Below are 144,179 nucleotides of genomic sequence, written 5' to 3' on the forward strand. Positions count from 1 at the left end.
ACAGTAGGCAAATACAGTGATTGTACCCCAAAAAATAAGTAAAGTCACTCTAAATATAAATACCGAGAAGTCCTCAGACCAGAGCAATCATGTTGATCCATTTATAGAGTTAACAGATGACCAAGGGATTATCCAAATATTTCTGTAAGGGTTCTGTGACATAAACGCATCTGAGGTACTTGTTCTTGGAACAGCTATGAAGATGATATTACATTACTGAGAAGAAGGAAGCTTAGTGAGAAATCTATAATAAAGGCAGCCTAGTGAAATTGAATGCTTGGTACATCATTGCATTCCATTACTTTCACTGTTTGACCTGGTTATCAAAAGTCATGAATCAAAGAATATAGAACCTTGAGTCGGGCAAACTGAACAAATGAACAGAGGGCAGGATTCGTGACACTGATTCAGCTTCCTTAGCAACTGAACCATACTTGACCTGGAGTCCCCGTTATCTTCAAGGCTACAGACTCTGAATTCCATAGCTCCACCCCCTTTTTTCATAATTTCTCAAGCCAAGCCTCAAGCAAAGAGAGAGTTAAATAATACTGTGGAACAGCAGAGATGTGCTTGTTGCCCAGTTGATGCCTATTTCCAAGTTCTGTGATTCATGACTGCTATTTGTGACATACAGGTTGAGAGAGGCTTCTTTCAGAGAGCAGAGGATTAGGTTGGTCTCTTAGTATATTGTTGCTATTCCTGGATGAGGGACAAGAGGTCCAATATAGACTGTTTCATCACAGGATGAAACATTGTGCCCTGTAGAAGTGATGAATCAGATAATTGAAAATAAGAAGAGAAAGTTTTGCCTGGCAGATGGGGGTGGTATGCAGATACTGTGTATGGTATCTAAGAATCAAGTGTCATTTCTGCAGAGAGATTTCTCTGCTTGTAAGAGAGCATCATTCAGTCATGTCTTTCTGAAAAGTTGCTGTTGTAGAAAGCAGCATGGACCCTATAGCTAGAGATAGGCAGAAGTGGATGGTGATGTGAAAAAATAATGATCAAGAAACAAACAGGATAATGGACAAATCAGCAGACTTTAGCTAAGGACTTTATTCCTCTTGGAATTTAGTTGAGAATTCTTACAACCACACAGAGAGTAAAGTGAGCAAGACTTGTCTCTGAGCAATTTGTAAAAAGTAACTTTTAAAAATGTATCTAGAACCAGGTACGGTGGTACATACCTGTAATCCCAGAACTTTAGGAGAAAGAAGCAGGAGGGTCACAAGTTTGAGTCCTGCCTGGACGACTTAGCAAGACACCATCTCTAACTAACTAAATAGCTGAGGATGTAGCTTAGTGTGAAAAGGTACCGGGTTCAATTTCGGTACCAGAAAAAATAAAAACAGCCAAGCTAATATTAAAGTTTGAAGGGCACAGAGTTTGATAGTGAAGCCCAGGTAGCAACTTGTAAATATTGTTTAGTAACTTCTCTTTCCCATAAAAGATGTCATTTGCTCAAACCATACAGAATAATTACTGTGATATTTTATTTTAATGTGGATCTTACTTTTATAAGGAGTTTATATGGCAGAGTTTATATTTCAGAGTAGCTACTGACCATCTAAAAAGAGAGAAAATTATAGACCATCTTACTATTAAGCAAGAGCTGTGCAGAAATCTTATTACACCCATTATTCCCTACTGGGTTACTCCTCGAAGATAACAAGATCTTTATAGGAATCTTATTACACCAACTGATAATGATAGCAACCTGTACAATCAAATGTGAAATAAGGACACACTTTAAAAAGGAAGAATTTTAAATGTTTAGAGATAACAGCAGAATATCATCACATAAGAGATTAAGATGTTAAAAATTTGGATGCTACAAAATGTATTTTTATAATAAACTGTATAGATGCAAAGAAATAATTGGAGACTCATTGTTTATAAAGATATCCATTTCATTTTAGCACAGCTCTAATTATTATTTTTTTCTTTTTATGTGATCTGAAATCTGTCTTGTCCCCCTGGAAGAACAGAGGAAATCTAAGACATTGCTTGTACGATAGCTTTCCAACTTCAGTTTATGGTATCCCTCTGAATTTTCCATTCATAGATTAAATATTCCAAAAGGTTAAATTTCTCATAAGATACATTTCTTTGTTACCTTATGTCTGGTCATAGCTCTGTTGGTAAATGCAGGTATGGACTTCCTCGCTCAGGGAAGAGTAGGACCAGTACATCTTTTGTTTTAAGCACGCTAGCATTCATGTAGAGTAAAGTTTATTTACTAATTTTTGGTGGCCACATCCTGTGGTTGAGGGAGACTAAACTATGAAGTGATGTAGGCCAGTGAACTAACAAAGCAAAGATGGTGAGTTATTTTGGTGTTCATGAAGATTGATGGAGGAATCCTAGTCTTTCCTTCAGAAGGTGGCTGATTTAATAAATTCCATTGTGAGGAAGGGGACAAGTCTTTCCAAGATGTCCCTAAAGAATAAAAAAACAGAGATTAAAACTAGTGTGAGGCTAGACAACATATGTATAGAGTATACAGCAATTTAATGGCTTAAAATGCCAAATAGAACCAAGAGTTTTCTAAAGTCTAGGCTAGGAAGCATTCAAGGTATCATAAAAGCTCTGCTACTGCTCAGCTAAGATTTTTACCAGTGTTTTAATGAATTTTTGCACCAGAAGTATGCATACAAGGTGTGTGTTTCATGTGGATGAGTATTACCTAATTATCTAATCACATAAGAATATTTATGTTGAATTTCATTTGAGTTAACTAAAGAAAAAGACACTGTTTTTTAATGTAATTTTATTGGTATATTTTAGGTATACAATATAATGACATTCATCATTGGAAATTTGCACCTTTACATAATCTCTCTTGATTCTTATTTTTCCCCCTTCCCCTGCCCTCTATTCAACCCCTCCATCCCTCCCTATTTACAAAGACTTTGTTTCCATTTTTTCATTTTCTCATATTAATTCCATTCCCTTCTTTCCTTTCCCCTCCCCCTCCCACTTCCCCTTCCCCTTTGCCCCTTTTCTTCCTATTTCACATTATTATACCTTTTAGTCCTTGTTTACTTTCAGTTTCTTACACTAGAGAAACTATTCTGTATTTACATGTGTGTCCTATTTCTTTCACTTTAGAGTATTGCCTCAATGTGCATCCATTTAGCAATAAATGTCTCTAATTTCTTGTTTTTATGGCTGAGTAGTACTCCATTTTATTAAAAAAACACACTTTCTTTATCCAGTTTCCAGTTCATGGGTATTTGGGCTGTTTCCAAGTTTCAGCTATTACAAACTGTGGTGCTATGAACATGGGTGCACATATATCACTGTGGTATGATTCCTTAATTCTTTGGGGAAGATACCCAGCTGGGGAATAGCTGGGTCAAGTGGGACTTCCAGTCCTAGTTCTTTGAGGTATCTCCATACTGATTTCCACAGTGGTTGCACCAGTCTGCATTCCCACTAGCAGTGGAGCAGTGTTCCTCTTTCCCCATAGCCCTGCCAGCATTTGTTATTGGTTGATTTCTTGACAGCAGCCATTCTTTCTGGGGTGAGGTTGAATCTCAATGTTGTTTTCATTTGCATCTCTCGAATGAGCATTGATGTTGAAGATATTTTCATATGTTTATTTGCTATTTCTACTTTGTTTGAGAAATGTCTGTTCATTTCAGATGCCCATTTCTTGATTGGGACTTTAAATTTGGGAGGTCTAATTTTTTTAAGTTCTTTATAGATTCGAGATAGTAGACCTTTGTCTGAGGGACAGCTGGTGAAAATTTTTTCCAAATTGTGGATTTTCTCTTCACAGTGGTGGTGGTTTCTCTTGCTGTGCAGAAGCTTTTTAGTAAGAAGAGATCCCACTTGTTGATTCTTTGTGCTAGTACACAGGTAACTGAGGTTTTGTTCATAAAACCTTTTCCTACACCAATGACTTCAAGAGTTCTTACTAAACTCTCTTCCAGCTGGTTTAATGTTTATGTTTTAATATTTAGATCTCTAATCCATTTAGATTTTAGTTTAGTGCATGGTGAGAGATATAGGTCTCATTTTAATCTTTGGCAAGTTGAAACCCAATTTTTCCAGCACCATTTATTAAAGAGGCTCTTTTTTCCTCCGGTGAGGGTGTTCGGCTCCTTTGTCGAAGATCAGATGGCTGAGTGTATCTGGAGTTGTTTCTTCATCTTCTAATCTGTTCCACTGGTCCTCAGGTCTGTTTCATTGCCAGTACCATGCTGTTTTCATCACAGTAGCTTTGTAGTCTAGTTTCAAGTTGGCAATTGTGATACCCCCTGCCATGTCTCTGTTACCTAGCATTGCTTTTGCTATTCTGGGTCTCTTCTTGTTCCAAATGAATTTTTGTATTGTTTTCTCAAGGTCCATGAAATATGAGGCTGGGATTTCAATTGGGATTGCATTGAATCTATATACCAATTTTGGAAGTATGGCCATTTTCACTCTGTTGATTCTTCCTACCCAGGAGCAAGGGATGTCTTTCCATTTTCTGATATCATCTTCAATCTCTCTTTTCCGAGTGCTATAGCTTTCAGAGAAGAAGTCTTTGATTTCTTTTGTTAGGTTGATTCCTAGGTATTTCAGTTTTTTGAATGCTACGGTGAAAGGAATTGTTTGCCCTATTTCTCTCTCAGTGAGTCTGTTGTTTGTGTACAGGAAAGCTATTGATTTTTGTGTGATGACCTTGTATTCAGCTACTTTACTGAATTTGTTTATTAAGTCTAGAAGACTTTTGGTGGAGTTCTTAGGGTCTTCTATATAGAGTATCATACCATCTGCAAATAATGACAATTTGACTTCTTCATTTCCTATCTTTATTCCTTTTATTTCTTTCTCTTGCCTAATTGCTGTGGCTAATGTATCCAAAAGTATACTGAACAGGAGTGGTGATAGTGGACATCCTGGTCTTGCTCCTGATTTTAGTGTAAAGGATTTCAGTTTTTGACCATTTAGTATGATATTGGCTGTTGTTTTTTCATAGATGGCTTTTATCAGATTGAGGTAGAGACCGTCTATTCCAGTTTTTTGTAGGGTTTTTATCATAAATATGTGTTGGATTTTGTCAAATGCTTTTTATGCATCTATTGAGATGATCATATGGTTTTTGTCCTTGGCTTTATTGATATAATGCTTTACATTCATTGATTTGCATATGTTGAACTATGCCTACATCCCTGGGATGAATCCCACTTGGTCAGGGTGTATGATCTTCTTGATGATCTTCTGCATTCTATTTGCCAGTATCTTGTTGAGGATTTTTGCATCTCTGTTCATTAGTGAGATTTGCCTATAGTTCTCTTTTTTGGTTGGGTCTTTCTCTGCTTTGAGGATCAAGGTGATGCTTGCTTCCAGGAATGAATTTGGGAATATTGCTTCCCTTTCAATTTCATTGAAGAGTTTAAACAGTAGTGGCAGTAGTTCCTCTCTAAATGTCTTGTCAAACTCCACAGTGAAGCCATCAGAACCTGGGCTTTTCTTAGTTGGTAAATTTTCAATTACGTTTTCAATTTCATTGATTGATATTGGGTTGTTTAGAATTTTTAGGTCATCTTTGTTCAACTTTGGAAATTCATACATATCTGTCCATTGGAAATGGAATCTGTCCATTTCTTCTGTGTTTTCCATCTTATTGGTGTATAGGTTCTGGAAGTAGGTATTGATGATCCTCTGGATTTCTGCTAGTTCTGTTGTAATTTCATCTTTGTCATTCCTACTTGCATTGATTTGGGCCATTTCTTTCCTTTTTCTGATAAGGTTGTCTTAGGGTTTGTCAATTTTGTTTATTCTTTTGAAGAACCAACTCTTGGCTTCATTGATTTTTTTTTGTATCAGTCTCTTAGTCTCCATTGAATTGATTTCTGCTGCGATCTTTATAATTTCCTCCCTTGTATGAGCTTTGGCTTTGTCCTGCTCTTCTTTTTCTAGAAGCTTGAGGTTCAGCATCAGGTTGTTTAATTGGGCTTGCTCTGCTTTCCTAATATGTGTATTCATTGCTATGAATTTCCCTTGTAAGATTGCTTTCATTGTGTCCCATAGATTCCGATATGTTGTATTGTCATTGTCATTTAATTGAAGGAACTGTCTGATTTCTTCTTTAATTTCTTCTGTGACCTACTGGTTATTCAGAAGTGTGTTGTTCAATTTCCATGTGTTTATGAAATTTTTGCAGTTTCTTTTGCTATTGGTCTCTAATTTCATCACACTATGGTTTGATAATATACAGGGTATAACTTCAATTCCTTTGCACTTACCTAAATATGTTCTATGAGCAAGTATGTGGTCTATTTTGGAGAACAACCCATGTGCAGCTGTAAAGAATGTGTATTCTGATTTTGTGGGGTGGAACAGTCTGTAAACATCTGTTAAGTTCATTTGTTCAAGAGTTTGATTGAGTTCTTGTATTTCATTCCTCGTTTTTTGTCTAGTTGATCTTATCTATTTGTGACAGTGGGGTACTGAGGTCCCCCACTATTATTGTATTAGTGATTATATGATTTTTCATTTCTGTATTTGTTTTACATAGTTGGGTCCACTAGTGTTTGGTGCATAGATATTCATGATTGTCATCTCTTCCTCTTGGATTGTTCCCTATACAAGGATGTAGTGTCCTTCTTTGTCTCCCTTAATCAGTGTTGGTTTGAAATCCACTTGATCTGCAAAGAGGATAGCTACTCCTGCTTTTTTGGGGGGTTCCTGTTGCATGGAGTATTGTTTTCCACCCTTCAACTTTCAGTCTATGAGTTTCTTTTTGAATCAAGTGTGTTTCTTGCATGCAGCATATTGTTGCATTTTGCTTCTTGACCCATTCTGCTAGTCTATTTCTATTGATTGGTGAATTGAGACCATTAACATTGATGGTTATAACTGATATGTATTGACTTATCATTTTCATGATGGTTTTTTTTTGTTGGGTTCTCCCCCTTTATATTTAATTTCTTGTCGTCCCCGGTGGATTCATTCTGCTGGACTTCCAGGGGTTGTGATCCTTGTTGTCTTTTACTAGGATCTTGTGTAAAATTTTGTGGAGTGCTGGTTTGGTATTCATGAAGTTCCTAAGGTACTCTTTGTCCTGAAAGTATTTTATGTCTCCATGAATTTTGAAAGATAGTTTTGCAGGGTACATCAATCTGGGTTGGAGGCTATTTTCCTTTAGGGCTTGCAGTACTTCACTCCAAGTTCTTCTTTCCTTGAGAGTTTGCGTTGAGATGTCTGCTGTGATTTTGATGGGCTTTCCTTTGTATGTGATTTGTTTCTTTTCTCTAACTGCTTATAGAACTTTGTTCTTCTGTTGTGTTTCTGGAATCTTAACAATTACATGCCTATGTGTAGATTTTTTTGATCAAGGCTAGTTGGAGTCCTATATGCCTCACTGATCTGTATGTCAAGTTCTTTTCCCCTCCTTGGGAAGTTTTGTGCCATCACTTCTGTGAACAGTTTTTTTTATGTCATCTGTACTCTCTTCTCTTTCTTCATTGACTCCAACCATTCATATGTTATTCTTCTTTGCATCATCTAGCAGCTGCTGGATTGATGTCTCGTGATCCCTTACAATTTTAAAGCAATTCTTTTCCTGGTCCCTAATTGCAATCTTATCTTCTATATCTGAAATTCTGTCCTCACATTGGCTCATTCTGTTGCATAGACTTTCAATGGAGCTTTTAATCTCCTCGAAATCTGTTTGCATGTGTTTTATGGATTCCTTTTGTTTCCTATGTTGGGATTCCATCATTTTCCTCAGCTCCTCTAGTTTTTTTATTTGTATCTACTCTATATTTATTAATCATGTCTTGCATTATGGGCACAATCTCTGTTGTTATGTGAGAAAGTATTTCTGATTTCATTTTTTCCAGATCCTCTTTTGTTGCTAGTTCAGGGAGTCTAGGTGGTTGAGTATCAGAGTGTTCCATCTCATTTTCCTTTGGGGTTGCTGTAGGTGATCTGGAAAATCTGGTTCTGAAGGCTCTTCCTTCTGGGAGGGGGGTGCTGCTGCCACCCTCACCTCCTCTGTGCTTGGAGCAGGGGTAGGTTGGCCCAGAAGCCTCCTGCTCTGCACAGGAAAAAGACACTCTTAACAAGTTAAATTAAAATGTTTCATCTTAAAGCAAAGTAACCAAGCACCAGGAATGATAGAACACCCAGGAACAACTTGTTCTAGGATCTGCTTTATATTGTCATAAAGTTATAACAATATTCAAAAGATTGCCCTTGCCCTTGAAATACATAATTCAAAGTTATCTAATATTTTTTTTTAAAGCAGACATGTGTGCTGCTGATTCACATGAAGAGGAAATTTGTTTCACCATCTCCAGAAGACATTTTTGGAAAGTTGAATATAAAAGCTTTGTTTGTAAATTAAGTTATTTTTCCATTTACCTATACTAAATGCTTTTGAAATGCATGGTATCATTCATGCTTTACTGAATTACTAATGTGTGTAGCAAGCTTTTTATAAGACTTTGTGCTTCTATTTTATAATTAACTACAGTCTATACCAAGAATTAAAAATTAGCAGAGCAATGAGATTTAAAGAAACTCCTTTTTAAAGTAATTACATTTAGGCACGATTATTTGTTTCTTAATTTCAGATGATTATATATTACATTTTCTTAAAAGAGGGTACATCTGTATTTTACATATTGGAAGTTAAATTAGTAATCATCTATGACCATGAGGATTTAAATCAGAAGAATCAATATATTTGAGTATGATACATAATAGCACTCAGATTTATTTTGCTGTTCAGATCTTTAGTTTGGAATGGCCTTTCCAAATTATCATCTGTAGTATTTACTAATAACTGTAGTCATAAATTTAGAATTTATTGAGCATTTAATGACTATCTTCTATATATTAAAACATTCCTTGGTATTACGTTACAAAAATAGTTCAGATGGGCTGGGGATTTAGCTCAGTGGTTTTGCCACCTGGTGCGCAAGCGCAAGGACCCAAGTTCGATCCCTGGTACCAAAAAACAAAACAAAACAAAACAAACCTTCAGATGTGTTTCTACAGTTTGAGAGACTCATTATAATATAATTAGGTTTATAAGTTATAAACTGTGTAATAGTCTGTAATGTAATATATATGCGTTTAAAACAAAGGCATGAAAACTGAGGATTTAGCTCAGTAGTAGAGTGCTTGCCTACCATGTGAAAGGCTATGGGTCGGTAGCACTTCAAAACAAAAACCAAACAAACCACCAACAACTACAACAACAACAACAAAGCAAGAAGGAGATCCTTCATCTCTTAAATTTAAAAAACAATTTTTGCATATTTAAATGGTGCTCTAAGTTACATTTTGTTCCACTTTAATGATGTTTACACTGGTTTATTATGAAATAACACATGTGAATCAAGTACCAAAAGAGGTAGTCTGCTTCATTATTTTTCCCTGTACTTTCCATTGTTCTACATGAGTGTAGAAAGTGTGTGTCAATTTATAATCATAAAAAAAGAAACCAAAAAACTGAGGAATGTGGACCAGAAGGACTCTTTCACAAATGAACTGCCAGCTGTTGCCATCACTCAGGCAGGAAACATCACTCAGGGAGGAATTCAGCAAGTGGGCCAAAGGGAGACTCAAGTTTTCAAACAGGAAGCACCATGGAATCTGCTTCTGGCTGTCAGAGGTTGCTAGTGTAAAGCTCCAAAGCTCCTGGGGAAAGATGACGCCTGTCTTTGTAGTTAGAAGGTCATGGGTTGTGTGTGTGTGTGTGTGTGTGTGTGTGTGTGTGTGTGTGTGTGTTAAACTGAGAGACTTGATTTATGTAACACACTTAGTTTCACTGATAGTAGGACTACAGTGAACAAACTAATTTTAATCTGAACCATGACATTTAGTGCCTGATGTGATCCAGAACAAATCAATTAACCTTGCTGGGTAATAATTCTTTCATGAACCTATAACTCAAATGTCTTGGGTCCATTAGACTACACCTACAAATGAAAAATAGCATTTCCATTAAATTATGAAAATTACAGTGGAGAAGATACCAAATTGATTTCTAGAAATTAGTAACTAACATGTTTCCAGGGGACACCTGAGGGACTGCCAGGTGCTCTCTTAGGTACTCTTAGCCACATCCCCTATTCTCTGACTTAGCATATTGCTGCCTTGCCTTCTTTGTATGCCACTGTTCTCTCTTCTGTGACGAGCATGGACACAGGACATTTGTCTTCCTCTCCTGCACCAATGAAAGCACAAGAAAAGGCCTTGCTGTTAATTCCCTTTAGCACAGCACAGATTTTTTGGCTTGTACCATTTATCAACACTTTACTGCAGATTCCTACCAAGAAAAGAGAAATAGAACACATATCAGGCAAAAGCTCTGGTTGGTGCTGTATGCCTGTAATTTCAGCTACTCAGGAGGCTGAGGAAGGAGTGTACAGGTTCAAGGTCAGCCTGGGAAATTTACCAAAGATTGTCTCAAAACTTTTTTAAAAAACCTTAAAAAATAGTCAAGGAAGACACAGTCCTTCCTCACTCATCTCCTCCCCTCTCTCCTCTCTATGAGTAGATATTGAATACCTACTCTGTGTTAGGTACTGGTAAGGAAAAACAGGCTTGATCCCTGCTCATGGGTCCTATAGTCATATAGTCTAATGGAAGAGATAGACATTAACCCAATAATCACATAAATAAAAATCATTATAAGTTGATAAATTCTTTGAAGAGAAAGTAGAGTGTTAGATAAAGGGAAGCTTACTTAGTCCTGGAAGTTAGGACTAGAGTTCCTGGAAAGATGACAGCAGAGCGAGCCAAAAGCTGAAGGATTCATGGGGATTCAGAGGTTCAGGGGGCTGGATAGAGAAAAACAGACAATGCTGAAGGATAAAGTATTAAAAAGAGTAAGCAACATCTACACAAAATGTGTACACAAATGTTCAAAGCAGCCTTATTCACAATAGCTAAAAAGTAGAAACAATCAAAATGTCTATCAACAGATAAAATGATCAATAAAATATGCTGTATGCATAGAATGGAATCTTTCCAAATGGCAATAAAATGAGGTACTGAAACATGCTATAACATGGACCTTAGAAAACATCACACTATGTTTGTGAGAATGAAGTGAGACATAAGAGATCATATGTTGACTATTTATATGAACTATCAATATCCAGAATAGGCAAATTTATAGAGACATAAAGTGATGTTTTAGGGCTGGAGATGAGGTGGGGAATTGACGACTAATTGGTATGGCTTTTTCTAAGGAGGGACACAACTGTTCTAAAATAAATTTTGATGATGGTTGCACAACGCTGTAAATATTTTTTAAAAACACTGAATTGTATGAAAGTGAATTATATTGCAATAAAACTGTTAAAAAAGAAAGTAATCTTAAAAGGAATTCAAGAATTAGAGACATTGTAGAACTGGATCTCAATCTTAAATTTCTTCTCACTTCATATTTATTATACTCCAGATAACTATAGCTAGCACAAGAGACTACAATACTTACTTTTAGGGTGAGCTGGGAGGATTTATGGTTCTATTAATACATGTTAGAATGCTAGAGTTTAGCCCACTGTTCATCTGAATTAGCAATAACAAGCAGCTCTTTTGGTTAATCATAATGAGAGCTGTAAACATTTTAAAAGTACTAATTAGCATTAAAAAAAAGTCTTGTTAAAATATCTTTTCCCCTTGTTATATTTTTCCTTTTAAAAGTAAGCCTATAATATTTCACGAAATATTTTAAGGTGTTAGCTTAAAATGTACTTTCTATCTGGTTCTTAAATTTTGATTAGGAACATGTGAATCATTATTTATTAAAACTATATAGGTTCAAAATAGCTTTAGAAAAAGGGAATATGAGATTGAGCAGGTGGCAATGCTTCCGTTTTCACACTCTGGGAAGGCCAGTGTTTCCTAGGAAAGTATTCCTGGTATCTGTATTAATCAGTTTCATAGTTCCTCAGCTGGTGTGCGTGTCCAATTTCATTTGGCTTGTGCTGTTGATGCTGTTAGGTTTTCATAAAGGTTGATTTCATTACCCTTTCCAGCTTCCGTCCTACTGGTGTGTGCATGCCAAAGTGTAATTCAGGCTTAACTACTCTGTGTGTAGGCTAAATTGCCTTGTTTTATGTATGAGGAAGTTGAGACTCAGGGACAATAAGAAACCTTGATTTGGTTGTGTCACTAGTCAATGACAGGGCTTCAAGTTGGAAGTCAAGTCTCCCGATTTGAGTTTTAGTGAAATTTCCTCATTTCCCAGCCTTTGAGCTTTTCAAATCTTACACTAAGGGAGTAAGTATCTAAAGAAAATTAATTTTATATTACCTTTTTCTTAGAACTGGCTTATAGAAGAGATACTCATCTGAGTACTGTAAATGAAGAAAGGTAATCAAATGCGAACCCTTCCTTTTGGGCCACTGGTTTTTCTCAAGTAACAAAGTTCCCTTTTATTTATTCTATTAAGTAGCAGAAATCCACTTTTTAAACAAAAGGCATTAGACAGCCTTAGGGTTCTGATTTAATGGATCAAGGTCATTGGAAATTAAATCTTTCACAATCCCTCCTCACCTGTAATACAAGTCTCCTAACCTCCCTGTTTTGGCCTCTTTAAAATCCATTCTCTGTAGGGAAGATCTTTCAAAACAAAATTACTTACTGTAACTTATTTTCATATGGCTTAACAGCGACAGATAATCCCCGCCCCTAGTTCTCTAGAATCTAAACTTCAGTATTTGTCTTCATCACTGCTCAATTGACAGCCTGGAGTAGTGCCTAAAATATGTAGGAACACAACAAAAATTTGTTGAATGAACGTATGAATGCACCATCTCCTCCAAAACTTAATTCCTAATGAAGATACACTTAAAAATGTGTTTCTCATCTGTCAGATACTTCCAATTTGAGGAACCCATACCCTTAGGTAGACAGTACAATTTAAATGGCCTGGCCTTTACAATGTAATTGGAAGTAATCTACTAGCTGTTTCATCTCTTAGTTTCTGACGTCTGGATGAGCATCAGGGCCTGGAGATCGCTTGACCTGATTCTTGGGGTTCGGATAGGGCCAATGGCCTGTTGCGCTGTTTCTAAAGATGCTAAGGAGAAGGGGAGGGGCCACCGCCAGATTCACTGGGGCTGCTAATTTGGGAAGGGGCCGGGGCTTCAGAGGACAGCAAAGGTAGCCTCGTGGCGAAGAATCTCTTTGGCCGCAGACGGTAAGCCTAGGGGGTCGAAGGAAAGGAGGAAGGGTCTGAAACCAAAACTGCGGAGGAAACCAAGGCCTGGGTATTTTGCCGAGGGAAGGGTTAACTGTTGCCAAGGTAACGGACCAGGAAACGCGCAAGACGTCCGCCACAGGTTCGCAAGTCAGCCTCGAGTTTTAAGCTCCCACCGCTGAGCTGGTTCTGACCAATGGAGAGGTGCCCTCAGTGTCACGTGACCTGCGGGCCCATGACGTTAGCTGTCTCGGAGCACGTGGGAAGGTTTTTTCCGGTCCCTTCTTTTCCTTCTAAAAACCCACCTACTTTTGCGCGGGGTGGACCACGGAGTTGCTCTCGCGAGAGGTGAGTCTGCTCTCGCGAGAGTGAGTGGGAGGTGTGTGGAGCAGCGGCTCTGCGAGCTGGAGCTGCGGCGGAAGCCGAGGGGGTGGGCAGGGCGGGGGCGGGCCGTGGGGCTGGGCGGGGGGAGGGCCGGGGCTAGTGTGGGAGGGGGTGTCCGCTTGCTAGCCGGTCTCGCGCCTCTGGTCGTTGCTGGTCGGTGGCGAGTGAGTGACAAGCCTGTGAGCTTCAGAGGCTGTGGCCGCCAGGTGAGCGGAGCGAGCGGCCGGCCCATCGGTTGGTAGGTGAGGGTATGTGGTGCTGGGATGGATGCAGCGTCCGGGCTCGGCAGCACCGGCCACCCTGCCTGCCCGCGTTCTCGGCTCGGGCTTCGGGGCCGCCCGAATGCTGCACCTTCGCTTGGCGGTGGGCGGAGGGCAGGAAGAGCTGGGCAAGGGAGGAAGCCCAAGGCCCTGGGCCCAGAGGAGAGGGGCACCCTGGGGTCTCCAGTTCTGCGGTGGAGCTCCCGCCCCTCAGGATGACAGTTTGCACCCCAGCGTTGGTCTTCAGAGCTGGGCCCTTGGTGCCTGGTGGGTGTGCTTATTTGTGGCCGTAGTGCACGCAGAGAAGCGTACGCAGGAAGAGGAGGACGTTGCACTTTGTCCCCAAACTGCATCTTTCACTGTCAGAATCTCTGAGCCCTGGAAACCAGGCTCTTCTCAAATCTTGTGACAGAAGTCGAAGGCGTCAAGTGGCCTCTTGGAGTATTGATATTTGCTTTTTGCTGTCACATTCTGTAGTAGGCTGTTAATGGCCTAAACGCAGGCCACTTAGTCCAAGCGGTTGGGAGTACTTATGTTATCTCAGGCATGTAAACTGCTGTATGAAAGAAAGTGTAATCTGTAATGGAAGTATTAAAAAAAAAGAAAAAGACAAAATGACAATGACAGTGAAATCTAAACCACCACAGTGGTATGACTTGGTAACAGTTGTTTTCCTCTGCTTTCCCTCTCCTCTACAACCTTATTAATTGGAGATGTTTTAATGTAAAATGTTAAGCATTTCATAGCTTTAGTGCATACTGACGTAAATAATTCCAGTTCTGTTCTTAACTTTATAATTTATTCAGTCGGTTTCTAAATGCTTAAATTTTCCCAAGCTTCTTCCCACCTTGTAAGAAATGTTATGTTGATACTGATCTTATTATCTGTAAAAAATACACAGAAAATAGGGTATTCAGAAAAAATCGAGTACTTTGTTATGCACACATGATTTGTTTTAGTGTCTTGTTTTTTATTTTAGAGTGAATGGCAGCCCAGTGCATAATATAATTGATGTCCCTTAAAATAGTGCAATGTAATGAATCTTAAACACGTTACTATTTTTTAAGTAGCATCTTGGTTATTCATGCATTTTTATGTTCCTGCAGGCAAAACTAACCCAAGGGCTGTTAGTGACTCTCACAATTAGTTGTTACTGTAACAATGATTTATGAGATATCAAAGATTATAAGGGAGTCAGGGAAGAAGTAGGTTCCCAAGCTGATTTAGTGATTAGTGTGCATATCTACAAAACTGCATTATTTGATAAGACTAATAAAGACTTTTGCAGTATGCACCTGGGCCAGTGGTATTTCTCAGTTATTGAAGAAACAGTAGTTCAAGACCCAGAAACACAGTAAGAAATTGTCTAGCTTGTCCAACCATTGAACTTCTAGGGTAAGTCTGGAAGCTGAGGAAGTCCTTCACCTTTAGGAACTGAAAAAGGAAGAACTGAAAAAATTTGTTTTTGGTTTTAAATTCAGGAACTTACTGTCTGGAAAACGAACTCAGACCAGTTCAGGCAGTACGGTGTAGATCATTTTAAAGGAAATTTCCAGTTATAAATAGGGAGGGGAGTTGTGTCCATACATGAAAATGTGAAAAGCTTAGCAAATGTTTTTGTGAATGGGCAAAGGAGGAGACTAGATGAGAAAAATTCCTTCCTATTCCATTGTTCAAACTGATTTTCAGAGATAGAAAAACCAAATTTGTGGCTGGTTCTTAATAACCTTAATAACCTTAATAACCTTTTGGCAAGGGTTTCAAACTCCAAGGCCCTAGGCATTTGTCTTGCCTTTGAAAAGTAATTGAAATAACTTTGGGTAGGGTAATTAGTAATTACTTTGATAAACTGATTTTTTTTCTTTTTTGTCTTATGGCCTGCATGTTAGTAATAAAAGCCACGTGTAGGGAATGAGGGGTTAGGTTAAGCTCAAGTTTAGCTTGAGTTTGAGTTAAGGATATTTGAACTGGTATATGAGGAAAGAAAGGAAAATGCTTTATCTTTTTTTTTTTTATATACAAGTCTATTTTTATTTGTAAAAAATAATATCCAACTGAAGCTAATTTGATTTTTAAAATCAATGTTCATTTAGTGATAATGTACATTTTATAATAAAATTGTAAAATACTGACGTTTGATAGTTTAAACAAAGTATCATTTATGTAAAAAATCATGTTATAACATGTAAAATTTAATTAGAAAATTCATAGTTTGCTTTATCAGTTTAAAAACAGGCAGTTCAGATCCAAATGTCTTCATTTTTATGCTCACTATTATATATAAATGTTCATTAAAAATACTTCCTGAAGTAAAGGCATTTGAAATGTGTAGAGACTGGACATGATAAAAAGAGAAAAATTAACATTGTTGGTTAGTCTGGAAATGTTTCATGAGGGAAAAAAATGGTGTAGTGTCCTAGAACAGAGTGGGTTACTTGAATGAAAGTGAGGAATAGAGTTTGGGTTTTGGAGTCAGATCTGTCACTTAAATATCCCTGAGTCTCATTTTCTTCATCCTTGAAATGAGAGTTAAAATACCTACTTTAAAAAGTTAGCTTGAGGGACTGGGAATTTAGCTCAGTGGTGCCACGCCTGCCTTTTAAGCGCAAGGTCCTGAGTTCAATCCCTGGTGCCCCCCAAAAAAAAAAAAAAGTTTGAGGCACCCAGTCGCTGCTCAGTGTTTTTTCTTTGACCCCTCTTCATGACTTGAGAATTATTTGGCTGCCAGAAACAAAAAGCCATTTGAATTAGCTTACTTAAAAAAGGCATTTGTCATAAGGTTGGAGCACTGCCTCTAAAGTCCATTGTGTGATTCTTGCTCAGTGCCCTGGGAACCAGAAGCTCTCTAGCCAGTTACTCTTCTAATTTTTCTCTGGGAATGTGTGGTCTTAGTTCTCTGCTAACTGCATGCCTGTTCCAGTTCTTTCATGTTGTCCTTCTTATGGAAGGTCTTGGTTTCTGCTTCCCTATCACTTTGGTTTGCCAGAGCACCAGTACCTCCCTCACTTTGACTTTGTAGCATGGTTCCTAACAAGTATCTCCAAATCTCAATTCTAAATTTATATATAGAGAAACCTGATTGGTCAGCATTTTACTTGAAGTAGAGTTTGTTGGAGGTGGGGGAAGATTGGAAGTCGTTGAGGAGAAGACTTGTGTGTGTCTCACAGTTATAGGATTGTACTTTTCAGACTGCCATGATAAGTTCTTTAAGAAAAGGAGTATGAAGAGAGAGGAAATGATGGGTACCTTTGGTGTACTTTTCACATTTTGTAGTCTGAGTTCTTCCTACCTAGTAGTATGTTGAATTTTCTCTCTGCTTTATAATGATCTAAGTGGATCTAGTGGTCTCTTTTTTGGGACAGATTCTCCTGGATGTGTCAGTTATGGCAAATTTCTTGAATGCTTCATGCCTTAGCTTCCCTGTATATAAAATGAGTATAATAATAGCATCCCTGGTGAGAATTACAAAGTCACTTATGTAAAGCAGTTAACAGTGTCTACCTAGCAGTGTCTATGGCAGGCACAGTACAAGGAGTATGGTGTTAGTATTTATTGAGTACGCCTGGAATGTCAGGTCCTGGAGTGTTCAAAGTTGATTCTTTCTCTACCATTTCCACCCCAAGGAAGGTAGAAGTTTAGGGGTGACCACTCATTTAAGACTTACTTCTTGCTTTCAATGACACTAAAGTCTTCTAAATTTAAACACCAATGGCTGACTAGGCTCCAGCATGGTTTAAAAATGAGTCCCACCCTGGAATGCAAGTGAAAGAGTAACTTTTTTTTTAAATGGACGTTTGAGAAAACAAATGTGGCAAAATAAGTATCCTTGTATTAATTTTTCAAAAAAGTCATTAGGTAAGTGGCCCTACTTTTCTATTTAATGATATCAATGCCATCAAATACCTCTCTGAATTTCACATTCTTGATGAAATTTCCCTTCACCTTATAGCTTTTTTTAATTCAATAAATAATGGTGGTTTGTTGTGGGTAAGGCTTTTAAGGATTACAGAGATGAGTAAGTCACAGCCTTAGAATGTATGCTCTTGAGAGCAGATTTGTGTCCGAATCACTAATTTTTAGACAATTGTTGAATGTCTGTGTTTAACATTGTTAATATTTACAGTCTAATGCAGGGGATAGACTTGTATATATTTAACTGTTATATAAGTCACTATAGTCTCAAGTGGTAAAATAAGGCAGTGACAGTTTTGTTTCCCAAAGGACGTTTGGCAGTGTTTGGAGAGTTTTGGTTCCTACAACAGTAGTGGATCAAGACCAAGGATGCTGAAAAATACTCTGCTCATTATGCATCAACACCTGCCCTACAACAAAGGTTGACATTTTCCGTCAGTAATGCTGAGTTTGAGAAACCCTGTAGAGGTAACAACAATATGTTTATTGTGCATGCAGGAATGAGGTTGCTTTAAGAAAAAAGTAAGAGGGCAGAAACTACACAGTAAGTATCTTAATTGATAGTGGAATTTTCAAATCTTTTAAATGTAATTGATTATTGTTTTGAAAGGCAAAACAGCAATAACAGAGTTGTGGTATTTTTAGAATTTTTTGAAGTTAGCAGCAGGTCTGTTATTCAAATGAGGAGCCAATATTTGAGTTCCTGCTGTGTCAGGTACTTTTCTTTACATGTTATTGCACTGCAGTTCTTACAGTAGTCCTCTGAAGGTGAGCTTTAGCTTCCTTCTCTGCAAAAAGGAGGATAACATCAACTTTTTTCCACTCTAATTTATTAGGCATTATTTTCATTTTTGTAATGGTTGCTTTAACTTATCACAGTCTTTCTTCAAGTGATAGATAACCATTTTGTGTGTAGTGTAGAAATCTTTTGACAGTGTTCAGTTCTGATGCACCACATCCTTTGTGCCATTTTGTCATAAGTTTACTTCTGTGTCTGTTGCAAACCCTTTTTTATTGTTGTTATTTTTAAAGGTTTTTTTTTTTAAGAGACTAAGAAATGAAAAAGTAACTTTTTATTACCATTGTATTTAGCATTTCAGGTATTCTTTACACCTTCAGAAAAACTAGATTTCCATCTGGTATTATTTTTCTCTGAAGAATTTCTTTTCACAGTTATTCTAATGTTGATCAGTTGGAGAAGAATACTCACAGCTCTTATTATTCTGAATAAATTAATTTTTCCTTAGTTCTTGAAAGTTATTTTTGTTAGGGAGTGAATGTCTAGGTTGACGATTTTTTTTCCCCCTAGCTTTTTGTTTAAGGGCATAGCTTCATTGTCTTGTTTTCTGGCTCACTTAGATAGGAAGTCTGTTGACCTTCTTTGCTTTGTATATGTAGTCTATACTTTTTTTTCCTTCTGATTGCTTTTAAGATTTTCTCTTTATTACTCCTTTTCAGCAGTTTGGGTATAATGTACCTTGAGGGGAGGGTTTCTTTATGATTATTCTTTTTTAGTGTTAGGTTTCTTGGATCTGTGATATTATTTTATATCAAATCATTTTGTCTTAATTTTTTTTTCCGTTTTCTTCCTCCTACTTCTTGGGTCTCCAGTTATCCTCCTCCCCTTTGTTAAAACAATGCTTAGTCACTAATGATCTGAGTTTAAGATTTTTTTCTACCTGAAAAAAAAGATCTTTCTGTTTTATTTGGATAGTTTCTAGTATGCTGTCTATAAGTTCACTTATTTTTATTCTCCTGTGTTTAATCTGCCATTAACTGCATCCATTGTGTCTTTCATTTTAGAAATATTTTGCTTTCATCTCTGTAAGTTCAATTTTGGTTTCTTTTTAATTTTGTTTCCCTCTTTGTTGGGATCATGTTTTCTTCTCCTTTCTTGAATATGGAACACATTTATGTTATAGTTCTACAGTCCTTTTCTATTTATGCCCTCTCCTGTCATTTCTTATTATTAATTGACTTCTTATTAATTATTATTAATTAATTAACTTTTTCTGCCTATAGGTCATATTTTTCTCCTCCTTTGCGTACCTCATAATTTTGTATTGTATGCCAGCCATTAAGTCTTACTCTGTTGCCTGCTTGACTTGTAATCCTCAAGAGTGTTGAATTCAGTTGAAGTACACTGTTAGATTATTTGGAGTCTTTGGATTGTTTTGAGGATTTTAGGCTTTGTTAGTGTGGCATAGTTTGGTCTTTAAGATTACTTTTTTTCAACAAGTGTTCGAATGCCTACTATTTTAAAATTCAAATATGTAAAAAACATACTTGCCTGCAAGGAACTCACAAGAGGAAAGTATGCAAACAATTGCACTAAAGGCTTAAAGGACACACCACTTGGGGAGCATAAAACAAGTGGTTATTAATTGGGGGAGAAAGGTAAGGAGGGATGATGAGTCAAGCCTTCCTCAAAGAGAGAGGTCCTAGAATTTATGCTTGAAGGATAGGTAGCAGTTTAGCTGATAGAAGTGAGAGGGTGGATGTGAGGGAAGTTTAGCACGTATGGTGGATGACCTCATGGCAGGATTGTGTGCATGAGAGGAAGTAATCGCATAGTGGGACAGGAAACTGGAGTACAGGGAGGGACAGGCACACTTTGTGAAACCTGCTCTTGGAGTACTAATTTAGTTTCATGAATTGTAGAACTAGCATAGGATATCATGAATCTATTCATGAGGGTAATGCTGCAGGGCTTAATTACCTCCCACTAGGCTTCAGCTCTTAAGTCTCACCACCTCCTAGCACTGCTATACTGGAAACTAAACCTCCAGCCCATGAACCTCTAACCAGGGATATTATCTCTAGCAGAATATTTAGTCAGAAGTGTGTAATAAAAAATTGGACATAAACTGAAACTCAGATACAGAACTGAACTGAAAATATAAATTAGAAAGTAACTATTTGCATAGTTAAAAGCAAGGGTAGAAGTAAATTGTCTTTGGAAAACTTAAATGGAATGAAAACCAGAAAAGAAGGATGAAGGTAAGGAAATATTAATGTGTTTTTTTCGTTTTGTTTTTTGTTTTTTTGGCACTGAGGATTGAACACAGGATCTTGTGCTTGCGAGGCAGGCAGTGGAACCACTGAGCTAAATCCCAGCCCAGGAAATATTAATGTTTGAGTTAACAAGTTATGAAATAATGGAGGAAAGGAGACCAATGTAATGATTAGAAGAAATAAAGTGTTTCTCAGTCAGACATTACATAGTTATTAGAAATCTGGACTTTTGGATTCTATGTAGACTTGATTGTGGATCTTCTCAGCATGTGTATGAATTAGAAGTAAGCTGATTCATATGTGTACTGAAGTTTGAGAACTAGTCCAGCTGGAGGAAAGTCAATATAAACCAGTTATTTATAGAAGACAAGAAGGTTATTTCATATTCCTTGTCATGGTTAAGTCTTCTGATATTAAAAAAGGTCAAATTATAGACTATGTTAACTTTAACATTTCCCAGGCAGAGAAAAGGTAGGAAGACTTGGAAATATTTTTTATTGTAAAATAATGTATGCATACCCTCAAAAATACAAGATATAAGGGCACAGACAAAAAATAAAATAAAACTCATAATTGCATCTGCCCAGATAAAACCACTGTCTGTACACATCTACCATATGTCCTTTTTATATTGCATGTATAAATACACACTTGTAGTTCACAGGTTTTATGCAAAGTGGAATAATGCAAGCATGCCAGAACTGGGTTTATTTAATAATCTTTCATCTTCCCATAATATAGGTTGATGACATTTAAAACATCTTTTAAAAATCCTTTGTCTTGGCGACCTTGTTGACAGTTCAGTGAACCTCCTTCAAAACATTTCCTAGGTATGTAAAACATGTGTGTCAGAGTTGTGTGTTTATATATCTATTTTAATTGTAGGTAAGAGCACATTCTTTACACAATTCTACATCTTGCTTTTTCATACTAGTATGTATTATTTTAACTCATTCTTCCCAACAGCTGGGTAATAATTAAGAGAATACATTAGAATGTTTGAATTAATGATTTTCTGTGTCTTTGAGCTCTAGCAGCTCACTTTGCAGGTGTTTGTTTTGTCCATCTGTATTTTCTTGTCTGTCATCTGCTTTTATTTTCTCTCATTTCACTTTCATTTCTTTTATTGTAATACTCTGCTTAGAATTTTTTTATTTACCCAGAATAGAACACAAAACAAACAATCATTAAGTGAAGAGTTTATTATAATACAAAGATATTTTGGGGAGGGATAGTATATTTTGCTTCTCGTGCAATCTAAAACTGTATACTTTCTAATTCTATAACATGATGAGGAAGCCCTGCATCCAGTATTTTTCATTATCCTGTCTGTCTGCACCATTTCCAAAGATTATTTTTGTCTTTCCTTTACCAGAAGTATGCCATATCGTCTCCTATTTGATTCACTTTTATGTTGCACAGATACTTTCTGGTAGATTGATATTTTTGTGAGACAGTATTTTAACTTAAACACAAAGTAGAGGAGAATGGTTTAGTAAATTGTTTTTCTTCCATGACTGAAGCACAGTGTAAATGTGGAACTAATCTTTCATCTTTATTAATTTTAAACAATGATATGACTTCTGAGGTACTATTAGATAATGTAAGTGTTGCGGGGGGGCCATGATTTGTCTGGATTTTTTTTTTCTTTTTGTGGTACCGGGAATTGAACTCAGGTCCTTGCACTTGCTAGGCCAGCACTGTACCGCTGAGCTACATTCGCGGCCCTTGCATGTATTCTTTTGTGTTTGTTCATAAACATTGTTTTATAGTTGCCATATTGGATTCCATATCTCAGCCTTGAATATTGAGGTTCCATTGTTGCAGCTGGGGTATTTTCTCAGCACTCAGCCACGCCCCACAGCGCATCACACTTTAGGGGCAGCTCTTGTCTGTAACTAGTTTTATGCTGTGAGGTAGTGTTTACCTTTGATTAGAATGACTTTAGTCAGCAGCTGCAAAGATAATTGCTGCTTCCCCTGTCTTTCCCCCAACCCCCACTTCAGGCAAGGTTAGGAGTCAACTCTGTAGAGGTGTTACGTGTGCCATTGCTCTATCCTTCAATGTTATTTTTTGTGTTTGTCATGGCCTCATTGCAGAATTGAGCTAAGGGCTATTTAATCACTCTCTTGTTTCTGGCATCTAGGTTGTTTTTATTTCTATTATGAAGTGTGATGCACAGCTTCTCAAATCATGATATACTATAGAGAAGTGCCTAAGAGCACCCCAGTACTAGAGTTAGAAAATTTAGATTTTAATATTAGCTCTGCCATTTATTGTGTGGGTTTGGGTAAATTGCTTAACTTTTCTTGCCTCAGTTTTTCTAATTGTAAAATTGGAGAATACAATAGGATGTTAAATGTCTTAGCAAGCACTTATTCCTCATATACTCTCATTTAGAACCTCAGATGCTTCAAGATCATAATTTGCTTTAACAGACTCCCAAAGGTACACTTGGTGGGTCAAAGGGTAGGAAACTACTCAGAGTTTTGATGTGTATTACAAAGTTGCCTTCTAGAGGGGCCAGGGATTTAGCTCAGTGATGCTGCTGCCTGCCTTGCAGGCACAAGGTCCTGAGTTCAATCCCTGATACCAAAAAAAAAATTGCCTTCTAGAAAGCAGTGCCACTTTACCCAGGAGCTGACTTTGAGAGTGTCAGCTTTTCTGGAACCTTTGTGTTGGCTTGTATATTTTATGTTTATGTGAAGTTTTGGGCAACTCCATTTGCCTCTGAAGGTTTCTGACAGTTTGAGAATGCTGTGGGGAAAAAAGAAAAGTTAGTTGAACTGAGACAAATAAAAGGATTATCCCCTTGTTTTGTCCATGTAAACCTTATACTTAAACCTTGTTTTTGGTAATTTTGTTCCTCTTGGTCATTTTGGTCCATGTGTAAATATTTTAATTTTTCTTTTGCTCACGTTTTGTACTTTCCAAAGTGCCTCCCTTACATTATTTTCCATTCAATTCTCACAAAAGACCTGTCCAGTAATTAGCATATTACATTTATTAAGGAAACAGATTCAGAAACATTATGATTACCTAGAGGAAACAAAACAGAACAAGGATGTGAATGATCTATAGAATGGTTCTTGGATCATATTGGTCCTTTTTTGGTACTGCTTCAGTTTCAGTGACCAAACTTTTATTGTTACACAAGAGCACTAGAACTTGACCTTAGTTCAGAACAGAATAACATTATAATTTTTTTCTAAATATTAAAATCTAGGAATCTCTAGAGGAGGAAGTGCGTGTTTGAAGTGTACTTACACACTTCACTCTTATCTAACAAAAGAATATAAAATTAGAGCTTCACTGAAATTGAGTTTTTAAAATTCTGAAGGGGGACTAGATTAAATTGTTTGCATATAAATCTCTTTATACTGTAAATTCATATTGACCAAATGTCTTCGAAACCTGAAATAGGCAATCCTTGATAAGACCAGCCTGATTTAGTGAAGATACTCGAAACTAAGTATTTCTTAAATCTTTATTGATTTAGACTTTTGGTTATTTAGAATTCAGTCTTCCATGACTAATTAATAAAACTTTTTCTTTGGAAGTCTCCAAACCCAAGAGGACTATTACTATCTTGTTTTCTTGTCTCCAAGTATGTAGTGTGAGTAGGTCTTAAGTGAATGGTTAATGTTATACAGTCAAATGTAGATATTGAGTGGTTAAAGTCCTGGGTTAAGTTCTCAAAGGTTTTAATTAGAGTGTTATTAAAAAGTTAAGAATTAGTTTTAGAATTTTTCCTGAAGGATGTGTGTGTGTGTAAGTACTATTAATCATTTAACTTGGATGTGATGTCTAGTCATTGGTGTGCTCCTATACTCCTTTATAAGGAATTCATGTTTATTTATCTAATTTTATACGTAAAGATTTCATATTACCATTTTTGTATTATCACAGCCTTCTGCTCAGCAATGTCTATAGCAATTATTGTTATTGTAGAGATAAGAGTGACTCTGGAGGCAGGAAAGCTAGGATTCTGTTTCAGTACTATTTAAGATTTAAAAAGGCATTGCAAATAATTCTTATTTAATTCTTATTAAAATAATTCTTATTAAAAAGGATAGTGAAGCTGTACAGAAAAGAGTAAACTATATTATAATTTTGAACCTCAAAATAAGATTATTGTAATGTTTTTATATCTCATTAAGGTACCAGCATTTACCTATTTTTCAAAAATATGTTGGGTTGTTAAGTAATTTTTAGGGGTCAAGTTTTTTCATTTTTCTTTAAATGACTGAGTTTAAAGTAACTAACAAAATACTTACCTGAAATACTAATAAATCAGTTTTTCTTTTTAATATGTTTTCTTTAGGTGTTTTGTGCATCTGCTTTGCAGTGATAGCACACAAAACTAATATAGTTATGGCGACTTTGCAGCCTTTCAGAAATAGTCATGTGAAACCTAGAGCATCTGTCAGAAAAGTAAGTTCACTATATTAGGTTCGTTTTTATGAACATTTTAATGTAACTGTTGATCATGTTAAAATTACTATTGCTGTGACATTTAGTTTTAAATGAGTCTTTTTTTATATGCCTTGAGCTTTACCCTAAAGGTTTGTAAGAGATACTATCATTTATTTATTTAGCGAATACAAATTTGAGTCTAATTAAGCACTATGGTAGATGTTGGATAATTAGTAAGAAAATATAGTTAGGAAATTAGTAAGAAAATATAGTAAGAAATACAGTTATTAATCCTTTCTAGTCTGAGGAAGAACCCCTTATTTTCTCTCTTAATATAAGTTGGAGCTGGGCATGGTGGTGCATGCCTACAATCCCAGCATTCTGGAAGGCTAAGGCAGGAGGATCCCAAGTTGGAGTGTAGCTTGGGCAACTTAGTGATTTGGCAAGACCTTGTCTCAAAATAAAAAATAAAAAAGAGCTAGATATGTCGCTCAGTGCAAAGGCACTGTGTTTCATTCCCCAGTACCACAAACAAAATGAAACAAAACCCTAAGACAATTTGGTTAATCTTCTGCTTCTTGACATTTTGTTTTTGCTAACACTTTGGGGCATTACTTGAAGAAGAAAAGAACAGAGACTGGCAGATGGTTACCAGCCTTTTCCGTCCTTTTTCTGCTCTTCATCTTCTGGCGTTGGACATTCTTGACCAGTCCTTAACCTGTTAAGGCAGTCTCAGACTTTCACTAACACTGTTTTTCTTGCTTTCCTTCTCTTATGATAGCTGTCTTCTCTATTATGATAGTACTCATAAGGGAAGAGATAATTCATGTAAAGAGGAAAGGGCCAGTGTCCTTTAATTACCAATTTTCAGATTAATGACTTGGAATTATAGTCACTTCTAATGATGGCAAGTGAGTTTATTTTCCTTTATTTGTATTGCTTTGGACTCAGATTTTGACTTTTTTTTTGGTACTAGAGATTGAATCTAGGGCTTCGTGCATATTAGGAAAGCTTTTTACCACTGAGTTTCATCCCTGTTTCTTAAATTTCATTTTGAGACAGAGTCTTACTAAGTTGGTCAGGCTAGACTCTTAACTTGCAATCCCCCTGCCTTAGCCTCCCAAATAGCTGGTATTACAGATGTGTACCAGCTGTTTTTTAGCAGTTCTATATTTTACAATCATTTATTTATAGTGATTCATTCATTCATCTATGTATTTGTTCATTTATTTATTTGAAATTGGTCAAATTGTCCTTAAATTGTTATCAATGTGTAATTGCCTGACTGCTTTCTTGAATTCAGGTTTTACCTCTTTGACAGAATGACACAGTTTGACCTTCCTCAGACCTGAAATTGGCTGTTTTTTTCAAAGAAGCCTGAAAAGTATTTAGAAACTAAGATTTGGGTACTAGGAATGCCCTCTGGTGTACATGAGTTTATATTGATAGCTCACGTTCAGATTTCACATTTTATATATTTTCTGTTTTGATTGTGTATCCATAAATTAGCACAAAAATCTCCAATATTGAAAACAAATTATTTAGGTATGAACATTTTCAGGTTCATAGAATAGTTGGGATAAAACCCCAGTACTATAATGAATATGTTATATTCTTTTTTTTTGTTACTGGGGATCGAACTCGGGTTCTTGTGCTTGCAAGGCAAGTGGCAGAACCACTGAGCTAAATCCCTGGCCCTATGTTACATTCTTTACTTAGGTTCACCCTTTGTTAACATTTTGCCACACCCAGTTTTTATACCTCTTTTTCTATATACACACCCACAGTTCCCTTTTGCAGATATTATTTAATATGTCAGCACCATTACCTCTTCTAAGAAAAAAATGAATTAAATAACATCATCTAATATGCCCATACATAGATTTTCCTGATTGTCTCAAATGTCCTTGTAACTTTTTCCTTGCCTCACATCTAGGAGGATCCAGTGAAGGCTCCTACACTGCATATATTATTTTGTCCCTTTCATCCCCTTCATTTTAGACCTTAATGGTTTAGATTCTTTTCTCATGACAGCAAATCTTTATAAGAGTCTAGGCCTGTTGTCCTATAGAATATACCCATCTTCTGTGTCATCTGGTTTTCCCTGTAACTAGGTTCACCCGGAATACCTCAGAGATGATTCTACATTCATTTCACACTATCAGATCAGGAGGTGCATGCTGTTGATGCCAGGCTTTACCAGGTGGCCAAGATTGTAACCATCTTATAACAGTACCTTTGTAATTAGAAGGATAATAGACCTATTAGATGATAGTTCGTGATAATATGAATATCCTGTTCCCCAATAGCTTTTAACCTAGTAAATTTAGGATACATTGATGATTCTTTCCCTAAATCAGTAATTACAATTGGAGTTACAAATAAGATTTTTCTGATTTAGTCATTCTGTCCATACTTGTCAGCTAGTGTTTATGGGTAAAGAGTGCCTCATGATTACATTGAGCAGTTATAATCCATTTCCATTTTTACTCTTTTTGATGTCCCAGTATCTCAGAATTGGCCAGGAGGAATTCCTTCAAGCTGGCTCTGTGTTCTTTTGAAATGATACCATTAATCTTTGAGCATTTCCTTGCATTCGTGCAAAGGAGTATGTTCTAGGTTCATTCTGTACTTTCTCTGGCCCAGGTCTGGAACCAGCCATTTTTCTGAGTTTGTTTGTTTTGTTTTTTTGGTGCCGGAGATTGAATTCAGGACCTTGCGCTTGCGAGGCAGGTGGCGGCACTATTGAGCTAAATCCCAGGTGCTACTTTAGTTCATTTTATTGGTGATTTTTTATTAGAAACCAAACTCTGGGTATTGGGTATGCTCATTGCCACTGAGGGTCATTGCTTCTAAGACTTTTCAATGGAAAAATGTGGTACATGTATTTAGAGGATTTTATTATGGGTTCATATTGATAGATCAAATTCAGATTTACTTATTTACTTTTGAGACAAGGTCTTGCTATGTAGTCCAGAGTGACTTTGAACTCACTATGTAGCCCAGGCTGAATGTAAATTCACACAGTCCTGCCTCAACCTCCCAAGTGCCGGGACTACAGGGGTGAACCACCATACTCTCCTCAAATTCAGATTTAATGTTACATTTTTTTCCTTGAATTCTTTGATTTCTTATTTATATTTCTTCTTTTAAAGCAAAGATTTACACTAACTTTATTAAAGTTAGAAGCTCTTTGTTGACTTCATGTAGTATTTGAGGTTCTGAAATCTAGGGAAATGAGTGAAGTGTACTTTGACCTCCATAATTTAGTTTAATGGATAGGAAAGCATTATAATGAGAATAGTAAATATAAAATGTTATGATTTAGATTAAATGATCTTAATATGCAAACAATATGACAATAACTTTGAAAGCATTTTAATATGACTAAGGGATGGGAACAATTTTCAGGTCTTGGGATGGATAGGCTTTCTACGAGGAAGACTGGAATAAGGACATTTCTGATAGAAGAGCACATTATCAAATCAAAGGGGGGAGTAAGGTAGAAGGAAGTTAATGTTCTCTTTAAGTGCAGCTGTAATACTCATTTTGTTTATGTAAATTCTTCCTCCCTCTATTTGTTTGTCCTTGACAATCTCCATCCTCAAATCCAGAGGTCTGTAAACCTCCTGAAAAACCTTATTTTGAGTTACTCTCTTTTTTCTGTCCCTGTTAAGTGAATAATCACTATTATTAGTGTCCCTATAGCGCTCACATTGTCTCACTCATTATGTAAATTGTTCTCTTTGTTCTGTCAGTGACTTAGAAATCAGACATGCAACCTGTTAGTTTTAGCTTAAAGTAAGAGTAAGCAAACCTGTGGCTTATTGAGGGTCCTGTGTGGTTTTCCAGTAAGCTAAATACCTAGCCTCTGCTATATTCATGTGTTCTGGGTACAAAGAACTCTTACTTAGCCTTTTCACCTGAATGGAACTTTTCTTCTTGGCTGAATTGAGTTCTCCAAACAATGTCAAAAGACATCAAATGAATATTAATTGGAGAATTGGTGACTTTTCATCCAAAACTAGAGTATCTACAGGATCTCTTACCTTGTCTTAGAGTTAAATAAATTAAGAATGTCTTTTTTCCCCCCAGAGCTTCAGTGAAGATGTATTCCAGTCTGTAAAGTCTTTATTACAGAGTGAGAAGGAACTATGCAGTGTATCAGACGAGGACTGTTTAAAGCAGGACGAACATGCCAATTTAACTGAGGTTTGACATATTACTTTCTAAATCCTTTCTTATTAAAGCACAGTGTGGATACATGTTTTAAATACCGGCTAACACAATTGTCCTAATGCATTATGCTGAGTACAGTAAAGTGGGTAAATGTTATTTACTACTTATTGAGTGTTCCATTCTGAAACATAAAGTTTATTTCCTGTATTCATTTTTTGAGTTATTAGTTTTCATGGCTATTTCTTTCTTTGTTTTTTTTTTCTGTTACCGGGGATTGAACTCAGAACCTTGTGCTTGCCAGGCAGGCGCTGGAATCACTAAGCTAAATCCCCAGCCCTCATGGGTATTTCAATACTTTGATTCAACAGGAAAAGGTAGTCATAAATTTATCTTTGAAATTATTCCCTTTGTTACTTGAGGATAAGATATTCAACTTGCTCAGCTATTTCTCTGCTAAGTCTAATGTTTCCAGTCTTTGTCTGAATTCATTGCTATAAAAGAGTAACATTTTAAAAAATAATAGATCAGTAGCCATATATAAAGATATATAATCATATAACAATATATCAATAGTCTGTCATCATGTTCATTTAATAACCAAACAAGACATGTGATGTTGGGTCTTTGCAGCTTAAAACTAAAACGTATATTAAATTTTTGGTTTATTTATTTATTTTTTTGACAGTACTGGGAATGGAACTCAGGACCTTGCACTTGCCGGGCAGGCGTGGCAGCGCCACTAAAGCTACATCCCTGGCCCTGTTAAATTTTTTTTGAATGGGGTTCTAATGAAAACCTTCATTATTCATATTTTGAAGAATGATTTTCTTTCATATTACTTGAGAAATTCTTGATTTGGCTGCATTTCATAGGAAGATGAAAATACTTTTGGGGCCTGTATTTTTTTGCTACTTGCACCTCTTCTTTTTATATCAGCTCAGTTTCTGTAGCTCTTGACCTACCTTTTTTTAAAAAATTAATTTTATTGGTACATTTTAGTTATACAATATAATGACATTTATAATTGGAAATTTACACCTTTACATAATCTCTCTTGGTTCTTATTTTTTCCCCATCCCCCTGCCCTCCCTTCAACCCCTCCACCCCTCCCCATTTACAAAGACTTTGTTTCCATATTTTCATTTTCTCATATTCCATTCCCTTCTTTCCTTTCCCATACCCCTCCCACTTCCCCTTTGCCCCTTTTCGTCCTTTTTCACAGTATCTATTATACCTTTTAGTCCTTATTTACACTTTCAGTTTCTCACACTAGAGAAACTATTCGGTATTTACACATGTGTGTCTTACTTCTTTTTTTAATTTAGAAGTATGACCTCAGGGCTGGGGATTTAGCTCAGTGGTTTCACCGCCTGCTGTGCAAGTGCAAGGACCTGAGTTCAATGCCTGGTACCAAAAAAAAAAAAAAAAAGTATGGCCTCACTGTGCATCCATTTAGCTATAAATGTCTCTAATTTCTCATTTTTTATGGCTAACTAGTACTCCGTTTTATTAAAAAACCACATTTTCTTTATCCAGTCTCCAGTTGATGGGCTGCTATGAACATGGGTGCACGTATATCACTGTGGTATGATTCTTTTAATTCTTTGGGGAAGATACCCAGCAGGGGAACAGCTGGGTCAAATGGTACTTCCAGTCCTAGTTCTTTGAGGTATCTCCGTACTGATTTCCGAAGTGGTTCCACCAGTCTACACTCCCACCAGCAGTGGAGTAGGGTTCCTCTTTCCCCACAGCCCACCAGCATTTGTTATTGGTTGATTTCATGATAGCAGCCGTTCTTTCTGGAGTGAGGTGAAATCTCAGCATTGTTTTCATTTGCATCTCTCAAATGAGCAGTGATGTTGAACATTTTTTCATATGTTTATATGCTATTTCTACTTCTTTGTCTGAGAAATGTCTGTTCATTTCAGATGCCCATTTTTGGATTGGGTCTTTAAATTTGGGAGGTCTGATTTTTTAAAGTTCTTTATAGATTCGAGATAGCAGACCTTTGTCTGAAGGACAGCTGGTGAAAATTTTTTCCCACATTGTGGGTTGTCTCCAAATACTGTTGGTGGTTTCTCTTACTGTGCAGAAGCTGTGTAATAAGAAGAGATACCACTTGTTTGTTGTTTGTGCTAGTTCATGGGCCACTGAGGTTTTGTTCATAAAATCTTTTCCTACACCAATGTCTTCAAGAGTTCTACATAACCTCTGTTCCAGCTGGTTCAGCATTTCAGTTTTAATATTTAGATCTTTAATCCATTTTGATTTTAGTTTAGTGCATGGTGAGAGATATAGGTCTAGTTTTAGTCTTTGGCAAGTTGAAACCCAATTTCTCCAGCACCATTTATTAAAGAGGCTATCTTTCCTCAAGTGAGGGTGTTTGGCTCCTTTGTCGAAGATGAGGTGGCTGAGTGTGTCTGGAGTTGCTTCTGCATCTTCTGATTTGTTCCACTGGTCCTCAGGTCTGTTTCTTTGCCAGTACCATGCTGTTTTTATCACAGTAGCTTTCAGTCTAGTTTCAAGTTAGGGGTTGTGTTACCCCCTGCCATGTCTCTGTTGCCTAGAATTGCTTTTGCTATTCTATGTCTCTTCTTGCTCCAAATGAATTTTTGTATTGTTTTCTCAAGGTCCATGAAATATGAGGCTGGGATTTCAATTGGGATTGCATTGAATCTATATACCAATTTTGGAAGTATGGCCATTTTCACTATGTTGATTCTTTCTAACCAGTAGCAAGGCATGTCTTTCCATTTCCTGATATCTTCTTCAATCTCTCTTTGCAAGAGTGCTAATGTTTTCATAGAAGAGTTCTTTGATTTCTTTTGTTAGGTTGATTCCTAGGTATTTCAGTTTTTTGAATGCAGTGGTGAAAGGAATTATTTGCCCTATTTCTGTCTCAGTGAGTCTGTTCATGTAGAGGAAAGCTATTGATTTTTGTGTGTTGACCTTGTAGCCAGCTACTTGACTGAATTTGGTTATTAAGTCTAGAAGACTTTTGGTGGAGTTCTTAGGGTCTTCTATATAGAGTATCATGTCATCTGCAAATAAAGACAGTTTGACTTCTTCATTTCCTACCTTTATTCCTTTTATTTCTTTCTCTTGTCTAATTACTATGGCTAATGTTTCCAAGACTATATTGAATAGGAATGGTGATAGTGGACATCCTTGTCTTGTTCCTGATTTTAGTGTGAAGGATTTCAGTTTTTGACCATTTAGTATGATATTGGCTGTTGGCTTTACACAGATGGCTTTTATCAGATTGAGGTAGAGACCGTCTATTCCAGGTTTTTGTAGGGTTTTTATCATAAATACGTGTTGGATTTTGTGAAATGCTTTTTATGTATCTATTGAGATGATCATATGGTTTTTGTCCTTGGCTTTATTGATATAGTGCTTTACATTCATTGATTTTCGTATATTGAACTATGCCTGCATCCCTGGGATGAATCCCACTTGGTCAGGGTGTATGATCTTCTTGATGATCTTCTGCATTCTATTTGCCAGTATCTTGTTGAGGATTTTTGCATCTCTGTTCATTAGTGAGATTTGCCTATAGTTCTCTTTTTCGGTTGGGTCTTTCTCTGCTTTGGGGATCAAGGTGATGCTTGCTTCCAGGAATGAATTTGGGAGTATTGCTTCCCTTTCAATTTCATTGAAGAGTTTAAACAGTAATGGCAGTAGTTCCTCTCTAAATGTTTTGTAGAATTCAGCAATGAAGCCATCAGGAACTGGGCTTTTCTTAGTTGGTAAGTTTTTAATTATAGTTTCAATTTCATTGATACTGTGTTGTTTAGAATTTTTAGGTCTTCTTCATTCAACTTTGATACTTCATACATATCTAGGAATCTGTCCATTTCTTCTGTGTTTTCCATCTTATTGGTGTATGAATTCTTGAAGTAGGAGTTGATGATCCTCTGGATTTCTGTTGGGTCTGTTGTAATTTTATCCTTTTCATTCCTAATTGCATGGATTTGGGCCTTTCCTTTCTCTGATAAGGTTGGCTAAGGGTTTGTCAATTTTGCTTATTCTTTCGAAGAACCAGCTCTTTGATTCCTTGATTTTTTTTGTATTCTTCTCTTAGTCTCCATTGAATTGATTTCTGCTGCGATCTTTATAATTTCCTCCCTTGTATGAGCTTTGGGTTTGTCCTGCTCTTTTTCTAGAAACTTAAGGTTCAGCATCAGGTTGTTTAATTGGGCTTGCTCTGTTTTCCTAATATGAGTATTCACAGCTATGCATTTCCCTCCTAAGACTGCTTTCATTGTGACCCATAGATTCCGATATGTTGTATTGTCATTGTCATTTAATTGTAGGAACTGTGTGATTTCTTCTTTAATTTCCTCTGTGACCCATTGGTTATTCAGAAGTGTGTTGTTCAATTTCCATGTGTTTATGAAATTCTTGTGGTTTCTTTTGATATTGATCTCCAGTTTCATCACACTATGGTCTGATAATATACAGGGAATAACTTCAATTCCTTTGTACTTAAATATGTTCCATGAGCGAGTATGTGGTCTGTTTTGGAGAACAGCCTGTGTGCAGCTGAAATGATTGTATATTCTGATTTTTATGGGGGTAGAACAGTCTGTAAACATCTGTTAAGTTCATTTGTTCAAGAGTTTGATTGAGTTCTAGTATTTTGTTATTTTTATCTGGTTGATCTATCTATTTGTGACAGTGGGTTATTGAAATCCCCCACTACTATTCTATTAGTGCTTATATGATTTTTCATGTCCATTAGTATTTGTTTTATATAGTTGGGTGCACTAGTGTTTGGTCCATAGATATTGTTGATTGTCATCTCTTCCTCTTGGATTGTACCCTTTACAAGGATGTAGTATCCTTCCTTGTCTCTCTTAATCAGTGTTGGTTTGAAATCCACTTGATCTGCAAAGAAGATAGCTACTCCTGCTTTTTTTCAGGTTCCTGTAACATAGAGTATTGTTTTCCACCCTTTAACTTTCAGTCTGAGTTTCTTTTTGAATTAAGTGTGTTTCTTGTATGCAGCATATTGTTGGATCTTGCTTCTTGACCCATTCTGCCAGTCTATTACTTTTGATTGATGAATTGAGACCATTAACATTGATGGTTGTAACTGATATGTATTGACTTATCATTGTCATGACTTTTTCTTTTTGTTGGATTTTCCCCCTTTGTGTTTAATTTGTTGCCATGCCTGATGGATTTATTCTGTTGGGCTTCCTGGGGTTGTGATCCTTGTTGTCTTTTACTAGCATATTGTCTAAAATTGTTTGGAGTGCTGGTTTGGTTTTTATGAATTTCCTAAGGTGCTCTTTGTCGTGAAAGTATCTTATGTCTCCATGAATTCTGAAAGATAGTTTTGTGGGGTACATTAATCTGGGTTGGAAGCTATTTTCCTTTAGGGCTTGCAGTACTTCACTCCAAGCTCTTCTTGCCTTTAGGGTTTGCATTGAGACGTCTGCTGTGATTTTGATGGGCTTTCCTTTGTATGTCATTTGTTTCTTTTCTCTAACTCCTTGTAGAACTTTGTTCTCATGTTGCGTTTCTGGAATCTTAACAATTATATTCCTATGTGTAGATTTTTTTGATCAGGGCTAGTTGGAGTCATATATGCCTCGCTTATCTGTATGTGAAGTTCTTTTCCCCTGCTTGGGAAGTTTTCTGCCATCACTTCTGTGAACGTTTTTTTTAATGTCGTGTGTACTCTCTCCTCTTTCTTCATTGACTCCAGTCATTCATATGTTATTCTTCTTTGCATCATCTAGCAGCTGCTGGATTGATGTCTCATGGTCCCTTACTATTTTAAAGCAATTTTTCTTTTCCTGGTCACTTATTACAGTCTTATCTTCTATATCTGAAGTTCTGTCCTCAGATTGTGTCATTCTGCTACATGAACTTTCAGTGGAGTTTTTAATCTCCTGTAAATGTGTTTGCACATGTTTTGTGGATTCCTTTTGTTTCCTATGTTGGGATTCCATCATGTTCCTCAGCTCCTCTATTTTTTTAATGTGTGTCCTCTTTAGATTTATTAATCATGTCTTGTACTATGGGTACAATCTCTGTTGTTATGTGTGAAATTATTTCTGATTTTATTTTTTGCAGATCCTCTTTTGTTGCCAGTTCAGGGAGTCCAGGTGGTTGAATATCAGTGTTCCCTCTTGTTTCCCTTTGGGGTTGCTTTAGGTGATCTGGAAGTCTGGTTTTGAGACTTGTTTATGTGTCTTCTCAGTTCAGTGGGGTTGTGTGTGCTGCTGACGCCTGTGTGCCTCACTTCCTCTGTGCTCGGGGCAGTGGTCCGGCAGCCTGGAAAGCTCACCTCCTCTGCACTGGAGGTGGCTCTGTTCTTTGCCGCTGTGGGTGGAGGTAGGGTGTCCTGGAAAGCTCACCCTCTTGGTGCTAGGGGCAGATCTCCTCAGCACTGAGGGCGGTGGTATGGTGGCCTGGAAAGTTCACCTCCTTGGCACTGGGAGCCTTGACTTACCTTTTTTGATGTCCCTATTTATTATAGTAAAGTTCAGCCACTCTTAATGTAATTATTTCTTGGCAAGTGTTACAAGTCTGTGTTTATTTGCTCTCAACAGTTTGGCAGCCCATATCTCTCCAGCTGCTTCTATGTCTATCCAAGCTCGCTTTCACTGATGAGGCCTTTCTTCGTCAATAGGCAACAGAATACTTTCTTGGTGTCTCCAGCATCCCATGTTAGCATATTTTCTCTTTTGTATTAAGAAAAGGAAACTTGAAAGACTTCTATAGGGATTTCTGTTCCAATTTAGATTATGCTTATCTGAAAGTATCCGTTTGAAGAAAGTAAAGAAATTTGTCATTTGAGATAATTTCCATTTCTTATTGAGTATTTGTATGTGTCAGAGTGAGTTGTATTGCCCAAAGTTTTGTAGTATAAGGAAGTAGGCTCCTAGAGGTTAACGTTTGTCTGGATGCCTGGAAGTTAACACTTTTCTGAGTTAGTAACCATAATTAATCGGAATAAAGATTGCAGGGTAATTTAAAACTCTGGCTTCTCAATCAGAAAGAGATCAAAAGTGTATCCAGTGTTGATTGATATTTTAACTCTATTTTCCTCCCTCTTACCAAGTTATTATTTATATTGCTACCCTCTAACTATTGTGTGTTTTCAGCCATAGTACTTACTTAATTGTTTACTATTCAGTCTTCAGGTGGAAAAAAACTCTATGATGATAAAGACATAAAATATAAATGTTTAAAATAACACCATTTTCAGATTGTAAAAGTAGTACATACTCTTTGTAAAAAAATGAGAAGTATCAAAAGTATAAAAATGAAAATATCATTGATATTGTGAATTAGGAAATAAAAGTACAAATGAGAAAAATAAGATCACATATACAGTGGTACCTTGGTACTTGTTGTTAATTGGTTCCCGGAGGTATGGTGAGGGCCAAAAATGATAAGTATCCTACAAAGTTTTTTGCAGGAAAGATCAGCAAGTTTCATGGCAGTTGACACCAAGTTCTAACTTGTGTGTCTAGTACCAAACAAATGATGAGTAGCAGGACAAAATTATGTTGAGTTCCAGAGCAGTTGTATTTCAAGGTGTGACTGTAATTTCATTAGTTAGAGTTAATCACTTGCCTTCCAGTATTATTTCTATGCAGATGTTTTTAAAAATAAAGTTGAAATTGGGTGCATACTGGATGTTTTTTGTAACTTGTCCTTTTTATTTAATAATCCTCATGTTGTTAGATATTCCTTAGAAATTTAATTTCTATAAACTTCTGTGAGTAAACTCTATGAGGATGTTAAAGGAAATAAATGGTAGCATCATAGATAGTGAGAAAGTAGCCTTGGGGGTCTACCCAGAGGAGGTGGCATTTGAGTTGACTTGAAAAATGAATAAGGACGTGCAGACATCCATAGAGGCAAGATCGAGATTGAGGGGCTCAAATTTGAGATGCTTAGGGCAAAATGTTCAGGGTATTTTCTAGAACTGGAAAGGGCCTGTGTGTTTGAATGACAGTGAGGGACAGCTGAAGGCATCCGCTAACCCTGGGTAGAAATTTCCCCTGGGAAACATGGAGGTGTTTGCATAGGGTAGTGGCATGACAGTGAGATCAGTTGGAAGAAGGTTGTAACAGTGCAAATGAGAAGCAGAGATGGGAGACGTGGAGAGAAGTGGATGTATTTGAAATCTATTTTAGAGTTAGAATTGATTAAACTATGTAGCGAGGAAGATGTGAATGAGGCTCAAAACTAGACCCAAAGCTTTGTGAAAAACTTTTTAATCTTTGAAAATTTTGTCTTGCCCAAGGCAGTCAGCATTTTAATACCTTACTGTGCTTTTTTTTCTATTTCTCAGCTCTGTGAACAATCTGAGACAATACTTAAGAAATCAAATTAATGGAGTTTTATTTCTTTATTATTCAGGTCACATTTCTGGGCTTTAATGAAGAAACAGATGCTGCTCATATACAGGTATAGTCAATTTATCGAATTGGAAAGGGCTGTAAGAGATTATTTGGAACAAATTTTTAAAAATTAATTTTATTGGTACATTTTTAATATACATAATGATCACATTCATCTTGGGGAATTTGTACCTGTACATAATATATCTTGATTCTTTTTTTCTGTATTCCATGGATCATATAGAATGTGATATTTGTTTCATTATTTTGATGGTTTTCTTAATTTGACTTCAATAGTAAAAGTTCTTAGATTTTAGTTGGCGTAGAGTTAAATATCAAAGATAAAATTTATAAAAAGTCACAATTAACCAGTGTAAAAATTTTAGCCTATTTGATTTAGGCATTTATAGAGGGACTGTATTTGAGATTAGAATCAACAAAGGAAGGCTTCCAAGCTACATCAAGTGTGGTTGAACTATCCTTTAGATACTACTTGTATCCTCCTGCTGCTGCTTGAAAATTTACTACATATTTTTTTTTGTGGTAGTAAAACATCTCCTAATAGAAGGAGACAAAACATTATTCTATTCTTTGTGAATACTGCACATCAGGTGGCTATGAATGAAAACACTATTATATGTCTTGAGTACCTTAGCTGGAAGAGCTCAGAGACGGAATCAAGAGGACATACTCCTGAGATTGTATGGCTAAAAAGGGAAATGTTTCACAGTGTTTCTCTGATACTCTTTTTTTTAACCCTTACTCATAAAACCATGTTTATTTTACAAAGCATTTGACTCTCAAAGGGTCAAGGACTTCAATAATTCTTTATCCGGATAAAATATTTATGTAAAAGGAGGCAACATGAAAAAACAAAAGCTAACTTCCTTTCCTTTAATCTCCATAAAATTTTCAGTTGAAGACAGTAACAGTACATTGAAAAGGAAAGGCAGAAAAATGGGCCTATATTTTGCAAAATTAAAAATTAAGCTCTGAGGAAGTACATTCAATAGCTGAGAATGAAGGCTGTGAGCAAAATTCCACAGTTAAACCTGAGGACCATAGGTTGACATTTGCTAAAAATGATTAAATGCATAAATGTCATGCATATGTGAGGTAGTATGTTAAAATGTATTATATAGCTTGATAGGAATACATTTGTAAGTCTACAAGGCAAGCAGTATTAAATAATTTGTAGTACTTAAAATTTTTGAATTAAAAAGATAATAGATTGCATATGTGTACTATTATGAGTCAGTTTATTAGTCAGCAGACCTTAATGATTTTTGAGACTACATTGTAGGAACCTTAGCAAAAGTGTAATTTTATAGTGTTATTTGTTATTATTTTAAATTAGGATTTAGCAGCAGTGTCTTTGGAACTTCCAGATCTTCTGAATTCACTCCACTTCTGTAGTCTAAATGAAAATGAAATTATTTGTATGAAGGGTATAAATAAATCATCAGATATCAACAGTGGTCCTCTAAATCAGGTAATAAATTTTTTGGGCCAACTTTTACTACATTTAATCAAGAGTATTGAACTGAAATGTTTCGATTTTCTTTTCTTAATGCTATCTTAAGTAAATAGGACTCAAGAAGTCTAACTCATACAGTGTTGACATACCTGACAGCATTTTAGTCATGGCTTATTAATGTTTTCTCTATGGAGTTTTTTTCTTTATGAAGTTTTATAAGTCATATGCAAGTACGTACTAATTTTTAATGAAAATTTATTATTTCTAGATTTCTTTAATTTTCTACCTTTATATAAGTCATAGAGACTTTTCTGCTTTTATGGTCAAGTCCAAATTTACCTAAATATTGTGTTATATTTGGTAGAGCATGCACTTCACCTCATTTTCTGGTTAAAATTTTTCTAGGTATAGTGGACATGCAATGATGTGTTTTAAATCTATAAATGAAAATATCACCATTTCAAATAGGTGGTTAATTTCATAGTTAGCGTCTAACATAACTAAGAGTGATTTGTTGATAATACATCAAAGAAAAATTCCTTGCTTTTTATTTTATTTAATCATGGTGCTGGGAATTGAACCCAAGGCTTTGTACATGATAGGCAAGTACTGTGTTTTAGGAGATAAAACATTTACAAATGAAACTTGTAGCTTTAAAATGTGTATTTCTTATTCGTGTAAAATGCCACTGTGTTCTTTACAAAGTCTGTTGATAAAAAAATAGAACTACTTGCTTCATTTCTTTATATTTTCATTCATACTTATTTTGCTTTATTTGCTAGGATGTAAAGGTGACTAGCTATTTGGTTTCTACTTTTTAAGATAAATCATTTGTCAATATTTGTGTTTTTAAAGATAGTATTGGGGGAAAATTTGATGACTTGTATTAAAACTGAACATTATTGTGAACATTATTGTAAATTTTAGTGAAAGGTAAATTTAAGTCAAAAGGAGACAGTTTTCTTATTGTGGTAGGAGGAAACATGGCATCACCCTGGAAGCCACAGGAAAATGGCATAAAAAATAAAGTAGAACCTGGTTGCTGTTCTCAAGCCCTTTATAATGTAGTTGATGAGATAGGTGAATGATTAAATAAGGCAAATCACAACACTTTACAATTATACAAGAAAACATAATTGCTCAAGAAAATGAATAGATAGTAGGTTCTATAACATTGAAGGAGATAAAGTAGAAGTTGAAGAGATAGTAAGAGGAACATGGGAGAAAAAGGGACTGGGAATTGAGAAATGTAAAGGAGGAAGAATAAAACATTGCAAAACTATAGAGCCTTTCAAGATGTGTGCATTTTGTGTTTTTTCCTCTGAGATTGTTTTATTTCAAGGCCTCTCCAGATAATATGTTTCATATTTGAAATTAAAATTGTTTTTATCTTCTTTCTTCTTTCCCAAGAGTCATCATTCTGGAATGCTTTGTGTCATGAGAGTGTCACCTATATTACCAAGACTCAGAATTGATTTTATCTTTAGTCTCCTAAGTAAATATGCTACTGGTATAAGATATACCCTGGACACGTACTTGCATCAGAACCGCCAGCTTGAGACCACTCATGAAGATGATGATGACACTAACCAGTCTGTGTCTTCCATAGAGGATGACTTTGTCACTGCTTTTGAGCAGTTGGAGGAAGAAGAGGCTTCAAAGCCATATAATGATGGTTTGTTTTTGTTTCTTTACTAGATTTTTCCCCTAGAGATCCTCATATTTCTGGAAAGATCACTTTTGAAAGTTACAGGACACACTTGTTCCATTGAAATTTATGTTGAAATTTTATCAAGTTTAAACATTTTAACCTATTTATGGTTGCAGAGGAGTTTCCCTGTGATATTCAGCTTCATCGTTACCTTGTTTTTAGTTTTGCTACTTCTGTTATTCAGGTTGTACTGTTCAAGCTCTGTTTACCCTATCACCTGGTGTTCAGAACCTGTCTGGGTTCAAATTTCAGAAAAATTAGCTGCCAGAGTCACCATAGTAGTATTTTTAACATCCATGACAACAAGCTAAGGATGCCATACTCTAGATGTCCCTAGACATTGGGTAAAACGATATTATTATTATTTTAGTAAAAGGTATTTGTTTTTAAATGTTACTTGGGATGAATCTCTTCACATAGTATAGAAGATATATTATAAATAAAGATTTGACACTTAATGTCTGTTCATTCTGTTGATTTAAATTTTTAGAAGTTCTGTTCTGGAAAAATTTAACCATTTTATTCTTTTCCTGTAGGAATAAACATTACTACACCACGGAGCCAGTGTGATATGGCTTCTCAGACTATGTGTGGTCACCATACGGAAACCCATGATTTAAAGATTCTAGTCAGCTCTAGACAGCAGAAGTCGTTGGCTAAACCCTCATCTCCCTTAATAAAAGTTCTGGGACATAAAGAACCACATTCTGTAAAAAATTCAGTCACAACTTCAGTTTCAGAGTCTTGGATCCAAAGGAGTTTCTATAGGTCATCTAATGCTTCAGATAAAATCAGTGATGCACAGAAAACATTTTTTTCTTCTTCTCCTGCCTATTCTTCAGAATCAGAATGCTCAAGTCCAAGTCCTGTTATTTTCTTGGATGAAGAAGGATATCAGAAAAGTTTAAAAGCAAAACTTGAGCTGCCTAAAATTCCTGTGATGAAAGATGATATAGAGGATTCAGACTCAGAAGTAAGTGAATTTTTTGATAGTTTTGATCAGTTTGATGAACTAGAACAATCCTCAGAGCCTTCCTGTCTATTTATAAATGACCCTGTTGAAGGGAAGTCATTGCGAAAGAAAGGACTCAAACATGAAAAATCTTGTATGAATCCTCAGAAATTCAAGTCTGATTGCCCAGCTCTTCCAGCTAATGTTAAAAAGCCAACTCCTCGTAAGCCAGAATCTCCGTATAGCAACCTGTGTGATGCTCCAGATTCTCCCCGTCCAGTAAAGGCGTCAGGGGACGACAGTGGTTTGTTTAGCCCTATTCGATCCTCTGCTTTTAGTCCTCTTGGAAGCTGTACTCCTGCTGAATGCTTTTGCCATACAGATAATGGTGGAAATCAGACCCATGATTCCGTTTATTACACCTATGAAGATTATGCAAATAGCATTTCATGTAAAGTACTAGAGTCAGTTCTTCATAACCAACATACTAATGAAATGTCAAGCTTTAATAGTATTAAAAGAGGAGAAAATAAAACTGTTGCTTTTAAGCATGGAAACCTTGATCAAAAAAGTAACTATAAAAATAAATCTTTAATGATTAAAGATAGCATTCAGAAATTTGCCGCAGATCTTGTAGAAAAAAGTTTTGGCAGTGCATTTAAAGACTTACAGAAAGGAGTCTCTTCATGCACCAATGCATTGTGCCACTTAGCCATCAAATTGACATCATCTGTTTTTCAGATGGCATTTAATGAACTGAGAAGGCAGCATGCATTTTCACTGAAACAACGTGCCATTAGTGGCCTGGCTAATTTTTTGGTGAGTGAAGCCTTTTCACATGCCTTAAAAGATTTACAGTATGTAAAGAAGCAGATATTTACAAACACAGTCACTAGGTTTGCTGCAGATCTTGCCGAAGAGCTTGTTTTTGAAGGCATCATGGAAGTATGTCAGTTTTCATATCCTTCAACACCTGCATCTCCGCAGTGTCAGTCATTTGATTTTGAAGACAAAGTAGTGAAGTCATATGCAGAAGATTTGTCTGAGTCTGTAATACAGGAAGCATTCATTGAGCTATCTCAAGTTGATGTGCCCTTCACAACAAAGGCAGCAGTTAGTGTTTCTACAGATAATATTAAATATGTGAATGCAGAAAGTGTAGTGCCATTTACACAGACCTTCACATTTTCCCCTTTTAACAATCAAGCAATTATGGTGACGAAACCAGTGCAGGAATACAAAAAGGAGTACACTGTGCAGCAGGCCTTGCTTTGTACTTCAGGAATTGTCACTTCTATTCCAGTGCCCTTGGCAGGAAGTGCCCTTCTCCCATATCATATTTCCTCTACTCTATGTCAGACAAATTCTCATCTGTCACTTGATGACAGTAATTCAAATGGTGATTTTACCCAAGAACATGTTATGGGAAAAAACAAAGAAGAGGAAGTAGCTTGTCTCAGAAACATTTGTTTACCTTCAGAACACAATCTGGTAAGGCAGAATGATTGTAAACCAACTAGTAATGATATTGAAATTCAAAGTTCTTCAAAATTAACAAGTGATCCTGTGATTATTAGCAACTTTTCTGCAGCAGTGGTGCATACAATAGTAAATGAAACTTTAGAGTCAATGACACCATTCAGTGTTACAAAAACAGCTGATGAAAATACAGATTATTTAACTAAAACAATAAAAGGACACACCTCTCCTTTCTCTCATCAAGCAGCACCACAACAGGGGGAAAGTAGCAATAAGGACATGTTTGCTGAACTGTTATCTAAATCTGTTATTAAAGATTCCATAGATACAAGCAAATCAATGATCTCAACTACAGATACAAATACTGTACCTAAGGAAGACTTGCCTGTTGCTGGAGAGGAATCACAGTTGACTTCAGAAAAGGTCCCTAAATTTCTTGATGCCCAAGATCACTTACCTTGCTGTTCACTTTCCATGAGAAAGGATTGTGTTCCTGAATGTAAAGATTCGATGGTTCATGGAATTTCTTTAGAGACACTACCATCTTGTCCAATGATGGCAAGTCAGAAACCTGATCTGAAGGAACTGGCTAAGGATAAACCAGTGAAAAAGCATCATTTGAATGATACAGCACTTGAGCCCTTGTCTTTTGGACAGGAGAGCCCTTTCCGTCACTCACATACTTTCTCATCTACAGTGCTTACCTGTGTAGATGGTTTGCATGTGGAGGATAAACAGAAAATCAGAGACAGAAATATAATACCTGATACTCCTCCGTCAACTCCTCTTGTTCCATCCCAGGCTAGTTCTGAATGGGATATCAAGAAGTTAACAAAAAAGCTCAAAGGGGAATTAGCCAAAGAATTTGCACCTGCTACACCACCTTCTACACCTCACAACTCATCTATTGGTAGTTTGTCTGAAAGTGAACACACTACTATAGAAAAAGAAGAGTTCATGTTGAAACTCATGCGGTCTCTTTCAGAAGAAGTTGAAAGTAGTGAAGGTGAAGAACATCCGGAAATGAATGTGAAGTCAGAGCACTCAGGGAAGAAACTGCAGTTTGCAGAAGCATTAGCTACACATATAATTTCTTTTGCAACTGAAATGGCAGCTTCTCATTTAGATCATAAAATAACCCAAGAACCTGAGGTTCAAAAACCTTACTTCAGTGTGCAAAGTCAGGGAAGAGTATTGCCTAGTTTTTTAAGTCATTCTGATGAAAATTTTCAGACATGCATTTTTGCAGGTGATATGGCTGCAGAAATCATTACAGAAGCTGAGAAAATAGCAAAAGCTAGAAGTTCTGTACTTCACAGACAAAAGAATCTTTGTTTCATTGATGGGGACCAAGATTATAGATCAGAAGAGAAGTTGGATATGGAGGTTGTAGCATACCCAAGAGAAGTGGATCCATTTATTCTTTCATTACCACCAAGTTCTTCTGTGTCAGGTCTGACATACAAGTATCCCAGCTGTGAAAGTGTGACAGATGAATATGCAGGTCATGTTATTCAAATATTAAAACAGGAAGGTGGTAACAGTGAGTTAATACTGGATCAGTATGCCAGTAGACTTGCTTATCGGTCTGTTAAGTCAGGTTTACAAGAAGCAGCTAAGACAGCCAAAATGAAGTGCAACTCAAAAATGTTCCCTGTGCAAAGTGCACAAGTGAAAATAAATAGTGAACTGTTCATGTTCTCGCACAAAGGACACCACCGAGAAGTAGGTAAAAGTAAAAGAAAAAGAAATGGAGGTCACCTTTGTCAGAATCAAATGTGTGAAAGGACAAGAGATACATGTAGAAATGAGGACTCTCACCTGTATAGTTTTTCAGCCTCTCTTGCTCACTGCATAACAAGAGATGTTAAAAAAGAGCTGACGGCACCTAAAGTTGACTTGCTAAAATCCTTAACAGATTCCTGCCTTTTTGAAAAATCTGGATATGTTGAAGATACTGAATGTCTTACAGAACCAGAATTTTCTAAGCCTCCTCAGCCTTCCTCACAAAATCAAGGATTTCACCACAGTACAGGCAGCTTAAATGGACAGGCTTGTGGAGAGAATATTGTTCAAGCTCTAGAACAGTATGCTAAAAAAGTAGTGGATGATACTTTAGAGTTAGGTCTAGGATCCAAAGTTTTCCAAGCATCTGAGACCACAAAATCAGTAGATAGGATCACTTATGCAGAAAAGTTGTCACCTCTTATAAGTCAGAATTGCAGATACTGTGACCTTAATGAACTCCATGATTGTACTAGAAATTCATCTCCACACTTTTTCAGACAGGATTCACGTGTTAGTAGTAAGCTAGTTACAAATTCAAAGTTTAACAACTATCAGAAATCTAGAATTTTTCATCTTGATGTCCCTCAAATTCATGTAAATCTTGACAAAAAATCATTACTTGCTGAGAAGATAGTTGCTGAAGCTATTGAAAGAGCAGAGAGAGAGCTGAGCAATACCAGTTTGGCAGCTGATAGTGGAATTGGACAAGATGGCATTAGTTTTGCTGAAAGCCTAACCACAGAAATAATGACATCAGCCATGACGAATGTTGGACATACTGTCAGCAGGTTAGTTTCAAAAAATTTTTTTTGGGGGGGGTGTCATGATAAAATGAAAACTTGCTCATATAAGTCTTAAGTCCTGTTCACAAATGTATGATTTTTTTTAACACTTAACATTTTCCTACTGCATTTGTCCATGATTTCATATCCTACATGTGATTTTCATATGTTTTGTCTCCCAATATCTTTTGAGGAAAGGAATTGTGTATTTTTAGGACCATTAGATGAAGATTATAGAAGATAATCATCTTGTCCAAGTTCACAGAGTTATAAAGTAGGTAAAGTTGAATTACAGAAAGAGCTATGGATATTTTTATTAAATACTGGGGATTGAACCCAGGGCCTTTGCACTAAGCTACATTCTCCAGCCCTTGTCTAATTTTTTATTTTGAGACAGGGTCTCACTAAGATGCCCTAACTAGGCTTAATTTATGATCCTCTTACCTCAGCCTCCCAGAGTGCTAGAATTACCAGCATGCATCACCATGCCTGGCTAACAGCTGGAGAATTTTTTTTTTTTTTGTATTGGGGGTCAAACTCAGAACCTCATGCCTGCCAGGCAGATCCTGTGCTGCTGAGCTACATCCCTGGCCCCAGCTGGAGAATTTTATACAGCAATATAGGCTATTATTAATTTACCTAAGATTATAAATTTTTAAAATTTTCTTTTTCCTGTTTACAAAGGTAAGTTTTCTTACATAGAGCTTGGTATAATCATGTTGCTCTGAGGAAGAAAACAAATATTCTCCTGTACTTTCATCAGTGCCACCACCTCTCTTTGTCCCACAGGGTCTTGTTCTTCAGTTCCTGTTTCTTTTGCACTGTGAGTCTGATAGCTTAGTTAATATTTTCATTTTTAATCTTTTTTCTATCTGAGAAAATATCAGGGCCAATCCATGTTATTAGTCTAGGATTGTATCTATAAGTCCCAATGGAAAGAGAAAATGCTTTGAGTTGAGGTGGATCTTAATTGAATCACATGATGTCTCAGATTTTTGAGTACTCAGCTGCAGTCAAGACTATGACAAAGCCTGCCACTTTTTAAAAAAAGTCAGTCTTAAATAGAGAGATGTCATTTGTCCAGATTTCTTGAATTCAGTTGTTACTTAGAATCCTCTTAGGGTGAGAGGTGCTCTGTGTTTGACTTAATCAGGAGGCTGCTCTTCCTCTAGGTCAGAGGCTGAAAGCTATGATCTGTGGGCTCATTTATGGCATACCCATTGTTTTTTTTTTGGTACCGGGGATCGAACACAGGACTTTGTGCTTGCAAGGCAGGTGTGGTGCCACTGAGCTAAATCCCCGGCCCAACCCCTTGATTTTATATGGCCTGCAAGCTCAGAATATTTTTTATACTTTTTTAATGGTTGAAGAATCAAATTACATTTGTCACATATGAAATTCAAACTTCTATCTTCATAAAATTTATTGGAATACAACCAATGCTCATTCATTTACATATTTTGTGTGGCTGTTTTTGTGCTATGATGACAGAGGTGAATAGTTGGAACAGAGAGTACATATTGCTGGCAACACCTTAGTATTTACTATCTGACCCTTTATAAAGAAAGTTTATGAATATCTATCTTAGACCCACGATTTATTTTTTTGTTCACAACTACTTATGTTGTAGTGTGTGACTAATAACTATTAAAAATGAATAAGTGGTAGTAAGCTAGACCCTTTTTTAAAAAAAAAAAATTGAATTAACTTTCTTCATACAGTAACCTCAGGCTATTTTACCTCCAACCCCATTCCGAACATCATGGGAGGAAAACTCTGAAATTTGTAAGACATCATTTCCAGGACCTAGCAAATACAGCCAATACCTTTGCTGTTTATTCCTCAGTATGTTCACTTTTCCTTCTTAGAGCCTCTGGGTAGTAGTTACCCTTAGAGATCTTGTGGTAAGCCAGCTTTTTTCCAGGCTGGTATTTACAAAGAATACTGCCTTATAGTTCTTTTCTTGTTTCTTTCCCTTCTTTTTTTCCCCACAGTGCTAGGGATAGAACTCAGGCCTTGAGTGCTATGCAAGCACTCTACCACTTAGCTACATTCCCGGCCCTTATTTTATTTTGAGATAGGGTCTCATTAAGTTGCCTAGGCTGGTCTCAAACTCATAATCCTCAGCCTCCTGAGGTACTGAATTACAGGCATATGCCACCACACTTGGCTTCTTCTCTTTTCTTAATAATTGTGTTAGTGTTGTAAATGCTTGTGTTAGTCAGCTTTCCTATTGCTAGATGCAGCATGCACAATTTAAAGGAAGACAGGTTTAATTGGACTCTCAATCTCAGAAAACTCAGTGCAAGGTCATCTAACTCTAAGATAGAGACATCATTGTGGAAGACCACGGTGGAGCAGAATTGCTCATTTCATGGCGACCAGGAAGCAGAGCAGAGGGGTAGTGCCTGAGAGGAAGGAGTCAGGTTCCATATTTAGTACTCAAAGCCATGCCTCCATTGTTTACCAAGATACCCAAAAGTGTACTTTACTAATCTGCTAGGTGTTTTTTAATCCAGTGAAGTTGACATATAAAGAGTTGATTGGCCGGGGATTTAGCTCAGTGGTTCTGCCACCTGCCTCACAAGTGTAAGGTCCCAACCCAAGTTTGATCCCTGGTACCAAAAAAAAAAAGAGTTGACTTTGGTATGTATAGTTTACTGTTTTACATTTTCTATTTCTGAAGTGAAAATGGATTATTCTCTAAGTTATTTGGATTATTTCACTAATGTCCCTTTTCTCATAGATGTTTGGTTCATGAAACTAACCATAAATGCATCACAAAGTTGTAATACTCATCAGAGTTGTAACTGAATGTCAAATGGAAAACTATATATATATATATATATATTTTTTTTTTTTTTTTTTTTGGACTGGGGATCAAACTCAGGACCCTGCGCTTGCAAGGCAGGTGCGGTGCCGCTGAGCTAAATCCCTGGCCTGATAGTTTTTTTTAGAAGAACACAACATCTAGTCCAGTGATGGCAAACCTTTTAGAGATGACTGCCCAAACTGCAACCCAGAACCCACTTATTTATTCTAAAGTGCCAACACTGCAATTAAACCTGAAAACTGGGGTTTTAGTTTTAAAAAAACAATTCATGCATTAACATCTTTTATCTTAAAAACAACATGCATGCCATAGGTTTACCACCACAGATCTAGACTATATTCTAAGCTGTTCTTTCCAAAATCAACTAGAGGTCATTAAAAACTTGTCTGGACCTCATCCCGTTGGTCATTTTCTTTATAATGTGGCACATGAGGAAAAGTGTTCAAAAAGGACAAAGTGTTGTTCAGCACTATACATTACGTGCCCACCCTCAGACTGCCTTATATAGTTCATGTTGGTATACCTTAAGTACAAAATGAGAAGTGCCTGTAAAAGAAAGACAGTTTCAGGGGCTATTCTAGGCACTGGGAACATAGATGAAAAGAAAACAAGCAAAAATCTATGTTCTCTTGGAGCTTATGTTAAAGTGGAATAAGACAAGACACTAGCTAAATAAAATGAATCGTATGTTGCTTAAGGGTAAGGGCTCAGGGGAAAAATAAAACAAGTAAAGGATTTAGAGAATGCTAGTGACGGTGGAGTATGACCAGTTTGTGGGTTTGAATAGGTAGCAGTGTAGGCAATACTGGCAAAGTCATGTTTAAGCCAAAAGCCATAGATGGACGTATAGGAATCAGAGAGATGCAGACTCCAGGCGAAGGGATTGTGCATATCTGTCAAACAGAGAGAATTATACTGCTGAAGGGGAGCCAGCCAGGGAAAATGTTAGGTGATAAAGTAGACATTATGAATCGGGACCAGAAAGTGTGTTTTAAGAAATTGGGTTGTAATTCTAATTGGTGAGAAGCCATTGGAAGGTTTTGGTCAGAAGGCTTACATTTTAAAAACATTAAACTATTGTGTTGAAAATAATATGTAAAAAGAATTTACAGTAGTTGAGCAATGAATGCACTTTTCTGTGATAAAGGAATAAAAATATAATATCTCGTCATTAGAAAAAGAGTGAAAGGGTTATGATCCATGCTCAGACTCCTGAAGAGATTTGGCTAGTTTGAATATAGGCCTGACTGACACTGCTAGAATTCCTGAACTACTTTTTTGTTGTTTTTGTTCTTAAAGCCAGAAAGAGCTCCTTTACTACAAATAAAAGTGTTGTTTTACAAAGCAGATGATAAACTTTGGAACAGTAGTTACATATAGTGTCTCAGTTGAAAGTATGAACTGTTTTAAATAGAATTTAATAAATGATGCAGTAGGGATTGGCCTATAGTAGACTATTAGGTACCTCAGTGAGCTTTGAAATTAATATGGTCTCCTATAAAGACTGATTATTAGCAGATACAATAAAGTGTTTCAGAGACCACTGATCTAACTCTGAATAGAATTTTTGTTTTATCATCTTTATCATTAACTCAGTAGTCAAATAACTCAGAATCTATGATGGTTCCAGTGTGATTTATTGGTTTTTTTTTTTTTTTTTCCTTTTCTTAGTTCAAAAGAAATAGAAGATGCCCAGTCAACTGAGTCACTTGGTAGCCAGCAGATGAATCTCAGTATTGGTGAAGACAGCATTGGTAGCTGGTCCAATTTAAGTTTTGAGGATGAACACCAAGATGAAAGCAGCAGTTTTCATCATCTAAGTGAAAGGTAACTACAGTTGTGTGTATAATTGTGTAGTTCACGTCTTCAGACCTCAGAAGTAAGCTATAAATTTACACTGCGTATTAATTAAAAATCCTAAATTTGGAAATCAAAGTGTATTTTATTCACAATGCTGCATTTTTAATGATTTTGGATAGTTATTTAATACAGTAGTTAGCTGAGCTAATTTTCTTTGGGTGTACCAATAATCAATTTGGGAAATATTATAGATTTTTGGGTTTTTTATCTTTGAAGCCTTTCCTAAACTTTTCAGTTTTTTTTTTTTAAGAAACTTTACAGAGGGTTTTTGTTGTTGTTTTCATTAGAGGATAGGAAAAAGGACAGGTATCTATAATAGGCATCAAAATACCCATATGTTTCTTCTTGATAATAGTCAAAACAGTATTTTTTGTAGGGGAAGGAAGGGCCCTTGTACTGCTGTTAGAAAGAAAATAAACTGGAGTATTTATTTGTACTTGAAAGATTTAAAAATACGTAAGTCAAATTTATTGTAAAAATATGATTTTTATACCAGAAGACATTTCCCTCATATGTAATCTTTCTTAGTTAACTTTATTCATAATAATATTTTTAAGATAATATATTGATTATGATAGTGTTTGTTTCCTCTCACAAACTAAAGTCATTCATGACTGACCTATAAATTCCCATAAAATTTTTATCCACTTCAACTGATAATTAGAAATAGTAGATATCATCCATAGCTGAATCAAGGGAGGGTAAGGAGCTCTCAGCGTACTTCTGGTTTGAATTGTAAGTGGAAAGGATCCTGTGAGGTTTCCATTGAACTGAGCCCTTGAAGTTGGCTTACCAGGGAGAGGGAAGAAGACTGTTGGAAGAGGTCGCATAAGGAAAGGAAATGGCCTTCTGTTAGAATGTTTTATCGTCAGAATATTTGCTTGATGCTTGGATTAACCAGTATTATACTTTTATAAAGTATTTATTTTGTCATAGTTTGTTATAATGCTTAGCTTAACACTAATATTTTTTACAATCTGGATCCAAAAAGATAGTCTTTAAATGGTAGAAGCAAGTGGGGTAGTGTCATAGATTATAATTTGACTCTTTTCCATAATTTCATGTAGAATAGAATATTAACATTTAATTTTTTCTCTCATCTTTGAGAAGCATATGCTTCTGGGATTTCAATGAGAGGTGACACTGTTGCTTAGGAAATCCTGGTATTAAAATAGGAGAACTGTAGTATAGGCCCATGGTCCTAAAAGGACTTGTAGCCAGTTGCAGGATTAGCTAATTGGATGAGAATAAGGGAGCAGTCTATCAGGCTCCATCTTTCATCCTGACTCAGCATTTTTTTTTTCCCTTTTGGTACCGGGGATCGAACTCAGGTCCTTGCACTTGCGAGGCAGGTGCTGAAACCACTCAGCTAAACCCCCAGCCCTGTCTCAGCACTTTTTAATTGTGGAATATTTATTTGTAGATAACACAAAAACAAAGTTGAAAAATAATCCCATTAACGAAACCAAGACCAAATCAAGCTGAGGCTAAAATAATTATACTTAATATGAGTAAATGCATTTAGGTTGCAAAGCTAGCTTGATAGCATCTTGTCAGAAAAATACTGGTTTCAACTGACCGTAGTCTTAATAGGAACAGTACTGCTGTGTGGATTAAGGTTCAGGCACAAAGAACAAGACAGTGGGTTCATCCTAGGTTGGTGGTGTGGTTGTTGAACAGATGGTTTCCAGGACCTTACCTCCAGAGATTGATTCAGCAAGTCAGTGGAGGGTCCTGACATTCCACTTTAGATAACTTCAGTGTAGATGCTTTGGAGAGCACAGTTAAAATAGATTGTTTTACATGTTATATCTTTTGGTGACATTTTCCACAGGTACCGTTCCTTTCTGGTATAGAGATCTAGATGGGAGATAATACCTTGTACTTTCACTCTAAGAAATTTAAGTAGAGGGTGACAATTAAAAAAAAAGGATTTCAGATTTTCACAGGATTGTGTAATTATTTGATCAGAAAGAGAATGATCTGTTTGTTAATTTCTTAAATATTTCAAGTGGTTTATGAGTCTCTAAAGAAGTTATGTATTATATTAAGTAAGAGCTGGGGCTGGATTTATAGAATTCTTGAGATAATCCTTGTGAGTTATGTCACAATTGATAGTAATCTTCATATGGCTAAAAGCCAAAATAAAGAATTTTAGTACTTGACTACCACTAGTTTCAAGATAGAACTATGCCTATTTTAGACATAAAGAATATGAAAAATATAAAAGAAAATGATGGCAGCAGAACAGTGTTTCAAAAATGAAATAGGAAGTTTATATTCAAGAAATTAAGATTTTTTTAAAATGTTGGATTAATACAAGGTGATCATATCTTGCAGTTTATTCAGGGTAATGCTAGTTTACTTGTACTACTCTGGTGTAATTATTAGTTGTGACTTCTTTTCATTTTCAAAAGTATCCTGGTTAGATGAAAAATTACATGGTCACTCTAGTTGGAAGTAGTATTTTATAAGTAACTGACTTTAAATCTGACCCATTTTTAGGTACAAAAGGGAAGAGGAGATGAGGTTAGGAGGAAATTTGAAGTTTTAGCCTGTATATTGTTTAGGTGTTTTTGTGCTTCATCTAATACTTAGGTGATGGGTTTTTGTTGTTAATAAAGGACTATTATTATTAGGATATAGGTAAGATTTCAACTTTAGCCAGGGATTTAGCTCAGTGGTTTTGCCGCCTGCTGCATAAGCGCGAGGACCTGAGTTCGATCCCCAGTACCAAAAAAAAAAAAAAAAAGATTTCAACTTGGGATTTTTGTTTAGATAACTAATTTATTAATAGATGTAACTACAGTGTTTGAGATCATTATTTTTGTATTTCTCTTTGGCTGATAGCTGTCTTACCATTCTATAGTTCTATATTTTTTTCATTTTTGGTTGTGTGACAACAGACTGCATGGATAAAACTCAGATTGTTTTAAATTGAGCTATTTTTGGTTACTCTTATGTTAAAAAATTTCAGTTTTATTCTCTAATACATTATCGTTTGTGGCAGTTTAATAGTGTTAAAGTGAATATGGATATGTAAATTATTTGAGATTTCTTGGAAACTATTTAGAACTTTAGTTATCCTATTTTTGTAACCTTGTCAACATTTATTGGTGCACATGAAATGATTTTAATTCATTTTTTAGAATCAAAATTTTAGTTTGTGTATTAATTTTTGTAATTACCTAGCTCGATACCGAGAAATACAGCTGCTTATCACTGCAAACTAATGGCTTACTAATTATTTTAATAATTAAGAATTATTAGGATCTTAAAAAAATTGCATGTTGAAAGTTTTACTCTGAAAAATTGAATTTGTTTCTGAACAGGGCTGCTTTTTAAAAAATTGCTTTGCTACAGTTACAGAATATAGTTGCTTTCTTCCTTTGGTTAGGTAATGTAAGAAGTTGTCTGTTTGTGGCATTAGTGACTCACCAACAAGACCAGTGTAATGCTTAAGTAAGCCTTAGTTATTCCAGTTTTATTCTGAAGAGAATGCATGCTATTTGGCACCTACCAAATTATACATAATTTATGAAATAAAGGTAATTGGCATAATGGAGTATTTTAAAAATCAAAAGCAAGATTTGAGACTGTTTTGGTTTACTCATTGTTATCTCCCCCACACTCCTTATCCAAGCCTATCCCTGTTTTGCAGTACTTGAAAGCCTGAGAGAGTTTTAAACTGTATTTTTTCCTTTTAAAATTTTATCCAAAATGAAGCCTTTTTCACAAGTTATATCCTAAAATTTGCCAAAAGACATTAATTTCATCAGAAATTTCATTTTGTGTCCTAAAAGTCATTGTTTTCTTAATCTGCAAAATAAATGTAAGTTTAGGATAATTTTCATGATATATTGAGGACAGAGGAAAAAATTCCTCAACCTCTGACCGGAACAAGTACTCTTTTAGAGTATCAGTGATGATCTCATCCCCTTCATTGGATGCTCCACTCTTGTGGCAGCTTCAGGATTTGCAGTTACCAAGGACAGAAGCTGTTCCCAGGAAAACAAAGGTGGTTTTTATTATTCATTTTCTAGTTCAGCTCTGTTCTTTTTTTCCTCCAGCAGTAATGGTAACAGCAGTAGCTGGAGCAGTCTTGGTTTAGAAGGAGATTTGTATGAGGACAATTTATCCTTTCCAACATCAGACAGGTTGGTCCAGCCTGGAAGGTTAAAAGCTGATGAGTCTTTCACCACTAATGCATGATGTCATATTCTTAAAGAGAATTGGGTCACAGTGCCAATATGTATCAACTTGCTTTTCTCCTGTATTTTGACATGATTTTGCTTGTTAAATTTACATCTCATGAAAAAAATTCAACTATGCTAAGATACTACTGACATCTAATTGCAAAATGTGTGACTGTTATGCATGGATTGCTCTGCTTGCTATTTTCATTCTACCAATTATTATTTCATTAAAAGAGCTTGCTTCCTACAAGATTTCTGTTGTTTTTTTGTTTTATTTTGTTTCTTATATAGTTTTATTCACATACAAGAAAAGTATAGAAAAATGTTTTTAACTGTGTTAAAAATATGTAAATGGCATAAACAGAAACATTAATATTTCATTATTCATGACATTTTCTGATATTCAAATGCTATATTATCTAAAGCCAAAATAGAATATTTTAGCTTTAAATTATTTGAAATTGAATTTCATAAATTACTTGGCTTTAAATATAGTAAGGTAGGACTATTGGTGACTGGTAACTCACTATCATTTGAAATGCAGCTTTAACATGAAATGATGTGAGAAGCAAAGCTTCCTTCTTATTGTCATTTCTCCCTTTTCTAAATGTCATGTCACATTGTAACATTCATTCCTTAACTACATTTTTTAAGAAGTAGTTTTAATACCATTATTAATTAAGCTCTTTTGTTTTTTAAAAACTGCTTCTGCCATTTTCTTCAAAAAGTGATGAACTGGATGATAAAGATGAAGAGCATCAGGATGACGTAGAAGGTAAATGACAGTTTGTTTTTCATAGTGTTTCTTTGTTTTTAGGTTCTCAAGAACAATCTTTATGGTTTGTATTTGTGCATCTTCGTCAAATAGCCCCTACATTTTTTGTGTAAAACTTACAAATCAGAGTATTCTCGTTGTAGTTTTGACCAGTTTTAGGTCCTTTGTTGAGCAGTTTGTATTACTTTATTGCCACACAAGTGAGGGGCTTATTAGTATAAAGACTAAAATATTTTAAAAGAATTATTCAATTACTTGAGAGATTTATAATTCTTTACACAATCATCTTTTTAAAATATGAAGTCTAAAAATCTTCAGTCATGTTCTAAGATATAATTTATTGTAATTATGGCATATTACTCTCATATAATATTTTCCTTCCAAACTGTTAACTTCTAAAGTTAGTATTTCATGTTGTCACACTTACACAAATCAGTAAGTAAAAACGAAAAGGTATTTCTAAATCCTTCCACAGTCTTCCCTCCTTCAATTCCAACCTAAAATCATGCATACACTTATTCAAAGAAAATAGTCAAGATTTCCTTTAATGAACATAGTTCTAAATAGGTCACAACTAGATATCATTGGTCAGTTTTGGACCATGGTTTGTAATCTTTAATTTATGTATTAGAATATCTGATTGGGTCTAGTAGCTTTTCACACTGAAACTGAGTTGTAACTATATTCAGATGAGTATTGAATTTTTCCCTAGTATTTTATTTTTTCTTAATTATGAAAATGCTAGCAACATCTATAAAGTAGCACATGTAAATAAAAAAAATTTACACTGTTGGAGATACTTGGTTTGGAACCAGTGAAGATTTTGGTGGTTCTTCAGAGGTTTTTCAGAAGTAGGCAAACTGAGAAAATACTGAAAAGAATTTTTTTTTTTGGTGCTGGGGATCAAACTCAGGACCTTGCACTTGTGAGGCAGACATGGCACCACTGAGCTAAATCCCCAGCCCTGAAAAGAATTTCTTGAAAAGTACTTTATAACACCTGAGTTTCTAGTCAGTTTTATTAGCCACTTGAACTTCCTTATTTATGGAAGTCATGTATCAATTTTCAACCTAAAATCTTTAGACTTAAGATACAATCTTGTCTCTTAGGACTCTCTGTAAGTAAACATTCTTCATATAAATCTCCTAAAGCTGTTTTTCTTACCAAATATAGAGTCAGGTTAGGGCAGTATTTTTAGAGTTAGTGACAAACTAGGTAATGTTTACTTTCTTTTTTGTGTTCACTAAGAAATTTTTAACTTTATCTAAAAGTTTTATACTTTTTCCCAAGTAACATCTGTGAGCAAAGCTACTTCAGATACTACCATGGTATCAATGCATGTGATAAGTATTTCTCTAATGAACTAATAATTGTTACTTAACTTACTTTGCTAAGGAATGATTAAGAGAAAAGAAGATACAGGTTAATGCAAATAAAAAATTCATTTAAAATATTTCACTTTTGACATTAGGCAGGCTGTCCAGAATTTCTTTTCTGAGTAGGGAGAAATCGGAGGCTAATTATATGCATATGTGACATTACTCAGCTGTTGAGACTATAGCCATCTCTCATTATGTAGAAAGTAACAGTCAATTAAAATTTAAATTAGAAGATAGATTGGTCTGGATTTACAGAAAAAACAGCATCTTTTTTTATATTAGGGTTATATAGAAAATTCCCTGATTTGGCTTTTGGGATATGTTAAGCAGTTATGTATTTTTCCTGTTTTGCTTGAAGAATGAAATGATTAAGAGCAGGGAGCCATACTGTGTTTATAGCTTGTCTTAGTCAAATCCCATTGTAAGACTCCTCGTTTGTTTCTGCCTGACAACCTTACCTATAAAATAAAGATGATAATGCTTCATAGCTCATAGAGTGCTTGTGAGGGTTAAAGGAATTTGTGTATATAAAAAGCCTAGGACAATACTTAGGATATAATACATGCTATACAAGTGTTTGCCACTTTTCTTTATTTGAAGTATATATTTGTATGTTTCATTTTTATTTTGATATCAATGATGGTTTTATAGTTTTCTCTCCTTTTCCCTGTGGGTCCTAATTTGACACAAATTATGGTATTACTACTACTTGAATTCAGTACCTTAAAATAGTATTTTACATTTTTTCTATCAAGAAATAATCAAAATTATTCCTTGTTTTAGCTTTCTTTTCCCCTTGAAGGAATGTTTTCGTTAATGTTATGGTATGTTAAGGAAAACATTCATTGGAATCTTGAGGCATGAAAAATTTATGTACATATGTACTTGGAAATCAGAATATTAAGAGTTGAATCGATGAATTTCATTCCATATTGTTTAAATTTGTTAGGTTTGGAGCAAGATGAAAAGACTTTGCTGATTATGAATATTGACATGGAGCCATGCACAGTAGATCCCCAGTTAAGGATTATCCTTCAGTGGCTCATTTCTTCTGAAGCTGAAGTTACAGAACTTTATTTTCATGACTCAGCAAAGAAGGAATTCATACTAGTAAGTACCTGCCCGACAGAGTGGTTACGAGGGGGTCCTTTAACAGTGTGTAATGTTGTTGTTGCATTGTTGGTCTCCTAAGATGCCTGTTGAAAACAGAATGGTTAAATGGTTAGTCTCTGGAGTCCAACAGTTTGGGTTCTGATGTCAGCTCTGCCATCCCCCAGCAGTACAACCTTGGGCAAGTTAATCAGCCTGGATCTCAGTTTCTTTAGTTACATTATTGAAATACGAGTATAGAATCTACAGGATTTGTGAAGATCAAATATAATACTGTAAAAACCAAAATGTTTAGTCTAATGCTTGGCATACACTTAGTTCCCAGAGATGTCATTAACACATTTTATATGTTCTTATGAAAAGATCAAGTTATTCTCTATTAAGTTGATTCATAATTGTACTTAATAATTAATATGGGTCTTTGATAATCCAGCTTCACACCTGTGAGAAGCTGCCATAATCAAAAGCCAACTAAAAGTTTAAACAAGATATTTTTACTGAGCACTTAATGTGTGCCAAACACCTTGTTAGTCAAGTCAGTTTACAGTCTTAAGAGTTTTCACCCACATAATTGTCCTTATGAAAACTTTAATCTCATGATAGGGTATAAAGTAGTCCAGTGAATATACAAATGCACATTGCTCAGTAATAAAAAAGGAACATTGAAGTTACTCTCATTTTCTGGTCCAGAATTTATGAAGATGTTGTTGAAAGAAGTAAGTGAGGGGCCGGCGATTTAGCTCAGTGGTTCCGTCGCCTGCCTTGCAAGTGCAAGGACCCGAATTCGATCCCTGGTACCAAAAAAAAAAAAAAAAAAAAAAGGAAGTAAGTGAGAAGAGATTATGTAATTTAAAAAAAATTTTGTCATTTTTATTTTAAACTGGACTTTCTTCAGTTTAAATATGTTTAGGTTTGAAGTAGAAAGAGAAAATAGGACAGAAAGGGGTGCTTGGGAAATGAATTATCAAGGGGAAAGAATGAGTAGGGGAATTGTTAGAACTCACCTTAGGAAGGCAAACATTTTCCAGAGTCATTTCGTTTTGGGTAGACTGAGGCCCAAGGAAGGCCTTCTGTGGAGCTGAGAGTGATGGTGGTTGTCACCATGTAACCCAGCCCAGGGACCTTTGCCTGATGATTGGGTGAGGTGGGATGCTTAAATGTGGATGGCAGTGCCTCATTATGTTTATTGTTTATTTTAAATAATGTTGCCCATGTCTGGCTAGAACCCCACAGGGCTGCTGGGAAACTATGAAACAGCTAATAGGCAGGTGCAGTATATCTTTAGTGATAATGAAGATAATCGAAATAACTTATTTTTTGTCTTTCTGGATAATAAACTATTAATTTTGATAGTTCCACTATTAAATAGATTAAACAAACATTATTACCGTAATCATAAGTATAAAATGAGAGATAATTGTATAGAAACCAGAAAGTTTAAAAGTATACCTACATAAATGAAAAAAACCAAAATATATCAAAATTAAGAACTTTTGTGCTCCAAAGGACACTATCAACAAAGTGAAAAGACAGCCCTCAGAGTGGAAGAAAATATTTGCAAATTGTATATCTGATAAGGATCTTATACCTAACACATATAAAGAACTCTTACAACTTAATAATAAAAATGCAAAAAATCTGATGAAAAAATGGGGAAAGAATCTGAATCATTGTTATATATCTTCCAAAGAAAACAGATGGCAAATAAATATGTGAAAAGATGTTCAACCTTATTAGTCATGAGAGATATGCAAATCAAAACCACTGAGTTTCACACCCACTAGGATAACTTTAATCAGAAAGGTAGTGCTAACAAGGATGTGGAGAAATTGGATCTATTATCGTTGGGGGTGAGAATCTAAAACAGTGCAGTTGCTTTGGAAAACAACCTGATAGTTCTTCAAAAAGTACGGTATGGTATTATCTTGATACCCAGCATTTCTACTGCTTGATATACCCAAGAGAAATGAAGGTGTGTCCACACACAGAAGCTGGTGCACAAATGTGGTCAGCAACATCATTCATAATCAGATCTCCCCATAAGGTCAACATTGAACCTAACCATTGAATTTGATTTGGTTCTTGTCCAATTTGATTTGCAACCAGAATTGTGGAAAGTATTAAGTTTATGAACCGAGGTACCACTGTACTGAAATGTACTAACCCATGGTGGAACCCTGAAATAATTAGCTAAGCAAAAGATGGTCACAAAAGACCACACATGAATGTTATGATTCCATCTATGTGGACTGTCCAAAATAGGCAGATCTACAGAGACCAAAAGGCGAGTGGTTGCCTAAGGTTGAGGAGTGCCGCAGAGAAAAGGATTTGATTTCTGATGGATAGGACTTCTCTTTGGTGTGATAAAAGAAAGTATTCTAATATCACTTGTGATGATGGTTGCATTCAACTTGGTGAATATGCTAAAAATCATTACATGTGAATTATATCTCAAGAAAGCTGTTTTTAAAAACATTAATATTTATAATACAGAAAATTAAAAGTTTCTTAGAATGTCGCTTTACAGATCTTTCAAAATTTAAGAACTTTCACAGAGCTAAGTAGGCAAAAAAATGAGTGAAGTCATGTTCTAGTTGGCCATGGTAGAGTTTATTTAAACCTATATTTATTTACTCTTTTACTTGTTTTTGTTTTGTTGTTGAAACATTAAAATTTCTTAACTTAGAAAGCCAAGTTTCCATTGAGGATAGAGAGTCTATTCCAGATAAAAAACCACACTATATGTTGTGGGAGTAAAGTCCACATCCTTTTATTAAGCTTGACATTGTCTTTATTATTTTATGTTCCTAATTGAGGGTGTGGCAGATGTATTTAATTAGGTGAAGAATTTCCTGTAGAAATTTAGCCTCTGCACTCCCACGTAGACTGCCAGTGGGTGAGGTTTGTGGAGCAGTCTCCAGAAATCACAAAGTGTCATTCTGTGGAGAACATGTGGTTATAAAGAGCAGGAAAGGAAAATGTTTCATTGGGGTAAAGGGGGTGGTGGTTTAGGGGATAAGACCTTGTTATAACTGAGAAGTGATATTTAGTTGTGAACAACAAGATTCTGAGTTTTATCTAATGATAAAAATAAAAATTTTATTGTCAGAAAATTGTTTCCTGTTAATGTTTGACATATTTTGTTTTTCTTAGCTTTCAAAACGGTTACAAGAAAAAGGATGGAAAGTAGGAGACCTCCTGCAGGCTGTGCTTAAATACTATGAAATGGTGGAAAAAGCTTCCAGTGAGGAGAGATGCAAGTCACTGTTTGATTGGCTCTTGGAAAATGCATAAGACAAACCCCAAACCAGTACATTTTATTATTTGTTTTGAAAGGGGAAGAAACATAAATATGTTTAGGATAAATATGAATGGTAAATATGAACATTTTAGGTGATTTGGGAGAAAAGTAAATACAGCTTTTTAAGTGCTTTCTGTCATTACAGTGTATATAGTTCACACTTTTGTAATGGCTGTTAAAATACTATCTTTACCTGTTCTTCTGTACGCATATATGGTGTGTGTAACATATATGTGAAGGAAGGAGGGAAGGTCTTACCGTAAGGCTTCTGGAGACATTGTCTGACACCATTCTTTTTGCATCCAAATAGTGGTTAGGGAGAGGTTCCAGTGATGAGAGTTATAATTGCTCCTTTGCAAACAAATGGTGTCTTGACTAATGACTCATCAGATCAAAAAAATAAAATTGAGGCTGATTTCTTTTGGGAAGGCTTTTGGACTTTTTGTCCTGTTTTTAAAAATTAGTTTTATGTCAAGAGTTCAGCTATTGACAGCTTTTTGGTTCCTTACAAACTGTATAAGTTTTTAGTAGAAACATTATTGTTTTAGGTTTCTGTGAATACCGTAAGTGATAGTTTCCCAGGCCTTCCATCAAATGACATTTGCTAATGCCACCAATTGTTTTGGCATGAAAGTGGTCTGTGTGTATGTGTCTGTGTAAAGGAGAACTTTAACCTTGCCAATGGTTTTGTTTTCTGTTTTATGCTACTCTTTTCTTAGTTAGAAACCATTGTAAACATTAACAAGGTGCTTTAAAATAAAATGCCTATAAAGATTATGCAGTTAGCGTTTTTGACTTATAAATGAAAATTCAAGTTGCAAAACAGTGAAATTTAAAAAATAATGTTAATATGGAAATGCATTCAGAGGAACCTAATGTATTTCATTGTTGGATTTTTGGGGAAAAAAAAAAAATCCTGCTTACCAAGCATAAGTTTTCTCTAGAAAAGTTGTGACCCTACTCCTTATGTTGTCTGCATTATTTTGTAAAGTTATGTGCATGATCTTTCTGGGCTCTACATTTCCTACTACTTTGTCTTCAGAAACTGCAAGGTGACATGAATAAAAGGACCAAGATGTGTCTTGGTTTTATATGTGTGGGTATGTATGTGCAACTTTTTAGTTTTTCCAGTAGTGGCTTTTGTAATCTAGGATAAATTGCTTTTTGTGAGGGCTTTGGGTTTTTGTTTTTTTTTTACTCTATTACATTTTTTCCCTCCAAATACTGACTATTCTATACATAAGGAATAGGTAATCAGGGTAATTACATGAGTTTGAATTAATAGTTATGGTAGAAAAATGTTTTGTAGTGAAAGATTCAGGTTTGCTTTTTAAGAAGCAAATGTCAAAAGCTACTTAAATATTTACATTGTAGACTTTGGTTTTCCCCAAGTTAAGATACAGGTATAGGATGATCCTTAAACATGAATTTTCTTTAAGTTTCTTCAAGTATCTTTTGATGTAAAGAAAAGAAGGAAATGTATCACCAGAATTGTTTCTGCCTTTAGGTTTTCAGAATTTGAAATGAGGCCACACTGGACTGGAGTTTAAATGTTAAGACCAGGAATGTTTGCTCTTGTTAGTTGTAAGGTAGATTAATCAATCAAGTTCAGATTGCGTTTTTACAAGTAACTATCAAATCATTATTTAGTAATTTGAATGTAAATATGAGTTTGAGTAACAACAAAACTGGGTTCTGAATTTCTTTTAAAGTGACAATGACAGTATATTTTGTAAAAGTTTCTGCGTTTGAAATGCTTATGTTTATTTATGTTAATGATATAATCATTTTGAGGTAAAGTTTTTGACATATTCTTATTTCTTTTGCATTTTGCTGGAGCTGGAGCTGCGTTCAGAGTTCCATTATCTAACCACTACCTACTGACATACCAGTCATTAGGTGTTAGCATGAGTGATTATAATAATAGTGGAACTCCATATTTGCATCAATTCAGTGCAGGGGCATTAAGAAAAATATTAAATATTGGTATATGTAAAAAGAAATATGAGTTATAAGACTTCCTTATATAGAGAGAATGTTTGGACAGTATCTTTTAATCATATTCATATACAGTCTAAATTTAACTTTCTTTAAAGACTATTTGTGATTTTCCGAAGACATTGTAGATCTGTTTGGTTGCTCAGTCTTGAAAGCAGCTCTGTTGAGGACAGCTTTGTCTTATTACAAGCTTGACATATTTATATTGTAACATCGTAATATTGCCATTCTGTACATTTTGGTCCTAATGAAATATGTCTTACTCAAAATTGTTAAAATTGTGATGTGCAATTGTTAAAATTGTGAAGTCTTTGTTTACCAGTTTTGAAATCATCATGTAATCCATGGAAAGTGAATGAAACCTGTGATAAAGGGTTTTCAGAACATTATTTCAGTCTAAAATAGGGCAGTTCTTTCATGTTCTTTTCCTAATCCAAGGTTAAATTACATTTGTATTTTGGGCATTATTCATGTTGATTTTGAAAATACTTCCTGCTTTATTCAAAATGAATGATTCATTTATAAATCACAAAAGAAAATGACAATGTCTCTTGGATGAATGCGTATGATTTAGTGGCATTATAAAACCTTTGAGAGTATTTACTCTGAACATATGTGATACCTTTATACTTTGAAAAATGTTGCACTTACCCTTTCAGATATTTTATGTGAATTAACTCAATTCATAATCTTTAATTCTGCTTAAGTAAGGGCTTTATATTCCTGGTAGGAGAATTTAATTACTTAAGTACATTGTGTACAAAAGGAAAGATAATTTACCTGTTTGACAATAGGTAAATTTGACGTGCACGTTCCCCAAATGTAAAGCTTAATTTTCATTCATTAGATTCCAATCTGATGATATCTACTTAATTATTTAGCTAATATTATTCCACAGTTAATGTAATCAATTTCCCACGAGTATATCACTTTACATTTTGTTTTTCAAAGAAAACTTTACACAGAATATTTAAAATGATGCATCCATACTCAGGGGTTAGGGAAGATACTTTCCATTTACAGCCCTGTTCACCTTTACCTGCATAAGAGAAGAGCATCAGTGGGAATTAAAAAAATTGTACTATGAGGTGAGATGCATTTTTTTTCATTTTCAGAAAAAACCTTGCAAAACATTTAATCATTTACTGTATTCTTGCTCTGAAGATGCAGATACAGTGTTAGTCACTCTTGTCACTTTAATTTATTTATTTTTTTATCATCCATGTACATTCCTTTCATTTAGAGTTGTAGTTGTAGAAGTTCTCATTTGTTATTGTTGTTGTAATGTTTGAATACTGTTTAATACCAGGTTTTAATATTGCTGAATTTGCTACCTTTGGTTACTTGTGCAGTGTTAAAAGTAATCCACATTCTTGTTTAATTACCAGATATATAGCAAAAGAAGCTTTGAATAATTATAACTGTTTATTTGGCTGTGCACAGTTATTACATAAAGATCTTATACCGTATTACAGTAACTTTTTTTGCTCTTCAGTAATTAAGTGTTCGCTTACCAAAGTAGGAACTTCAGGATGCACTAAACTTTTGTTTTAGTAGTGGCTTAAAAAAAAAGAAGTTTCAAAAATTACTTTTGTAATAATTTGCAATTAATTTTTCTTTTATCTTACAGTTGTTTAAGCCTGTGATCTTTCCTCTGCCAACTAAGAATTCTTCAATAAATTTAAGAAATGCCCACCTTTGCTTTCCATTCTGTAATATTTTATTAATTACTCTGTGCTGAACTAAAAAGCATGCAAGACTGCTATGACAGAAGACATAGGATATAAATGCTCACATACAAGACTTCTATAGTAGGCATAACAGGATCTTGATGCTCATATCTTGGTTTTTGAGAACAGAAATCAGGACTATTTTTTAATTGGACACCTACTTACAGGTGCCTCTGAATCTTGATATAAGTGACTTAAAAGCCTGGCTGCCCAGTCTGTTTTGTCTTTAATGCAAAGTAGAATGTTGTGATTGCCTTGCACGTGAGCATGGTTAGGAAATTCTTATGGCCCGGTTTGATCATTCGTTCTAGTACATGGAGTTCATAGCTTCTTATACCAACTACATGAGAAACTTAAAAGTTTGTTCCGGGTTTCTTATTACTAATGGAATTTAACTTTATATCCTCCTCCTCCTCCTCCTCCTCCTCCTCCTCCTCCTCCTCCTCCTCCTCCTCCTCCTCCTCCCCCCCTCCCCCCTCCCTTCCCCCTCCTTTGCAATTTTAGGTGCACAGTAAAATTGAGCAAAAAGTAGACTTTTCATTGACCATATGCCCCTACAGCAGAGGAGAACATTTATTATAATTGTGAAGCCACACTGACATACCATTATCACCCAAAGCCAGTGTTTTATAGTAGGGTTCACTCTTGCACATCTGTGGGTTTGAACAATGTGTAATGACATGTATCTACCTTTGCAGGATCATATGAGTAGTTTTACTTTCCTAGCTTACATATTTTAAATTGAGAAATTAGAGAACAGTTTTTATTTTAGTTTTCATTAATGTTTTAAAATGCTAGGAAGTAATAGCAAACAGTAGGAAAACTTAAGTGTAAATACATCAGAATCACGAAGAAAACATTTAACAGATTTCTGACAATAAGCAGGATTCCATAGATTATAATTCTGGAAAGGAAAAATGGCTCAAAAGAATGGGAAGTGTGGCAAGGGACATTTGAATGATGTAACACATAGGGCTCATGTACGATTTGTATCTTAGGACAGAAAGGAGGGTGAGGGACAGGGCTTGAAAAATTCCTCAAAGTTTTAAAAATGTGAAAGATAAAGAGGTCATATGTCCAGGGATGAATAATATATAACTACAGTATACTACAAAAGGGTCAGAGGAAAAAAACCTGAGGTGTTTTTTTTTTTTGCATCGTTAGGTTTATTGTAAAGAACAAGAGTACATGTTACATTTTTTTCTCTTTGATAATCTTATGATCACTGTCATTTTTGTTCTCTAGGTCAAGGAAGATAATATTTAGAATGAATTAAAAAAACATTTTCAAGAGGTAATTTAAGTCCCAATTTTGATTTTTGCTCTTCTCTGAACCGCCTCTACTTTTGGGGCGGGGTGTTGAGACAGGGTCTTGCTGTGTAGTTCCGACTGGCCTTGAACTCACTACATAGCCTAGGATGGCCTTGAACTCACAGTGATCCTCCTGTCTCAGCCTCCTTAGTGATGGGATTACAGGGGTGCACCACCATATCTGGCTCTACCTCCACTTTTTTTTTTTTCTCTCCATAGCAGGGATCAAACTCAGGACCTTTTACTTGCGAGGCAGGTGCGGCACCACAGAGCTAAATCCCCAGCCTCCACCTCCACTTTTAAGCAAACACCTAAATGGATTGCTTAGCTTAGACAAAGGGATTAAAATTGGACTCCTAGGTACAGAATTCTGCCCACTGATGTATTTTGACCCAGCATGAGATCTTTTAAAGATATTTAATTACCAACTCTTAAAAGAGATTTCATATTTACTGCTTTGTATTTTCAGTTTCTTGAAAAACTGAAAACTGGAATATCAGGCTCTTATATGGCAGTGATTCTGCTGGAATTGAGTGATCGCTTCTTTAGTCCTGGCATAAAGTTCTCTGCTTCTGCCATGACTTGCTCCAGACCCCATTTCTCTTGCCTGCTGCTGAGGCCCATTGGCTGTTGACATGCAGCTTCTGACTTAAATGAGGTCATTAATGTGCTTGGAAAGTCTGAACAATGTTCTAGCAACACTTTCATTATCTAAGATTGCTCAATGAGGGGAGGAACATTCTAGAAGTTAGAGACTTGATGAGTTTATTGCTCCTGGCAAAAAAATAAATAGTAATGATTAAAAGCTTAGTTTTTTGAGTATGTAGAGAAGGAGGGAGAGCCAGCATAGGTTTACCAAGAGGTTGTATCAGATTTCATTTTTCAGTAGGATTATTCTGATATCTTAGGACACGAGATAGTATCTAGATTTTAATAAGGTGTTATATATGGAGAGAAGAATAAATCATGGCTTCTTAATGTTTTGTGGATGTATTCTCAAAGAATTGTTACTAGCTCATTGTCTGCTGGCAGTCATTGCTATGGTATGTCATGGGCCACTTCATGTTTAGCCTTTATATGTAAACTTGGGATGAAGATTTCATTGGAATACACTGATCATTGGTGTCAAAGAGCTTTACTGACATGACATAGCAACCATATTAAAGGATAATATTCAAAAAATAGAAATAGATGAGAGGGGCAGTTTCTTTGAACTAAGGATTTGACATTTTCCTCTAAAGATGGGAAAGTTATTATTAGCCTTTTACAACTACGAACTTAAATATTTTCCTCCAAATACTATGTTGTTATGACATCTTTAATAGAAAGTTCTTCCCCTATTGCTTACATAAGTTCTGTGAACCCAGGACTTCTAAATATATGGAAACTGTTGCCAAGGACTTAAAATGCTGTGGGCTTCTGAAGAATCACAAGAAGACTGTCAGAAAAAACCTGTCAAAGCTAGAATCTCCAAGCAGCCTCTTACCTCTTTTCTGTTTATAATGGGATGTAAGTTGGTTGTAGGACAGGTAAGCCTGGGCTTAGCAGAGACAGAAATACTAGGATATCATTTCCAATCTGTGAGTTCCTGTCTTTGAGTCCAGCTTAGATAGGTTGTAGTATATGTTGGGAGGCCAGTTAAGCTGCCTGAGTGTGTGCAACCCAGTGGACTTCTTCACTGCTCTTAAGCCCTGAGAGCTGTGGGTTCCAGAAGGAGGGGCCCTTTGAGTGACGAAGTCTGTAGTAGGTACAGGGCTGGTGAGATACATTCAATATGTTGAGTTGACAGATTCCCCCAAGGCCACATTAGGCCCAAGTGGCTGATTGCCCTAAAATGGTGGGGATAAATATTAGGTTTTGCATAAGTGTGGAGTGGTGGCAGATGATAACCCCTCCAAGCTGGTTATCAGGGTCCCCTAGGGGGTGCAGAGGAAGTAGGCCAGTGCCAGTCACCTGTACCATTCCACTTGTAATTGTTTGCAGCACCTAAAAGGGTCAGATGTGTGATTTATTAAACACAGCAATGGAGAAGGGATGAAATAGCAGTGGGATGGCAGATCAGGAGTCAGTTTTGCATGTTAAAATTGATGTCACTATGTGATATCCAAGTGTCAGGTGGTCAGTTGGTGACAAAATCCTAAAGTTCAGGGTTGTAATGGTGCTATATAGATGTATATTGCTGTTTGTAAAATTTATTTGAGGTTTTTGTATTTCATTTTCATTATTTTTAATTTTTTTTTTTGTTTTTTGGGACAAAGTCTCGCTATGTAGTTTAGGCTGGCCTTAACCTCACTATGTAGCCCAGACTGGCCTCAAACTTAACAGCGATTCTCCTGCCTCAGCCTCCCAAGTGCTAGGATTATAGGACTGTACCACCATATTTGGCTTCATTCTTATTTTGATTGTAATGATAGCTTTATAAAGTTTTATTTTTGCCTCCTTCAGCAATGACTCACAACTGCAAGTGGGAATATGTTTGAATGAAGAAAGAAGCTACAGTAATTACACCTACCATAAGTTCCTGCCTTTATGGAGCTTATTGTACAGTGAGGTAGAGTCACGAAGTGAGCAATTATATAATGACTTGTCTAACGAGAGGGGGCTGAAAACAGGAATTGAGTCAGAGCTGCAGCTTAAGCTAGGTCTGAACTTGATAGCAGTACTCCACACAAAGGCTCTGTGTGCAAGAATTTTTCCAGTAGAGCAAAAGGTACACACAAGGGGCCTGAGGAGAGGAGCTTATCTGAAAAAGCAAAGGCCAGTTTTTGGCTGGAGCTTGAGATGTGACACATCCTGAAGAACACTTTGACATCTTAGCTCTCACTCAGACACTTTGTTACGCTGCAGAAGTTGAAGTCCAGGGTGCAGCAGTGACTCTTGCTTGATTTGTGCTTTTCAGACCATGCCTGGAGTGTTGCATTTAGTCTCAAGTACCATTTTAACTGGACAGAAGCCATCCACGTCCATGACTGTCTAGTGTGGTGAAGGAGCTAAAAAGATTTTGATCAAGTTTTCACCAAAAGACAAGCTGTTTAAAGAAGAAACAGGGGTGACCTCAAAAGTGTCTTTAAATATATGGGGGGCTTTTATTGGACACAGACTGAACCTTGTAACCTCAGAGAATGGGAAATGGGCCAGTGGGGAGAAATTAGTCGTGGATTTTAGCTTGTGTTCTCAAAGTTGGAGCTATGCAAAATGGGCTCCCACCTGAATGAAAAGGGGTGTGTTTGTCCTTAAAGAGGTTCTTCAGTGCTGGCTGATCACTCTTACAAGTTTTGATAAGAAATCCAAACAGCACGTGGGTTTGGATTTAGGTGGCCTTTGTGTTCCAACATGTCCTTCTCATGCACTTTTTTGCCCACTGTAGTTTAGTAAAGTTGTTAAGATCATAGACTCTGGCATTAAAAGAACATGATGGGAAAAAATCCCAGGTCCTAGATGATAGTATCTGCTGCAAAGGGGATTTTCATTGGCTTCTTATAGGTGCCTGGGGTTCACCTAGTTTTCTAGCACCTTAATTTAAATTCAAGTGCTGAGGTTTTCCGAATCATTCCGGTGCAGTGATGGTGAAGCTATGGCATGTGTGTTTTGTTTCGTTTTTAAGACAAAAGATGTTAATGTATGAGTTGCTTTTTCTAAACTAAAAGGTTCACCATCACTGCTCAAGTGACTTGACCTTGTGCTGCATGTCCAGGCCAGGGCTCACTCGTATGTGTGAATGTAGGTATCATCCTTTGGGATTACAGCTAAAAGAGCAGGTGATTTATGAGAATCCCTTTGTTGACGGGTCAGGTGGGGATGGTAGTGGAGAGAATTGACTTTTGCTCTTCTTGTCCTAGGAGGCTAATATAATGCTATTCTGATACAGTTTATCCTTTAGGTTTGGGAAATAGGATGATCAGTTGTTTCATGCTTTTAAGATGTTTTAATATTTTAACCAACTTTTCCTCCCTCATCCCCACTTTTAATATTTAAATTCACATGTAGGACTTGATTTTTCACACTTTTCCTCCTCCCTCCCTCTTTGCCTCTCTCCCTCTCTTTCTTCTCTTCTCTCTCCCTTTCTTCTTTCCTCCCTTTCTGTTTCTTTCTGACCCTTCCTTCCTCCTTCCCTCCCTCTTTCTTTCTCTCTCTCTTTCTTTCTTCTTTCTTTTTCTTTTCTCTCTCTTTCTTTCTTTCTTTCTTTCTTTCTTTCTTTCTTTCTTTCTTTCTCTCTCTCTCATTCTTTCTCCATGTGATATACCATTGATAGCCCTTTTATTTTCAAAGGGCTATATATGCATATGACATTAAATCCCAAAAAGCATAAGAATGTGCAGTGACAAGTGACTCTCTCACCCTTTCTAGTCACCAAGGGTCCCTTCAGAGACCACCTTCAGAGATAACCACCATTACCAGTTGCTGCCACAGCAGCATTACATTCTGTAGGGTGTTTCAAAATTTGGATTAGCTGTTGTAACTTACAGTGAATTTGAAAATGTCAAAAAAGACAACAGCCAGGAAATGATGACCACAGTCATTTAGTCAGAATAGTGACTATTATGGAGGAGAAAGATTTACAAGAGTACCAGCAGTATTCTGTTTATTGGCTTGGATGATGGTTACACTGTCTATAGATTTTATGCAGTTTTCTGTATATATTTCGTATAATGCATGTGGAACACAGTATTTTAAAAAAACTGCAAAACTGATAATCTTAATAACAACCAGAAAGAAAAGATGGAAAATAAAATTGATCCACAGCAGTGTGCTCAATGGTTTGGATGTGAATCAAGAGACAATGGAGTAATATCTTCAAAGAGCTGGTTTAAAATAAGTCAAGTCTAGAATTTCACATTTTCCAAGAGTGAATAAGTAATTTAAGGTAATTTTTAATTGTAGGAGTTTACGGTGAACTGTACTAAAATAAACTATTAAAGGATATACTACTTTTATGAGAAAGAAATGGAGTTTATAAGGAAATAGTGAAGAAGCAATGTTTAAAGTAATAATAATAATTATTATTTTGGTTTTTTGAGGGACGATCTTGCTATGTAGTTCAGGCTGACAATCATGCTTTCTTTTACTTTGTAAATATTTGTCAAAGATAGTTTTTAAAAAGTCCTGATCTTTGGACTTTCCAAGTTGGATCTTGCCATTCTCTTAGCTGGAAATATCTTAGAGCTCTTTGTTCTGACTGTTATATAAGTGTAGTTTCTCTGTTTTGAACTTCAAGTTCTTCACAATGTAAGAATTATAAGTATAACATTTGAGAAAGATGGTATGTAAAAAAAGATTTTTGGTTGGCCTTTAGAAACTGGGTAAAGTATTAGCTTTACTGTGACTTTCCTCTTTCCTTGCCTTCATTTATAATCTGCCTGCTAGAGCTAACCGCCACACAGGCTGTTTCATGCCTGGTTTCCACGTCCTGTGGATAGATTCATCTGGCAATTGCCAGATGACCCTGCCTTTTCTTCTGATCTAAAATTGAGCTCATCTTGCCCCAACAAACTTGCACCTCCTCCTGTGTACACTACCATACATTATTCAGTCACTAATCTTAGTTATCTTGGGCCTCTTCCTCCCGACCCCACTCCCCTCTCCAAGGGGAGGGAGAGATAGCAGGTGTCCAGAGAGAGAAAGTCTTCCACTCGGGAATGGGTAGAAAAAATCAAGTGTTAAGACATGATTAGGAAATGTTTTTATGTGATGTGATGTAACCCCACGTAGCAGTCACCTCTGCCCAGTATTAGCAGGCTATAGTGGCACAAGCTTCTTGCCCCTCCATAATTCAGCTGTGTTACATTGGAAGTAGCAGGGCTCAGCTGAGTTCACTTTCAGCTGAGGTCAAGTGACTCCAAATAAATTCTTCCCCTCTGAATTAACCATTTGTTCTCTTTAGCTAGTGCCCTGGTTCTACATTCTTGCTTGATACTTGTTACCAGCAGGTATCCCAAGGCCTGCCCAGCTTCCACCTTTCCCATGCTTGTAATGAGTAAACACTGGATGTCCTTGGTGTCTGTCTTTGCTGCCCAGAGCGGCTCAGATCAGCCCAAGACTGAATTTCTATCAAGTCTCTGTCTCTGTGTCTTTATTCCCTCTTTACTGTCTCACAGATTTCATACTGGTTTGCAGGAGATCGAGACCCACAGCTGGGGTTTTTGTCCTCTATAACCCCATCACCACATTACATAGCTGTGCAAAACAGTAAGATCTACCTTGCCTCTTGGAGATTTTAAATCAGCTATGTGTGGGTGTAATGTTACTATTTTATTTATTTGATGCAGTATGCAGAGTCTGTCAAGAGGAAGATAACTCAGTAAAATCCAGATGATAGAAGTTCCTAAAAGATGAGTCATATTTCATAATTAAATAGGGGCCAGGGATTTAGCTCAGTGGTGCCACTGCCTGCCTCTCAAATGCAAGGTCCTGAGTTTGATCCCCGGTACCAAAAAAAGAAAAGGATCTCATAATTATAGTCTTATCTGTTAGCTTCTTACTGACTTCCATTTTTACTTGTGTGATAGATGATGCATTCTAACCAACTGTTCCTCCTATTGGAAGTAATTAACCATTCTGTACAAAATATAAAAATCTTCCTAAATGTGTGGATGGGCTAGCTTAAAGGCAAGGAATATGGTGTAGGCCAAAAATCTAATGAAAGTAGAAATTCTGTGCCAGTTGTGGTGGCACATGGCTATAATTCCAGCACTCAGGAGGCTGATGCAAGAGGATCATCTCAAGTTCAAGGCCAGCCTGGGCTACATATTGAGTTCAAAGCCAGCCTGAACTACATAGTGAGACACTGTCTCAAAAAATTGAAAAAAAGAAAAAAAACTGTAAAGCTGTAGCAGGCACTAAAATTGACTTTGGCTTTGAAGACTTTTGCTGAATCCAATGAACTTCAGGTTTGATTGGCTAACAGAGCATGGAAAAAGAAAAGGTATGTTAAAGAAATAAAATCAGCATGGCGTGCATGCATCGTGTTTATGTATGTATCCATCTGTCTATCTATTAAGAGGTGGGTTGATTTAATGGTTTAGCTCATGCAGTTATCAAAGCTCTCAAGTCTAAACCTGCAGGGCAGGCAGGCTGGAGACCCAGGGAAGAGTTGACACTGCAGTTTGAGACTGGAGGCAGCATTCCCTCTTCCTTGCAGAAACTCAGTCTGATTTTTCCTGAGGCTTTCAACTGACTGAAGGAAGCCTACTCACATTAGGGAGGATAATCTGCTTTACTTAAAGGCTACTGACTTAAGTGTTCATCTCATCTAAAAAATTCCTTCCCAGGGCAAGCTAAAAGAGTATGTACAAAGAGGCATCTAAAAGATTATCATCAACTCTGGGTCATGGGATTTTCAGTGATTGGTAATTAATTCATTAAATGTTTCTGTATTGTTTGAATTTTTATCATCAGAATATATCATTTTAATAATCAGAAACAAATACATTTACAGCAGCATCTAGACACATTTGACTAAATACCTGGTACTGTGACATAGCCAATTTAAAATGAAATATCATGCCAAATTTTATGTGCTGGCTAAAGTATAGACCCCAAAAGATTATACTCACATTTTTTTGGTACTTAGGATTGAACTCAGGACCTTGTGCTTGCAAGGCAAGCGTGGTGCCACTGAGCTAGATCCCCAGCCCTCACATGTTGATCTATAGCTCCTAATTTACAATTTGGAGTAAAAAGTCCTAGTGTGCTGTGGCACAATAGGGTAACTACAGATAGCAGTTATGTACTATAGATCTCAAAAGCTAGAAGAAAGGGTTTTGAATGTTTTCCTAGGAAATGATATATGTGGAGATAGATATGTTTAACCATTACATAATGTATGTACATTTCACATTTCACAGGGTATGTTTGTATTGAAACTTCACATGGTACCTCATAAATATGTGCAGTTTTCATGTTTGTGTGTACCAGTTAAATATAAATTTAAATTTAAAAAGACTACACCCACAGTAAAAGGGTGAGGTTGGGGTCGGGGGGACTCTCCCATCTTGAGAATTAGAAGAAAACTTTTATGTTCAAACTTTGATAGTGAATCAAGGAAAAAGAAATCTTACCTGAAATAGTGCTCATGTGAGCCTGCAGCCTAAATTCACCTTGCCTGTGTGTATAAAAAAATTCAAACAGAATTAAACACTTTTCTGTTAATCTTCCTATATCTTCAAAGGCAAAGAAATCATTTTGAGGAGCTCACTTTTACCCTAGGCTTCAATTATTCCCAAAGAGAGAAAGAGAAGGGGTCAGGGGAGGAGAGAGAATGAATAATTTAGATTTTTAATTCTAAAACTGAGTGAAAATGATGAAATGAGAATTAGCTCAAGGACAGAATATAAAGTAGCTATGTTTGACATTTTTAAAGATATAAAAGGAAAACTTAAGAACAAGAACCACTTCATATCCACTAGGATGGCTAAAATAAGAAGAGGGAAGATATCAAGTGTTGACAAGGATGGGAAGAAATTGGGACCCATGTAAATTGCTAGTGTGAATTTAAAATGATGTAGCCACTTTTTGTTTGTTTTTTGAGTCAGGGTCTCACTATGTAGTCCAGGCCAGCCTTGAACTCAGTATGTGGCCCAGGCTGGCCTCAAATTTGCAATCCTCCTGCCTCAGCCTCCCGAGTGCTGGGAATGTAGCCACTTTGAAAATGATTTGACAGTTCCTCACAAATTACACAGAGTTCCATATGACCCAAGAATTCCACTCTTAGGAATATACTCTTAAGAAATGAAAACATACATCTCCACAAAACATGTACATGAACGTTCATAGCATTGTTCATAATAGTCCCAAAGTGTAAACAACCCATATGTCAATCAGCTGATGAACTAATAAACAAAATGTGGTTTGTCAATACAATGAAATACTCAGCTTTTAAAAAGAATAAAGTATGTATACATCCTACAACATGAATGAACTTTTAAAATACTATGTTAAGTGTAAGGAGACAGAAAATAGATTAAATTGTGTATGATTAATTTATATGTCATGTTTAGAATAAGAAAATAGGTTAGTGGTTGCTGGGGCTAGGGAAAGGGGAAAGAGGAGCAACTGCTAATGGTACAGGATTTCCTTTGGAATGAGGAAAATATCCTAAGTTAGACCTGGTGTTGTTTACTCAGCTCTCTATATATACTAAAAACCACTGAATGGTTTTTTTGTTTGTTTGTTTTTGGGTTTTTTTGATACTGGGTATCGAACTTGGGATCTTGCGCTTGCGAGGCAGGCAGTGGAACCACTGAGCTAAATCCCGAACCTGAATTTTTTTTTAAAGACTGCATTTTTGGTATGTAAATTACATAAAAAGTGTTACAAAAATGAATGAGAACAAACCCTCTAAAAACAGAAGTTTTTTGAAAATAAAAACTAAAATAATTGAAATGAAAGACTCAGCAGTTGGGTTCAGCAGCAGATGAGATGTAGCTGAGAGAGAATTAATGAACTGGAAAAATATTACCCAGGATGCAGAATAACAAAAATGGGGTATAGAAAAGAAAATTTAAGAGACATTGAGGGAAGGAGACACTAACACGTGTAGTAAAAGTAGGAGAGAAGAGGGAGAGAATTGGGCCTAATTAATATTTGAAGGATAATTGCTGGAATATTGCCAGAAATAAAAGATAACCATCCATAGACTCAAGAAACCTAACAATTCTTAAGCAAAAGTAACACATTAAGTTTTCTAGGGAGAGCTATATGTGTTTCTATACTTTTATGGACTATTCAATAAGCAAGCTAAAATTGCTACAGTGATCAGAAAAAGAATAGAAATAATTTATATATATTCAAAATTAGGAAGGGAAAATAAATGGGAAAAAAAGGTAGAAATAGAAGTAGGAAAAGGCTAAAAATAGGAAGTGCCTAAACAAGACGGCAGGTATAAAGTCTGCTTCTTTCTGCAATAAACTTCCACACAGGAAAATACATCTGTTTCCAGGAAACCCAGTCTGAAAGGGCAGAAATTAGGATGACTACTTTGGAAAATGAGTGGACATTACTTAATTACATGGACTTTTGTGTGCCCTCTGACACAATTTTGCTGTCACATATAACCTCTAGAGAAATTCTTGTATATAGACCAGGAGGTATGTACCAAACTCTTTAGTGAAATTGCTCTCAGTGGGAACATATTAGAACCAATGAAAATGTTTATCAATGGTAGACTGGAAAAACAAATAAACTGTGTTATACAGTTGATCCTCCATATCCATGGATTCTTCATCTGTGAATTCATCTAAACCTGAATCAAAAATATTTTTAAAAATTGCATCTGTACTTAATATGTACAGAATTTTCCTTTTCTTTATTTCCTAAGCAATACAATATAATAAGTATTTACATAGCATTTAGTATTAGTATTATAAAAAATCTAGAAATGATTTGAAGTATATAGGAGGATATGCAAATACTATACCATCTTATGTAAAAGGGGCTTAAAGAGTCTCAGATTTTGGTATCCATGAGAGGTCATGGAGCCAATCTTTCATGGATACTGAGGGACAGTGGTATTCATCTAATGGAATTTTATATAACAGTGAAAAAGAACTACAGCTTCATACATCGACATGGAATACTCTATTATTCGCTTTGTCACTGGGACAAAATACCTGATATTCAAAAGTTAAAGGAGAGATTTATTTAGGTCATGGTTTCAGATGGTTCAGTCTATGGTTGGCTGGTTCTAAGGCAGAAATGGGATGGTGGAAGGGCCTGGCAGAGGAAAACTACTCATCCAATGGAGAACACCAAGTGGAGAGAGAAGGAAGAGAGGAGCCAGGGATAAGAATACACCTTGCTAGGTCAGGCCCCCAGTGACCCACATTTAGCACATTCAGTTATGAGCTCATCAGTGGATTAATCCATTCATGAGTACAGCATGGTCATGATCCAGTCACCTTCTCCAACTCCCCCTTTTGAACCCATGAGAACTTTGGGGGGAATTTTAGATCTGAACTATAACAGATGCATTTGTAAAAAATAATAGCAAAAACAAGTCACAGAAGGATACAAAAAAGTGAGTCCATTTATATAAGATTCAAAACTAAAACTAAACATGTTGTTAGGGGGATATGCGCACATAGGTTGCAAGGTGTGCTAAAAAAATGTGACTTTAAATTTTAAAAATTTGTTACAGTAAGAGACACAATGCCACCAATGCCCCCACCCACGTATTCTTTTTTACTTTGAACACACATCCCATTGTTCTTGCTAGTTTCTGAAGCAGTTCTGGAAGTCTTTTTTTATGACTGTCTATTGCATCGCCATGACTGCCTTGATGTCTTGAATTGATTCAAAATATTTATCTTTTATGTTCATTTTGACTTTGGGAAAGAGAAGTTGCATGGTGCCATATCTAGTGAATAAGATGGATGAAGACCATGTTTTAATGAGCCTCTCTGTTTTTATGGCTGTTGGTGGCAGCATTCACTATATTTTTGATTACTCTTTATAAAGACATGAAAAAGGGCTTCTAGAACTGCCTCAGAAAGTGGCAAGAACAATGCGTGTGTTCAAAGCCAGCAGAAGTACTTTGTGGGGGATTAATAGTAATGTGTCTTCTACGGTAATGAATTTTTGAAAAATTAAACATTTACTCTATATTTTGATTACACCTCATATATGCACACAGCCTTTTACCATCATATATGTGTATGTCTGCATACAAATGCATAAATATATATTACTGTGAAGTGTAAAGAAATGACTAACACAAAATCCAGAATAGTCATACCTGTATGTGTGGGGAAAGGAAGGAGGAGTAAGAGAGGCTCCCAAAGACCCAGTAATATGCTATTTATGAGTAGTTCATCCCTGGATTATTTTCTTCAAATTATATACAGCCTTTTAGAAGATTTGAATGCAAATTATAATCCATAATAGAAAATTCCTTTGAAACATTTAATAACAGGATTTGTTCAGAAGGGATGTGGGTATATTAATTAGGTGATTTCTGAAATTTTTGCAAAAAAAAAATACTGAAGAGAAATAATGTTTAAACATACTGATGGTAGTTTATTAAAAAGAAAAAAACAACCAGAAACAGCCAGAAAGCATTTCTACACTTCCTGAGTTACCTCCTGGTTTCTTTCATCATCTTAAAATTGGGATGAGGGTGAGCGAGGAGCCTGCTGCCCTCCGCCTTAGTCCCCAGCGCCGCAGGTGCGCACCTCACCTGAGCTGTCCTCGGTCCTACCTAGTCCGTGTTCCTGGGTCGGTGCCACAACTCTGCTCTGATCCCATCTCCTGAGGTCGAGGCTCAGGAAGGGCCCGTGGTGAAGGGTCTGGCGAAGGCGCTGGCTGGTGGAGGAGGTTGCAGGGTGGAGGGGAAGGAGGATCTGTAGTGGGGAGGCTTTCAGCCCGTGCAGGACGCCCTCACCTAGGGGTTGTGGAAGAGTGAAAATGCACAGTGACAGCGTGGTCACCAGCCCTGTGTAAGCGGTGTTGGTGGTTCCGAAGTTGGCCTGTGGTATGCAGGAGCTGAGGTGCTAGAGCTGTGAGGGGCTCAGGGGAGTCGTCTTGGCCGGTTGCTCTGGACAGTGAGTGTTTCTCAGCTGCCCTCGCCCTGGACTGTCACAGGCAGCAGGCTGGATGGCTACTGTGGGATCGCACTGCTTTTCCCCAGGTGCCCTGCAGCCTGTCTCGCAAAGCCACCGCGGGGCAGAACTTGGGAGTAGCCGGGGCACAAACCGTTTTACTACAGCGAGGAGTCTTTGGGGTGGAAGCCTGGACACTATCTCAAAGCCTGACTCTCCACTCAGCTCTCCTAGAGCTGCAGTGTCACTTTGCGCCTCAAGGTGGTACAGCAGCACAGCGTTCAGCTCGCCCGGCTACACCTCGGGACAAGCTCCCGGCCGCTGCTGTGAGCCTGCGTCCCGTGTTCCCCTGCACTCAGTCACACAGGCTCCCAACGTCGCCTGGCCCGTGAGGACTCTTCTTGCTGATCCATTTACTCCTATCCAGAGCCGAAATCAGAGTGGTTTTCTCTATTTTTTGGTCACTGAAAAGGAAACTCCTCTTCTCCTGTCCTCACAGGCACCACGCCTCCCAGGAGGCTCCCGGACAATCACATCCTGCTCGGGACAGACTCTGTGCACCGGAGGCACCCTCCTCTGGGGGCTCTTCCTTACTTCCGACGTTCCCACCCCTTCTCACTCGCCCTCACCAGCGTCCTCAGTCACTCCTCACTAGCATTTTTGGAATTTTCCATTAACGGTCAATATGTTCACACCATTTATAATTATCTTTTATTCTAAGTGTACTTTGGATTTTACTTGACGTTTACTCTCTTGCTCAAATGTCACTACTTTCTTGCGATCTTCCTTCAATGTCCCATATATGGCAACAAACTTCCATCACTTTTTTTTTTGTGGCTCTAGGAATTGAACCCAGGGTCTTTGCACTGAGCTCATTCCCAACACTCCCCCCACCCCCGCCTTTAAAATATGCATATTTCTGAGACAAGGTCTCACTAAGTCACTAAGTTCCCAGGCTGGTTCAAATTTGGAATCCTCCTGCCTCAGCCTCCCAGAGTGCTGGGATTACAGGTGTGTGCCACCACACTTGGCTTCTTTGTCCCTTTATGTTGTTCTAGTTTCCTTCTTAGGCCTCCCACAACCCGACATAAGTGTATATTTGTTGTCCCTTCACCCCTAAGAGTTCTGAGAAGGGGGACTTTGCCAGTGTTGTTCTCTGCTGTGTCCCCAGACCTGCAACAGCATTTGGCAGGGAGCAACCTCAGCAAATGTTTGTTAATGGGTGGATGGATGGATGCATGAATGAGCAAATGAATGGAGAGAGTTTCACTCTGCCAGCAAGGCAGGGGAAAGCAGTGTGGTGTTGGGAGGGTGGAGTCTGGGGGTCACATCCAGCTGTGCCCTTACTAACCTGTAGGACTTTGAGCAAGTCACTTCGCCTCTTTGCACGGCCCGTTGCCTAATGGGCTGGACTTTGTGGCCTGAAGTTCCTTCCTTCCCTGACAGTTCTGAGTTTCATGATTAGCTTTGGAAAAGGGACAAGGCCAAAGCTAGGTGACAGACTGTGTTGTGAACAGGAAACTGTTCCAAGTAGTAACCTAGAATTTAAAGATGCATTTGTGTATGTGGATAGCACACAATTGTTTCACAGTCATTATTTCTAAAAATTATTTTCCTCCTTGGGTACAGTGCACATACTTGTAATCCAGGCACTCTGAGAGGCTGAGGCAGGAGGATTGCAAATTTGAGCCCAACCTGGGCAACTTAGTGACTTAGCGAGAACCTTCTATAAATAGAAAATAGAAAAAGGGCTGGAGGTGTAGCTCAGTGCAATGGCCCTGGCTTCAATGCCCAGTGCAAAACAAATTGTTTTTCCTATGAAAACCTCCAATATACTTATCTTGGCTTATATTTGCACCTTGGCCTCTGCTCTATAATTTTATGTTTTTTAAAGAATTAAAAAAATTAAATTTCATTTGCACTTTTCCTAGATTATCTCTTCTCATTAGAGACATTATTTTGGGAAAGCTGACATGCTTTTAGTGTGCTTCCAATACAATAAGAGGTTTCAAAATAAAATTATAATAAAAAGGACCCCTTACTTTTGAATAGAAATTATTGTTTTATGCCACAATTTTCTTCTTCACAATATGGTTGTGATTGTTTTATTGGATTGATACATGTCTGATAGGTATCTAAAAGACAGTAAAATATTTTTTGACTGCTAGTCAGTAGCATGCAGGAGAAAAGTTCAGATCCTGGGATATGGGTAGAACTCCACAAAAGTGATTCTGCTTTATATACAGAAGAGAATCTTTACTCCTTTGATGAGCTTGAGCAAAGAGGGTGATGCTTTTCTGGTGCAGCTTGATGGATTCTCCAACTCCCCAATTTCAAATATTTTTCTTCTTTGTGATGAAAACAAAACAAGACAAAACTTGGCACTACTTGTGGTACATAGGATCATGTCTCCCCCACTCTAATAAATTCAGGTCCATATTCTCAGAATCTATAAATATGTCACCTTGCTCTCATGACAAAAGGGACTTGGCAGATGTGATAGTGCTAAGGACCTTGAGGTGGGAGATTAACGTGGATTAGCTAGGTGGGCCCAATCTCCTGAAATCGGGAGAACCTTCCCGGCTATGGCCAGAGGGTGCCAGGATCACAGAGGAGGAGTCTTGACAGATGTGACACTGTTGGCTTGAAGATGGAGGCAGGGCCAAGAGTCAGCAAGTGCAGGTGGACTCCAGCAGCTGGAAAAGCAAGAACACAGATTTATTCCTTGGAGCCTCCAGAAAGGAAGGTAGTCCTGAGGAGACTTTGATTTCAACCTAGTGAGACCTGTGACAGACTTCTGACCTCCAGAACAACAAAATAATAAAAATTGTGTGTGTTAAGCTGCTAAACTTGTAACAATTTGTAACAGCAGGTTGTCTGATATGGTAGCCACTGGCCATGAGGTGCTGCTAAACCTGTGAAATGTGGCTAGTTTTCATTGAGTTGGATTTTTAAGATTTAATGTAAAAAGGTAAAGACTCTAACTTATTTCATATTGGTTACAAGTTAAAATGGCAGTATTTTGAATTTATTGGTTTAAAAAATTATATTATTAAAATTTAAACCTTTATTATTAACTTTTTATTAGAATATGTTTGTAGTATACGATATTTACATTCCTTCGGGTAGTTAGCATATATACATAACACATCTTAATTCCTTTTTTATCCCCTCCCCCTCCCTTCCCTTCCTCCTCCCCTCATCTCTTGATCTCCTTCCCATCTAAGGAAGATCTATCTCCTTACTTCCTATTATTTATCTTTTATTTTACTCTTTATTTATATTCTCAGTTTCTCATAAGAGAAGCTATGTGATATTTAAGTTTGTGTAACTGGTTTCTTTCTTTTTTTTTTTTTTTAAATTTAAAGAAAAAATTTACTGAAGCTCTGAAAAACAATTCCTAAAAGATATTTTCCAGAAAACTGTAGCTACACAATGCATTGCGTCTATCATGTTAAAACGTGCATTAGACACAATTACAAAAACCATGAAACAATTCACCATTCTTCAACAATTTGAGCAAAGAGAAAATGCCTAAGGAACAACATGAATGACTTGCAAAGGATGGGCTCTTTAAGCACCATTTAAAAAAAAAAAGCACAAATGGATGAGTGTGTTCAGTTATATACCCTGAATTGGACCTTTGGCACTAGGAATCAGGGCATTTTGTCATATAGCATTAACATGTATTATAAAAGTGCATAGTGTCAATGGAATAGAACCACCAGCATTCAAAAGCAGCTTTGTCAACTAGGCAATAAAACACTACACCATGTCTCTTTGTTGTCCATCATTGAATACACTGGTAGCAACTTTTAAATGAAAAGAAAAAAGAAAAAAGGAGCTGCAACCCCTTTTATTTTCTCTGTTTAACGTCAAAACAAACATCAACTCTGTTGTACACTAACATCTTCAAAGTACATCATTTGTACAAGAGAAGGACTAGGAACAAAACACGTTGACAGAGATCCAAACACTGGTGAGAGCTCCTCACACTGCTTTCCGATGGTACTCAGGAAGGGCCACTTCATAATCACTGGCACTAAACAAAGTTGCTGAATTCTTCCCCAGATACTTGAGGTAATCATGAAGATAATTCAGTAATAAAGCAAGGTTCTTCTCATCCAGAGGTGTGTAGGCCAACATAGCTCCAATTTGTACAAATAATCTCAGTAGATGTGGTGCTCTGTACACCTGCGACATGGGTGCATCAGGGTGATTGGCAAGGATCTCAGCGTACTGTGGTCTCTCAAATTTGTAGAGGAGCTGAGTACCCAGCATCACATTGAAGTATTCTTTTATCCCTGCTACAACCTCATTAACCGCATACTCCTTATTATCCGTATTTTCTCCAGATTTCTTATAATTTGCATAGTCCTCTAGAATGGAATCCACATTCTTCTTGGCAGGAAGGTAAAAGAGCTGTTTCTGTCTGGTAATTAAGTCCCAGTTCAACAAGCCACCGTTTTAGCTCTTCAGGGATCTTTACTTTAACTTCAACTCTGTTCATAAATGTTTCTTCATTTTCAACAGTAGGATCTACCCGGGCCCTCTTCTTCCGAGGAGGCTGAGGTGTCTCACTGTTACTGCCACCATCTCCATTACCAGGGTTTTTTTGTTTGTTCTTTTTTGTTTTCACTTCAACATTTTTCTGTTGCAGAACAGATGTCTTCTTTCCTGGAGCAGCCCCTCTCATCTTTCCCTCTGCATATTGCTCCTGATTGGCTTCCTGAAGTTCTCGCTGTTTCTGTAGGTTAGTGTCCACATATTTGAGTACTCTGCTTTCTGGAACCCATTCGTCCCAATTTTTATTCCAACCACTGTAATGTATAAAGTATTTTACTTGTTTGTCCTTTATGGCAACCATTACACACTTTGCTTCATAAAGAAGAGGCCCATGAAAGCACAGTACTCGTTCACCCTCCTGGAACTTGGGCTTCGGGTCCTGCTTGGGCGCCATTTATAAGTGATTCGCCGCCTCCTTCTCCCACCACCCCCGACTACCGCCCCCTACTTTCTACCCCACCGGAGCTCTCGTCAGACGCGCCTTCCGGCACAGCCGCTCTACATCCTGGGCCCGATTTGCCCGCGCCCGAAGACCTCACAGCGCCGCAACCGCGCAACCGCCGCCACCCAACGACCGCCCTGGTTTATTTCACTTAGCATTATGGTCTCCTCTTGGTCTCATTTTCCTACAAATGACTGACTCAAGTTCATCTTTCTTTATGGCAGAGGAATACTCCATTGTATGTAAATACTACATTTTCTTTTTTTTTTTCCTTTTGGTTCTGGGGATTGAACCCGGGACCTTGTGCGGCAGGTGGCGGAACCACTGAGCTAAATCCCCAGCTACTACATTTTCTTTATCCATTCATCTTTTGATGGGCATATAGGCTGCTTCTAGGATTTGGCTATTAGGAGTTGTGCTGCTGTCAACATGAGTATATCTGGGTCACTGTATGATGTATTTAACATGGGAAGATATCTAGAAGATATCTAGAAGGGGAATAGCTGAGTCAAATGGAATTTCCAGTTTTAGTTATTTGGGAAAACTCCATACTGATTTCCATAGAGGTTAACTAGTTTACATTCCCACCTAAGATATAGAAGTGTTCCTTTTCCCCCATAGCCTCACTAGCATTTACAGTTATTTGATTTCTTGGTGATGGTTATTCTTTCTGAGGTAAGATGTAATCTCAGTGTTGTTTTAATTTACATTTTTCTAATGGCCAGTGATGCTGAACATTTATTCATGTATTTATTGGCCATTTGTACTTTTCTGAGAAGTGTCTACTCATTTCACTTGCATACTGTTGGATTGTTTCTTTTATGGGGGGGTACTTTTTTGAGTTCTTTACATATTTTAGACACCTGCCTGAGGTATAGCTGGCAAATTTTTTTTCTCCATCCTATAGGTTATTTTTCTCACTCTGTTGGTTGTTTTGCCATGCAGAAGCTTTTTAATTTGATATGATCCCATTTGTTGATTGTTGGTACTATTTCCTGTGTGACCAGTGTTCTGCTCAGAAAGTTCTTGCCTGCACATATGACTTCAAGAGTTTTACCTATTTTATCTTCCTGTAGGTTAAGTGTTTCTTGTTTCTTGTTTAGGTCTTTGATCCATTTTGATTTTAGCTATGTACATGATGAGAGATATGGGCCTAGACTCAATCTTCTGCATGTGGATAGCCAGTTTTCCCAGCACCATTTATTAAAGAGTCTATCCTTTCCTCCAGTGTGTGTTTTTGGCCCCTTTGTCAAAGATAGTCAAATGTTTTTGGGGTTGTTCAAATTTTAAACTCTGTTGAGTTAAAAAAATTTTTTTTCAGTACTGGAGATTGAATCCAGGGAATACTGAGCCGAGTAACATCTTCAGCCTTTATTTTTTTATTTTTTTTTTTTTGAGATACAGTATTGCTAAGTTGCCCAGGCTGTCCTTGAACTTGTGATTCTTCTGCCTCAGCCTCTCAAGTAGCTGAGATAACAGGCATGTGCCACTGGGTGCCACCAAGCTGGCTTTAAAAACTTTTTTAAAAGTGTGACTTATATCACACACATGGTTTGCATTCGAGGCCCATGTGATCTTTCTATTGGACAGTGTGCACTAGAGCATCCCTGAAGAACAGGAGCTGTCAGTTCAACAGCAGGCAGTTCTGCCAAGTGGTGAGTGATGACAATGTTCAGGTAACTGGATTTTCATAGAAAAGGTTAAACTTTTTTGTCTCTTCCTATATGGACAGTAGGAGAAGTTGTTGTATTGGTCTTTATATCTTTGATATCCTAATTGGAGTCTGACCCACTCAGTAAGTATTGCAGAGCATGCATTTAATGTTGCCGACCCTAGAAAGTGGTCTGACAAGACACAACTAATGGTAAATTCATCCTGAGCCCAAATGACCTGAAGGACCTAGAAAGTGTGTTCTAACAGCAAATAGGATGCAACAGCTGGGCCTTTTCCCTTTTGATTAGTATTTGTTGCCCTACCTTACCCCTCCTGAACAGATCATTTAACACTTCCAGGAAAGAAAAATGTCAAAAAGAGAAACCAAAAGACAGTCTCAGGAGTCTGGGCATAAATATCAAGAAACATCCATGTAGTGACTTCTGTTCAGCCTGTACTTGTCTCTGTGACAACTTCTCAGCAACGCAGAGAAAAATCTCTTGAGCTCAGAATTAGGAGACCAACTTTGAAATGTTGGTTCTCCTCTGATTTGCTTCATTACCAATTGAGATTCCCACTCATTCCTTTCATCACACCTGCTAAAAGAGGCAAATGTTTATATTTATCAATACTGAGAACTGGGGGGATTAATTAGTGACTCTACTTAGTAGTATTTAAAAAAAAATCAGGAATAATTTGCCTCAGTAACAAATTATCCTGGCAAAGAATTTGGGAGTCTTATCAGTTGCTTCATTATAGCCCTGACATTGACATCTGTGAAATCTATGGTTTGACAGATGTTATAGTTCCAAACTACCATATATGAAAGTGTCCACCATGATAATATAAAACTAAATGTCACTGCCCCCACCCTCTGTCAACATGAGGTCATTGCTTAACTCAAGTGAACTTGTGCCATTAAAAATGGGGAAGTACAATTTCATTCACTGCCATTTGAGACTGTTTTGAGGTATTGTGGATGGAAATATCCTGGTTCGTTGGTTGAGATGATTCATGTAGTAAAGCAGCCTGGAGAATAAACTTTATCTTGTCCTCATCTTTATTTTTGTTTTCTCTGTGAAAACTAATCATTTGAGGTTGGCAACATGGATTTGGGCTAAATTTCTTCAATAAATTTTTTTCTACATTTCTTTACCTCAGACCAAAAATCTCCAAATTTAGGCTGTTTTCCAAAAGCAAACCTGCTCATGAGCCATCTAAAAGAATGCTAGCTTGTTCGAAGTTACAGTAAATCCTCTCCAAAGTTGGTTAGGCTAAGAATTTGTTGCATTTTGGTCAAAAACAGAAAGTGTTACAGTTTAATCCCAGGAGCAAAAATGAGAGTTACAAATGAAAACATTGTCAGTGGAGACTGTTGCTTGGTACACGGGCTGAGCTCATTTGTCTGGCTCCCCATGTTGGGACATGGTCTCTGTGACCAGGGAGAAAATGCTGATGGTCTGGTTACTGGCGACACCATATGTTTGTATTCATAGCTCCTGCTTGAAGTGCTGCCGCCAGCAGACAATACAGCTGTTTTGGTTAAACTGACACGTGTACCTGCACCCCTGTCCCCCACTAGTTATTTTATTCTGTTGCTTCTAGAAAGTCTGTAAGTTCAGACAAATGATATGGCTTCAGGGTAACTGACCATCCCTTCACTATGAAAATAGTATATTTGTGAGAATATCATGCCTGCCAAAAAATAGGCTGTAAATGAAGGATCAAGGAATTAAATACCTACATAGAAAATAATAAAGACACAATCCAACTGCTCCATAATAGCCTATAGCAACCTATTGTAATATGTGCAAGATTTATAATAGCTATGTATGTTTATCCTCTTCAATTACACCATTTTAGTAGTTCCCCATTTAATATTGAAGACTAGCCCATTAGCTAATATTATATTTTAATTGATCACATACAAAATAAATTTCTTAAGATTTTGGAGAATCCCATTAGACCATGCCCAACTAAACACAGTTGCTGCCCTCCTCTGCTTCCTTTTTGATGAATGAATAGCTTTTGCCCATGTAAAGTGATGTTCCATTTAAGGGCTGATGGAAGCAATGTCTTTTATTCTCCTTTTATCTTTACATATTGTAGAGCTGGAGGCCACAGGACAGTCAGTGACCATCATCACTATTGAAAACTTGTCTTTCTACTTGGGGATGGCCAAAATATGAGGAAAGGTAGCCCTTGGTGAATGGCCATACAATAATGGTGCCACATTCTCAGAGTGTTCCTGCTGGGAATGGTGTTCATGGAGCAGGCAAGAAAGAGGTGATCACGTTTGTCCTTGTTGCTGCTGGCACTCAAGTGTGGAGGGAGGCATATAGACATCTCACTGGCCAATTGTTTTGTAGTTAAACAAATAAATCTCAGGTTGTACTCTTTTAAAAGACTGTGCAGGCAGTCGGCAATGAAATCACCTGGTTTATCTACTCCACGTGCAGGAATGATGAATTTTATACTAGACTTCCTAAATTGCATGCAATCTCTAGGAATGGGACACCCAGGAACACAAGTTTCCTGAAATCTTTAATTTTAGAGTAGTTTAATGTTTACAGGAAAGTTGCAAAGATCACACAAGAGTTTCCACATATCTTACGCCCAGTTTTCCTTATTACTGTCATACATAAATATAGTATATTTGGCCAGGGGATTTAGCTCAGTGGCACCACGCCTGCCTCACGAGCGCAAGATCCTGAGTTTGATCCCCGGTACTGAAAGAAAAAAATAATATATCTGTCACAATTAATAAATCGATATTGATAGATTATTATTAACTAAAGTCCATTCTTCATTCACTTCATATCATTTTTCTATGACAAGAGCCTATCCAGAATATAATATTACATTTAATAGTCATGTATACACAGATTCCTCTTGGCTTTTGCAGATTTCCCTTATTTATAATGATCTTTGACTATTTTGAGAGTATCAGACAGTATTTTGTAGACTGTTCCTCAGTTAGAGTTTGTTTGATGTTTTTCTCATGGTTGGACTGGGATGTTTAGAAGAAAGACACAGAGGTAAAGTATCCTTCTTGTCACATCCCATCAGGGGCAAATATATTAACAGGACTCAGAGTTGATGTTAATTAACCTTGATTGCTGGACTCAGATATTTTCCTTGTAAAGTGATCCCCCTCCCCCATTTTTTCTTACTTTACTCTTTGGAAAAAAGTCATTGTGGGTAGTCCACACTTAAGGAGTGAGAGGCTACAGTCTAACTCCTTGAGGTAGAAGTAAGCTATATAAATCAGGCAATTTTTCTGTAAGGGAGGATTGTTTATTTCCCCTAATTTATTTATTTATTCAATCATTTATATTAGCATGGACTCATGGATATTGAGTTATAATCTAGAACTACTTTGTTATTCACATGGTTCCAATTTTGTCTATTGGCAATTTTTTCAATTGATCCTTCTCTCTCTCTAATTTAAAATCTATTTTATTTTATTTATTTTTGAGATGGCACCTTGCCATGTTGCCCAGTTGGCCTTGCTAGACTTTCAGCAATCCTCCTGCTTCAGCCTCCCCTGTAGCTGGAAATATAGGCATGTACCACCATGGTTGGCTCTTAAATGTGGTTTTTAAAGTGATACCTAAAAACATTAACATTGTACATATTAATGAGATACCATGTGATTTTTGTGTAATGCTTACATCAAGTTAAACATATCTATCTCTTCAAACATCTATCATTTCTTCATGGTGAAAACATTCAAAATCTTTTCTTCTAGCTTTTTGAGATACACAGTATGTAATTGTTATCTATGGCCAATCTACCGTGCGATAGCACACAGAATTTCTTGCTCTTATCTAACTGCAACTTAGGACTCATTGATCAACCTCTCTGCACCCTTCTTTCTCCTTTCTCTCCCCAGCCTCTTGTAACCACAATTCCACTCTCACCCTTTATGAGATCAACAATTTAGATTCTGCATATGAGTGAGACCATGTGATATTATCTTTCTGTGTGTTGGTTGATTTCACTTACCATAACGCTCTACAGTTCCACCCATGTTGTCACAAATGACAGGATTTCATTTTCTTTTAGTTGTATATTATTCCTTTGTATATATGTGTGTTCACATTCTCCATTCATCAGTTGACAGACACTAAGATTGTTTCTGTTTCTTGGGTATTGTAAATAGTGCTGCAATAAACGGGTGTGCAGATGTCTCTTCAACATACTGATTTCACTTCCTTTGAGTATATACCCCATAGTGGGGTTGCTAGATCATATGATAATTGTCTTTTTAGCATTTATGAGGAACCTCCTTACTGTTTACCAAAATGGTTGTACTAATTTACCTTCTCACCAAAAGTGTGAATGTGTTTCCTTTTCTCCGCATTCTCCCCAGCACTTGTCATCTTTTGCTTTTTGAGAATAGCCACTTTTTTTGGTGTGTGTGTGCCAGGGCTCAAACCTGGGACCTTGTGCTTGTGAGGCAGGTGGCGGAACCACTGAGCTAAATCCCCAGCCTGAGAATAGCCATTGTTTTTGGGGTGAGATGACAGGCCACTGTGGCTTTTATGTGCATTCCCTGACGGTTAGTGATACTGAGTATTTCTTCATATGCCTTTTGGCCATTTTGTATGTCTTCTTTTGAGAAAGGTCTATTGCCCATTTTTAAATCAGTTTTTTATTTTGCTGTTGAATTTTTGAATTCCTTATATATTCTGAATTTTAACCCCCTGTCAGATGTATAGTTTGCAAATATTTTGATGATTGTTTCTCTTACTGTGCATAAAACTTTTCAGTTTAATGTAATCTCATTTGACTATTTTTGCTTTTGGGGTCTTGTCCAAAAATATCTTTGCCTGTTCCAATATCTTGAAGGGTTTTTTCCTGCATTTTCTTTTAATAGTTTCATAGCTTCAGGTTTTACATGTATTTCTTTAATTTGAATTGATTTTTGTAACTGGTAGGATAGAGGTCTAATTTCATTGTTCTGTATGTGGACACACAATTTTCCAACATCATTTACTGAAGACTGATATTTTTCCAATGTGTGTTCATAGTGCCTTTGTTGAAATTCACTGGACTGTATGTGCAAGGGTTTAATTCTAGGCTCTCTATTATGTTCTTCTGTTTCTTAGATGTAACCTCATGTTTGTGGTTTCTGGGGACATTTCTAGCACATTTCTGCCACTATAAGATGCCCCAGGAATCCACATTTTAAACAAATTCTATGACTCTCTAGAATTCAAAATTTATCATTTACAGCCATCACAACCCCAAATGTACAAATGTCCTGCTAATTGGTAGATGTGGGACAGAGTAATAAAAAATCTCAGAAGAATTTGTAGGACTCTTCAAAATCTCTCTGTTTATTCAGTAACATCTCCAGCCAAGGCATGTATAGAGAGATGATAATTCAAATCCAATCAAAAAATTATGAAATTCAAGATATCTATTATACCACACAGTGACTAGTTAACAATGTATTGTATACTTAAAAATTCCTGAGAGTCAATTAAATGTTCTCACTATTAAAACATATGAACTAATGCATATGTTAATTTCTTAATACAGCCATTCCACAATGTACCTATACTTCAAAACATCATGCTGTAATTATAGATATACACAATTTTTACTTGTCAATTAAAAATGATAGTTGTTGATTAGAGAAAGACTGAAACCGAAGAGACTCATCATTGAATTGTTTTCCTGGGTGTCTCAGGGATTCTGAGATACAGACACAACACTGAGGAAGCAGCACTGTTCTGAGCTCATCAGCCCCTTTAAGGAGGCCCTTGAGCCATAGCAGCTGCTTCCCTGGGACTTTCTCTCTCAGTTCTACAGAGAAAAGACTCCAGCCTAGCAGAAGGGAGAGCTAGCTGTGGAATAAGGCTGAGGTGTCATTAAGTGAGTGGTAGAGGGCCATGCTGGAGGTGAACCTGGGTTGTAGGAAGGAGACTCTGTTTGCATAGGGTGTCAAGTGTGTGTCTGTCTCTGTCCATGATAGATATTTGTTTCATCCACCTTGAAAACTGCCATCTCCCTTTTCTAACTGGATTAGACTGACAGCCAGTTATAGGAGAATGTGCATGCTATGCTGACATGACAAACCACAGAGGTACATCTAGGGCCCGTTTCAAGTTCTGGTTGCACACTTTGCAGTGATGATCAACATGCAACCACAACACACAAAACCACCCCAGCATGGAGGTACCTTGGCTCTTCTTTGGTTTTCATATTTGCCTTGGCTCCTCTGCCATAACTGAGCATCTGTTTACCTTTCAGAATACATCTGGTAGTGTTTCTATTGAGTAATAACAACAAATTACATGGACTCCTTGGGCTTTAAGACATTTTACAACTAAATGGCTGGACTTGTGGCTGAGAGTCACATGTAAGTTATTATTATGTATACTCCCATTTTATCCATTTTGATTCTTGTTCCTTTTCTCTACCCCACAGCACTTCTCCAGCCTCCAGCCTCACGTATTCTCTCTCAGGCCTGCAGAGAAAACATAAGAATTCCCTCCAGGTAATCTTCCCCTTGCAGGCTACATTGTCACATGCAGCTGCCCTCCAGGTATGATTCTTGGTAAACCCTGTAGCATTCTGGAAGTGGGTGTGCTGTTTAAGCCTGTAACCAGTATTGATTATTTTTATTGGGGGGCCAGGGGTGTTGTGTTTTGTCTCACAGGGATTTTACACATCTGTTGCTTGAGTTTATGGCAGAGATTCATTTGAAATGGCATTTCTGTCTGTTGTTTTTGTTTTTGTTTTTTTCCATTGGAGGCAAGGGTGCAGATGGGCTGTACTTTTAATCCTTGCTGCCGCCTGGGAAGAATTTGTCATTTCATTTCTACAGAAAAAGAAACACATCTGACAGAATGTAATGCCAGCCTGTACTAAACAACTCCCACAACTCCGGTACAGCAATTCCAGCAATTTGTGTGATTATCTATGTCTGTATGGGATCTCTCAGTGAAAAAGTTTTGGAGTTTCCACTCAGATTATTTTTTTCTTCTTCATATTCATAAAGCTCCTAAAGGTACAGAATGATAATTTGACTGGGAAAGCCAGGTCAATAAAATTGAACAACCAATTATAAGGGAGTATTTGAAATGGATGGAGATGCACATAAGGAATAGAGGTCTTTGTGCAACTGTGGATTTGAGCAAAGCGCTAGGCGGAGCTGTTAGTCTTGTCTCTAGGATGGTGACCCAGGGCTTCAGCCCAGGAGATCTTTCTCCTCATCTTCTCTCCTGGGTGCTCTTCTGTGGCCTCGGGCTGCTCTGCCTGAGTTTTCCCTTGCTGGTTCCTCTGTATCCTGCTCTTGAGTGTGGAGGTACTTTCCTGTCTGTTCCCCAAGGATGCCCCTCTGGGCTTCCAGCCAGGGGGTTCTGACCTTGCAGTTACCTCCTTCACTCCCTTCCTCCAAGGTCCGTATAGGATTCCACCCAGACCTCTCACCTATTTCTTCTTTCCTGTGTTCAAAACGCAACAGCTACCAATAATGAAGGCGGGTTGTGGTCCTCAGCAAAGCCTGGATTTTTAAAACATTTACATGTTGGGACCTGACCTTTGGGTCCTACCCTGTAAAGGTTGCAAAAGCCCACAGGACAGCCTGGCCCATCATCCAAAGGGCCCCTGCTCCCTTGAGGCCCCTGCGGAACTCCAGACATTCCCTTGGGGCTCCTTCATGAGTTTCCTTGAATGAGGGCAAGGCTACCTGGCACTGGTTCCCAGAGTTCCTTTTTCTCTGTGCCTGTCTCTCACTTGTCTTTTCTTTCTCTGTCCTCCAGAATTCTGTTCCATACAGCAAGGATGGCTTCTTTTCTTGTTTAGGTTGGACAAGCTATTGCAAACCCTGGATCCTTAACATTCTTCAGAGTCATGGCCTGAAGATCAATTCCCCTGCCCTACCAATAAAACCCACAAAAGAAAGCAAGACAAGACAAGAAAAACCCAAAATCCCTCTTGTTCATGTGAAACTTGGATGCAGATTATGCCAAGACCTTCCCACCCTAAACACACACGACAGGCAGACCAGGGGTGAAACAGAGAGGATGAGGGTGAAGGCAAGCTTACTTTTTGCCATTACTAGTTCTCCAGGGGCCTCGAGGACTCTTAGATCTATCTGTTTTGAATTGTATAGGTCCCACGACAGCAGGAAATAGGTGCCCGAAGCTCCTCTTTTTTTCTCCCCCAAAACTTGCACTTCCTTTGGCAGTAAGCTCCTGCTTCTTGTGTGAGGAACACTTTCATCTCATACCTTGGAGTGAGAAAAGATGACCATCATCCCTAAGCGCAGCATGACTGCTCATAGTTGCCCTACTTCCAGCTGCCCCAAGTTTCCTTGATGACTCAGGCCCTTCCCGCTGTGGTATCCATTTCTTGCAATCCTCTGTGGACAGTTACTGAAATACTGTGCAGACAGTGGGAAGCTGGTGGTGCTAACAATGTAAAAGCATTATCTTTACTTTCCTGAGTCCCATATTGCAAGGGAGATGTAGGTAGACATTTCCATAATCTACATCTCCTTTCCATTCTTAATTAGTGTTCACATTTCCAGTGAATAGAGTATTCAAAAAACTCTTGGGGAGGAAGAGGTGAGCTTTGATGTAGATGATCAGGAGAGTTTTCTCATGGGAAGTGCAATTTGGTCACGACCTTGAAAAATTTCTAGAACTATGACTGGCAGAATTATACAGTTAAAAGTGCAGCTTAGGCACAGCAGAGCCCAGAGTGGGTCATGTCAGGCAGGGTTTGTCCTCAGAGACCTTGAGTAGACTCACATGAATGTTGTGGGACTTGTGGAGAGGTGCAGGAAATTGGAATGGGAAGTGACCTAAGTCAGATGCTATCACAGCCTTCCTCAATAGAGCAGCATTTTTCCAGTTCTTCCAATGTTAACAATATAAAAAGAATATTACATACATTGAAAATATCCAACATAATTCCTTATCTAGTATAGCTAGCTGTCACTTACCACTATTCTGTTGCTTTTTTTCAGCTTTAAAGAGTAGAAAAAAATAGGCACCAGTATTCTAGTACCCATGTGGAGATTTTTTTCCTTCCTAAATGAAAACTTTCTTTTATTGTGAAGTTTATTAGCCCATAGCCCCTCAAAACCTCCCCAACCTAAGGTGACCAGTTAGTTATGTTCTTGTGTATCCATTCCGAATCAGTTTGAGTTTCTAGAATATATATATATATATATATATATATATATATATATATATATATATGAGAGAGAGAGACAGTCAGGGAAGACAAATGGATAGTTTTGAGAAATAGATAAGAGAATGGAAAAGGATGCATCAGAATTATGGAAGCAGTTGCATCTACAAGTAAATTCCTGGGAACTGTAGTCAACCTGTGGATAAAGCTGTACTATAGCTACCACAGTAGATATTAATAATCTTTCACTGGTTCAAGAAAGGCTTAGCAAAAACATAATAGATTAGCTCAGGTAAGCCATCAAAAAAGAGTGTATTACATCTTAATCTCATCAGGATCATTTTTGAAATGTTGTCACTTAAAGGGGAAATCAGCTTCCCTTTTGAAAACGTACTTGTATAGACAACTTCATTGCTTAACAGTGATAGATAAATGAGGCCTCTATTGTATTTAGTTTTCTTAAAAGTACACTGTTACTTTTAAAAATGCTATCCTCAAACAGATCTGTTTATTACATGATTAACTCTCTTTGATTACAGTATTCCCTCCTTGTTTAAGTTGTTTAAGAAAATGTCACCATAAAATATCGATAGTGTCCATGGCAAGACTCAGAAAAATGACCCCCAGGTTTTATTTTATTCCAAAGAATTCAAGGGACTTTCCAAATTAATGCATTTGGATTAAACTTGGAATTTGTAGTTCAGAAAGGGGCTGACATAGGCTTATTTTTATACTGTCTATAAAGATAGAGTTTATAAAGCAAATAACTTCTGTTTTACTCTCAGGACATACTTCTTAAGTATTATTAAGTTTTGTTACAAGTTTCTGTTTCCAAACAGTTGTGTGGTACATGATATTATGGTTGTATCTGATTTTAAAATTTAACTTCCAAAGCTGTTAATAAAACTGCTTAAAATGATAGATTCAGTTTGGGGTCAGTTATTTCCCCTATCATTTCTTAAATGGACTTGAAATATTGAAGTCCATATTTTGTTGTTGTTGTTGTTCTGGTACTGGGGATCGAACTTGGGACCTTAAGCTTACAAGGCAGGCACAGCGCCACTGAGCTAAATCCCCAGCCCTCCGTATGTTATTTAATAGCTTATTTTGTACATTCAATGTATTGAATATTCTTGCAATTATGGGCCTTGAATTTCAGTCTTTTTTTTTTTATGTGGAGATTTTTGTTACACTGGTTCCTATTCTGATCTAGACAGAAGTAGTGGCCATTTTCTCCTTTTTCCCAATCTGTCCTTGTCCTAATGAAGGTTCTGCTAGACCTTCCCCTACCTTAACATTTCCTCTCATTTTTCTAAGACCAGATACAAATGACTGAAGGGAAGAAACCACTGTTGTCTCTCATAGAGATATGGTGACATAGTTCTAACAATTGTCTGGGGTCCAGTGAATGCCAATCAGGCCAGTATCATAAACCCATAATCCAACCACTTTCCCAAAGCCCCACCTATGAGCACATTCAGCTTTGGGGGACATCTAGATATAAGCCATAACAGATACATCAATATTTAATAATGCACATTGTGTGCAGGGTGAATTATGTATGTGTGTGACTGTGACCGATGGTGGAGAGAAAGTTATAAAAACTCAGTATGTAAATGCTACATTCATATACACCATGTAGTTTTTGCTTTCCTCTATTTAATCTCTTACCACTATTTGACCTTGTTGACCACTTCCTCCTTGAGAGGTCGTCTTCTTTTGGACTTTGTAATATGTTCCTCTCTTTATAGCTACTTCCACTCTGTATCTTCTGATGATTCTTCCTGACTACTCAGTCATTAAACCTTGGTGATCTCTCTCTGGATTGAACCCAGGGCCTTCATACTGAGTTAAATTCCCTGCTCCTTTTATCTTTTATTTGAGACTGGGTATCACGAAGTCATTAGATTGCTCAGGCTGGATTTAAACTTTCAATCATTCCTCAGCCTCTTGGAGTGCTGGGATTACAGGTGTTTACTACCATGCCCAGCTGCATTAGTTTTTCTTAATGCTTGGTTTTAGACAGTTTTCTCTTCATTCTATCTCCTTTCCAAAGCATTACTGTCTAAATGACTAATTCTAAACTGATGACTCCCAAATTCCTATCTCTGAGTGCTAGACCACAATGCCTATTAGACATAGTTGAACATCTCCAAGGCACCAGATATTTAGATGAAAAACAAAATGCGTGCAGGTCACCCTATTCCCAAAACTCCCTCCTGTTTTTCTGGAATCCCCCCAACATTTATAAAAGTTGGAAAACCAGGACTCATCCTTTATGTTGCCCTTTCTAGCATTCTTCCTTCAAATGCAGTTCATCATCAGTTCCTGTCAGTGTTGCCACTAACTAGTTCTCACATGTGTCTCCTCTCTATTTCTGTGCACTGCTGTAGTCCAAGCCACAACCACCTTTCTCTGAGATGGCTGCCTTCTCAACCTAACTTGGTGTTTTTTCTAGCACCTCTGGGCTTCCTGCTCCATTCCCTTTTCCAAAGTACAGATAAAGTGATCTTTTAAAAAATGCAAATGCACTCCTTTTCCCTCCCACAATGGCTTTGCATTTCTCTGAGAGAAAGACCTACATCTTTCCATTGCCTAATCACTGATTGACACCTGTGAATATTACCTTAAATGGTATCAGATTCTGCAGATATAGATAGAGTAATTCTCTTGAAATGGGGAGATCATCCTGGATTATCTGGGTGAGCCCAGAGAATAATCACATGAGTACTTATATAGGAATATAGAGGGTGCTTTGAGACAGACGGCAGAAAGCAAGGTGATGTTGGAAGCAGAAGAGATTTGAAGATCATGGTGCTGGCTTTGAAGATGGAGGAACATGTTTTTGGCTCAGCAATACAGCTCCAGAAGCTGGAAAAGGTAAGGGAACAGATTTCCTCTAGATCCTTCTGACGGAATATAGCTATGCTATTGGTTTCTGAGCTGTAAAACCTATTTGGACTTCTGGCCCCCAGAACTACAAGACAATAAGCTTGTTTTGTTTTAATCCACTAAATTTATGGTGGCTTGTTACAACACCAGTAAGAAACTATTACAGTACTTTCTTGTTTGAGCAAAGAGCAAATATATTCTTTTACTTCTTTGAGTGAAAGAAATGAGCCCAGGCCAAGGGTATAGAACTATACTGTCCATATGGTAGCCACAGGTAGCTACTGAGCACTGGAGAATTATACTTATCCTCACGCAACTGAGGCGGGGCTGTGAGAAGTTTGGCCATTTTTCTATTAGCAGTGTATACCTGTTGGGGTGGGGGAGAGGAATTTATTGCTTTTGGTGGGACTTCTGCCTGCAGTTAATATTCCCCTTGGTTCAGCTATAATAATGGACACATTGCCCAGATTTGGCCAGTCATGGTACAGTATCCCCAAGGCCTAGTGGTTAGGGTTCCCTCTAGGGATTTGTTATGACCACTGAGTGGGAGAGCTAGCTTTCTCTTTCTTCTGGACTATCGAAGAAAAACTGGAACTCATTGTGATCTTTTCCTCTTCTGCATCTACCTGGGGACATTTGAAATCCCTGGTGGCCTCAAGAGCACAAGAGTAAGTGCTCACCAAGACCTGGAGTTATAGGAAACCACCTTTGCCACCATGTGAGCTTGCTCGCCAGGAATGAAGCCAACAGAGAAGGAGGCATTGCTGAGAGACTGGGAAAAAGAGCTAAAAGAGCTTTCAAAATTCTGGGATCTAATATGACTCTTAGATATGCCAATCATGTGAGCAAATATGTTCTTTTTTAAAAAAAATATTGTGTGTTAGGTTTCTTTTACTGGACTAGTTGAATTTTATAGTTAGTAAAGCTACTATGTGTAATTTAAAACAGGATTTAAAAAATTTACATTTGGTCTCAGGAGAAAAAAGAAATTATTCAGGGATTCTTCAAAGGATATAAGATAATTGAAGAAAGAACTCATTTTACAAAAGTCTTGTTGATGGCTTCAGTAAATTAAGGCCCCAACAGGTCCATTGCCTCCCTAATAAATTCCATCTCATTTGTTCTTCATCCTCTTGTTATTAGGGCAGAGTTGTGGTGCCAAAAAAAAGCCCAAGGTCTGTGATCCCAGCGATTTTATTGCTCTACATCTTTGTCCTGTTGGTGATGATTTGGAAAGAATTGAAATGTAAGACCTACAAGGCAGCCATTTCCTTGTCTGGTTTTCCCTGTTATGTCTCCAGAGCCTACAAACGCCTAGTTCATAATGAGTGTCTGAAAAAGCATTTCTGAATGGAGGGCAGCAATTTTCATTCTGTACCTATTGTGTTAAGTACATTAAGAGATATAAGGGCATTGAAGAAGTTACATTTGGTTCTTGGTCCTCACAGACAGTACAGAATCATTTGTATTCTAATCCTATTAAAACTTTATTATAATCCTATAGGCTGAAAATCATGGGATTTATTTATTTATTTATTTATTTATTTATTTATTTATGGAGACAGAGTCTTGATATGTAGCCCAGGCTGGCCTCAAACTTACAGTGATCCTCCTGCCTCAGCCTCCCGAGTGCTGGGATCATGGGGTGTGCCACCATGCCTGTCTTGGATTTATTTTTTTGAAGTTTACAAAATATGCTTTCAAAGACCATCAACAGCCTTAAAGACTCTCATATTGTCTGGTTCAGGTATTTCCTTGGGTGTCACAAATACATAAGAATCAAATGCTTAAGAACTATAGGCTCCTTGGAATTCCCCAAGTTGATCCTGTGAGACACAACCAAGGCTTTGTTTTTAATCATAGGAAATGTGTGATTGAAAGAATAGGATAATTTAATTACACATTTGGGGTGAAAACATGGCAGTACATTCTGTGTAATTCATGGAGCAAATATAACCCATTCAAGCAAACCATGGAAATTATGAATAAAATTACCATAACAACTTTGCAGTGGTGGTTTTATGAATGTCACCAGTCAGTCCACAATGGGAAGGGTGCCAGATTCCCTCTCCTGTAGCTGTGCATCTGCATAGGACTTGAGTCATGGCAGATCTGGTGTCATTCCCTGGTCTGCCTGCATTGTTCATGGTAATGTACAGGAGCCCCAGAGCCCCGGAGTTTGATGCCCCAGGTACACACACAGACAACAGCACACCCTGCAGTGAGTACCGCCGTGAGGTTGAGGCAGCATGCAGCAGATGCATGCTCCCATTTCCTTGTGGTGCACGCAGTAGGTGGGCTCAGGGCTGGGCTCTACAGACCACTCCAAGTGGGCAGCCCCCAGTTTCTCCTGAAGGAGGAGTGTGCACACAGACTAAACACCAGAGTTGGGTGCTCTTTGCCTCTGACTAGTTAAGGAGCCCTTACTAGCCAGGAAGGAACTCTGATGTCAGCTTCTTTGTGGATTTCTTGAGTCAGTGTTTATGAAAGAGCCACACTATTAATGGTCTAAGCTATCTGGTGAGGTGTCAGGCCATTTGTATCATAGAATAGTCATTTTTCATTTTCCATTACTATGATAATTTTAATACATTCCCTGCTGTGAGGGTGTGGAAATAAACACTATGAAGGAAGTTGAGAGGAGGCAGTGCTTGTTCAGTCCCTTTTTCCTGTCTAGCAACAGGGTGGGGGTGCAAAAAAGGCTGTGGTTCAAGTCCACGCAGAAAATCTGTATTATTTTCAGTGTCTTTTGGAATTACAGAGTTGGGGTTTAGGTGTACTCTGTCTTTCTTTGGGGGCCAGGAGTCAGGGTATTTCTGGGTCTGAGCTGTCTGCAACTTCCAGAGAGATCTGTGCTGGGGAGATGAGACCCCATAAGCTTTGCCTTTCATCTGTAACGCAGAGATCTGAGGGCCGAGCCCTGCGTGTGTTCAAGATGTGGGAGCAAACCTGAGAGCGAGCTCTTGGGCCTTTGAAGGCAGGTGATGTAAAAATGCAAGATAAAGCTTCCGGAGATGAAAAGGTGGTCAGGGGCCTTTTGAGAGCTGACAACAGCACTGCAACTGATTTTCCTTCCTGTTTCTTGCCAAGCCCTTGACATTTGGTTTGTTGTAAGGACTTGAAGAGAAAGGGAAGGAAGGGACTGTAATATCTCCTCCCTCAGCTCCCTACTGGGGAAATGAGAAGGAAAAAATGAGAGGAAGAAGGAAGTTTGGAGCCAGAGAGAAGAGTCTCTTCTCAAGAGCTCAGAAGGAGGAGAGAGGAACCAAAAGGGCCAGGAAGTCTGAGCTGCTCCCTGTTCGCAGGATGTGTTAGGATTCTTCCAGCCTGTCTGCACTGTGGCTCTCCCGGCAGGGGCAGCCTTTATCTTCTTGTGGCAAAGCTGTGTCTAATTTCTGTCCAGGGGGCTGGTGGTGACTTAGACCTCCTGGCCCTTGCCTCAGCACATGGTGATGTTCTCCACCATTTGTTATATGGGTGTCTCTCTCACTAGGCTGAACTTTTATTTTTTGTTTTCACTTGTTTTGTTCTGGGGATTGAACTTGAGGCTGTTGCAGCGAAGTACATTAGTAGCCCTTTTTATTTTTTATTTTGAGACAGGATCTCTTTGAGCAACTAAGTTGCTCAGACTGGGCTCAAACTTTTGATCTTCCTGCCTCAGACTCCCAGAGTGTTGGGATTATAGGTTTGTACCACCATGCCCAGTTTAGAATGAACTCTTTAAGGACAAAGGGAGCTAGGCTTTCTTCATCTTCATACCATCTCCTACCATTCTGACTCCCAAGTGCTAACACAGAACCTCCCCTATAAGGAAGATTGATATTACAAGATCATTCCCATGTCAAGCCTAAGGGAGCACCAAAGCTCTAGAATTGGAAGGGTCAGGACAGAGTTGGATATGACAACTGTGACCTTTCAATCTGGTTAATTCTGTATTCGGCCCCATCCTACTCAGCGCCAAGTGTGTCTTCAGTACAACTTCCATACTATAAATCTCTTTATAGGCAAAGGTAAATCTCATCTATAACCTCAGACCATGCTTCTTAACAACCCCTCTCCCAGCACAATACTCTGCACATAATGATTAAAAATTGTATATCTAATCTAAGTTTCTCAGCCTACTTGAGCTGAGGGGCTTATGGTAGGCTAAATAATGACTCCCAAATATGTCCATACCTGAATCCTCTGAACTGGTGTTATTTTTGTATGGTAAGAGAACTTCATAGATGTGACTAAGTTAAGAATCCTGAGCCAGGGAGATTGTCCTGGTTGATCTGGGTAGACTTGCTATAAGCACAACAGTTCTTCTAAGGGGATACAGGAGGAGTAAGTCAGAAGAGAGGATGTGGTCTTAGAATCAGAAATTGAAGGGATGCACTTTCAAGATGAAGGAAGGGGCCACAAGCCAAGGAATACAGGCTTCCACTAGAAGCTGAAAAAGGCAAGGAAGTAGATTTCTCTGTTTCAAGTCAGCATCTTGACTTTAGCCCAAGAGACTAATTTTGTATTTTTGATCTCCAGAACTAAAAAAGATACATTTTTGTAATTTGAAGCCACAAACTCTGCGATGATTCGTTGCAGAAGCAATAAGAACCTATACAGTGGTTTATTAGCATCAGAGTTCTGAAGTGAGCCTCAGGCAGTGCAGAAGTCCTGCTGGACTGAAGAGTTACGGAAGCAAGTGCAGATTGACTTGTAGCTTTCCACTAGGACTCTGGTCTAGGGAAAAAGTATCCTTCCAGCTTTGTGCATCCATGGATTGGAATGTGCAATTCTACATGGAGTAGTTGCTTGGAGAGGAGACAGAAAGTGGGAGCAGCTAAGACTTCTGTGGTTCCTGAGGCTCCTTACCTTGCGGCTTATCACCTCTCCTTCTTGAAATCAGCCACAGCAACACAGACTAGGGCTTAGTTTGTGGCTCTTCCCCAAAGTACACCCCCAGAAATCAGGAACTAATACCTCCAGGGAAATGAACTCCCAATTTACAATAACTACCTTGAAGACAATGAACTGGACAGCAGTAACCATCCAAAGCACTTGTTGGAACACTGGATGGAGCATGATAAATGCACCCACAGAGACAAGGCACCATACTAGGACTATCAAACAGACTGAAAAGCGAAAAAGAAGGTAATGGTAGTGTGTATGAGAGAAATTTAATAGTTGAAATAAATAATAGAAGAGATAAATGCTTAGAGGAATACAGCTAAGACTAAGCTTGTGAGTTGGACTATCAGACTGAAGGACTCTCCTCAACAGATGTGGGAAAAGGTCAAGAGATAAAAAATTAAAAAGTGAAAGTCAAGGGCACAAAAGATGGAAAGTCCTATTAGCCAACCAATAAGAGGCTTAGGAAGAGAAATACACACAAAAGAAGAACTTCTTGGAGAAATGGAGATTAACTTCTTGGAACTACAGTTGGAAAAGCAGATTAAAAGATCCACTGCAAGATAATGATAACTACATGCCTAAAGAGATTATGGCAAAATTTAAGAAATTAAAGACAAAGAAAATGTATCTACTAAACCATAAAGGATTTTACCATAAAGACCAAAGAATATGAGTATCCTATAAAATGTGTTCCACAACTGTGAAACAATATGGGCAATTTCACTATTTAATATAGACACATAATCTTTAAATAAAACTTAACTGAATCCAACAGTGTCTCTTTCTTGATGTTCAAGTGGGAATATCAATAAATGCAAGAATGACATTAAATGGGTGATAGCATCAAGGATAGATCTTAGAGGCACAAAGCTAAATAAAGAAACAGAGTGAGACATATACAAATACCTTTTGCAAATGTACAAATCAGCAATATGCATTATGTAGGAACTTGTACAAGCACAAAATGTACAATGAACAAATCAGAGTGATTGCCTTTGGGTAGGGGGAGAAAACTGGGAGTAAAAATTGGGGATATGAAGATGTATAAAAGATTAAAAGCACAATCAGAGAGCAGCATGAATCATTGAAACTTAACTGTTCCTTCCACTCTCTCTAGAGACAGATTTCCAAAATGGCCATGGTACTTTGCAATTCTTTATTAAGTCTATTTTTATAACCCTTGTATTTCACCTTGTGACTTTCTTTGATCTGGTTTCTTTGTGGAAATTCTGACCTAGGTCTCAAGAGGTATGCAGCTTCTGTTATTATTGCTGGGAACCCTGAGGCCACCAGGTAACCACTCCTGGGCAGCCTGCTGGATGTTGAAAAGCCTTGTGGAGAGAGGACTCAATTGTCCCCAGGGGCTTTCGTCAGCCAGAAAGCCTCAGTCCACTCATCACCTGTGGGTTTCATAAACAAGTCCAGCCAATGTCAGCTAGAAATTATGTAGACTGGAAAAATGACCAAGCTCAGTTTGGCCCAAAATGTAGTCTATAGAGCAATGAGCTACACAACTGGCTGTTTTATTTAATTTTAGAGCAGTTTTTTATGCAGCAAAAGCTAATTGACACTACCTCCTATTCTTTTTTTCTTCTTAAATTCTTTTATTGGTACATTTTAGGTATACAACACATTTACATTTCTCATTGGGAACTTGTACCTTTACATGATGCATCTTGGTTCTTATATTTTCCCCATTCCTAGACCTCCCTTCACCCCCTCCACCCTTCCCTATTTACAAAGACTTTATTTCCATTTTTTCCATTTCTCAGCATTTTTCCTTTCCCTTCTTTCCTTTCCCCTGACCCTCCCATTACCCCTACCCCTTTGGACCTTTTCTTCCTATTTTGCATCATTGATTATTCATTCTAATCATTGGTACATTTTAGGTATACAATATAATGACATTCATCATTGGAAATTTGCACCTTTACATAGTCTCTCTTGGTTCTTATTTTTCACCCTTGCCCAGCCCTCCCTTCAACCCCTCCATTCCTCCTTATTTACAAAAATTTTGTTCCTATTTTTTTTTCTCATATTAATTCCATTCCCTTCTTTCCTTTCCCCTACCCCTCCCACTTTCCCTACTCCTTCCCCTTTGCCCTTTTTCTTCCTATTTCATATCATATATTATACCTTTTAGTCCTTGTTTACACTTTCAGTTTCTCACACCAGAGAAACTATTTGGTATTTATACATGTGTGTCCTATTTATTTCACTTAAGAGTATCACCTCAATGTGCATCCATTTAGCTATAAATGTCTCTAATTTCTCATTTTTTATGGCTGAGTAGTACTCCATTTTATAAAAAAACCCACATTTTCTTTATCCAGTCTCCAGTTGATGGGCATTTGGACTGTTTCCAAGTTTTAGCTATTACAAACTGCCCTGCTATGAACATGGGTGCACATATATCACTGTGGTATGATTCTTTTAATTCTTTGGGGAAGATCCCCAGCAGTGGAATAGCGGGGTCAAATGGGACTTCCAATCCTAGTTCTTTGAGGTATCTCCATACTGATTTCCACAGTGGTTGCACCAGTCTACACTCTCACCAGCAGTGGAGCAGGGTTCCTCTTTCCCCACAGCCCCGCCAGCATTTATTATTGGTTGATTTCATGAAAGCAGACATTCTTTCTGAAGTGAGGTGGAATGTCAGCGTTGTTTTCCTTTGCATCTCTCGAATGACCAGTGATGTTGAACATTTTTTCATGTGTTTATTTGCTATTTCTACTTCTTTGTCTGAGAAATGTCTGTTCATTTCAGATGCCCATTTTTGGATTGGGTCTTTAAATTTGGGAGGTCTGATCTTTTTAAGTTCTTTATAGATTCAAGATAGTAGACCTTTGTCTGAGGAAAAGCAAGTGAAGATTTTTCCCCACATTGTGGGTTGTCTTTTCACACTGCTGGTGGTTTTGCTGTGCAGAAGCTTTTTAATAAGAAGAGATCCCACTTGTTGATTGTTTGTGCTAGTTCATGGGCAACTGAGGTTTTGCTCATAAAATCTTTTCCTACACTGATGTCTTCAAGAGTTCTACCTAACCTCTGTTCCAACTGGTTCAGTGTTTCTATTTCAATATTTAGATCTTTAATCCATTTTGATTTTAGTTTAGTGCATGGTGAGAGATATAGGTCTAGTTTTAATCTTTGGCAAGTAGAAACCCAATTTTTCCAGCACCATTTATTAAGGAGGCTATCTTTCCTCCAGTGAGGGTGTTTGGCTCCTTTATCAAAGATGAGATGGCTGAGTGTGTCTGGCGTTGTTTCTGCATCTTCTACTCTGTTCCACTGGTCCTCAGGTCTGTTTCTTTGCCATGCTGTTTTTTATCACAGTAGCTTTGTAGTAGAGTTGCTGTTTATATCACAGTAGCTTTGCAGTATAGTTGCAGGTTGGGGATTGTGATACCCCCTGCCATGTCTCTGTTACCTAGAATTGCTTTTGCTGTTCTGGGCCTCTTCTTGTTCCAAATGAATTTTTGGATTGTTTTCTCAAGGTCTGTGAAGTATACTGCTGGGATCTCAATTGGAATTGCATTAAATCTATATAGCAGTTTTGGAAGTATGGCCATTTTCACTATATTAATCCTTCCTACCCAGGAGCAGGGGATGTCTGTCCATTTTCTGATATCATCTTCAATCTCTCTTTTCAGAGTGCCATAGTTTTCAGAGGAGAGGTCTTCGATTTCTTTCATTAGGTTGATTCCTAGGTATTTCAGTTTTTTGGATGCTATTGGGAAAGAATTATTTGCCCTGTTTCTCTCTCAGTGAGTCTGTCATTGGTGTAGAGGAAAGCTATTGATTTTTGTGTGTTGACCTTGTAACCAGCTACTTGACTGAATTTGGTTATTAAGTCTAGAAGACTTTTGGTGTCATTCTTGGGGTCTTCTATATAGAGTATCATGTCATCTGCAAATAATGACAATTTGACTTCTTCATTTCCTATCTTTATTCCTTTTATTTCTTTCTCTTGTCTAATTGCCGTGGCTAATGTTTCCAGAACTATATTGAACAGGAGTGGTGATAGTGGACATCCTTGTCTTGTTCCTGGTTTTAATGTGAAGGATTTCAGCTTTTGACCATTTAGTATGATATTGGCTGTTGGTTTTTCATAGATGGTTTCTATCAGTTTGAGGTAGAGACCATGTATTCCAAGTTTTTGTAGGTTTTTTATCATAAATGCATGTTGGATTTTGTCAAATGCTTTTTCTGCGTCTATGGAGATAATCATATGGTTTTTGTCCTTGGCTCTATTGATATAGTGTATTACATTGATTGATTTGCGTATGTTGAACCATCCCTGCATCCCTGGGCTGAATCCCACTTGGTCAGGGTGTATGATCTTCTTGATGATCTTCTGCATTCTATTTGCCAGTATCTTATTAAGGATTTTTGCATCTGTGTTCATTAGTGAGATTCGCCTATAGTTCTCCTTTTCGGTTGGGTCTTTCTCTGCTTTGGGGATCAAGATGATGCTTGCTTAGGAATGAATTTGGGAGTATTGCTTCCCTTTCAATTTCATTGAAGAGTTTAAACAGTAGTGGCAGCAGTTCCTCTCTAAATGTCTTGTAGAATTCAGCAGTGAAGCCATCGGGGCCTGGGCTTTTCTTAGTTGATAAGTTTTTAATTACATTTTCAATTTCATTGGTTGATGTTGGGTTATTTAGAATTTTTAGGTCTTCTTCGTTCAACTTTGGTAATCATGTGTATCTAGGAATCTGTCCATTTCTTCTGTGTTGTCCATCTTATTGGCGTATAGGTTCTGGAAGTAGGTATTGATGATCCTCTGGATTTCTGCTGGGTCTGTTGTAATTTCACCCTTTTCATTCCTAATTGGATGGATTTGGGCCTTTTCTTTCCTTTTTCTGATAAGGTTGGCTAAGGGATTGTCAATTTTGTTGATTCTTTCCAAGAACCGACTCTTAGCTTCATTGATTTTTTTGTATCATTCTCTTAGTCTCCATTGCATTGATTTCTCCTCTGATCTTTATAATTTCCTCCCTTGTATGAGCTTTGGGGTTGTCCTGCTCTTCTTTTTCTAGAAGCTTGAGGTTCAGCATCAGGTTGTTTAATTGGGCTCGTTCTGTTTTCCTAATATACGTATTCACTGCTATGAATTTCCCTGGTAAGACTGCTTTCATTGTGTCCCATAGATTCCGATATGTTGTATTATCATTGTCATTTAATTGAAGGAACTGTCTGATTTCTTCTTTAATTTCCTCTGTGACCCATTGGTTATTCAGAAGTGTGTTGTTCAATTTCCACATGTTTATGAAAATTTTGCAGTTTCTTTTGCTATTGCTCTCCAATTTCATGGCACTATGGTCTGATAATATACAGGGGATAACTTCAATTTCTTTGCACTTACTTAAACATGTTCTATGTGTGAGTATGTTGTCTATTTTGGCGAATGACCCATGTGCAGCTGAGGAGAATATGTATTCTGATTTTGTGGGGTGGAACACTCTATAAACATTTGTTAACTTCATTTGTTCAAGAGTTCGATTGAGTTCTAGTATTTCATTACTTATTTTTAGTCTAGTTGATCTATCTATTTGTGACAGTGGGGTGTTGAGGTCCCCCACTACTATTGTACTAGTGCATATATGACTTTTCATGTCCATTAGTATTTGTTTTATATAGTTGGGCACACTAGTGTTTGGTGCATAGATATTTATGATTGTCATCTCTTCCTCTTGGATTCTTCCCTTTACAAGGATGTAGTGTTCTTCATCATCTCTCTTAATCAGTGCTGGTTTGAAATCTACTTGATCTGCCAAGAGGATAGCTACTCCTGCTTTTTTTCGGGTCCCGGTCACATGGCATATTGTTTTCCACCCTCTAACTTTCAGTCTATGAGTTTTGTTTTGAATTAAGTGCATTTCTCGTATGCAGCATATTGTTGGATTTTGCTTCTTGACCCATCCTGCCAGTCTATTTCTTTTGACTGGTGAATTGAGACCATTAACATCGATGGTTATAACTGATACGTATTGACTTGTCATTGCCATGACTTTTTCTTTTTGTTGGGTTCTCCCCCTTTACATTTAATTTCTTGTCATGCCAGATGGGTTCATTCTGTTTTGCTTCCTGGGGTTGTGATCTTCAATGTCTGTTCCTAGGATATTGTGTAAAATTCTTTGGAGTGCTGGTTTGGTATTCACGAAGTTCCTAAGTTGCTCTTTGTCATGAAAGTATCTTATTTCTCCATGAATTTTGAAAGATAGTTTTGCAGGGTTCATCAATCTGGGTTGGAGGCTGTTTTCCTTTAGGGCTTGGAATATGTCACTCCAAGCTCTTCTTGCCTTGATGGTTTGTGTTGAGATGTCTGCTGTGATTCTGATGGGCTTTCCTTTGTATATGATTTGTTTCTTTTCTCTAACTGCTTGTAGAACTTTGTTCTTCTGTTGAGTTTCTGGAATCTTAACAATTATATGCCTATGTGTAGATTTTTTTTTGATCAAGGCTATTTGGAGTCCCATATGCCTCACTTATCTGTATATCAAGTTCTTTTCCCCTGCTTGGGAAGTTTTCTGCCATTACTTCTGTGAAGAGTTTTTTTAATTTCATCTGCACTCTCTCCTCTTTCCTCATCGACTCCAGTCTTTTGTTCTTCTTCTTTGCATCATCTAGCAGCTGCTGGATTGATTTCTCATGTTCCCTTATAATTTTGAAGCAATTTTTCTTTTCCTGGTCATTGATTGCAATCTTATCTTCTATATCTGAAATTCTGTCCTCACATTGGCTCATTCTGCTGTGCAGACTTTCAATGGAGTTTTTCATCTCCTAGAAATCTATTTGCATCTGTTTTATGGATTCCATTTGTTTCCTATGTTGGGAATCCATCATGCTCCTCAGCTCCTCTCTAGATTTATTAATCATGTCTTGCACTAGGAGCACAATTTCTCCTGTTATCTGAGAAATTATTTCTGATTTCATTTTTTCCAGATTCCCTTTTGTTGCCAGTTCCAGGTGGGTTGAGTATCAGAGTGTTCCACCTCATTTTCCTTTGGGGTTGCTGTAGGTGATCTGGAAGTCTGGTTTTGAAACTTATTTATGTATTTTCTTATTTTGACTGGGGGGGGGCAAGGGGGATGCTGTTGGCGCCCCTGCAGCTCACCTCCTCTGAGCTGGGAGAGGTGGGACAGGGGCTGGGAGCAGTGGTAGGGATGGTGGCCCGGAAGCCCCTTCCTCTATTCTGGGGGCGGTGGGGGGGATGGTGGCCAGAAAGCCCCTTCCTCTGGACCAGGAGCAGTGGCATGGTGGCTCAGAAGCCCCTACCTCTGGGCCGGGAGTGCTGGGATGGATGGCGGCCCAAAAACCCTTTCCTCTGGGCTGGGAGCATCGGGAGGGATGGTGGCCGGGAAGCCCCTTCCTCTGGGCTGGGCTACCTCCTATTCTTAATCATTATTTTTGGTATAAGGGGAATACCTTTTAATTTTCACTCTTATGTTTGTTATCCATCCATCCATCCATCCATCTATCCATCCACCCATCTATTTGTCATTTTTTGGGTGTCCATTCACTGTGTTGTATGCTGGAGATACAAAGAGACAAGATAAAGTCCTAGCTCCTAAAGATTCAGATAAGTTGACCAAGGAATTATAAGATGGGCATCTAGCAGGAAAACTGAATCCAGACAAAGGATTCACTTTAGCCAAATTTTAAAGTATGGGTAGGAGTTAGCTATGTAAAAAGTATGTGTGAATATATGCGTGTAGGAAGGAAGTAAGAGGCTGTGGTTTGGTTAAGGAACTGCAAGTAGTTTTGTACGAAGCTGGAGAGATCAATAAGGATCTTCCTTCATGGGATGGCAGTTGTCAGCCTCAGTGGCTCTGCTTGTCATTACCAAGAGGTTTCTTGACTGGCTAACGAACCATTTGGATTATGCCTCACATGAGGTATGCACATGTGATTTCAGGGAAGCCAGAGTCGTGGCCATCTTAGAGTAACTCTTAGAGCACTTGCTAAATTAAAAAATGTACATAAATTGCTGGTATAGACTTGAATTCTCTAAATTTCCATGAATGTATATTGCTTTATAATTATTATAAACATTTAAAATGTGTATTCCATCTTCCTTGATTAAATAGAAAGCTTTTTGGAGAGACTGTAGGAGTACAGAACTGGGAGTCTCGAAGCTAATGTTCTAATCCCAGCTTTGCCACTAACTTTAATAGAGGCATGAATGAAGGAGCTGCCCTTTAGTACAAAGTCAGTCACATAGCTGTGCTGGGATGCTTTCATCTCCTGATGGTTTGAGATTATTTTGCAATGTTGAATATTTTAGAAAACAGAGGGAATCCAAAATGCATCAGCTGCCATGCACAGCAACAGCTTTATGAGCCAGCCTGTTGTTCCTGAATCAAAAATAAAATAAGACAAATGAGGCTGCCATGTCTTCAGGGAAGGTGACCCCTTAAGCCTCCCTCCCCTGTCCTCCTGCTCTCATCCTACCTCAGTTTGGTCAGCTGGGATAAGAAGCCCCACGTACAATCTTGCCATCCCTGACACAACAAAGACTTCTGGGCATCTACTTGAGGCAGACACTCTTGTTGGCCTTAGCAATATGGCCATGAACAAAAAGAGCAAGAATCCCTGACTTCATGATGGGGAGAGACAATAAGTGAGATGACCAACTAGTCTTGCATATAGGACGTCAGATAATGATGAGTGCTGTAGAGAAAAACAAAGCACTTTTAACATATGACGATGCCTAGACCCAATTACAAGTGATTTGGTTCAGGAGTTTCTCTATGGAGTATTCCTACTGCTATTAATTCTTAACAATGTATAATCCAAACTTTAGTTTCCTGTTGACAAAAAAATTATTTATGGGTAAAATTTTCATTTCCAGGATGGCACTTTTAAAATCTTACTTTGTTTTCAGTTTCTATATTTTTCTATATTTAGAAAATTAGTTAAGTTTCCCTGGTCTATGAAAAGAAGATGCATTATTTGCCTTGCTCTATGTTTTATCAGTGTCTTAACTTGTTTATGCTATTGATATTAATGCTTCTACCCATGTACCTGCTTAGAGTACAAATATACCTGTACTTCAAACTTTCTTGTCAAAACAGTCTACATGTATTTTTTGAACTTTTTGTATCAAATAGATGAACTTTGTTTTTATTTATTTTATTTATCCACTTAATTTTTTTTTTTTTTTTTTTTGGTACCAGGGTTTGAACTTGGGACCTTCCGCTTGCGAGGCAGGCGGTGGAACCACTGGGCTAAATCCCTGGCCCTCCACTTAATCTTTTTACTTTAGAATAGTTGTAGGTTTACAGAATACTTGCATGTACAGTGTTCCTCTCTTTCCCTGTTCAGTGTGCTGTATGACTAGAAGGCCACATTTGTCGCCTTCGAAAAAGCCAATAAAGTTGATGAACTTCTAGTCAGATAGACTACAACAAAAAAGACAGAGGACACAAATCCTTAATATCAGAAATGAGAGAGGTATCATTACTACTGATCCCACGGACAGTTAAAGGCTGATAAAAGAATATTATAAATAATTCTATGTCCCCAAATTTGATACTTAAATGCAATAGTTCTTGAAAGACTCACAGTGGCAAAACTTGCACAAGGAGCAACAGATACTCTGAATAGACCCTAATCTATTACAAAAACTGAGTCAGTAATTCAAAATACTTCAGAAAGGGATGCACCATGCTTCCAAGGTTTTTCTGGTGCACCCTACTAAATAGTTAAGGAAGAAATTATATCAATACTCTATGATCTCTTTCAAAAGAAGCAGACGGAACAACTTTCTGACTTATTTATGAGACTAACATTACCCTAATACCAAAACCAGTTAAAGAAAAGGAAACTATAGGAAAAGGAAAGGAAACTATAGGCAAATATTCCTCATGAAAATAGATACAAAATCCTCAACAGAATATTAGCAAATTGGCTGTGTGTGGTGGTGCATGCCTGTAACCCCAGCACTCTGGAGGCTGAGGCAGGAAGATTGCCACAAATTCAAGGCCAGAATGAACTACATAGTGAGCTCATGTCTACAAAACAAAACAAAATAAAATAAAACAAAACAGCAAAATATTGACAAGTTGAATAAAAATATACAAAAGAAACATATAACGTGATCAAGTAGGATTTATTATAGGTATGTGTTGTAGTTACTTTTCTCACTGCTGAGACAAAATACCCAATACCCAAAGGTTAAAAGAGGAAAGGTTTATTTTGGCTCACAGTTTGTAGACATTTCAGTCCATAGTTGGCTGGCTCCCAGGCAGGGTGGCACGGCAGAGGGGCATCACAGAGGAGAAGCAGTCCATTGCAAAGCAGGGTAGGAAGAAGTTAGCTAGCAATGAAGTGGCTACCAGCAAAGTGACAATAGAAGCTTCTTTCTGTCCCTTTTGTAGTCTATCTTTACTACCTGGCTTAGGGCAGGTGCTAAACCAGTGGACTAATTTAGTAATCACACACCCTTAATTCTAGCATTCCACCATGAATCAATCCCAGCATCACACACTCTAGATACAACCATATCTGAAAAACCCCACCTATGACCACGTGAGACTTTGTGGGGACATGACAAGCCATAACAGTATGTGAAGCTGGTTCAAAATTTGAAGTTCTCTTTAGTCAAGAGACTACAGGAAAACAATTGTATGATCATATAAATAAATGCAGAAGAATAATTTGACAAAATCCAACACCCGTTTGTAATAAAAACTCTCAGAAAACTAGGAGTAGAGGAGAACTTCTTAAAGTGACCTTGGATTTGATGATGAGTTTTTAGATACAATATCAGAAGCATAATCTATGAAAGAAAAAAATTAAATTTGGGCTTCATTACAATTAAAAACTTTGTTGCAAAAGATATATTTTTAAAATTTTTTAATAACTTAAAAATATTTTATTTTATTGGTATAATTTATATATACAATATAATGACATTCATCATTGGAAATTTGCATCTTTATATAATCTCTCTTGGTTCTTATTTTTCCCCCTTCCCCTGCCCTCCTTTCAACCCCTTCAGCCCTCCCTATTTACAAACACTTTGTTTCCATTTTTTCATTTTCTCGTATTAATTCCATTCCCTTCTTTCCTTTCCCCTACCCCTCCCACTTTCCTTACTCCTTCCCCTTTGCCCCTTTTCTTCCTATTTCACCTTATCTATTATACCTTTTAGTCCTTGTTTACACTTCAGTTTCTTACACTAAAGATACTATTCGGTATTTACACGTGTGCCCTGTTTGTTTTACGTAAGAGTATCTCCTCAATGTGCATCCATTTAGCTATAAATGTCTCTAATTTCTCATTTTTTATGGCTGAGTAGTACTCCCTTTTATTAAAAAAACCACATTTTCTTAATCCAGTCTCCAGTTGATGGGCATTTGGGCTGCTTCCAAGTTTTAGCTATTACAAATTGTGGTGCTATGAACATGGGTACACATATATCACTGTGGTATGATTCTTTTAATTCTTTGGGGAAGATACCCAGTAGGGGAATAGCTGGGTCAAATGGGACTTCCAGTCCTAGTTCTTTGAGGTATCTCCATACTGATTTCCACAGTGGTTGCACCAGTCTACATTCCCACCAGCAATGGAGCAGGGTTCCTCTTTCTCCACAGCCCCGGCAGCAATTGTTATTGGTTGATTTCTTGATAGCAGCCATTCTTTCTGGAGTGAGGTGGAATGTCAGCGTTGTTTTCATTTGCATCTCTTAAATTACTAGTGATGTTGAACATTTTTTCATATGTTTATTTGCTATTTCTACTTTGTTTGAGAAATGTCTGTTCATTTCAGGTGCCCATTTTTGGATTGGGCCTTTAAATTTGGGAGATCTGATTTTTTTAAGTTCTTTATAGATTTGAGATAGTAGACCTTTGTCTGAGGAAGAGCAGGTGAAAATTTTTTCTCACATTGTGGGTTGTCTCTTCACATTGTTGGTGGTTTCTCTTGCTGTACAGAAGCTTTTTAATAAGAAGAGATCCCACTTGTTGATTGATTGTGCTAGTTCATGGGCAACTGAGGTCTTGTTCATAAAATTTTTTCCTACACCAATGTCTTCAAGAGTTCTATCTAACCTCTGTTCCATGTGATTCAGTGTTTCTATTTTAATATTTAGATGCTTAATCCATTTCAATTTTAGTTTAGTGCACAGTGAGAGATATAGGTCTAGTTGTAATCTTTGGCAAGTTGAAACCCAATTTCTCCAGCACCATTAATTAAAGAGGCTATCTTTCCTCCAGTGAGGGTGTTTGACACCTTTGTCAAAGATGAGATGGCTGAGTGTGTCTGGAGTTGTTTCTGCATCTTCTAATCTGTTCCACTGGTCCTCAGGTCTGTTTCATTGCCAGTACCATGCTGTTTTTATCACAGTAGCTTTGTAGTATAGTTTCAAGTTGGAGTGCAAAAGATATTGCTAAGGGAAAGAAAGATATGCTGCAGACTGGAAAAAATATTTGCAAATTGTGTATCTGATAACGGACTTGTGTTCAGACTATACAAAGAATTCATAAAACTCAACAATAAGAGAACAAATGAGCCACTTAACAAATGGGCAAAGACCTGAACAGACACCTCCTCAAAAGAGATACATGGCAAATAAGCATATGAGAAATTGCTTAGCATTATATATCATTAAGGAATCACAGATTAAAGCAAATCAAATAATAATGAGATACCACTGTACAACTATTCAAATAACTAAAACCCCTCCCCCAAACCCTGATAATAACTAATGCTGGGGATGCTGCAAATCAACAGGAACTCTTATTCTTTGCTGTTGGAGTAAAAATTGTACAGCTATCTGGGAAGACAGCCTGGCAGTTTCTTACAAAGCTAAATATAGTCTTGCCACACAACACAGCAATTACTGTCTTTAGTATTTAACTCAGTAAGTTGATAACTTATGGTCACATAAAAACCTTCATGCAAATGGTTAAGTGGTTTCATTAGTTCTCACCAAAAACTGGAGAAACCAAGTGTTCTCCAAAAGGTGAGTGGGTGAACATCCTGTGGTATATCCACACAATGGCATGTTATTCAGCAATAAAAAGAACTGAGCTATGAAAGCCTGGGAATACATGAAGGAAAATTAAATGCTTATTGCTTGGTGAATGAAATTACTATAACTTTGAAAGGCTACATAGCATTAAACACGAAACTATGACATTTTGGAAAAGAGAACACTATAGAGCCAGTAAAAAGATTAGTGAATGCTAGTGGTTTGGAGGAGGAAGGACAATGAGAAATGAAGAAAATTGAAGCACAAGGGAATTTTGTAGTGGTGAAATTGTTCTGTTTAGTAGAGTGGGGAATACATGGCATTCAGCACTCTGCCTCAAAACCCATAAAACTGACTCAAAAATTGAATCTTAATGCAAATATGAACTTTAATGCAAAGCATTAATGTTGAATCATTAATTGCAACAGACGTACCATATTAACTTTTTATTGGTACATGTTTGCAGTACATAACAATTACACTCATTGTGGGGAATTGGTGCATGTACATAATACATCTTAATTCTTTTTACTTCCCCTTCTCCTTCCTTCTCTCCCACCTCTCTCCATCTTTGGTTTCCTTCCCATTTGCAAAAATAGTAGGATAAATGCTGTTGGGGCAGACAGTAAATAGGAACTCTATACTAGCTGCTCAATTTTCCCATATATCTAAACTGTTTTATAAAATATAATCTGATAAATTTAAAGAAATGAATTAACTTTTTTTGGGCAAGGGAAACCAAATATAGCTTCTCTACAGAAATAACAAGGTGCAGCAAGATTCAGATGCTGAACGAGCACCATGTAGGACAGGCCCCTGATGACCTCTGGGCCACTTATTAACGCCCCCCCATAGACCTTTTAGTATATGTTTTGCTTCTGTCAGATTTCTATCTTTATAGTTAGAACACTGAAACTCTTTGTTTCTATGCAGCAAAATATTAGTGGAATGTACTTTCTTTTCTACATAAAATGTCTAGAAATACTACACTGGGTATTTTGCAACATAAGGGAGAAGTTTGCAGGGCTAAAACCTAGGTTCAGACCCCTTTCTGGCATGCTTTGCTGTAAATGTCTGATTTACTTTTTAATATTTTGCTTATAAATGAGTCTATGGTAAGCACACAGGAACCCTTTACAAAAAAGGCTTTTAAAAAGAAATAATGCTAGAGCTCTGGACTTTCTGATCATACTAAGCGGGGCTGCTGACATTTAACCCTCTTTCCCCTCTTGATCACCACTGTAGAGTTTGCTGAACCCCAAAGGGCTCACTCATCTTGGGAGCTATCCATCAAGGGTAATTTAGAGAAAGAAGGTCCGAAAATGCTTTTACCTTTAAAGATGGAAGAGAATTGGTTCTAATTTTGTTTTAGCAACTAACAATAGCTGCTGTGGCAAATTGCTAAAGATTGATTTTAATGGTACAGAAGCATTGATGTTACTTCACACTCGAGCTAATAGTCAGTGGAGCAGCTAATGAAGTCAAGGGACACTAAGAACCCTAAATCCTTAAATTAGGACGAATGGGATAGCTACTTCTGCATTGGCAGTTTTCAAACTGGGGTCATGATACCTTCTCATTGGACCTCAAGATAAACACTATTTTATAATAGTTTAAAGATATAATTTGCCCGCTTCACTATGTTGACATTTGAATTGGTGGCAGATTAAACTGCCTTGTACCAAACTGTACTAACAGTCATTGTGTTCTTCCCTGCCAACCACTGGCTGTACAATTTTTAAATATCATTACGTCTTGCCCTAACCCATCTGTCATGACTTTTCTCACAACTAGTAAAACTTGTTTTACAAGCAGAAATTTACATTTTTGATGAACGAATGCAAGGTTCTGAGGAAAAGCACTTCTTTTCTTTTAATTCATTAAGTTTATTGGTACATTTTAGGTATACAGTATGCTGACATTCATCACTGGGAATTTGTACCTTTACATAATATATCTTGGTTCTTATTTTTTTCCCCATTCCCCTGCTCTCCCTTCCACCCCTCCACTCCTTCCTATTTACAAAGACTTTGTTTTGGGTTGGGGATTTAGCTCAGTGGTTTCACTGTTTGCTACGCAAGTGCAAGGTCCCAAGTTCAATCCCCGGTACCAAAAAAAAACAAACCCCAAAACAACTTTGTTTCCATTTTTTCCTTTTCTCACATTTATTCCTTTCCCTTCTTTTCTTTCCCCTACCTCTCCCACTTCCCCATCCCCTTTAGACCTTTTTTTCTTTTCCTATTTCACATTATCTATTATACATTTTGATCCTTATTTTTTTCCCTTAAATTCTTTTATTGGTACATTTTAGGTAAACAATACATTTACATTTATCATTGGGTGCTTGTACCTGTACAAGATGTATCTTGGTTCTTATTTTTCCCCCCATTACCTGTGTACCTTTCACCCCCTCACCCTTCCCTATTTACACAGACTTCATTTCCATTTTTTTTCTTTCCTCATAATTTTTCCTTTCCCTCCTTTCCTTTCCCCTTCCCCTCCCACCATCCCTACCCCTTTGGACCTGTTCTTCCTATTTCAAATTATCAATTATTCATTTTAACTCTTATTTACACTTTCAGTTTCTTACACTAGAGAAACTAATTGGTATTTACACATGTGTGTCCTACTTATTACACTTATGAGTATGGCCTCAATCTGCGTCCATTTAGCTATAAATGTTTCTCATTCTTTATGGCTGAGTAGTACTCCATTTAATAAAAAAACCACACCTTCTTTATCCAGTTTCCAGTTGATGGGCACTTGTGCTGTTTCTAAGTTTTGTCTATTAAAAACTGTGCTGCTATGAACATAGGTGCACATATATCACTGTGGTATGATTCTTTTAATTCTTTGGGGAAGATACCCAGCAGGGGAATAGCTGGGTCAAATGGGATCTCTAGCCCTAGTTCTTTGAGGTATCTCCATACTGATTTCCACAGTGGTTGCACCAGTCTGCACTCCCACCAACAATGGGGAAGTGTTCCTTTCTCCACATTGATCCTTATTTACAGAGCAGCACAGCTTATAAAGTTGGTAAGGAAATCCACATAAATCCTATTCTTATTTATTGGGCACCTGTTAGGCCAGTTTCTCACACTAGAGAAACAATTCGGTATTTACACATGTGTGTTCCATTTAGTTCACTTAATAGTATTGGCTCAATGTGCATCCATTTAGCTATAAATGTCTCTAATTTCTAATTCTTTATGGCTGAATAGTACTTCATTTTATAAAAAAAACCCATCTTCTTTATCCAGTCTCCAGTTGATGGGGAATTAGGTTGTTACCAACTGTGAAAATCAGTATGGAGATACTTCACAAAACTAGGATTAGAGTCCCATTTGACCCAGCTATTCCCCTCCTGGGTACCTTCCCAAAAGAATTAAAAGAATCATACCACAGTGATATATGTGCACCCATGTTTACAGTGGCACAGTTTGGAAAAATGCTTTTGCAATTATTTGAATTGTAAGGCAACTGGCTAATTTCTCATGGGACACTGTATTTGAAAGGATGATTGACACACAAGCTATGGCTATTCAGACTTGTATATTTGGCAGACATTTCACAAACATCAGAAACCTGAGTCTGATATGTCAAGGGAAACAAGTAACAGTATTTATGGCCAAGGATTAAATTTGAGCTTTTAAGTGAAAATTACAATTTTGGAAAACTTGCATCTGCCACCATGAGCTTGGCAGCTTTGCAACATGTAAAGACTTTTCTGATGAGGATAGCAGTGATGTGAATTTCTAATATTGTATAATGGAAATGTTAACATTTCAAAGAACTGCTGATATTTTCCAAAAGATCAATACATGTTGTTACAAAATCCAAATTGAAAGGAAGAATAATGGATTTTAATGTAATGGTTTTATATTCCATATCACTACTAATCCTCTAGAAACTACCAATTGTTGAAGCTTGGTGTAGTATTGAAGAAGAATATCCAAATGATCTGAAATGGCTATTAGAATACTTTTCCCTTTCAATCACATATCTGTAGGCTGAATTTTCTTCATGTTTCAACCAAAGGTCACATGCTGTAACAAACTGAATGCCTAAGTAGACTTGAGCATCTAACTTTGAGAGCCCAACATTAAAGGAGACTTACAAAAACGTAAAGCAGGGCCAGGGATTTAGCTCAGTGGTTCCGTTGCTTGCCTCGCAAGCGCAAGGACCTGAGTTCAATCCCTGGTACCAAAAAAACCACCAAAAAACAAAAAGTAGAGCAGTGCCACTTTTATTCACTGATTTTTTTTGTTTTGAAAAACGTAGTTATTTTTCATAAGAATATGTTATTTAAGGTAACATGCAACTGGTTTAAATTTTTTATTTAAGTAAAAATTAACCTCAATAATTTTTTCCTAACTCAAATTTATTTTTCAATATATAATTATTAGTAGTACATATTAATCTTACTCTCACCTATATTCTTTTTTTTTTTTTTTTGGTACCAGGGATTGAACTTGGGTCCTTGTGGTTGCGCAGCAGGCGGTGAAACTACTGAGCTAAATCCCTGGCCCTCTCACCTATATTCTTTAAGAGTATAAAAGGGTTCTAAGATTAAAAAGTTGGAAAATCACAAGACACAAGCCCACAGACATTTTTATATTTGGATAAAATATTTTGCATTGTTGGTAACCTCTTAGTCATAGAGTCTCATAGGAGTTTTATATTTCTCACAGTGCCCAGGATAGTGCTGGGCCTAACAGGTGATCAATAAATATGAATAGGATTTATGTGGACTTCCTTACCAACTTTATAAGCTGTTCTGCTCTGATTGTGACTTTTGTGGCAATAGTGGATCCTGAGTATCCATCCAATGAGTGTTCTTGAAAACCTATGTGTGATTTAGAATGTGAAATATCTACTTTCTGCCTCATGGATATTTATCACTTCAAATCATCATAGTTTTCTTGCAACTGATATGATGCCTGACATGTTCACTGTGATTTCTGATTCTTTTCATCAGAATTAATGATCAAACGTTATGAAGAAGCTTAGTGGTCACTGATTTTAAAAAGTTACAAGATCCTTCTCCTCAAGAAATTTATAAATTATGATGATTTTACTTTTTAGAAATATTATAGGCATTTATGGTGGCTATGGTTGGATGTGTTAAGTAAAACAAATTATAATGCAGAGACCCTGCTCTCCTGAGTGCTCTTGTGTGGTAAGAAGACACAAGCATGATGACATAAATATGTTGAGGCATAAACATTTAGATTAGGTACCATCAGAAGCACTATTATTTGAGTTACATTTGTTATTGTGAACTTCCATAGATGGGAGACAAAATTGTTATAGCCATTTCAACAAAAATTTTCTCTGGGTTTAAAATATTTTAAAAGAACAAAGGCAGAGAGTGATAGGATTCGAGAAATACAATTGCAACTACTAATTATAATGACAGTAGTAAAACTCAGCAGTTTATTTTGAATTCAGTTATATCGAAAGGAGTTAATATGTAATAAGCTTATTCTGTGACTGTCATTGTAACTCCCTCTAGCCATATGCCATGACTCTCTAAAAACTGTTAAGACATGATTTATAATCAGAACTTTATATTTTAGAAGAGTTAATTCGAGGTCTCAAAATAATAATTTGTTATTATGAGATTCCTTATTTCTATATATTTAACGGAAGAAAAACACAACAGAGAAATCTGCCATTTAACCTTTTCAGGTAGCATTTTTGCAGTTGTTTAATCAGCTATCCAAGTATCTTTGTTCGGTTTAGTAGTCATAAGCTCAATTGTTTAAAATTCAGAAAACAGATAAGAGCTATGTAGTCAATCCAGTTTTCCTCTTTAAAAACCAATCATGAATATTTATTGAGCATTATTGAGCACTGACAATAGGAAAGGCAGTGTGCTAATACTGGAAAAGATTAAAAATGACATGAACTATCATACTGGCTTCCTTTAATTTTTTTTCACTTTTAAGTATTTGAAGATATGGGTGACTTAGTTCATTTTATGCTGGTACAACAAAATATTTGACACTGGGAAATTTCTCACTGCTACAGAACACAGGAAGTCCAAGATCAAAGCACCTGCAGGTTTCCTTTTCAGTGAGGGCTGCTCTCTGCTTCTAAGATGGTGCCCTGAATGCTACAGCCTCCAAAGAGGACAGTTGCTGTGTTCTCACGTGGCCAGAGGAGGAAGGACCAAAAGAAATGAACTCCTTCTGTCATGCCCCTTAATGAGGGCACCTAACTCCATTCACAAAGAAGAACCCTCATGGCCTAATCACCTTTAAAAAACCCCATCTCCTAAGCTAATCACATTGGTGACACATGCAGTTTGGAGGGGACACATTCAAATCATACTCATAGGATATGTAATTCCTACCAATGTTATATTTATCTACTTCAGACAAATATGGAGGGTTTGAATAAGCACATTTGTTGATGGCCACAAATTTCATGCCAGTATTTCTGTAGCCAGAGCTTGGACACCCTTAACCCCACTGAGGCCACATATTACAGGAGATGGAAGGTGCTCTATGCCATGTAATGGGTAGCCTCATGATTCAGTGTGTTTTAGAATCCTGGTGGGCTTTGTTAGCATGCTCACTGTCAATGCTTTCTGAGGCAATGTAAGTGGCTCTTTGTGACACTATAAAACCTGTGTCCTGTGACAATCCATGGCTTCTTTCTGTGTTCATAAAGTTTTCAATTTACAAGTGCCATGCAAGGACACTGTGGATGGTAATCTCAGCTTCACTGTACTTCACACATAGCCTGACACAGAGGATGCATTCAATGTATCTTAGTTCTCACCATCACATCCACACTACCAGGTCAGTTTAGGCAAATTATTCTGAGTCTAAAGTGAGAATAGTGTCTATTATATTTACCTTGAAATATTTTTGTGAAAATTATAGGAAAAATTAGGTAAAAAGTTATTAGCATAGTGACCAATAAATAAGAGAATTAAAGAAATTATAGCTGCTATTGCTATTGCTGTTGTTATGATTACTATTGAGGCCTGAAGAACATCTACTTTGGCTAAGCCATCATTACAAAGTATCATGACAATGAATTAAATCAGTACTGCTCTTAAGCAATGACATTTTTGAGGCAGATAAAACATCGTATCATCTGCTGTTCTCATCATTTGGAATTGACATCATCATATATTTGCTTTGCAGACACATCATAAAAATATCTTAATTTACACACTGATAGCATCTTTTATTTTTCTTCATTCATTTGGAAGTTTTTTTCTGCCAACAGTTAGTCATTGCTTTCATCAAGTGCAGCAAATACCTAAAGGAATAGTGGCATTCTGCAGAACTTTATCCTCCTATTTTTATAAGTATCATGGGAAATTAAGATCAAATCAGTCTCATAGCCTATAGCATAGAAAATATTTGATTCAAAAACAACACAGGATATTTGATGTCATTGCTAGATACTAATTCTGAACTACAGATACTTACTAGACATTGCAGAAATGCTTGGGCTGGAGGGTCCTTGCTCCACACAGTTTTTCATTTTATGATTGTTGGAATTATTGAGAATAAATTTTGTATTGAGCTAAAGGGGAATAACAAAGACACTATCTCATAACAATCCTTTGTGTTTGACAGAAAATTTCATGCTTTTACTTGATTCATAGCTTTGGAAAAGTTGGAAATAAGAGATAGACAAAATTAACAACAAAAAGGTAGATGTTGTTGCATGAAACATTTGCTCTGTTGACTACTTGCAAATTGTGCTCTAGTAGTATATTCTCGTTGCTAAAAGATATAGGCAAAGAATCCAATCCCCAAAGTTCTTTAAAGATTTGGGTGTTGTGACATAATATCCTAACTTTATTCATGTTCTTCTTCCTTCATCAGTAATAGAATAGAATTTTCCAAGTTCCAGTTGTTCACACAAACTCACTTTCCTAGGTTCCCTTAAATTAGGTATGTGATTAAATTTTGGCCAATAAGATGTGACTTGCAATTTCTTATTATGCTCTTTGAAAAGAAACCAGTCGCTCTATACTCCCTTTTACTTTTCCAATAATATGTAAGGAAGAGGAGGTGTTTCAGATGAGAATACTATTCTGGGGAGTGTGGGCAGGCAGCAAGTAGAAGGTGTATGTTTGAAAAGGCGAATTTAGCTCTATGTAAACTAGACCTTAATAGAGAAATAGTAAGAAAAGAAATCACTATTACCATCATTGCTATCACCACCACCACTACCATCACCATCATCACCATCATCCTGGGACCCTGGAGGATCTCAGAGGCCTCATCAGATTTCCACCCTGCCCACTACCTCTGTCCTCCCTGCTTAGAAGAATATATGTTTCAGCTTAGCTTGAAGCATTGTGTTTGGGGTAACTGTATTACTGCAAATTAGGCTATGCCTTACTTTCTAGAAGTATTCTAAATTTTTCACAAGTACAATTTTCCCATTGACTAAAAGGTTTGTGTGACACACAATATGCTAAAAGGAAAAAGAAAAATGATTTTTTTAAATCACTTCTAAGATAGGGGACAAAGCCCAACTTCATATTATGAGCACTTTTCATATACTACATGTCTTCAGCATGAGTACTCCATTTCTTATTTATTTATATTAAATAGAATTTACATGCCCAACCTGCAGCTAGTACAAAAATGAGTAAAAATATTATAAATATTAAACAAAGTGGCATTATTGACTTCTTTTTCTTGCTAAGTAGGAAGACAGGAAAGTAACTGGAAAAATGACTTCTGTATAGAAGATTTAACATGTCACAGAGAATGGTGTAGAGGAAGGTGTAAATTGTGATGCTGTGAAGAAGAGGCAGTTAGTATTGGGCATGAAGGTTGATTGCACCTCACCACACCCTTCTTGGGAGAGATTCAATCTCTCGAATTTATCAAATCCCCATGCTGTATCCCACAAGCAGAAAACCCCCATATGTCGTGTGCTTAGCTGGAAGGAAATGAGGAAGCTGTGGGGACCCCTAGAAAACTCCCTCTGACATATTTAGTCTGTGGCCTGTGGTATTCACTCAAAGTGCAGAAGTGTGGGTTACCTTTAGTCACATCAGAAGGAGTTTTGCATCTGTCACCCATGGCAGAACAGAGGGAGAGGCAGCAGGTGTGACACACAACCCAGACTTCCTTTTAAGTCCAATGGGGCAAGTTTTTGTCTCATTACTACCCTTGGTACATCTAGGATGGTAAATAGTGTAGTGACTAATTCAGAAAGTGGAAACAGAAAGCATTGCTGTGTCTGCTACTGGGCTTTGCATCAAAAAAGTACTTCCTTTGTGTCTAGAGAGGTTTGGGGAATATTGTACTTCCTTCTTTGCTCTGCAAGTAGCTTTTTATTATCTCATGTCACAGTTATTTACACGAATGTATTGTTTGGAATTTTAATAGCATCAGGATTGCAGGGATTTCCTGTGATCGACTGAAGTTATTGGTGTCTTTGCCAACCACTGTTCCCCTAAAAACATCAGAGAAAATTGCTTCTTAACACAGGAAGCTTATGGGAGTGGAAGTAATCCACATTCCTTATTTTGGGCATGGAGGTCCTTCCCAATTTGGCTCCAGCTGCCTTATTTCCAGCCCATGCCTGCCCACTCCATGCCATATGGTAGAGGCATTGAAACCATTAGACTAGTTGTATCAGGCTAGATTACCTGGCTCCTCAAAGCATGACCCATCTTTCCTGCAGATTCCTAGTAGGTAGAATGACACTATACCTTCACAATGATCATTTTATCTTTTTGTCTACGATGGACTTTGGCACCAGTTGATGGGATCTTGAGGTCAATCCTGAGGTCCTGAGATGGTTCTCCGACAGGGAGGTGGTAGGGAGCAAGAAGCCACACTGTCTGCTCATTCTTGGCCTCGGCCCCAGGGTGCCAGCCCAGCTTCAGAGGAGAGACCGCAGTTACTGGGTTCCAACCCTTTCAGCCACTGCCTTCTTTACTAAGGCTGTTAACGAGCATGCTAATTAGTGGCCATTTCTGTGGTGGTTCTTGTGATGTGGGGATTTGTCCACTAAAAGATGACCCCACACCACAAATTCATTTAAAATAGTCAATCCTACTGGAGATAGAAATAACTTCTTGTCTGTGTTGATCCTAGCTAGTGACCAGTGACTAGGAGGTGAAATCTTGGGAATAGAGGCCTGGGCTCCTGACTCAGCAAGAAACCACCATCTTGACATATTTAGCCTCTTCTTTGGTTGTGTCCTGCTGGAGAGATGAAATTTGACAAAATAGATCAAATTCCAAGGTGTACCAGCGAATCCTCTTCCCTACAAATGTGGTTTTATTTCTTGTGGCCCCTCTCATACTTGGGATCCACATACCTGAACCTATAGTTAGACAAAATATTAAAGAAGGGAAAAAGATAGGAGTACAATAAATACATAGTTCTCAACCAGGAGTGACTTGAATCCTAGGCGTCGTCTGACAATGTCTGGAGACACTGTTGACACAGCACAGGGGTGAGGGTGTGTTCTACTGGAGTCTAGAAGGTAGAGGCAGCAAGCTGTGGAATATTCCTCAATGCCCGGCACAACCCTCAACGACAATTTGTACAGCCCAAAATGTCAAAAATGCTGGGGTCGATCAATCCTGACATAAATGAAGACAAAGATGTTTTGCCATTATGCTCAGTAGTTTAAGACATGGGTTCTAAATATTTGTGAGCATCTATTATGTATATAAATGGTGCTACTCTTTATGAGATTCTGAAAAATAAAAGTCATGCTCACTAACATCAAGAAGTTTCCAGTTCACTTGGGACAGTACATACACAATGAAAATCAGTGTTATTTATTATAACAATAGTTCACTTGCAAGGAAGATTGATACTTACATTAGTTTGCTAGGGCTGCTGTAATAAAGTAGCAGAGATTGGTTGGCTGAAGCAATGGAAATTCACTTCCTCTCAATTCTGGAGCCTGAAAGTCTGAGATCAAGATGTCAGCAGAGTTGGTTTCTTCTGTGCTTCTCTCCTTGGCTTGCAGATAACTGTCTTCTTTCTGTGTCTTCACATCATCTTCTCTCTGTGCACGTATATGTCCTAATCTCTTCTTACGACTCCAGTCATATTGGCCCAACCAGACAACCTCATTTTAGCATAATGACTTCTTTGAACACCCTATTTCCAAATGCAGTCACATTCTGAGGCACTGGAGGTTAGGACATGAATTTTCTAACATTCAGTATAAATTCATTTCTATTGAACAAGAAGAACAATTCAGCTCATAATAGTACTCTTGTGTTATAACTTGATATCTAGAGGTACATTGATGAAAAGCAACATAGAAAGGCATTTTAGGGGTGTTAAGCCAAGAAAAATATCTAAAAGAAAAGAATGTGTTTAAGAGACCTATTGAACAGCATTATGATTATAGTTAATAATAACAAATTTTGTATTTTGAAATTACTAAAAGAGTAGACTTAAATGTTCTCATTTCAAAAAATGGTAAGTATGGGAGGTGAATAGGTTAATAGCTTGACTCATTCATTTCATGACACAAACATACATCAAAACATCACATTTTATCCCATATAGTACATACAACAATTATGCATTGATTCAGAATAAAATTAAAAAATAAGAAAAATGGGCCCAAAACATATTAAATTATTTTTGAGTCTTAAAGTAGGTAAAGATCTTGAGTGAGGCACAGTTCTTATTTTAGGAAGTTGTCTGGGATGCAGGCTGCATGACTTCCTACCCTGCATCTTCATTCCTTGGAGATTTAGTGGGCTTCTGTGATGTAGCTGAGCTGTGCTAGACTAATGGATAACTAGGAAAAGATTCTTGGCTTTCAGAAGCTCCCAGTCACGTCTGTGTGAGCTTGTGAGTGTGAATGTAGTAGGCAGGGTTTGGGGAGGACAAAGCAGATTTCCTTGCAGGAAGAGATATAGTGCAGCATTTCAGTATTTGTAAGCACCGGATGCTGAGGATCCCCATGGGTAGGGGAACCTAACTCTTGTCAGGATTGAGACTAGGCTGCATTTCAGGCTGGATATACTGGTGAGCTGGTAGGTCATAGCTGACATACGATTCTGATTGCCAGACGAGTTGCTAAACATTTTAAATGTTACCCTGAGGGGTGGAAAGGCAAAGAAGAGGTAAAGTTGTGAGCTGGACCTTGGTGGATTAATAAGAGTTTGCCTGGCTGGAGAATTAGATGGGCAAGATATTATAAGGAGAGGGAATCACATAGCGTCATGTATAGGACCAGACTGTGGGCACCATGAGGGCAGGGACTGCATCTGCTAACCACTGTGTTCCTTATGCTGCCATCTGGCACATAATGTGTTATCAGAACATATTTATTAAATGGGATGAAATAAACATTTTTCAAGTATGTTTGGAGGATGACAGGAAGTGGAAGAAGAAGGGTTTAGTGAAGAGGTTTGGGCCATGTACTAGGGCTACACAAGGTTCTCCAATGAAGAACCCCAGAAAGCATTTCAAAGAGAAGTGAGAGAGCAGATATCTGGGAGGAAGATGAGAAGAGATCTTGTGCTGCCTTACTTATAAGTCACAAAAATAGAGTGACAGTCCTGAGCTCTAGTTTTCTCAGCCATACACAAACTAAAACTGTAGTGGTCTTGGTTATTCTAAGTAATTCTCTAAGTGGCAGTGTTTCACCTGTAAAACTGGAATAATAATGATCTTTTTTAAAAAAATTAATTTTATTGGTACATTTAAGTTATACAATATAATGACATTCATCATTGGAAATTTGCACCTTTACATAATCCATCTTGTTCTTATTTTTTCCCCATTCCCTTGCCCTCCCTTCAACCCCTCCATCCCTCCCTATCTACAAAGACTTTGTTTCCAGTTTTTCTTTTTCTCATATTAATTCCATTCCCTTCTTTCTTTTCCCCTATCCATCCCAATTCCCCTTTGTATATTTTCTTCCTATTTCACATTATCTATTATACCTCTTAGTCCTTATTTACACTTAAGTTTCTCACACTAGAGAAACTATTTGGTTTTTACACATGTGTGTCCTATTTATTTCACTTAAGAATATTGCCTCAATGTGCATCCATTTAGCTATAAATGTCTCTAGTTTCTCATTCTTTATGGCTGAATAATACTCCATTTTATTAAAAAACCACATTTTCTTTATCCAGTCTCCAGTTGATGGGCAATTGGGTTGCTTCCAAGTTTTAGCTATCATGAATTGTGCTGCTATGAACATGGGTGCACATATATCACTGTGGTATGATTCTTTTAATTCTTTGGGGAAGATACCCAGCAGGGGAATAGCTGAGTCAAATGGGACTTCCAATCCTAGTTCTTTGAGGTATCTCCATACTGATTTCCACAGTGGTTGCACCAGTCTACACTCCCACCATCAGAGGAGTAGGATTCCTCTTTCCCCACAGCCCTGCCAGCATTTGTTATTGGTTGATTTCATGATAGCAGCCATTCTTTCTGGGATGAGGTGGAATCTCAGTATTGTTTTCATTTGCATCTCACGAATGACCAGTGATGTTGAACATTTTTCCACGTGTTTATTTGCTATTTCTATTTAATAATGATCTTGGTGATTAAGACTAAGTCAAATAATGTATAACAACATGAGTGGAATGGCACATAGTAATTGCTCAACAAAGTAATACTTATTTTTGGATTAGAATGTCCACCAAAGGAATCAAACAGTCTTAGGATATCTTTCCAAAAAAGTCATCATCTGTCCATTGATATTGATACTTTTTAGAGAAGAAACCCACAATTCTGTAAGTGCAATTAGGGACTTCAAATAGAAGTACCCTGCAGAGGAACCTGAAGGTATGAATAAATTTCAGCCAAGGTTGAGATGATCAATCAGCATGTGCAAATGTCTGATTACAGAATCTTGCTTGTGAGATGGAAGAAGATGGGGAAGGAAGTAAAATGTCCCTGGGTACTTATTTGTGCCTGGAAAGGGGGAAGTGGGAAGCTAAGGAGGACAGGAGCAGATTCATGAAGGAAGCTGGTATCAGAGTCAAACTGCTGACTCAGATCTTTCACTGATAGCCATGGGACTCTGAAGGACACAGGCCTTTGGCTCATGTAGATGCAGGTGGAGATACTAATGCCTGAGAGATTCAGGGGAAGCTCATTTTCAACAAAGCTGGTGAAGCTGGGCATGGTGGCACTTGGGAGGCTGAGGCAGGAGGATCCCCATGAGTTCAAGGCCAGTCTGAGCTACATAGCAAGACCTTGTCTCAAAAAAAAAAAAAAAAAAAAAAAAAAAAAAGCTGTTGAAAGCCATTCAAAAGCATGCCAAGTTCAGAGGAAGGAGAGAAAGCCCAGGGCTGGAGTGTTTAGGGAAAGCTTTCTAAAGGAGCAGGGCCTTTTTTTTAGATTCGAGCAGGGCCTAGAGGATAGGGCAGTTTAGATGTGAAAATGGTGTTAGATGAATTGGTGAACTTTGAGTCAAAGGATTTTTATTTAAATGCTGCACTCTTCCCCTTGATGAGGCCATTGATGGAAATATATGGTAGGGAGAAATGGCAAATGGCAAATTAGATAAGAAAACATACCATGCAGCCAGATCTTCCTGTGTGTCAGCACCAACACTTTCTGTGCCTGCTACTCAATCCTCTTTCAAGACAGGGCGTGTGTGTGTATGGGGACTACTATAATTCTTACTTTACAAAGGAGAAACTGATGTGTAGGGAAGCTCAATAATATTTCCTGAAGTCACGGGAGGTCAGCGATGGAGCTGCTTTATTTATTTATTTATTTATTTATTTATTTATTTTTAAGCTGCTTTATAATGCAGTCCCATCTGATTCTAATGGATCTCCCAGGATTCAACAATTGAATGGAAGAGAAGAGAAAGAGAATTCAATCGATGCAAACAGCGTGGTGTCTCATGCCTTTCTGCCACATGTGACAGATGGCTCCTGGAAGGTCCAGCCTAAAACAGTTCAGGCTTACTGGGAAATCCAAGAAAAGAATGTATAGTTTTTAAATGAAAGTTAAAAATTGAAGTATAATTTGCATATAGAAAAGTACACTGATCACAAGAGCTCAGCTCGATGACTGAGGACAGAGTGAACACACCTGCATCACCACACAACCCAGCCCAAGAAATAGACCATGATGGAACTCTGGTCCCCAGCCTCCCACCTCCCACGTGTAAAGGGCTTCAAGGGTTCTCCAGCCACCAACAGAGAAGGGAAGCTCTTTGTTCTGGAGGCTGGCACCCTGGAGGGGTAGATGGATGGATTAACTGAAGGTCATTGGGAGACACTGACCAAGAAAGCTCCAGGAGGGTGACACTAGATTGTGTACACATAACCTCTTATTCCATTTAGGAATTCTAGGGCAATTTAAGGAATTGTTAAGGGTAATTTTGGCTCTGTGATTTTTTTTTTGGCTCTGTGAGTTTTGGTTTTTTGTCGATTTAGGTTTTAGGGCAGTTTGGATGAGAAAAGGGTGTTAGATAAATTGGTAAGGTTTGAGTCAAGAAATCCATCTTCATGGAATGTTATTTAGATGCAGCACTGTTTCTCCTGATGAGGCTGTCTTTGCCACTCTAACTCTATCTTTGTTACTCTAATCAGTGGGGTGCGGTTGGCCCTGATCCCCACAGGCTCATGACCTAAGCAAAGGTGCTCCCTCCTCTTACCTAACTGTCTCTGAGCACCAGGTGCTCATTGAGTGGAACATAGGGCAAGGGCAAGATGATTGGACATGTCTGGAACAGGCAGTTCTGTTTATCCTTTCTATCACAGGAGGAGGTGGCGGCGGGGAGAGAGGGAGAGAGGGAGAGAGAGAGAGATAACTCAGCCTCCTTTGGGAGGCAGCTCCTCCTTCTGCTTTAAGGCTTCAGCCAAGACGCCCTAGAGCCAGACCCACTCCAGGGATGTGGGCCACCTCCCCTGACATAGGTTTTGGGGGTATGGACAGTCAGATTAGCAGTCCATCTTATTGGGGCAGACTTAGAGCTAGTTTGGATAATCTAAAGTTGCTTGAAAGCCCAGTCAGTAGGAGTACTGTGGAGAGAAGGGGACGGTGCTGAATCCATGTGTTGAAAGGTGAAGTAGGGAAAGGAGTCTCAGTGCCATCATTGAAGCCCTTAAATATTGGGAAGGTTTTAAATACAGCTTGCAGGTGAATTTTGAGCAGAGTAATGATGTGGTTGTGATTTAGGAAGATTAGAGAGGCAGTGGGAATTGGGGGCCAGGGAAGATCTCTGGGGAGAGAATGGAACGCAGGGGACAGGACGGCTGTTGGGACTTGGGATGCTCTTGAGGACTGGGTGTTGTGGGCAGAGGTGGAAAGGACCCTTTCTGCTACTGCTTTCCCTTTTCCCTTTTGTACCTTGATGAATAGACTTGAGTTCATCATGCTCTGCGCTTTCTAATCACCATCATCATTGGCTGCGTAGGGCTCTCACTGATTTCATTTATTCATTAACTCGTTTTCTCATACCTTTTCATCTCTCTTCTCCACTTTTATTTCCTTCCCTATATGCAACTGGTCTAATATTTGTGCCTTTTGTTTTTAAGTGTTTGTATAAAATGTGTTATTTTCTTGTCTGCATGTAACTTAAAAAATCTTTTATTGTTAGAAATTTTAAGCGGCACATGAGATAAAAGAGTGTAAGCCTCTTGTGCTCATCATTTAGCCTTCATTATTACCAGCCTATGGTCAATCCTACCCAATCTACACTCCATTCATGCCCTTCCTTCCACACCATTGGATCGTTTCATCCATATGTCTATCAGTGTGTATCTCTGCAAAAGCACATAACTACAATATCCTAATCAATAGCTTAGAAAGAGTAATGTTTTCTCAATGTCACCACATAGCCAGTACTCCAATTTTCAATCCTCTCATAAATGCTAATTTTTACACAGTTTGCTTATGTAAATGTGGATTCAAGTAAGGCCTCATACATAATAATTGGCTAATGTTTCTTTAAGTCCCTTTTAATTAATAGGTTTCACGCTGAGGCTAGTTTTTCTATTGCAGAGTATTTGTCAGTGCACCCTGGTGTTGTCTGGTGTGCAGCCAGGTGTGAACTAAATTGATTGTGTCTCTATGGTGTAGTTCAAATTCTATAGATTCTCTGAGCTGGTAGCAGAATCCAGAGACCTGATCAGATTTGTGTTTAATTTTTGTGACAAAACTACTTCATGATTTGTTTTGTGTTCTTCATGATTTGTTTTGTGATATCTAGTTGTTTCTTTTTTGTATGTAATATTAACAGCTATTAGTGATCAAAACATATTGCCATTAGTGTATTAGTATGTTAGTTATCTATTGCTGTATAACACTATTGCCACAAACTTGATATTTTACAATAAGACAACTACTTATCTCACAATATGTGTATGTCAAATATCCAGGCATGAGTTAGCTGACCCTTTGCTTCCAGACCTCTTAGAAGTTTACAAACAAGATGTCAGCTAGGGCTGAAGTGTCCCTGAAGCTTGCTTAGGGAAGGATTCAGTTCCAAGCTTATGTGAATGTGGGCAGTGTTTTGTTCTTTGGGGCTGCTTGACTGAGGGCCCCAATTTCTTGGTTGTTGGTCAAAAGCCACCCTTAGTTACTGGCCATGTGAACCTCTCCATATACTTCATGAAAATCAGCAAGAGAGGCATCTATAGAGAAACTGTGCTAGCAAGATGGAGGCTGGAATCATATGTAACATGGTCCTAGAAGTGACATATCATTGCTTTTACGTATTCTGTTGATTAGAATCTATAAATCACAGGTCCCACTCATATTCAAGGGAGGTAATTGCACAAGTGTGACTATGTGGAACAAGTGGGGCTGTTGTAGAGTTTCTGCCACAACTGGGTTTGCCAAATGGTGATATTTTAATTCTAGCATTCCATCTTTGTTCATTAACTGGGATACTTCTGTAAAAAAGAAACATCTTCATATTAGGTTATTTGTGGAATAATTCATAATGGCAAATCAGAGTAAATGCTTGAGTCTTCCCTTTTATTTACTAGTTTTAAAAACTGAGTGGATTCTTTTACATTTTTCACTGGTGGCCAGTTATGTGAGCATGTATTGTTAATTATAGAAATGATATTGTCCTTAATGTTGCATTCTGATCATTCACTTTTCAGAAATTCAGTACTGAGCTTTTAAGATTTATTCACATGTAGACTAGCTGCCTTGTGCACCCTTTGGGAGAGGAGGGAGGGCCCACCATGTCCCCACTGCTGACATGGACTGCCTCCTGTGACCCATGGAGAGGAGGAGAGAGGCCCAGCTTTGCTCCCAACACCACCTCATTGCATATCCTGTGCAGGAGAGAAAGAGAGTGGCCAAACTACCAAATCTTAGCTGTCTCTGCATCTTGGTTATCCTCAGCACAGAGAGGCAGAGGTGACAACCAAAAGACTGACCTGATTGCGGATGAAACCAACACTCAGGAGGAGAGTTTTATTCCAAGACTGATGTGTTACCCTATTGCAAAGACTGAATGAGAAGACTGCCTTAGGAGACAGGTTTGGAGAGGGTAAGAGCTAGCCAGACATCTCCTGAGATTTCTTGAGAAGTTCAAGTGCAGGCCAAGAAGACCTTGGGGCCTGTATTCTGTAGAGGGAAGCCAAGTTTTATGCATGTAACCTTTAGAGGGGGTGGATTTTGAACTGCTGCTTACATCCAGCAGAAAATAGTGGTCTGAATTACTATATGTAATTATCTCGGTTGCCTAAGTGTCTATACTAAAATCATAGACCTCAAAGGGTGGTTCATAAATGGTTCCTAGGGTTTGTCGGTATCCAGTTGATATTTGATGCCATTGTTGTTACTGACTTTACTACTGCAGCCAAGCTGACATAGTTGGTGCTGTCAATTGATTTTCTTTGTATGCCAATATCTGGACTGCCTGCAGGTTATAAACAACACTGTGGCTCATTCTCCAAGAACTTGGCACTGGGCCAAAGAAGCTGCAAACCCTAGCACAGAAAACAAACAAACAAACAGAAACAGAAAACAAGGCAACAAAATGCCTCCAAAACCTCCCAACTCCCCCAGAGATGATCCAAGAGGCAGAAACCATAAGAAACACAGCAGAAGTGTCTGAAGGGGTATCAGTGGAAGCAACAAAATAGGTCAATAAGGTGCTTGGTGAATTCAAAGAAGATATAACTAAACAGAAAATGATCCAAATGAAACAAATGATGAGTCAGTCTGGAGAAGATATCAATAAAAATCTAGTGGAGCTGAAGAAAGAGATGCAAGAGAATGGGCATAGAAAAGAATGAGAGTCCGTAAAAAATTTTCAAACGAAATCCAGGAGATTATAATTTCAATTGAAAGTATGGGGAGCAGAAGAAACCAATGTGAGGACAGAGTGTCAGATCTAGAAGACAAGGCTTTGGTTAGTGATCATTTAATAAAAGATACCTTAAAAATAGCAAGAGAACATGAACAATGGACCCAATAGCTGCTAGTTGACTCAAAGAAGACTAACATAAGAGTAGTTGGAATTAATAAAAAAATCAGAAGACAGCACAAAGGGCATAAAAAATCTACTTACAGAAGTAATAGCAGAAAACTTTCCAGATATGGAAAAATCATTTAACATACAGATAAGTGAGGCATAGAACCCCAAAATAGTCATGATTAGAAAAAAACCCCACTTCACACTGTGTAATAATTAAAATATCATAAATCTAACATAAAAACAGAATCTTAAAAGCTGTTAGAGAACAGCAATGAATCACCTATAAAGGAAAACATATCAGAATTACAAGACTTCTCAACATAATCCTTAAAGACAAGAAGAGCCTGGTATGAAGTGTTTCAAGCCCTAAACTAAAACAACTACCAACCAAGTTTGATATATCCTGCAAAATTATCTTTCAAAATTGATAGAGAAGTGAGATATTTCCATGATAAAGAATACCTAAAGAAATTCATGACCACCAAAGCAACACTACAAAAAAAATTCTCAAAGACATCCTAGAAATAGACAATGAAGCTAACAAGGCTAAAATGTCCAATAGAATGAATGCATCATGTAGGGATAGCAATTAAGCAGAAGGGAAAGTATGCAAAATTGCAATAAGTAAATAATACAATGACAGGAATAAGTCAAAACATCAATGTGAATGGACTCATTTTGCCAGGCAAAAGACACACATTAGCAGAATGAGTCAAGAAATAAAATCCAACAGTATGCTGTGTATGAGAAACATGTCAAACACAAAAAGAAATTCATAGACCAAAAATCAAAGGATGGAAAACAATATTTCCTGTAATAGGAACCTGCAAAGAAGGAGAAGTAGCTACCCTCTATTCAGGCAAAGTGGACTTTCAGCCAAAGTTGATCAAAAGACATAAAGAAGGACATGGCATCATTACATTTTGGTTAATGGAACTATTCAGCAGGCACATATAGCAATTATAAACATATATGCACCAGACTACTGTGCACTGAACTTCATAAAATAAATACCAATGAACATAAAAGGTCAAATAAAACCAATACAATTGTAGAGGAGGACCTCAATACCCCACTATCACAAATAAACAGAACAAGTAAATAAAAAAACCAACAAAGAAATATCAGAGTTGAACCAAACCTTTGAACAAATGGGCTTAATAGATATGTACAGAGAATACAATAGAATACACATTCTTTTTGGCAGCACATGGTACTTTCTCCAAAAATAGACCACATATTAGCTAATAAAGGATGTTTAAATAAACAGAAAAGAATCAAAATTTTACCGTGTATATTATCAGATCACAGTGCAGTGAAACTAGAATCAATAGCAAAAGGAACCACAGAAACTATGTAAACATTTGGAAACTAAATAACACACTCTTGAATAATCAATGGGTCACAGAAGAAATTAAAGAAGAAATGAGATTGTTTGTAGAATTAAATGATAATGCCAGTACACATACCAGAATTTATGGGACATAAGAAAAGAAGTTCTACGAGAAAAGTTTATAACTGTGAATGTTTACATCTGAAAAATAGAATGTGTTCAAATAAATAACTTAAATATACATCTAAAGGTCCTAGAAAAACCAGAACAATCCAAATCCAGAGCTTGTACAAGGAAGGAAATTACAGAGATGAGAGCAGAAATCAATGAAATGGAGACTAAAAAAATACAAAGAAGCAATGAATTGAAAGGCTGATTCCTTGAAAGAATAAATAAAATAAACAAACCCTTAGTCAAACTTGCCAAAAAAGAAACCACAGACACTGCCAAAATCCAGAAATTATTAGCAACTCTACTTAACACACCTTCATGCCAAAAAACCCCACAAAAACTCAGAAGAAATGGAGAGGTTCCTAGATACATATAAATTATCAAAAATGAACTTAAAAATCTTGAAAAAAATCCAATGACAGCAATTAAATTGAAGCAGTAATAAAAAAGACCTACCAACCAAGAAAACTCCAGGAATTGATGGATTCACTTCCAAATTCTACAAGAATTTCAGAGAAGATCTAACACCAATACTCCTCAAATTCTTTAATGAAATTGAGAAGGACGAAGTACTCCTAAAATGATTCTTGGAAGCTAACATTATCCTGATTCCAAAAACAGACAAGGATGCAACCAAAACAGAGAACTATAGGCCAGTCTCTCTAATCAATATAGGTGCAACAATTCTCAACAGGATACTGGTAAACAGAATGCAGCAAATCATCAAAAAGTTCATACACCTTCAGGGATATAAGGATGGCTCAATATATGCAAGTCAATAAATGTAAATAATCACATAAACACAAGCATGGGCAAAAATCACATGATAATTTCAATAGTCGCAGAAAAACCTTTGACAAAATCCACCATCCATTCATGATAAAAAGAAAATGAAGAAAATAGGTACAGAGGAATCTTATCTCAATCTGACAAAAGCCACTTATGGCCAACCTACTGCCAACATCATATTAAATGGGAAAAAACTCAAAAGCTTTTCCTTTAAGTTCAGGAACAAGACAAAGATGTCCACTATCACCACTCTTGTGCAACATAGTCCTCAAAACATTAGCCAGAGCAGTCAAGATATATAGAAATGTATCTATATCTATATCTACATAGCAAAATACAAGATAGATAAGTAGGAATTAGGAAGAAGTTCAAATAATACCCCATATTATTTATTCTGTTGTTTCAAAAATATTTGAAGGTATATTCTAATTTGTTTCATTCATATTACTAGTTTCTCTTTGTTCATTGAAAAGAAAGTTTTGTCTTACTTGTTTGTTTCATCTCTGTAAGAGAGCTTTTGTCTATGACTTCCTCTCAGAAACATTTTGGCCATTCTTTTAAGATCATGATACATAGTGTATTAATTATTGTTATTCTCTAATTGTTTTGTTATGAAAAAAAGTTTATTCACATCTAGCTCTTACCTTCTACTTGCTGAATGGTATTCCATTCACCCTCTTACCTATCTGTTCACTCAGTGGACAGCAATGCTACCTCCTAGTCTCTGCTGTGGACACCATTCTCATACAATATTCTTTATTGACTCTTTTGACTTCTGTTGAATTTCTGGGTCATGGAGTGTAACCAAGTATCAGTGTGCTTAAATAGTGCTTGAATGGCTGCACAAACCTAGGGCCTCAGGAAAACGATTTATTAACATGTGGCTCAGATCAATGATGAATGAAACACTTCAGAATTTCCTGCCCTTCACTGACCTGAACTAAATTTCTAAAGCCAAAATTGAATGGGATAAAGGGAGTTAAGAGACAAAGACTTATACTAATTATTTCCCAACCAAGATGAGCAACTTGTTAAACTACCTAGATTCTATTCCAGGCCTCAAAAATAAGAGAGAGGAAGAAGGGTGGAAGGAAAAGATAAGGGAAGGAGGAGTAGTAAAGAGACAGGGAAAATTGTTTCATTTATTGAGGAAGAAGTGATGGAGAATTATGCCTTATCATTCACTTACCCAGCATTTTGCCTTACAGACCTAGAAACCGAGGTGTAGACATTGCTCCATGGGTGGGGTTGTGAGTGTAAGACTGCTGGGCAAGTCTGCTGGCTTTCAGGTGAGACCTGGGGGGGGAGTGGGGGACGCTGTGGGAGGCATATACAAAATGCAGCAAGGGACAGGCATGAGTAGGGGCTGAAGACTGAATCAGCTGAAGTTTGAATTGTGGACACTGTCAGTGTTTATGAGTCAACAAAAGAGACAAAATTGGAAGCAGGAAAGACTGGTCTTTTGTTGTTTCATGGAGATTATGTAGCTTTTAAATACTTTACAGGAGCTACTTAATCTTCACCACAACGTAGAGATTATCATTTCTTTTTTTTTTTTTTTTTGTACTGGGGATCGAACTCAGGACATTGAGCTTGCAAGGCAGGCAGCAGCACCACTGAGCTAAATCCCCGGCTTGTCATTTCTTTTATAGAGGTGGGAAGAGAGGCTCGGTTTTTAGCCAGTTTCTTCAATGTCTTGCAGTTAGAAAGTGTTGGGCTGCAATTCATATTCAGGTCATTTGCTCCCAGAATCTTTGCCCATCACATGCATGGATGCACACACACAGACGCTTTCGAGGACTGTCTGGTAATAAAGCCAGCTGCTGAGGAAGGGTCAAGGAGCATGTGGACAGGAAGTGGTTTCAGAAATTGTGGTCTCAGGTGGAAAAAGTCTGACATCAGTTGCTTTAAGTTGCTGAGTAGGGTGACTAGAGGTTATACCTGTTGATCTGGAGAGACTCTAAGACAAGTAGAATCATTTTGGACGAAAGCAAGGGGAAATGCATGGTTGGATTTTGAGGCTTTAAATTAGATGCCATTACAAATAGAATTTTGTTAGCTTAATCATAAAGTTAAAGAAACTGTACGTGGCCAGATAACGGCTTTTTCTCAAGTCCAGGCAACAAATTAAAGAATACTCAAGTGATAATGATGCCAGAAAGAGACTCTACAAAGACCATTAAACCCAAGTACTTTTGTCAACGGAAGGTAAAGGGGCTCTGTGTGTGTGTGTGTGTGTGTGTGTGTGTGTGTGTGTGTATTTTTAGTTTCCAACTTAAAATCCAATAAGAAATATAATGTGTTGGGTAGCAAGGAGCAATGAATGATCAATGGGCTTTTTTACCTGCATTCTTTTCTTTGGAGAAGAGCATTTCAATTTGGGCATCTTAAATAAGAGACATTCCCCCTTTTTCTCAAAGAGCAGTTTAATGAGAAGAACATAAATAAACCCATTGCTTCCAAAAAGCACAGAGATTGGAACTCAAGTGGCAGAGTGCCAGACAAGTTGCCTTTTGGGTTTTAAAAAACCCAGTATTTCATGACCATTGTAAGACCAAGGCTGGATTTGAAGGAGGGCTCTTTATTGAAGCCAGGTGTGAGCTGTCTCCTCTTCCTGGCAGGGAGGCTGTTTGGGTCCTGAGGAGTAGTATTTCCTGTGGTGGTTGTGCATTTCTGGCCCAAGTCCCAGTTGCTGCTAGAGTTTTCCCAGCGATTCCCACCATCTCTTGTTGCTTTTTTTCCCTTCCTCCTCCTCCTTCTTTCCCTCCCTTCTTTAAACAGTTCCACTCAAATGCTATACTCAAAGTGTTTGAAAAATCATTCTTAATTCCAAAATTTGGCTTGTGTACGTGGACCTGGGGGATATTATTTATGTTCAGTATGGCTGCAATAGAACTTCTGCCTTGAAGCAATGGCCCTTGCTGGGTTCCAGTTGACGCTTAGCTGAAAATAAGCAACATTTGTAAACTTTAACTGAACAATTTTTACTTTTGCAAAATAGGACCACGGTGGCTGCCTCACCACAGGCTTGTAAGGAGAAAGTTAAATGCATAAAAACTCCATACAACTTAGTAAATACAACTTACTATGACTATAAAAGCAGGAGGGCTGAGTCCCCCCACTCCTCCAAAACATAGGAGGCCTCATCCCTTTCTTAAAGAAAGAAAATGAGAAAATCCTGAAAATAGGGGCAGAGATGTCAGAGAATGGAATTTGGAGATCTTCTAAGTGCTAGCTGCTTTGAAGTTGATGAAAGGTAGGAATTTGGGAAGAGTTGATTTTTTTTTTTCCTGGTACTGGGGTACTGGAATCGAATTTGGGAACTTGTGCTTGCCAAGCAGGCATGGCGCCACTGAGCTACATCTTCGGCCTTGGGAAGAGTTGATTTTAAAAAAAAGCTTTACTAAGGTATCATTGACAGATCAAAGTTGTGTATATTTAAGGTATACAACTTGATGTTTTGATACATGTATACACCACAAAATAATCATCACATTCCAGCTGATAAGCATTCTATCACCTCTACAGAGCTGCCATATTTGTATCCACTTGCTGTCACCCTGTTCCCACTTATCCCTGGCAACCACAATCCTACACTCTGTTTTTATGAATTTGGCTATTTCCAACTCCACATAGAAGCAATATCATTCCACATTTTTCTTTATATTTCCCTTACCCTCTAGCTCCATCCATGTTGTTGCATAATGGCAGGATTTCCTTCTTTTTAAAGCCTGAACAAAATTCTAGTATTACTCAAGAGCAGTAGTCAGGAAAACTTTTGACTATAGGAAAATTGCATTTAATTATAAATCTGTGGGCAGATAGAATCAGTTTTTTTGAGATTCAACTTGACACCATCTTCATTAGATCAAAGAGGCCAGTGGTCTCAAGTGACACCCATATCATCAAATCCAAAGTATTCTTTTTGGTTCTTGCTTTACTTGACCTCTGGAATTATCTGATGTTGGTGACCCCCCTCCCATTAGTGACTACTGTGATGTAAGTATCTCTTGATCTTGTGTGTCTTGGGTATTCTTGGTTGGTCCTCTTCCTTTGTATGGCTTTTAAGAGTTGGTGTTGGCAGGTAGTTGGGCATTAGCCTTCTCCTATCTTTTTAGGTTATTTGATCAGTATCTTCACTTTAACCACTTCCTCTCTGTAGATGACACTGAGCATTAAAACTTATCTTCCTGAGGAGGCTCTTTGAACTCAAGTTGCTTCAGTTGGTTGGTATGTTCACCAGTTGTTTCCCTTGTCTGTCCTTAGACCTATTGTCCGTCCTTAGACCTCTTGTCCTCTGTCTTGCCCCATCCCAGAGCTATTTTAGATGTGGCCTTCATCATCTTTGATATAAAAGATCTGTAGCTCAGAGCCTGACACACTGATCTCTGGTTTTGTTCTCTTCATTCCTTTGCCCTTCACTTTTTTTTCACAGTTAGTAATTTTGTCATTGGTTCCATCTGGCTGTCAGGAACTCTGTTCCAGGCTCAGTTCAAATGCTTCCATTAAATCGGTGGATGGCTTCACTCAGAATGGGGCTCCAGGGCCTGTAGATCTGTCCTCCTGGTACTGCAGGGTCCTGGATTTCTCAGAAATACTATTGGTTCAGCCCAGAGGCTGTAGACTTTCTGTCTTCTTTTACAAATGAGGGAGCTTACACTATCTCTGGCTTCAGGTAGTGATCCTGACTCAAGGCCTGTTCTATGCCCTCTGTTGCCAAGGAGGAATCAAACTTTGGCCTTCTTGATTGGGAGACCAAGAAGCCCCTGTATCCAACTTGGTTTACTACTGTGTGTTTCTCTTCTATGGAAAGATTAATCTGATTTTTCAGTGTGATATTGTTTTAAGTATGTACCAAAATGTTTCATATGTCATTTCTATGTATGGAGTTAAGAGCTCAGAAAGTGGGAATATCTCTTCCAGATGAATCTTTGTGTTCCTTTGCAGGTTTGCTATCACTGACATGGGCCTAGTGGAGACAGGCTTGAGGGTGAGAAAACCCAAGTCACCCACAAAGTCGGAGAAAGCTCTGCATCCAGGAACTTTCTTCTTTTGCTATGAGGCCTACCCCAGAAAGCCCAGCTTCCTGGTAAAGCATCAAAGTATTAAAGTGTCCTTGTTACTAGAGAGTGGACTAATCTCGGTGTAGAAAAGTATCCACATCCACTTAGGAGGCTTTAGTGTTAGTGATTAAAGAGAAGCTGCTTTGTGGCTCATCAGATGATTTGGTGTCCCCAAATTTGGGTTTTTGGGCCAGTAGGTCAGTGTTTCTCTTTAGCAGGCTGGCTTAGTGGTTGAGATGGGAGCTGTGCTGATTGCTGAGAGGACATCAATCCGTGTGAAAATCAGATCTCAATCCATAGAGGTGATAATCCACTTTAGACTCATCAAGAACCCTTTGCAGAGAAAAGGAAGCCAGTAATGTGCTCTTAACAGGAAACTTTTTTAGAACCAAAGCATATGATTACAATCTAACTTCAGTGTAATTTTGACTTCTCTATTTTTTAAATTTAGCTCATGCATTATAGAAACATTTTGATGATTGCAACAAAGTCTATGGCTATTTGTATTTAACTCCATCAAACAAGAAGAGCTTTATCTAGTTACAGAAAGAAATAGACTGCCAAAATGTTATGCTCTAGCTAGCATATGGCCCCAGCTCTTTGCTTGTGTTGAAAACATTTAGAACACTGAGTCATAGGTATACTGGGCATCCTACTTTATTGTGAATTTTTGCAGACCTGGTTTGTAGCTGGCTCAGAGTGGTTTAGGAGACACTGGTGATATTTCCAGACCAGCATCCATTTCCATCTTTCTGGGAATTTAATGTATCTCCTATGTGAAGCATACATTCCACCACCTGAGTCAGAATGATTCTGCCATGGAGGAGGCCACACAACCCAGAGATAATATTGGAATGGGGACAAGACCCAGCAGAATCTTCCAGAGCATTTCTGCTGGAACTATTATAAAATGCTTTCATTATACAGAGATTCTTTGCTGAAAATGGTTTTCCTGCCTTTTGGAGAGGACCTGTCCAACAGATGGAGCAGAGGCACAGCTCTAGGACATTGTTTGAGACCTTCTATCCAGCCTTACCTGAGGTCAAATGCATTTAGGTGTGCAAACCCATAGATTTCTTTCTTGATAACTTGAGTAGAATTTATATTATTTGAGATTGAAAATATTTTAACCCTTATGTGCAGGATTTGGGAGTAAAAAGTCATTTGTCAGAATTCTTGATAGCATCTTTATATACAGATTCACCCATTCCTGAATAAACTATTTATGATACATGCCTGGCCCCAAGATACCCTCAGTGCAGCTGTTCATGAACCTTACTGGACAAGTATTAACTTTTGGATATCTGAAGTTTGAGTTTCTTTGATCAACTAAGGCCGGAGGGAGCCAAATAGTCAAGATTAGGGAAAGGGAGAGGAGGAAGACCAGAAAGTAGGGTGCCTACTGGTCCCAGAAACCATCCAGGAAGCAGAGCCATTGTGTACCTATAAAGGGCCAGCAGCTGAAAATGGCCCTTCTGGATGCCTGACATGCTTTCTGTTCACTCACCCAGGGCTGCTGAAATATCATTTGACCCATGGAGTAAAGTAGTTTTTCCATAGTGAGACCAATTGAGAATGCAACCCTCTTAAATTCCAAGCTAATTATCCATTCATGAGATTGTACTTTCTACCTCAGGGAAAAAATAACCTAGCAGTCAGAAGACAAAATAGGGATAAGTTTCTACAAACAAAAAGAAATGTCCATAGGTAAATAATGCAATGATTGTAGTCTATGTAGTGCGGAACCTCTGTGGATCAGGTGGGCTTTCTAGAAATTCAGGAGCAAGATGACCGGGTAAGGAACATATAAGCTTACTTCTTCCCACCAAAAGTTAAGGAGGTTTTGATTTAGGGTCCAGTAGTACAGTAAGGCTGTTGTGAAGCAGAAGAAAGAGCAAAGAGAGAAGACATAGAAAGGAGTACATAAGGCACAGTAGAA

General features: G+C 37.5%; 1 protein-coding gene, 1 long non-coding RNA gene and 1 pseudogene across 10 annotated transcripts; 1 reads left to right on the forward strand and 2 right to left on the reverse strand.

The window, feature by feature from the left end:
- Positions 1-1,071: 1,071 nt before the first annotated feature.
- LOC110348978 (uncharacterized) lies at positions 1,072-13,480 on the reverse strand. 4 transcript variants are annotated; one of them, XR_015445847.1, is made up of 6 exons: positions 13,277-13,480; positions 12,605-12,720; positions 12,274-12,317; positions 10,697-10,790; positions 10,109-10,174; positions 1,073-2,439 (listed from the first exon to the last, which is right to left on the reverse strand). It is a non-coding gene; the product is annotated as an uncharacterized LOC110348978 (long non-coding RNA). The 4 variants fall into 4 exon arrangements; XR_015445846.1 differs by lacking the exon at positions 13,277-13,480 and adding an exon at positions 12,988-13,270 and having other exon boundaries at positions 1,074-2,439; XR_015445849.1 differs by lacking the exons at positions 12,274-12,317; positions 13,277-13,480 and adding an exon at positions 12,988-13,270 and having other exon boundaries at positions 1,072-2,439.
- A 32-nt stretch (positions 13,481-13,512) lies between these two features.
- Akap11 (A-kinase anchoring protein 11) lies at positions 13,513-65,033 on the forward strand. 6 transcript variants are annotated; one of them, XM_013072057.3, is made up of 13 exons: positions 13,513-13,752; positions 21,475-21,563; positions 25,058-25,167; positions 29,245-29,361; positions 37,717-37,764; positions 39,055-39,189; positions 40,585-40,849; positions 41,422-45,892; positions 50,391-50,546; positions 54,650-54,736; positions 55,504-55,550; positions 57,879-58,039; positions 61,193-65,033. In XM_013072057.3, exons 3-13 carry the CDS (start codon positions 25,108-25,110, stop codon positions 61,331-61,333), a joined length of 5,688 nt encoding a protein of 1,895 aa, XP_012927511.1. In that variant the 5' UTR covers positions 13,513-13,752; positions 21,475-21,563; positions 25,058-25,107; the 3' UTR covers positions 61,334-65,033. The 6 variants fall into 6 exon arrangements, with proteins under 6 accessions (XP_012927511.1, XP_004844307.1, XP_004844308.1 ...); XM_004844250.4 differs by having other exon boundaries at positions 54,653-54,736; XM_087197310.1 differs by having other exon boundaries at positions 13,632-13,784; positions 54,653-54,736.
- Positions 65,034-82,752: 17,719 nt separating this feature from the next.
- Positions 82,753-83,941, reverse strand: LOC101696703 (mortality factor 4-like protein 1 pseudogene; annotated as a pseudogene).
- Positions 83,942-144,179: the final 60,238 nt, after the last annotated feature.

The sequence above is a fragment of the Heterocephalus glaber genome, unplaced genomic scaffold (genome assembly GCF_053883595.1).
Source record: "Heterocephalus glaber isolate CG9 unplaced genomic scaffold, H.glaber_assembly_v1.0 deba00001666, whole genome shotgun sequence".
NCBI classification, from domain to species: Eukaryota; Metazoa; Chordata; class Mammalia; order Rodentia; family Bathyergidae; genus Heterocephalus; species Heterocephalus glaber.

Bases quoted from the DNA above. Each gene is read 5' to 3' on its own strand.
- Akap11 (XM_013072057.3), top strand. From the start codon at position 25,108: ATGGCGACTTTGCAGCCTTTCAGAAATAGTCATGTGAAACCTAGAGCA. The intron at 29,362-37,716 runs GTTTGACATATT...TTTATTATTCAG, and splicing joins AACATGCCAATTTAACTGAG to GTCACATTTCTGGGCTTTAA. The intron at 58,040-61,192 runs GTAAGTACCTGC...TGTTTTTCTTAG, and splicing joins CAAAGAAGGAATTCATACTA to CTTTCAAAACGGTTACAAGA.